Here is a 144,179-nt window from a genome sequence, read left to right as displayed (position 1 = left end):
ATCCACAGCTCCTCAGCACTAACCTTTAAAATGCAGTCCATATCCCAACTTCTACAAAAAAATTCTTCATCTGTAGCCTCCTACATAGATATACTCTCCATTCTCAGAATCCTACAGTAGGATATGCTGCTTTAATAACACTTTTAATCTCCTGCTAAGTTAAATTATTACCTCTTTAAGGGCAGGGTTTGCATCTTACTTATGTCTCACATTATCTTGCACTCCTATATATACTTGTACTACTACACAAGATTTGAAATACTGAAGTATTTAAAGAGAGCAAATACTTATGAAGCCTCCATTATAGACACAAATTGGGTTAGACAGTATTGGCAACAAAAGTACTACCATAAAACATGGTCCTTTTCCAGAAATACAACTATCTTACATTCTCTGATAGACCATAAATTCAATAAGGTCACATTTACATCATACATTTCTTGTATGGCCACAACAGCACCTAACTCCAAGTAAGGTACATAATAAAAATGCACTGATTGGCACCAAGGTGATAATTTTCTTGGTTGACAACATTCATCACATAACAATGGTAGATCTTTAGTGTTAGGATGATGGTAATTCATTCTAATATAATGAATTGTGCAGCTGCTGTAAACAAAGTTTATTTTAAATAAAAATAATTCTCAGCAATTTTTACTTTTTAAAATTAAGCATAGTGACTTCCATACACTAAAATTACAACTATATATAAAATTTAATTAATCTGAATCCTTTTTAACAGGCACATATCATTTCCAAATGTTTTTAGTATTAACATAGAAAACACATGACCAACCAAAACTAACCTCAGGTCCTGAATGTATAGTCAGGAAACTTTCCACAGCAGTCAATGTACCTAAAAAAGGAAGAAAATAATAAAAGTAAAATCAAATAAAAATCTACTGACCCAGGACAAATAATAATAAGCTATTCCTATTCATTTAAGGAACATTTTTATTAAGCCTACAGATGATATAATCAGAAAAATCTGTGCTATAACAGTATTATTAGGTTATGGTAAGCAGACTTAAGAAGGAACTAAAGCCAGGTAAAATGTCAGAACAAGAGTAGTTTAGCATAAACTACCTATTGGTACTGACAAAATCTTTCCTAGTATTTAAGCTGACAATGCTAAAAATCTCTTCCAATAAGACAATTATTTAGCTCACTCATTCTGGAAGGCCATCAGTTCTCAAAACCACATCTATGGAAATTATTCAATTTTCCAATATGGGAGCTTTCAAGAAGACTTACTAGTAGCGACTTACAATGAATGTACAGAAAACCTACCAAAATGGGCCTTTGTGATGACTTACAAAATACTTAAAGTAAGGTGTTTTAATGAAATAAAAATATAATGAGTAAAAAATAAAAACAGAAAACCAAGACCAGAAAAAAGGGGAGAAACCAATTATATTAACCATGGGGACTAATATATACATATAGTGGTTAAGTAATCTTTGAGCTTATCAAGAGCAATAAGACAGAAGGAAAACATAAAGACTAGCTAATTCTCAAAATCTGGTAAAATGAAATACATCAATTTCTTAAAAGACAAATGTTACTAGTTTTAATTCCAAGGGAAAATTAAAGCGTGGGACCTTAGAAAGCTGACACTAAGCAAGGTAACAAATTACAATGTCATCAACAGTGATGTTACACTAGAAGAATGCTGCTAGTCTGACCACTGACAAAAACCAAGACTAAATCATTAAAATCCAGCTCCCTAGAGATGATTCTGAGGGTTAAGAGAAGGTGGCCTGGATATCTGGCTCTGTGATCTAACTCATCCAACTCTATCCACAGAAAGAACATGCACCACCTAGAGCAGTATGTAATAAAAACGTGAGCCACCCACATCAAAAGTCCGCAGCAGTATTTGTTAAAATGCTGACTGCTAGGTTTCAGTATCTGGAAAAAAAGTTTTAAAACAAATCTTAAAGTAACATTTCTCTCTTAAAAAGAAAAGGGCCTATTCAAAATTAAAACTATTAAATATTTAAGAATAACCTCAATGAAAAAAAAATGTAGGACCCATCATGAAAAAAATCTAAACTTTTTTAGTAATTATAGATTTTTAATAAATGGAAATATACCAGATCCCTGGATTGGAAGACTAAATAAATATTTTAAAGATGTTCAATTCATGCCCTTCTCTTTGCTAGGCGTGGTTCCAGTGTTTCATCTTAAGTATGATGTTGGCTACTGCCTTCTGACATTCATTGTGTTAAGAAAGCATTCTATTTCTAAAAATCTAAAATCAGTAAATGGCATGAATTTTCAAATCATTTATTGAAATGGGCATATAGCTTTTCGCCTTTGATTGTCTGATGTGATGATTATGTAACTTCCTAAAAAACCTTAGTCTTGATATATTATTCTTTTAAAATGCCACTGGAATTTATTAAAATTCTATTTAGCACTTTCTCTTTACTACTAATTTCACAAGCAAGACTGATTTGTAGCTTTCTTCTGTGTGTGTGTATGCGTGTGTGTGTGTGCATGCCATGCTATCTTTGCTGGTCTTTTCAATATAAATTGGAACACTTCCCATCTTTTTAAGCTGTAGTATGATTTATACAAAAGTGGACTTGCTTCATGTCATTTTCTAGATGGACACTTTTTATATATGCACAACATTACTAACGTCCACTGTTTTACTTAACAGTAATTTTTTCCACTCTTTTTGTTTTGATTTTTTCCATTCTTAAATTATTGTCTCCATTTTATAAATGAGGTAAAAAAGATATCAAAAACTTTGTTCAATACTTTCTAGCTTTGTTGGTTAAAAAAATGAAAACTTTCTAATTATAGTGACTATATAGATTACACTTTAAGATGTAGTAATTCCTTAGCAAAGCAAGTTTGAATTCATAATGCCTGAATTTTTTTCCAGGAATTTTACAGCTGTAACCAAAACTAAATTGAAACAATGGATAATTCCTTAATTATTACACTTACAGTACTAACCATATCTCAAAAATAGTGTCAGTAACATTTTCTAAGAAGTATAGCTATATTAAAAACAAAGCATGTGTTTTAACACTACCCGCTTATAGTTACGTTTCTTTTCCCAAGCAGAATTTAGTTCATCACAGTTACAAACATGAAGTCTTTTTATTTTAAATTCCATTATTGCTTATTGATCAATAATTACCATTCATTTTATTTTTGGTATATATTACTCCCAGATCTGCTGGAATGGAGTCAAAGCCACTGCTTCCAATGATATAAACCCCCTTTTCTGCAGCTTTCTCATGATACTTCCAATACATTAGTTCCAGAAACTAAACATTCAAGAAAAAAGATCTGAATCAGAGCTATACAGAAACATCAGACCAATATTAAATCATTTAAGAATAAAGCAATTAAACTTTGACAATGCTAACCAAAATGGCTCTGCAGCAAAATATTAACTGTCAAAATATTTGGCACTTATTCAGCAAACATACCTACCACGTGCTAGGTGGTGCAGGAGCTGTGCTGACGGAACTTAATGACACTATTCATTTTTTGAATGTCTTTTAAATGCAAAAGTCATACCTATTATGAAAAATTAATATAGACAAACACAAAGCAAGCAAAATAGTTACCTCAAATCACATGACCCAGATGAACACCATTACAGACATGTATCTATGCAGGTGGAAACAGAAGATGGAGTGGTAGGAAAGGAGGGGATGTGAGAGGAAGAATGTCCGAGCAAATCCTTTGCCTGTATTTTTAGAAATTATTTTTTATAACAGTTTTAGATTTACAGAAAAATCGATTAGTGGAGAGTTCCCAGGTACCCCACACTCAATTAACCCTATCATTACATCTTTTACATTAATACTTGTTATAATTAATGAACCAATTAATTGGTTCAGGTTTCCTTAGGTTCTGCCTAAAGACCTTTTTCTGTTCCAGGATCCCATGCAGGATGCTATATTACATTTAGTTGTCATGTCTCCTTGGGCTCCTCTTGGCTGTGATGGTTTTTCAGACTTCCCTGATTTTTTTATGACCCTGACAGCACTAGTCAGGTATTTTGTAGAATGCCCCTCTGTTGGTATTTACCTCATGATTTTCTCATGACTACACCAGGGTTATAGGTTTTGAGGAGGAAGACCACAGGGATAAAGTGGCATTTCATGAAGTCATATCAGGAGTACATACTATCTCACAGACACTGAAAACAAATTTATGGTTACCAAAGGGGGATAGGGATTAATTAGGAGTCTGGGATTAACAGATACATACCACTACATATAAAATAGATACACAACAAGGATTTACTGTATAGCACAGGGAACTGAATTTGATATCTTGTAATACCCTATAATGCAAAACAATCTGAAGAAATAAATATATATAACTGAATCACTTTGCTGCACACCTGAAACTAACACAGTATTGTAACTCAACCATATGTCAGTTAAAAAACAGAAGAGAAAAAAAAAAAACAGAAGAGGACATACTATAAACACGATTTATCTCTATTCACACTGACCCTGAATACCTGGCTGAGCTAGTGTGTGCCTGGTTTCTCCACTGTTAAATGATTCTTTTTTCCCCTCCTTTTGGGATTGTACTCACTGAAAGGAAGTGCCTGCGTGCAGCCCACACATAAGGAGTGCAGAGTTACACTACCCTCCTTGAAGGCACAAGAGCTACATGAATTATTTGGAATTTCTCTGCACAGGAGACTTGCCTCTTTTCATCCCTTTGCCCATTTTTTAATTGGATTAAATTTGTATTTTAGACTTGTATATATTCTGGATCTTTATTAGGTTTTGATATCACTTTCACAGCACTTTATAACTTACAAGCTTATCATCATTGTCTTTGCTTTAGAAGATTTTAAATAAGATAGCAATCAGTTTTTGTTTCATTCATGTTTCCTACCTCTTCTTGAATCAGTCTTGGTAACTTACACTCTCCTAGCACTTTCCAACATACATTACCAACTGAAAAGCTCTAAGTACGTACTATATTGGCACATTGATGACGGCAGTCGGCAGAGACTGTAGGGACATACAAGGTTACAGTTATAAAGGAGGTAGTGTAGCTTAATGCTCATTAACACTCCACTTCCTGTAGCCAGGCAAACCTCAATTCAAGTTCTAGTTTTTCTCCTTACTAGTTGCATGACTCTGAGCAAATCTGATTTTAATTAATTCTGTTTACAGCATGCAATAGCTATATAAATCAGCACATCCCACACACAAAGGACTTGATATAAATAAGGTTGTAGGGAAGAAAAATTCAAGAAAATTGAAGCTAAGACCTTACCGTCATGCTCTCCTTCAAGCTTTCAATGAAATACCATCTCTAAACTCTAGGGAGGAGTCATCACCTTCCAAAATATGTCTGCAAAATTGCACTATCTTTCACATTAACAGAAAGTTGTATCGTTAATTCTGCTCTTTTTCATTATACATACCTGAGGTTCCCCACAGATGTCAATACAGCTAGTTCCATTTTCAACACATGCTTTTACTACAGGTTCTCCATAAAATCGGTACTGGGTGAATAAAGAAAACCAACAGTTTACTTTGACACAACAAGCTTAAAGGAAGGAATACTATTGAGTTTTGGAAGTACAGTCTTGCTTTTTAAGAAATCAAATATTAATAAAGTAGCCTAAGAGAAAATGAGAAAATAATGTTCCTGCAATATACCATGAAGACATGATGGAATTACAGTGGAATGTCTGCTTACCTCTAACTGAAGACAAAATGGGAAATTTTACAGAAGAAGTGATTTATTTGAGCTGAATCCTGAAGAAAAATAAGGATTTGCCAAGAAAAAGAAAAATCCAAATAAAGAAAAAAGTATATGCAAAAGTGTAAAAAAAGGTCAGGATATCTGAAGCACAGAGTAGTTGAGATGGGAGTGGTAAGAGATAAGTCTGGAAAGAAACACTTGGGTCAGATCAGGAACGACCCTGAGTGTCGTGCTATCAAGAACTTTACCTCTGCTGCATTACTGAGCTCTCCTGGAGGATTGTCAACAGGACAGTGGTGTAAGATTTATAGCACAGACATACCGCTGTCTGTGGTATTGGAAAGTGAAACTCAAGGCAGATAAGAAATGATGAAGGACACAACTAAGGAAGGGGAAGGACATACTAAGGATAAGATATACTTAAAAGACAGAAATGACTGGACCTCCTGATTAGCTGGATAGAGACCACAATTAGTGGTACTATTAGCCAAAATAAAAACAGGACAAAAAGAAGGTTTGGAGGGGATAACTTTAATATTGAACACAGTAGATATTCTGAGACTGTATGATTTTGAACCTCTCAAGTTATTTGTTGCTCAAACTCAAGGAATTAAAATTTAAAAATTACATAATAGCCAATACATCAGGGTGAGTCCCATTTCAAAACAGCATGACAAATTTTTCCTTCTGTGAGGGCAGGATAAGGAGAAGCACAGACTCTTCTGCTTCTCTCATTCCCCGCAGAAAAAGATGGAGAAAGGAGATCACTTGTTTCTTCTAGTCTTCAAGAAACAAGTAAAGGGACACTTAAAAGGTAATGCAAGGACTGACCTTTTCAAGGAGGTCACATAGGTTTCTCTATACCTAGCTCCAAAGCCTCACCTCCACAGCCTTAAGAATAGCAAATAACATTAGACTTAAAGGACTGCGAAAGTGTACATAAATTCTAGTTCCTCCTCTGCCATTAACCAACTATGTAAAATGACTGAAGCACTTAACTTCTGAGGCAACAAAGTATAATGGAAAAAACAAGGGCTTTCAAGGTAGCAAGACTCAAGTTCACACCCTAAATCCATCATCTACTAAACTATATGAATTCATTTACATATCACTTACATGGACTACTATACTAATATACATTTAAACATACATAAAATGGAAATAAAGTTGAGATTAAAATAAATACAAGTCAAAGCTCTGTTTTCTTTCTGTACCCAACAGATCACCTTGGGTAATCTTTACACATAACCATTTGAAACTCATTTAGAGATTTCCTTGGTCTTTCTCTTGGTTGTTTTATCTCCAAATATCTCAAGCTGGCCAGTAGTCCACCTGTGTTAAAATCACCTGAGCCACTCATTAAACATGCCAGTTACTCAGCCCCACCCCAAATTCCTCCAATAACAGGTTTTCTGGGGTAGACACCAGCAACCTGCAGGCTTAATGAGCCTCACAGGTGATTCTTATGTATATTAGAGGAGGAGAATCACCCCCACCCACACATTCTCCCTGGAAAATCTCACCTACTATCCTTACTTCAACTACATTATGCTGATGACTTCCAACTTCTATCTCCAGAGCTGCACACTGATGAGCATTCCTTATCTGTAGCTTCTGTTATAAAATGCAGGACCCACAAGAGCAAAGGACATGGGGCAAAACTAATTTCACTTTGGCTTCATTCTCTCCACTATTTTCTCTTCACCCAGACTTCCTCAGTTACCTTAAAAAAAAATTCCACTATATTGTAAGTATTTCCTGTCTTATTTCAAAAATATCTAGCAGACACCTCAGTTTCAGCATGTCCAAAATCAGATTCATCATCTTTCTCTCAAAATCACTTTTCTCCTCCAGTTCCCAACACAGGAAACAATAAAGAATAATGATTAAAAGCAATCATTCAGTCATTTCTGTATATTTTGACATAATGCTTGTTTATGTATGCCTAACTAGCTTTATAGATATCATTTGATTCTCACTAAATAAACTGTGACAAAACAGAGAAATGGATTAAAAAAAAACCTGCAAAGAAACAAATTATGACCCCCAAGTTGGCAAAGTTAACACATCTACCCTTGGGAGTATAATTCATATTATAAAGTGAAAACAGCCATCCAAGTGGAGCTTAGGGATGAACAAGTTTTCAGGGCAGAAAGCTAGAGATGCCCATGAATCATCAAAGTGGAAACATCCAGAAGAAGGTAGCTAGATCCTCCAGCCTGGAGTTTAAGGAGTAGGTTCTCACTGGAAATAACTTAATGTAGACATCACCAACCTACAGATGGTATTTAAAGCCTTTCAAATCTGACCACAATCCACCCTAAGAAATTCATTTCACATAGCAGCTCCATGCACCAATATATCTAACTGAAACAAAGGGTTCATGAACCAGTCATTTACCTATATTATGTATAATTCACCCCATTTTCTCTTTCAGTCTATGTGATTTTTTCTTTTTAATGCCTACTCTCAACTCACTAAATTGATTTCACACTGTTTAAAAAATACTGTCCCAGGGAAGTGGGGTATAGCTCAGTGGTAGAGCACATACTTAGCATGCATGAAGTCCTGGGTTCAATCCCCAGTACCTTCGTTCAGGAGAAAACAAATAAGTGAATTTTTTTTTAATTAAAAAAAAAATACTGGCCCAGTTACAGTTTCTGTTTGGGATGATGAGAAAGTTCTGGAAATAAAGTGGTGATAGTAACACAACACTATGAATGTACTTAATGTCACTGAAATGTATACTCAAAAATGGTCAAAAAGGTAAATTTTATTTTGTGTATATTTTACCACAATAATAATAATAATAATATAAAAAAGTGGTCCAGGAAGTATAAATAGAGAAGAGTTTCTAATGCTTAAGCTCTAAAGTCTCTGGCATTTGGAGGAGGATAAAAAAGATCCAAAAGAGGAGACTGAGACAAAGCTGGTGGATAAAAAAATAGCTAGGAGAGGGCAAGAATTCAGGAGCCACTTGAGGAAAGGAAGAAGTGACGGACTGGGACAAATGCTGGGGGATGTGATTAAGATGAGGGCTGAGAACTGATGCTTGGATTTGACAGGATGGGGAGCTTGGCAGAGTAGTTCCATTTAAGGAGGAAGGATAAAAGCCACACAGGGCTAGTTTAAGATAAAGAAGGAGGTGATGAAGTAGAGACAGTAAGTAAAGAGAACTCTTTCAAGGAGTTTTGCTAAATGGGGGTAGTTAGAGGAGTATGTAGAATTAAGGGAAGTTTTTCTTAAGATGGGAGATATAACCCCATATTTGTATGTTGAGAGAAATAATTCAATCGAGAGGGAAAACGTGATGATAACAAGAGGATGTATAACTGTAAACCTAAAGTCTCTGAATACCGTGCCCAACATAAGCAGGGGCGGCTTCTTGTAATGAGAGGTGAGTGGAGTCAGGGTACAATGCAAGTGGGCAAGTAGGAAGACCTGGTGATACGAAGACAAATTCTCTTCTGAAAGCTTCTATTTTCATAGTATGAAAAGAAAAAGAAAATCACCAGGTAAGAGTGAGGAAAAAGGAAGGGGATGCAGAAAGTGTGAGGAGAAAAAAAAGTTATAAGACCGCTGCTTCCGAGAGTAGGAGAGAGAATAGCCCAGAAGTACTGAGGTCACAGGTGAGGTTTGTAGCCACATTCTTAAAGTGGGACCAGTCAGCAGGGGGATGCATTTTTCTGCAGCCACACTGAATTACACATATTCAGGTAAAGAGTAAGCAGGGAGTTGGAATAACCAAGGCTGGGGTTTTTCCAGGGTACTGGGAAGGCAAGGACAAGGGAGTTAGCTGAGAATGTACATAAGACAGTGATTCAAGCACCAAACCACAGAACCACATTCTAAGCTAGTCAAGAATGAGATAAATCTAAATAAACAACAATTTAAATACATTTTTTACTTGATAACAATCAAAAAGACCTTTCTGCTTACATTTTTAAAATTATCAAGTTTTCTAGATGCTTAATTTTGAAATGTTTTGCCAATTGTGATGGCCTCCTCAGATAAGTAAGTGTCACCAACATTCACCCTGTTACACAACCAAAAGTGTCTCAATCTAGTCCAGCAGAAGTTAGTGACTCTCCTCTCAAAACATCTGAACTCAGCCACTTCTCAGCACCTCTAATACTCCTACCCTGTGCTTGGCTTGCTTGGACCATTTCACTCTTGGTCCTCTACCATCTATTTTTCCTCTCAGAAGCCAAAGAATTTCAAAAGTGTAGATCAAATCACGCCCTTGCTTTCAACCATTCAATGACTGTCTTATTTAGAAGAAAATTCAAACCCTGATCTTGACCTTTCAGACCTGATGACCTAGCTCCTGGGTACCTCTCTGATCTAACTTCCCACCTCTCTGCCCAGTTCACACCCAACCACACTGGCCTCTGGCACATTTCTCAGTCTTGCCAAGCACGTGCTCACCTCAGGACCTTTGTATCTGCTCTTTCCTGAAAGGCCCTTTTCCTCAAATACTTACTTGGTTTACTCCCTATCTTCATTCTGGTCTATACGCAAATCTCAATTCCTCACAGAGACCTTCCCTGACCATCCATCCAATAGAAATTGATGTACCAATCTCTTCACCTCCTTTCCCTGTTTTTTTGTTTTTTTTTTTTCCTTCAAAGCACTGGTCACTACCTACTGTTTCAACCTTATTTCTCCGTCTTCCCCACCGACTGTAAGCTCTGTGAGGGATTTTCTGTATTACTCACATTATGCCCCTAGACTGGTACAGTGTACATATAATAAACATTCAATAAATATTTTTTGAATAAATAAACAAGTCCTTTTTTAATCTCTATATTTGTACATGTTTTAACATATATATTGGTACAGTAATGCAGAATATAATTTTAAAATAAATTAAAAGTACATTGGGGTACATGCTCAAAATTTTTTATTTCAGGGGCATACAGTTTAAAAAAAAGTTTGGCAATTATAGCTGTAACCACTAAATAAACCAGCACATATTCCTTCAGTCTGGTGTCATTCTCTCTCTCAGGAGACCTTGGTCATATCCATTTGCTTGTCACAAGAAGTGAGAATTCCCCATATGGGGTTAAGGCCCTGAATCAACTCTTCTGCCCCCTGCCCTTATGTTTCTCTGGAATATAAAATACCAGATTCTGCTAGAAATGAATAGACTGTTTGTTCTGATACAAAGAAGGGCTGATTACTTACTGGTCCTACACAACTGAGGACAACTGTTGCCTGTTTAGCCATTTCATCAAGTGAGGCTGGATTAGTGATATCACAAATTATGATTCCAACTTCAGATGACAGTGTTGGTCTTCCTAAAATGAGAAATAAATTGTTTTAAGCAAATCCTGATATAGTATTAGATTTCCCAGATCTTCTTTTCATAGTAACCAGTGATGGCAAATTTACTAAATATATTGAAAGTTAATTCTCCCTCTCAAACAAAAGATCAAAGTGTTTTTAACTATGTAATAAAAAAGGAAAGACTATGAAGAAAATGGAATTAATACTAAGATTCACTAAAAAATAATAACCTTTAAAAGAAAATCTAACATAAGGAATGTGTAAATGACAACCCTACATAAAATGGCGATTTTACAGTTGTTCAGATACTGAGCAGATGATTGTCCTGACTTCCTCTCCACCAAGAATTACATTATAAATAATAAGTAGTTTCTCATCTCCTATTAAACAACTACCTATGATAAAATTATGGGGTGGAGGGAAGTTGTTAACAGCAACATAATGAAACAAAAGACTGAGATGAAAAACAGTCTAGGGAAGAACACTCAGTTCATAATAAGAAAATAAGTGGAATAAACTGAATCAACAGAGTAATGCAAGTTTTATGGATCAAGGTGTATTCTCTGCAGTAATTTGATCTAGGCATTACAAATGGTAGGTAAGTAGGCTATACCTGTACAGTCTTATTTAACAGGAAAAATAAATGAAAGCATATATTTTAATAGTTAAAGTATTTCATTTGAAAAAAGTAAAGAAAGACCAAAAAGCTCTTTGGTCAAGATTCTGTGCTTGGTACTGGCAGCAGGAAGAGCTGTAGGAGAGTGCAGCCTACAAGGTATCCTCTGTACATGACTACCTACAAAACAGGTTCCAAATTCCCACCGTAAGCAGGGCTCTGTGTGGAATTATAAGGCAGTGGGATAAATTAAACAGCAGAATGTATGCCCAGAACTCTAACAGGTGCTATTTGTCTGTATGAAGGAAGAGCAGTGTGGAAAATTAACAGCCAATTTAAAGGCTACCGATTCCTAAATCAGATGTCTCCTCCCTCCCCCACGACCATGAGGGTAGGGTCCCACATCTGTATCCCCAACACTCAGAATAGGACCTGGCGTAGAAAAGATGTCTCACTAAAAATTCGTTGAATGAATGCTGAAAAAGTAACACCCAAGCCAGAAATACAAAACAATTTTTTTTTGGATGAAGAGTGGTGAAAGGGTGCAGGATGTTGTGGACTCCCCCCACCCCCCCAACCCCTGCCTCTTGTTTATAGAAAAGCTGAAGTCTCCAGGCTTCCCTAAGTCATAGAACAGCAAGTTGATTGGGACAAGCATGCAGGCACTGGGGGATGGCAACTACTCTGACCACCTATCTCAACGATTAACTGAGATTATTCCATTTCCCTTTAAAACTTTCATGGCTGAACAGAATCTTTGGAGATGGTTTTAGGGGGGATGCTGGGTTAAAAGCAACTTTCCTTTTTGTTACCAAGGCTGTTGCCCCCAGGATCATACTCTGCTCCTCCCTCAAACAGAAACCAATTACTCTCATCTAAGTCTCAGGAGGCAGCTGTAAGAAATTAGAACTCCTTAGAACCAACACCCAAGATGGTGGAGGATGTGACTTCCAGCAGACTTCGAGCCTTATTATACACTCATTGTAATGTATTAGCATGCTAAATGACACACTCACCAGCACCATGACAGCTGACAGTTCTCATGACAACAACCAGAAAAGCCCTTACAAGGACTGAAACACTCGAACCAGGACTGACTGGCTCCATCACACCCAGAAGGGGGACTTGATAGCAGAATTCTCCCCTAAGAGTCCACATGGCCTGACTGGGCTGGAGCTGTTTCTACCAGCCATCTTGGCTGACGGCTCCCTGCTCAGCATCCCTTCCCCGCTCCAATGCTTTCCACCCTTTTCCTCTTTTGAGAAATAAAAGCAGTTTTTGCTCTGCCCCACTGCCTCAGCTGTGAATTCTTTCCAGCTGGCAGGCAGGGATCCATACTTTGGTGGGCCTCCTAATTTAAGGGGATCTCACTATCGGCTAGCAGTGGGACTGCTGGGGAATTCTCACAAGCAAAAAATAAATTAAAAATAAAAGCCACAGGAACGTTATTAGTAAAACACTTAAGCTTTCTCTCCCACCTCCAAAACACAAGGCAAAGACAAAGTATAAACAATCTCCAAGAAACCAGGGCTCTACTTTCTACCCATCAAGTATCAAGAGACCTCCGGTCCCACCAGATACTAGAATGGGACGGAGCTGGGAAACGAAATACTAAAGTTCTTCACTATTTCCCCAGCGGGGCTCCCCAACTAAAGGAGAAATTCAAGGTGTGAGTTTTTTTTTAATTTAAGGGGCAGAACAAAGCTCTGTCACTATTTGAAGCATCGCTCTCCACCTCCTGGCCTCGAGCAGGGCTCGGGGAGCTTGAGGGACGCCGTGGGACGAGAAACGCTCGTTTCAGGAAACCTGAACCCCTCAGCCCAGAGAAGGGGGGCTCCGCAGTGAGGGCGGCGGCGGCGGGGCCGAGCTTGGGTCCCCAGAGCCCCGTCCCAGCCCGTCCCCTTTACCCAGCTTCATGGCAGCCCTCTCCAGCACTCGCTGCAGCTTCTCCCGTGAGCGGCCCGCCACGGCCCACGGCAGGTGGGAGTTCCGCTCCGGGGACACCTGCTCCCGGGCCACCTCCTCGGTCACGAACTGGCCGGTAAAGCCAGAAGCGCCGAACACCACCAGGTGGAAAGGCCTCTGCTGGGTCGCCATGACGAGCTCACAGCGATACGAGACCGGGACGGGCTGAGTCCACGGCGCCTGCGCCTCAGGCAGCGACCCCAGTACCGGGTGCAGCAACCGCCTCCGCCGTGGCCGCCACGGTCTCCGCCGCCTGCGCGCCGCTCTCCCGAAGCCCCGCGCGCGTCGCCGCGCCAGAGCCCCGCCCCCAGCCCCGCCCACGCCGACTCGCGCTCGCGCTGCCGTGGCGCCTCTTTTCCGGGGGGCTCAGGCCACACTAGCGTGGGCGGTCCTGGTTCCGGGGGCTGGTCCGCGTCCGGGGCTATCGGGAGCAGATGGCGGCCCATCCTCCGCCCGGCCCTCGCTCAAGCACAGTTCTGACGGCGCCAGGCGTCGCGTCTTCTCGCTCGCCTGAAGGCTGAAGGGGGCGGCGGCTGTAGCTAGTTATTGTGGTTGCAGGAGGGCGTTGCGCAAAGTAAGAGTTCGTAAAAACCTGGTGGCCGGAGAGCACTACCTATGCCGAGAACGGAGAACCACCCCCACCACAACCCCCCCCCCCTTTTTTTTTTTTAGTTTCTAAGCACTTTTTCCAAGGAGTGTCTGCAGAGCCGGGTGGAGGTGGTGGGTGGATGTGAGGTCCGGGGTTTCCACGGATCGCCTCCACCATCCCAGGGCCCAAGTCTGCAGCGCCCTGTGTCCAGGCCCCTGCCTCCAACGAAACCACTTCATGCGCTGTGACACAGTTAATGGTGAAGCTCCGCGGGGAAGTATCTCAGAGAGCTCTCCTGACATTTGAGCTGTGATGTAAGGTGAGTGGTGGCTCAGGACGTCTTCAAAATGCAGAAGAAATCAAAAGTTACTTGAGCGGTTATTATTCATATATTCACAAACGTTTCAACATAAGTAATTGAGATAGTACATACATAAATGAGAGAGAAGAGACAAATCTCCCAGTACAGACGTGTTTCAAATGACCTGTGTACTTAATTCCTCCTCCAGGAAAGGAGCTTAACTCCCTCCCCTTTGAATAAAGGCTTTGTTCAGTGCCATGTTTCCAAAGAGGAGACGGTGGAAAGAAGAGGAATAACTCTTTTTGAAATAGTCCTCCATCTGAAGGATTTCCAAGGAATCCCTCCTTTCTGGGGACCAGTATGGAGGTTCGTTCAGTTCAGCCCCAAGGGTAGAACCAAGAAGAAGGGAAGATGCCTCTTCGTACAAGAGAAGAAAGGTTGACTTGTGGACAAGGTGCTGGCCACCATCTTCAAGAAGTCAGAGACGCAGCCATCTGAGGCTCAGGGGTGAAGGGTAGAAAGGTCAGGGGGCTTGAGAAAACAGAAGAATGCCTGTGACATTAGCTGTGAATGTTTGCTAGGTAACAAGATTTTTCTCCTTGACCAAACTCTAGCAAGGCTCTTCTGAGCCCGCCTCACAACTAGGCCTCAACCTCAGCCTATAAAGACTTGAACAAACACTGACACAGTGTATAATTGCTCAAGGATGCATCCCTAGGAATATACTAAAATTCCTGAAAGAGCCTGCCTGAGAAAACTCAAGGTGGCCAAGATACTTTACTGTTCATTCCAGCCAACACCTGAAGATAGGATCCCTGTCTCCCAGCCTCTCTGGGAGGGTAGGAGCCTAACTTCAGGAAACACCAATTAGCAAGCCCAGATTGGCTGCACATGGACCAAACCATTACCACTTTTTATAATTCTTCACTTTCCTGACTCTACTGAGTCACCTTCCTCCCTATTCCTTCATTCTCCCTTTAAAATGTCCAGGCACTTCTGTTGAGTTCTGTTCACACTGGCCTCTTTTTCCCTAGTCCAATAATATATTACTGGTTAGAAGCTGTCCTTACACTTTAGTATCTGGCTTTATCTTTGATGTCATAAATCAGAAAGAGAGAAATAAAGGAACATTGAGGTAGTTCTGGGTCCATTTGAAGCTGAAAGAGGAAAACCAACTTGTGAGGTGCAGGTGGGGCTGCAGCTCTCTGGGGCCCAGTGGGCACAAAGCAGACATGGGCATGAGCCACCTGAGGAAGTGGTGTGGCAGTTTCAGCTATATGTGCAGGGGAGAAGGGGGGTGTCACTTAGAAGTTGTTTTGATTGCCAGACTCACTTGCTGATCCCTAGTGGATAATGCCATGCCTCCAAACACAAGCAGAAAGCAACGAAAGGGGGAGGGTACAGCTCAGTGGTAGAGCTTGTGCTTAGCATGTCCAAGGTCCTAGATTCAATCCCTAGGACCACCATTAAAAAATAATTTTTAAAAAACTTAATTACCTCCCTTCCCCCACCAAAAAAGAATGGATCCTCTAGGAAGATGGGAGAGCTAATAATGGCCACCCTCCTGAGATCAGTCATCATAAATGTAAAGCAGGACTCATCAGCTGGGGTGTTTACTCAGCCACATTCAGCTGCACAGGTTAGGTATTGAGAAAGCAGAGAGTCGTATTCAAACAGGATCATGGCTTAAGGCGAGCAATATGCTGAAGCAAAAGAAGATGACTCAAGTTGTGATCACAAGCATGTGCTTATCTTCTGCTTAACGGAAATGGGGTTTGTGTTTTACTTTTTGCCACTCCCTTCCTATTGCCTCTTAATTGCCTGTTGCCCTAAACGGTAGGTACAGAAAAATTTTACTCTGGTTTAGTTGGGAACCCTGGCAAAACATCACAGTTTGCTTAAATACAATATAACACTTAAATGGGCATATGTTGATATCATGCATTTGGATAAAGAGATGTATATACAAATAAAATAATTAAGGTGGCTGGAGCTCCAGCTCTTTAGGAAGGAAGAGAGAGATGAAAATGGCATCCTTTGGGGAAGTAAATTTAGTTTATTGAGCTTCTGTTATTCCCTTTAGTCTGTATCCGGGTTTCTCAACCTGGCACTATTGACATTTAGGGTCAGAGAATTCTTTGTTGTAGAGACCTGTCCTGTGCATGGTAAGATGCTTAGTAGCATCCCTGGCCTCTACCCACTAGATGCAAATAGCATTCCCCAGGTTGTTGCAACCAAAAATATCTCCATATAGAACAGGGAAATATATGCAAGATCTTATGGTAGCTCACAGAGAAAAAAATGTGACAATGAATATATATATGTTCATGTATAACTGAAAAATTGTGCTCTACACTGGAATTTGACACAACATTGTAAAATGATTGTAAATCAATAAAAAAAAAAGTTAAAAACAAAATCTCCAGAATGTCCTAAGGGGGGGATGGGGGCAAAATCACCACAGCTGAGAACACTTTGGCCACCCAACCCTTGCCAATGCTTAGCAAGACAAAGAGTGAAGGGGAACTGGTAAACCCACACATTTACCCTCTGTCCAGGCTCTGGTTTGGGCCCAGCTGGGAAAAGCAAGTCAGATTCATTGGAAGTTTATCAGGCAGGTATATTCACTGGACCAGAATATATTCTTGGCCATGTGACACTTCAGGTAAACACTTAAATATTTTTCAGGACGGAAAAAGATAGTATGGGAAATTTAGGTCTCCTAGTTATTTGTTTGTATGATGGTTAATTTTACGTGTCAACCTGACTAGGCTATGATATCTAGTTTTGATCAAAAACAAATGTAGATGTTCTTGTGAAAGTATTTTTTAGATGAGATTAACATTTAAATCAGACTTTGAGTAAAGGTGATTACCCTTCACAGTGCGGGTGGGCATCATTGAATCATTTAAAGACCTTAGTAGAAAAGACTGGAGTCCCCTGAGATAAAAGGAATTCGGCTTCCAGACTGCCTTTGGACTCAGCACTGCAACATCAGCTCTTCCCTGGGTCTCCTGCCTGCAGGCCCAGCCTGCAGATTTTAGACTTGGCAGTTACCACTACTGAGTGGGCCTGGAACCCTGACTCATGTGGTTGGTTTCGCTCAAATGGAACATGTTCAAATCAAACCGATTAGATTTCCTAAGAAGCACCCTCTGGATACCTATTAGTATCCTCATGATGCCTGAGCCACAGGATCAGTCAGGAGAGTTGTGTTACAATATGGAGGCATATAAAGTTCAAACTGTCTGCGTGAATGGGCCAAGTAATTTTTTCTTTTACAGAAGACATCAGAAAGACCTAGGGAAAGATTAACAAAGAGTTTTGCAAGGATAGATGTGTGAGCCAACTGGCAGGCTAAGCTGGAATTGTCCTCAGTAACAACCATTGTAAAAAAAAAAAAATCAGGATTGGTAGGTAGGGTGTAGTTCAAGCGGTAGAGTGCATGTTTAGCATGCATGGGGTCCTGGGTTCAATCCCCTGTACCTCCTCTAAAATTAAATAAGCCTAATTACCTCCCCCACCACACACACACCAAAAAGAAACAGAAAAAACCCAAATAAAATAAAATGCCGGATTAAAAAAATTTTTTAATCAGGATTAAAAATCTCAGAACAATTTGCTTGCGCAAGGGCCTAATGACTTAGTACACATTGCGCGGATAACAACTTGTCAGGTTGGGCACTTATGGTTGCACTTAAGTGGTTCTCAACCTTTAGCATGTATCAGAAAAACCTGGAGATTTTGCTAAAACATGGACTGCTGGGCCCCTTTCCCCAAGTTTCTGATTGGATAGCTTTGGGGCAGGCTCTGAGAATCTGCATTTCTAACAATGTCCCAGGTAATACTGATGCTGCTGGCCGGACCACACTTTGAGAACCACGGTTAGAAAAGATTGCTTCAAGAGGAAAATCAGAGCAAGGATGAGAGACTTGCATCTGGTGGGTATCTTCAGCACTCGCCAGAACCCCGCATCTGAAAGTGCTGCACTGTCTCAACACAGTGATCATTTATTGAGCATCTGCTAGGTACAAGCCCAAGCTAGGCGCTGGGCGTATTAAACAGCGACACCAGCCCTGCCTCCACCGCCCCCACCCCGTTACCTCCACTTACCTGATTGACCAAGGAATCTAGATTGTTACAAGATCTCTATTTGGGTGTACACCATAATCTGGCCCCAATATTACAATGCCATCTCTGTCCTACCCCTTCCTCCCTCACACTTTATGGTTTAATAATACTAAAATGCTTACAGTTCCCCGAGCTCACAGTGGTATTTTGTGCCTTCATGATTATGCCTATTTTCTTCCTTCTGAGAAAAATGCACTTTTTTTCTCTTCCTGCCTGAGTAAATCTGACCTCAAAACTTAACTCAGGCTTCCTGGAACCACCAGGTTGGAAAGCCCAGGTGCCCTTTATACATCTTTGTGGAACTCCCTCCACACGGAACCTTAGGACCACAGGAAAGAGGAACTTTTCTAATGATATGAACAGAGTAACACCCCTGGCCTCCTTTCCCACCTCTCTCCCAGCAGAGAAGGGAAGCTCACCTGATTGGTGAGTCAGGAGAAGGAATAGGGTGTCTCCCCTCTTTTCAGACTGTTGTGTGCAGAGTTTTGTTCTGCCCTGCTCTGTCATGTCCCACTGTGTCAGTGCCTGGATGGCAATGTCTGTCCAGTTTAGGGGTGAAGGATTAAGAAGCCCACACATCCAGAATGTGCTATGGTACAACTGTTATGGAAAATAGTATGGTGATTCCTCAAAAGATTCAAAATAGACTTACTATATGATCCAGCAATCCCATTCCTGGCTATATATCCAGAGGGATGTGGTGATTTTGCCTATATCGCTGTTTTCAGGAAGACCCTCCTTCTGAGGCTGCCTTTATTTGACTTGACTAGGACCTCACCTCACCCAGTGTAAAAAGCCATTTCCCTGGAGCATTTTTGGAAAAAACTTCTACATCATTGTTGACCTTTGCAGCTGCCTGAAGTTGGTGAATGGTGTTTGGGGAAACAGTAATCTCACAAAAAAGCTTAAAATGAAAACCTGGACAATGAGATGTCACTGGGGGCTTTGAAAAGCTTTGACCTGATCCTGGGAATCTAGAAGGCCATGCACAAGCATGGGGCTGGGTGCTTGTCCAGGAGAGATCTGAGAAGGCCCTAAGCTCTCACCTCAGTTGATGTGAAGGCTCTGTGTGAGTAAAAAGTGAAGGATAAATTGGTGTGATGTCTTCTATTTAAGATACTCTAGCAAAGAAAAACTGCAACACCACTGGTGAAACAGACTGGTAAAAACAACGATAGTTTTTTAAGTTGGGTGATAGATACATGTGAATTCATTATATCATTCTCTTCATTTTATATGCGTTGAAAATGTAAAGAGTAAAAATAAAAATTTATCCATAAATATTTTGGTGCGTATCTCTTACAGGAAAGTTACAAGAGGAATACAAAGAATTTCTATGTATCCTTTCATCCAGATTCACCAAATATTAAAATTTTGCCTTATCTTCTTCTTTATCATTTTCTCTTTCTCAATAGATGTGCATATTTTTCTTCAGAACCCTTTGAGAGTAAATTGCACATATGTCCCTTTAACTCTTTAAGTATTTCTATGTGTCTATTTCCCAAGAATAGGAACATTCTCTTACATAACCACAGTATAAAGATCAAAATTAGGAAATTAATACTGATGCAATATGACTAATGAATCAGTAAACGGTTTTCAAATTTTGTTTCTTGTCTCAATAGTGCCTTTATAACTAAACAAAAAATCCAGTGTCACAAGTTCATTCTGTTGTCATCTCTTGGTTCTTCTCTGACTTGGAACACTTCCTCAGTCTTGCTTTGTCTTTCATAACCTTAATATTTATGATGAGTACAGGCAAGTTATTTTCTAGAATGTCCATCAGTTAGAGTTTGTCTGATGTTTCCTCATGAACAGCATTTGCATTTTGTCAGAAATATCCCAGAAGTGATGTTTTCTTCTCTCTGCTTTTTTGAGGCACATGATTTCAATCTGTTCCATTTCTAGTTATGTTAACTTTGATGATCTGGTTAATTAATGTCTGCCAAGTTTCTCGACTGTAAGGTTGCCATTTGTCCTTGGTGAATAAATGTTTTGAGACTATGTAAATAGAGTGTTACTCTTCAAATTTTCGCCCACTAGTTTCAGTATCCTTTGATGATTCTTGCCTGAATCCATTACTATAATGATGGTTGCCAAATATTTATTTCCTAATCCCATCATTTCATCTACATTTATGAGTTGGGTTTCTACCACAACACATACACACACATATGTTGTACATGTTATCAATATCTTGGACTCTTGGATTTTTATTTTATTTAGAGGATTACAATATTTTACTATCATTATTCTGTACTCAGATTATCCCAGATATAGCCAATGGGAGCCCTTCCACACTGGCTTCTGCATCAATAAAGAATTTGAAAAAATAATAAGCCCCAAAGTTTCATCAAATTTAATATTAACAATAATTCCTTAATATAATGTCACATCCAGTCTATTCTCAAATTTGGTGATTGCCTCACAATGTCTTTTTATAGTAGTTTAAATCAGCATTCAAACAATATATGTTGTTTTTTATATAGCTTGTAAGTCTGTTAATCTGTAACAATTCCTTCTACCTTCATTTTTATTCATTTTACTTCATGCCATTTACTTGTTAAAGAGGTCATGCCATCTGTCCTACAGAATTTAATACATTCTGGTTCCAATTGATTGCATCATCCTCAATGTGTAACTTAACGTTTTCCTTTATCCTTCTTATTTCCTATAAATCAATAGCTACACTTAGATGCCCGACTACACGCAGCACAGTTCTTTCGGTGAGAACGCTTTGTAGATATGCTTTGTGCTGCTTATCACCAGGCAGATGATGTCAGACTCTTCCAGTCTCAGTGATACTCAGACTCGTCACTGGATTGAGATGGGGTCAGCTTGATGCCTCCATTGTGAAGTTTCTCATCAACCATTTACTTGATTAGCAGGCATTGATAATTGTTGCCTAGAATCATTATTTCACTAATGTTGCAGATGGCAGTTTTCTAATTCTATTATTCCATCTTCAATTATTATGTTGAAATTTTTGTACAAAGGAAAAATTTCCTCATCAATTATTTGTTTACTCTAGAATATCGATGGGGAAAAATGTGAGAAATTCTTGAGTTCTTCCTTTATCAATTTTCAGAATAATAACAGTGATTAATAAGTTTTTAGTATTATTGTAAATGCATGGATTTGTATTTGTTTAATATGTTTCAATAGATCACAGTTAAAATTGTTTCTGATGGTCAAAGTGCCCCATCTTTGAACAGTGGGATTCCCTTCAAGTTAAATTTTGTGTTCTTTTTTTCTCCCCCCCTTTTTTTAATTAAAGTATAAAATAAATAAAGTCTTAAATATATAGATCATTGAATTTTTTTAACATTTTTTATTGAGTTGCAGTCATTTTACAATGTTGTGTCAAATTCCAGTGTAGAGCACATTTTTTCAGTTATACATGAACATACATATATTCATTGTCACATTTTTTTTCGCTGTGAGCTCAGATCATTGAATTTTAACACATATGTGTACCCTGTAACCACCACTCAGATCAAGATATCAGATGTTTGCAACACCCCAGTTTTCATTGTAATCCTTTCCATTTAATAAATATTAAATTACTCCAGGAGTAACTTCTTGAACTCATAAAATTGAAATCGTTCACTATGTGCTCTTTCACATCTGGTTTCTTTTGTTCAACATAGTGTCATTAAGATTTACCTGTGCTACTGCATGTACCAGGAATATGTAATTTCTTAGTTTTATTGCTGTGTAATACTACATTGTATGGGTAAACCAACGTTTAATTTTTATTCTCCTGTTGATAGATACTTGGGTATTTCTAGTTTTACAATTATGAATTAAGCTGCTCTGAACATTCTTGTACATATTTCTAATTGCTTATGTATCCTTATGTCTCTTGAATGCATATCTAGGAGTGAAACTGCTGGTTTAAAAGGTTGGTATATGCTTAGGTATAGCAGACACTGCTACGCAGTTTACCAAAGTGGCTGTTTCAGTTGACACTTCCACCGGTTGCTCCCTGTTCCCACCAGCACTTGGTATTGCCACTCGTCTTAATTTTTAAGCCATCCTGGTCTGTGTGTAGTGGCATTTTGTTGTGCTCTTAATTTGTATTTACCTGGTAATTAAAGATATAGAGCACCTTTTCATGTTTATCGGTCATTTGCATAGAGTGGTTATTTCCTCTTTTGTGAGGAATCTATTACAGTATTCCCTTTCCCTACCTTTTTGGTCTTATTGGTGATGTTAAGTTTGATCACTTGATTAACTGATATCTGCTTTATTTCTCCATTTGAAAGATTCCTAAAGTTTTTCTACAAACAAGAGACAGTTGGAAGACATGGTGGGGTGGGGGGTCCTGTTCCAGGAAGACCCCATAGGATCCTGCTCAGTTACACCGTCATCCTTGCATGTGTCCTTTGTCTCAGTGGGTAAGAATGAGTTCTGAGTTCCTGGCCAGGAGTATTGGGTGTAACAATAATGAGGGTAACTGCCATTATCCTTAGCGGACACATCTTTTCCAGGCCTGTGTCCTGCAAGTTCTCCACCTCTCCAGCTACACTCCTCAGAATCAAGGCAGAGAAACTGATGTTAGTGGCAAGATCTAGGTGAGCCACCATCAAACACATTTCATGGCTCTCTTGAAACCCAATTGATCCAAATTAGACTGACAACATCTATTTGTATATCTAAATTAAGTAAGGATACGAGTAAACATGTGGAGTAGTGATGTCATTAAGATGGAGACAGGTGGGAAGGGTATAGCTCAAGTAGTAGAGTGCATGCTTAGCATGCATGAGGTCCTGGGTTCAATCTCCAGTACTTCCTCTAAAAATAAATAAATAATAAACCTAATTACCTACTCCCCCCACCCTCCCCTGCCAAAAAAGCTTAAAAAACAAAGATGGAGACATAGGTGTTCACAACTTCAGTCCCCCTCTCAAGAAAAACTAGCAACATCCCCGTTTCACAGGGCATTGTGAAAATCCCAGAACACTGGGGTGAGGCTGAAGCACCCCTGGACAACAGACCTAGAAGGATCACATCAGGTTGGTCAAAGGAATGGCAACACTCTGACCCCATCCCCCCTCCCAGGCCTGGACAGAGCTGCACCAAGAGGGCCCCCAAGCCTGTGGCTTCTCCAGTGAGAAAAAGAGCCCGAGGTGGACATCAGCTTCCCCAGCGTTGTGGGGCACTTCCCAGGAGGCCTACTCAGGTCCCACTGCATGGGGATCACTGGGCAGAAGAGTGGAGTTTGGCCACTGGGGATGAGGTGGAGATGCAGAAGGGGAGACAGGGCTTGCAGCACCTCCTTGCAGCAGTGCCGGAGCAGACGCCCCAGCCAGCAGCTCTGCCCCTCTGTGGCACCCAGCCCCTGTGGTGCCCCCTCTGGCCAGGGAACTCAGTTGAAAGTTCTGCCTGGCTTGGGTCCCCTGCCAATAGGTGATACCAGCTGTGGCACTTGTTCTATGGCCACATCCAGACAGGGCAGCAGATTCACAGCTCCATCCACCTGCTCAGCATGGCCCCCAATCTCACCCCTCGGGGAAGTGTAGCCACAGATGCCTGGCAGCCCCAGAGCCCATTCCATGGCCTCCCACCCAGGGAGCCCAGCCAGCAGCCCTGCCCGACTGTTGGGCACAGCCTCTGGCCCCACCTGACCAGGGAACCCAGACAGTGACCCTGTCCGACTACAGAGAACCATCTCCAGACCCACTCAACTGTGGAGGACCGGTGGAGGCCCTGCCAGGCTAGAGAGACTGCCAGCAACCTCACCCAACAGCAGAACAGAGTCAGCGGCCCCCATGGCCACAAAGCCTAGCCCACGGCCCCTTCCAGCTTGAGGGCAGAGCCTGTGGTCCCATCTGATCTGACCACAGAGTCCAGCCAGCAACTTCATCCAGTCGGGAAGCACAGTCTGGACCCTACTCACCCAGGAGTGATTGCACAGTGGCCAGCAGCCCTGACTTACAGTGGAGTCCAACCTGTGGCACTGCCCTGCCAGGGATCACAGAGTGTGACCTTGCCCGACCAGAGGGGTTACAGAGCCCAAGTAGTGGCTCCAAGTGGCCCCAGAGCCCAGCCAGCAGCCCCACCCACTCAGGGAGCCCATCCAGTGGCCCCACTTGAGCCCAGAGCCCAGAGCCCAGCCAGCGGCACCCCTGGTCTCCAAGCACGGGCAGTGGCCTTGCCCAACTAAAGCAAGCCCCACCTACCAGCTGAGCCATCGGGTACCGACTGGTGAAAGTCTTTCCCTGCCCAAAGCTGTGATGTCTAGAAGAGGAGATTGCAGAACAGCACACAGATGCCAATGCAGGGGTAAAGGATCACGGAGAATTGGGTAAACATGATACCAGCCAAGGGCACTGACAAAGCTCCAGCTACTGACCCTGAGAAGTGCAGACCTATGACCTGTCCCACAGAAAATTCACAATAATCCTCTTAAAGAAGTTCGGCGAATTACAAGGACACCGAGACAGACAACTAAATGAAATTAGGAAAACAATGCATAAACAAAATAAGAAGTTCAACAAAGTAATAGGAACCATTAAAAAAAACAAAACAGAAATCCTGGAGTGAAGACTACAATGATTGAACATAAGAATTCAATAGAGAGACTGCCTTTGGGGCTGGGTCAGAAAGAGGTTTTCCATGTGACTTCTGTCCTCATGTCCATTTCCAGGGCTGTGTTCTGTCTGCCCTTGAGCCCTCCTGCCCTGCCTCCTCCTCTCTCATTCCTGAAGGAAGTGGAGCCGGTGAGGCCAGACAGGTTCATGTGTATGGGGACCACCGTTTTATGTCATTTGAATGACAAATGTGGGGTTTTGTCTCAGTCTCATCTGAGCAGCTGATGAACATGAGTGCAAAGCCTCGCCTCTGTTTCTCTAATGACAGTTTCCCTGGCTGCATAGTTTCCTTTCAGATTTTTCACAGGATTCTCCATATTCTTGGTGGGCACAGGAAAACACTTTTTGTTCACTTGGCACTATTCTCCTCCTATGAGGCTGAACACCTCCATAAGTTGAAAGGGAAACAGACAAGATGCTAAGGCCCTAGGAGAGATTTGCAAAGCAACAGGCACTGCTCTCTTAGTGGACCCTCCTCCCCCTTGACCCTCTCCCTCCCCAGTTATTTCAGGACTAGCACCCCTGAGCCCAACCTGATGAAATTCCTCCTAAAGGCCACCAGGTGGCGCTGCTGAGCAACAAGGCCAGTATAGCCTCACCTGGCTGGCTGTTACTGCTCTGGTTGATTCATGGATTTTTTTTTCCATCTCTTCAAACAAACATTTACTATGTGTTACCAGGAGGCAAGAACTGGAGACTGGTAATAATTAGCAGTGGATTATTACCTGACCACTTACAAATGCTCAGTAGCTACCAGGCCCACAAGGGGAGCCAGGGAAGTTGGGAAGACCAGGCCTTGAGGAGTGAGCAGGCTCCGCAGGCAGGTGGGAATACAGGGGAGCTTGTGAGTGAGGCGCCGCCAAACTAAAGCAAAAGGATGGGGTTGACAGTGAGGAGGGTGGCCTGGAATGGCCTTCTCTGGGCCTCAGCCTCCTCAGGAAGCCCAGCAGGTGCCTCTGGGCTTCACATCTTTCACCAAGTTGAGAATAACAGCCGAGATGCCCATGTCTTTGGTGGGCACATGTGCTTGCCCTCCTCTGGGATGACGAAGGTGCCCAGGACAGGCTGTAAGGTGTGAAGAGAATGCCTGAGCTCACAAGATGACAGGCCTGCATTTAAATCCCATCTCAGCCACAGCTGCTGTTTCAGTGACCTGGGACAGGTTACTTAACTTCTGTGACCACCAGTTTCATCTTCTAGAATACAGCGCTGATAACATTTGCTTTTATTCGGGGGGAGATACTCTGCAGAATTTAAGAGCCCAGAGGCCTGAGTTCAAGTTCTGGCTCAGCCACTGGCTAATTGTGTGACCTTGGAAGTCAGCAAATCCCACGGAGTCAGAATTTCTTCCTCTCTAATGTGGGGATATGAGCTCTAGCTCATAGGAAGAATGAAAACTTCACTAAGGTGATGTTTCTGACCCAGGGCCTGGAACATGTTGGGTACTCAATACTGTTACTTTTTCCCTCTCACTCACACAGCACTTCTGCCAGAAATACAGTTACACAAGCAATATATCCTGCCTTGCATTGCTCACAATTGCTACATTTGTTGGCCTTGTTTCCACAACAACTTCATAAGGTCATGGATCACATTGCCTAGCAACGCGCCCAGCACACAGTAAGCACAGAATAAACAAACCTCCGTGCCAAGGACCAAGGCAGGGATACTCGGACGTTGGCACTTTCATTGATCTAAGCGTTATTTGAGGAGTTACTATGTTCAGGCTTATAAATTCTGAAACTCTTCTTTTTCAGGACTTAAACTTTCTCTATAACAATGTTCTAACATGTAAAATGTTCCAGGGATCACAGACTGACTCTGTGGCTACTACTATCAACAACAACAACAACAACAATAACAACAGCTAACCTTTATTGAACATTCCATGAATAACAGACAATGCACTCAGGATGTATTAGCTTATTTAATCCTCATAACAAACTCAGGAGGTGATTTTTGATTATTTGAATTCTACAGATAAGGAAACTGAGGCTCAAGAGGTTAAGTAAAAAGCTGACGTTCACATAGCTAGTAAGCGGGGAAAACTGGGATTTAAGTCCAGGTCTTTCTGACACTGGAGCTCTTGCCCTGGCTACTCTGCCATCCTGCCTCTCAAGTAATGACATACATGCACGCACCTCACAAGTGCCTGGCACATAATAGGTACTCAGTAAAAGTTGGCTGTCTTCCTTCAGTTTAAGAAGTACATACGTTGAGTCTAGGATGAAACAGGCCCTATGGTGAATAACGAGGGTGTAAAACCTCATCCCTTCCTCCAGGTGATAGACTATCCAATCAGATTCTAATGTGCTGTAGAAAAACCTCAGATACTTGGGGATTTTTCCAGCTTAGGATCGGCAAGAAGGCTTTGTTTCGGGCAAGCTGTGAGAAGGGGACACTGCAGTTCCTCATCCAAGAATCTGGTGCCACCTCGTGTAGTGGTGCCATCATTAGGTACAGCATCCCCAGAGGTCTGCTTCCAAAGCAAGGAGAAGGCAGAAGGGTCACTCGAGGATTCGGGAGCTAAATTTGGTATTTCTGAGAGACAGCTGCCTCTGTGTCCTCTGTCCCAACCCTGAAACCACAGTCTGTGACCCACATGCTAATCTTCGGAATCTCTTCTTCGGGGAAAAATAATGTGAGCCCTGCCACGGAGCTTATTTACAGAACAAACACACAGAGCTATTTTGAGCAACAATCCTGGGAATCATTACAGCTCAACGTGTGTAACTGGAACTAGGTCATCAGGTAATCTCAGCAGAGTCAGAAGAAATGCATCTGGGACGGAGAACGCAAACCCAGGAAGGCGGGAGAGGAGCCCTCCCCTTTGCCTCTGGTGAATCCATCTGCTATGGAAAACTGAGGACGTTTGAGAGGCAGGAGTTATGTGGACCAAGCATTTTCTTTTAAAATTGGTGATAATCTGACCATAAAGGGAAAAATCGAGTCTTCTGGCTTTTGTTTTGGTGTCATCATCATTGCCGAGGGTAGTCATGGAAACTAGCAGCGGTGTCACACCTTAGCACTCACAGCTTTGAGACCAGAACCGGAAGTTACTCTGATGGAGTTTTGTTTTTCTTTTTTATTAGAAACTGTCTTGAGCCTGGATGAGCAGGCCTCAATGTTCTCCCTTCACCTGGTTTAGAAATGTTTTCCTTTATCTTTTCTGGCTACATGGACCCTAATAATACATCAGTAATTGGTCCTGTGATGTATATAAAATGTTATAGTCGGATTCTTGTCAGTTGCCAAAGGCAGAAACCTAAGTCAACTGAGGTTAGATGTGAAAAAATGGGAGGAGGGGTTCATTAGCTTGTATAGAGGGAAAGGGCTAAAGCTGGGCTGAACACACACAGGGACTCAAAGATGGCACTCTCAGGGTCTCTCTCTGTTTTGCTGTCTCTCACCTTGGTGTCCACCGGGGACAGACCTTCAGCTCTACGGCTTCTCCTTGGCAGGAGATGTGACTGCTGGCAGTTCTGAAGTCACATCCTCACATTCTTTCTATTTCAGCCTCAATTTTTTAAAAAATTCTAAATGAGGCTACAGAGATGTGTAAAACATTTCTGTAGTAAGGTAAGGAGATAATTTTGCTTGTTTTCTTCCAAAGTTGTTTAAATGTGAATTTAAGTTAAAAAAAAGTTTGATTCCTAGTCTCGGCCCTGCTTCTTGTAGTAGGTCAAAGACACTCTTCTCACCACACAACCCTCAACGGGGCTGTTACTGGGAAAAGGGAAATAAGAATTACCTCAGTTCTTAGGCACCCCCCCCCCCAAAAAAAGAATTTTTAACGAGAGACAGCGTGATATGAGCAAGATTTTTATTAGTAAAGTAAAAAGTTAGTAAAAGATAGTACACTCCCGAGAACTGGTAGGGGGCCAATTCAAGAGAGGAAAAATGGTGCCCGCTCCTGTGTTTTCCGATCTTATATCCTGGCTTAGGGGCGTTGTTGTGATTGATTGATTAACGGCTCAGGTTCTTTGAGTGATCAGGCTGATTGACAGCTCAGGTTCCTTGTGCTCTGGCACGCCCATCCCTTTTTGTGCAGGTTCTTACCCATGAAGCACACAGCGAAACCTATGGGAGGGGGCTGAAACTGTAATGTTAATTACATTATAATGAGCATTGGATCAGGTTATGCCTGGGCCTTCTCTATTGCGCAGCTGCAGCATTGGATCCTAGCCGGCTTCCTTTGCTGACCCTCATTTAGAGAAAGTAAAAGTTTCTGGCGTCCCTTATCCTGAGTGCAGACATATTGTTATTTCCTGGGTTATTCCTTTCCCGTTCGTCTCCCCGTGCCCAGTGCTCATTTCTACCTAATTGCCTAACAAGGCTACTCTGAACTTATAAGGGGTCTTCTCCCACAGGGTGAGAAGTCAGGCTACAAACTCTGAGCCCAGATCCTGGATGGTAAGACGTGTCTCCTGAGCCTGAGTCAGGCATGCAGAAGGCAGTGGCTCTTTGGATCTCTAAGGGCTCATTCCATTGTTAACAGGCTAGACTTCATGTTATGTGCTGGGTTTTTTTACAATAAAAATAAGTAAGTAAAATAAAATACGAAGAAAAAGAGGAAAAAAATAAAGCAATGGGGAAGGAAGCAAAGAGGAAGGGGGAAAGGGTCTGGTGTGTCACCTAGTTACCTGGAGATGACAGAACAGGAGAAAACTCCTCTCCGAAGGTTTTAAAGATGATGTCTCCACAGTGTTCACTCAGCAAGATGGTCCTGTCCTTTCTCATCCTCGTTCAACAGGGACCCGAAATGTCATCTTTATCACAAAGACATAACTATAATCTCATGTTCATAGCAGCATTTTAAACAGTGGCCAGGATGAGTTTGTCAGCTGAGGGGCCTGGGACTCATACCTGTGCGGAGCTGGTCACCTCACTGAGAGGACACCTCACCCCCGCACAGTGGCCCAGCTCTCTCGGGCATACCCCGCACTTGCACAGGAGGAGTGCGTGTGTTTACACAGACTACTTCTCAGCCACTGTCCGGAGACTCGGACACCTTTTGCTGGCAGGTACTGCTCCCCAGAAGACCTCCAGAGTTTACGTCTGCACAGTCCTACCTTATAAACTCCCATCTTCAATGCTCCTGTCTCCCTGCAGGGACAACATGAGACAATAAACACAAAGAGCTGTGAAATCCTCTGAGAAAAGCTATTCCACACCTTCAGTGTTTACAGACAACATCCTCCCTCTGATCGCAGGTCCTCAGGCAATTGTAAGCTATTTGAAGGGCCCCCAGAGGTTACTCCTGGAAAAATGAACTATCCTAGTCATAGATTTTTAAAGTTTCCACCTCCCTCAAAACAGTCATTTTCTTTCTTCCAGGCCCTTGGACCCATTCATAGGGAGACCATACGTCCCAGTTTACCTCGGACAATCCTTGTTTACATTTACTGTCCTGGTGTAATCACACCAGCTCCAAGGTATCCTGGTTTGTGTGATAAATTTTAGACCATCCTACCCATTAGTCACATCTGTGTTTCAGGTTAAGCATGCCCTCCAGTGGTTGGAGAGGCTCATTACATGTATCCCAGCTGTAGAAGGCCCTGGAGGAGGACCCACTGGGGGACTCCAGCTTGTAGGAGTAACATCTGAGGTTGCCTGCAGGGGTGTGAGAGACAAGAGGGGAGAGAGAAAGGGCTGCCTTAGAAAACAGAGCTAGTGCCTACATCCCAGGAAAGAGATGAGTCCCTCAACCCCAGGGGAATTGTCACAATTATTAAAAAGCATCCACTGGGAAGGCAGAGAGTAGGTTACAAAGGCAAAACAAGCCCAGTCCCCAGACCACAAGAAACTTCTCATTTAGTTGAGGAGATATAGAAAAATAAACGGCAGTGCAAGGTAGTGTGAGCCAGGTCCATGCAGGCATATATTTATTGAGTCCTTTATTCATTCAACGAACGTGAATTGAAACATCCCAGGCTGGGTGCTGGGGATACACAGTCTAGGTGTATACGTTCCAGAGGGTAGGTGCTATATTCCAGAGTTGTGGTGGGCTCAGTGGGTCTCATTCCAAAACTGCCTTGCAAAGCACTCACAAGATCCACCTCGTTTATTTTGCATGAGAGCTAATAGCATTCCACCCACTTTCTGATCTGGGCGCTGAAGAGGAATGAATCCTTACTGGTCTGCACTGGAGAAGGTGGCTCTGGAGATGTGGTGTGGGAGGGAGAAGTGATGGAGCTGGAATGGGGAACTCATTTCTAGGCTGGAAACCAAGGAAACCTAGCTTGTCCGCACCTTAAGTGGGACTTCCCATCTTACAGATTCCTGCGTACCCAAAGTGCTGAGTATTGAGTAATAATATTCGAGTAAATGAATAAATGAAAGAATATCCCCACAACCCCAAAGTATTAACTAAATAATCCTCATGCCAATTGTAAAAATTAGGAAATGAGAGGGCCGGGAAGGAGAGCCTCGTCTAGCTGCTAAGCTATTCTGAGGTCTTACTTCTGGGCATTTGCCTTTCCTAGAGAATGAGAGCCCGGCCACATGCAGGGGTGCTGGAAAGTGATAGTCACTGCAGTGTGGCGGCAGAGGCCATGTTTTTGTCCTAACTCTGAACTCCTGGCATGGGAGGCAGTCACTGCCTCCACACTGACCTAGACAGATCAGAGCCCACTCTTGAGATGCCCAGCTTCAGTGGGAGGCCAAGCTTAATAAGAGCTGATACCTCAATGAATAAAAAGATCTGCACTCCGTGATTTAGATGGAAATGACCATGGGTCTTTGTCCAATTTAAATGCCGATTAATGAGCTCCTTGGGCTAACCAGTAAGTGGATAAGATTCTAAGACCAAGGGTACTCCCTGTGGAGGTAACGTTTCTCTGGGAAGGGTGGGTAGACTCAGATCGTAAATTTGCGCAACTGGGTCTACTTGCTTTCTTAAGAGTCTGAAGGGTTCTTGGTGAACCGCTGTGCCACCTCTGGAAGACTTCTCCCAATTCCACTTACTTCTTCCCCCTGCCAGTCACCTGTCCAGCCACTCACTTGGTGGAGAAGATCTAGGTCACTCAGCATGACCTCAGGCACCTTCTGACCTTTCTCCTTTGTCCCTGTACCCTCGGCTCTCTCCTCTGCCAAACTCAAAGCTTGCCCCCTCTTATTCTCTACCTCCAGTTGTCCATCAGGCCCCACAGGAGAACATCTTCCTGGTGGGTTTCTCCATCTCTAGTCTTCTTGCCAGTCTCAGGGCCACAGCCTTTGCTCAGGTCTTCATCCGCTCTCCGTCGCCTAACCTCTCCCCGCTCCAATTCAGGCCATGTTCCCAGTGGTTATGGAAGGTTGTTACCTGAGCCATCTCCTTGGAGCACTTCTGTTCATCTGACTTATTAGCTGAAAACTTTTCACTAGTCAGTAGTTCCTCACTGACTACAGAACACCAACCTCAAACTCTTCAGCCTATCTGATAAAGACACTTTGGATTTGAGTTCCAATCTTCCCTCCTAGCCTTAACTCCTGCCTCACCCCAGCAAAGATCCCCCTTTCCACCTGATGGGGGCACTTACCCATTACTTAAACATGCCTTACTCTTCCATCTACATATCTTTGTTGATGTCATTCTTTCCACTTGGATTGGCCATTCTTCAGGGACCAGATTAAATTCTACATCTTCCACAAAACCATTCCTTGTTCTTAAAAAAATTAAAAAGTGACACTTCATCCCTCGGAATCCTTCTATCATTTACATGTAACATACTTTAACATTCTTCTGTAGGTTTGTCTGGCACTGAGGAGGGGTCCTGAGATGAAGGGTAGGGGTTGGAGGGACTGGGACGAGTTGATCATGCTACCTTTGTGATACTTTTCACTAAATGCCTTAATAAGGGCTAACATTTACTGGGCATTTACCTGAGAAAGCAATTTGCATGCACTGCCTTGTTTAGTTTTCACAATACATGAGGCAAACGTGTAGCTCAAAGATACATAGGAGGGGCTTAGGGGCTGCAATTTAATTCAATCTAATTGGAAGGGGAAGATGCCAAGTAACATACTACTTTTACTTAGATTTCATACTGGTTCAAGGTGGCTTTGGGGGATGCTGGTGGCAGTTATGGAAAACAGGGACAAAAGCTTCCCAATCCACCACTTGAGATGCCAATTGTTAAGCATCATCCTTATCTTCATTATACAAATGAGGAAATTGACACTGAGACAGGTTGAGTGACTTGCCCAAGGTCACACAGCTGACACAGGGTGGAGCTGGACCTTGGGCCCAGTCCTTGTGGTGACAAAGCCCGTGCTTTATGGCATCACCATTACTGCAGCACAGTTTATTTTTCTTACCAAAACATTCCCTCTTTGGAGGTGGGATTTTGATTTTTATGAGGTTATTTTTCCCAGGTCAATTAGCACAATGCTTTCCATGTAACTGGAACCCAATGATTATTGTTTGAATGGATGAATAAATGAATAGTGAGTGAATATAAGAGGTAAAGCCATCATAGTAGCCTTTTTCTTTCCACACTCAGACACTATCCCCTGGAAACCCAGTTATCATGTTATGTCTAGAGACTCCCCTTGTCCCTTCTTGGGTATAGAGTCCGTGTCTGTGTGTGAACATACATGGATGTAAATACATAGGATGCCCTGGCCGATTATCTGCATGAGGTAGAGTGGATATAATGATATTCACAGCTACTAGATCAGACCATCATTTTAAAAGGCTATGATTGGCTACTTGTTTAGCAGTTAAAATTCTCTAACTGTATGATTTCTTCTTCAAATATAACCTTGACCAACCCTGTCTTATGTAGTTAAATACCAAATTTGATCTCTTTTAATAACACTTGTGTGCTAAAGGGCACTATGTATCTGGGATACAGAAAACCTTAGGATTTTGTTATGGACTGAATTGTGGCCCTCCAAAGTTCTTATGTTGAAGTCCTATCCCCTGTACTGCAGAATGTGGCTGTGTTTGGAAACAGGGCCTTTAAAGAGGTAATTAAGGTAAAATGAGGTCATAGGGCGGGCTGTAATCAATCATGACTGATGTCCTTATAAGAAGAGGAGATTAAGACACAGAAACAGAAGGAAGACTCTGAAGACAGGGAGAAGGCAGCCATCTGCTAAGCTAAGGATAGAGGCCTCAGAAGAAACCAAACCTGCTGACACCTTGGTCTTGGACATCGAGCCTCCAGAACAGTGAGGCAATAAACTTCTGTCATTTAAGCCTCCCAGTCTGTATCTTCTTACAGCAGCTCTGGCAAACTAATGTAGGTGTTAAGGTTTCCACGTAGGATGGGACCTGGAGGACGTCTACCCTTAGGGTTCCTGCTTTCACCCCTTCACCCCGCCTCATCTTTCCAACAGCATTTCTGTTTGAACATGTCCTCTTTGAAGATCTCCTCACCTTCACAAGATGCTTTTTTTCATTTCAGGCAGCTTTGACTAATAGAAAGCTTTGTAGATTGAACAAAATCTTTGTCCTGATTCTGGAGGCAGCCCTGTAGGCGTGCTATAACAGGCACAGAGCAGAGAACTGGCACAGGTTCTTTGCAGCCTTGGTTCCCCGGGAAGCAGGCTCTGAAGTAGAGTTTAGGGGCAGGATGTTTATCAAGGAGCGTCCTCAAGATGAAGGCCTGTGAAGAGAGGGGACCAAGACAGGAGTGGGCAGAGGGAGAAGCGGGGCAGCATCACAGGCTCAACCACAGCCTTGGCCAACCCTCAGGGACCTCCGGAGCTAGAATGTTTTTCAGAGTTGTCCTGATCTGGGCTGAGATGGGCCGGTCTTCATACCCGGGCTTTGACTCATCATGGGATGTGGGCGTGGTGTGGCACTGGGTCAGGGTGGATCTTGGAGAGGCAGCTCTCAGAAGCTGAAGCAGTTCCTGACAGCCTGTACCTGGGTCTCCCCTAGTGCTCGTCAGGCTCCACTCAGGTAGAACTCCCCTTGCACAAGAATAATATTAGGCAATGACCTGGGGGACTTTGAATGGGGGACAGCAAGAGACTGTTATTTTTAATAAGAGATTTGTATTTCAAAGGGAAATAAATTCCATTTACTGAATGGATTAGGAAAATTTTTCTTTACCTGCAATGTCAAGAATCCTAGGAACATCCAAGTTAAAGCAAAATGTTTTCCATTTATTCCTGTGATGTTTCAGACTCTTATTGACCAGTGAAGCGACCTGGGGGGTTGCCTACCATTAACCTGGCTTTACGGCAGCAAAGAGGAATGTGAGAGAAAATGTTGCTGCAGAAGTAGGATGGGAGCCAAAGCAAACACTCCCAAACAGCATTCACCCAAAGGGCAGGAAGGAGGAAACAAGGGGAATTCGATAGTTGAGCATGTGGTCCAGAGTAGGACCCGCTGAGGAGGCCAAGCCAGGGAATGCGGGGCACTCTGAGACAGTGAACTTGAAGTCACACCTGCAGGAGGGGAGGGGTGGTTCTCATCTGTCTCTTCCACCCTGAACTTTGTTTTCAAAACACACATAGGGATCTTTAAAACAGAACAATCTTGTTAAATTTAAATCCTAAAAATGGCCTTACCTGGCCCTGCCCTCTCCTCTCTTTGCTCTTCTCTTCTTTCCTCTAAACAATAGGAACATAGCATCAAAGACCTGGAGGCCCATTCCGTGCAGAGATTTACCATCGATCAAGAGGATGACACCAATTCATGTGGGCTTTCATGAAAAGATCTTTTTTTTGTCCGTAGGCAAACTTGATTGGTAGATGAGAGTAGGAAGCTTGGCTCTGATTGGCAGGGGAATTGGTGGGTGGGAAGGGGGGAGGGTGCAAACCCTGATAGGAGAAGAGGAGAGGAGAAGAGATGATATCCTGGCTCTGATTGGTAGGGGAGCCTACAAGATGCAAGACTTTGACTGGTGGAGAGGAGAGGGGAGCCAGGCTCTGACTGGCTGGGAGTTCTCTGGGTGCAAGCCATGTTGACCTCTGTGCCTCTGAATGATAATTCTTGTTACCTGTTCCAAGCCTCTTCCTTATGGTTCACCATCCCTTCAGCATGGGGTCCACATTGGAAGCTGTCTGGGTGCCAGTCACTCTTAACCCCAGAGGAACCCTTGTCTTCCATGGTGTCAGCCCATCCCGGGTTGGGTAATGTAAGGAGGGCTGGCTCCAGGCCACCAGCCCTGCATGTTGTTCAAGGGTGATCAGCCACAGTCACCCAAGGCAACTCAGTGATGCAGGAGAGATGACATGCACTAAAATGGGCATGTCAAGAATTCTATTTGCAACTCATTAGAAAATATGAAAAAAATGCACCTCACTTCCTTATCACCAGCTGTAGATTTAGAAACATTACTGAAGAAGACAAAAGACTTTCTCTCCACTTCCTGGCTTCTCATTGGCTTAACCAACTTTGGCAAAATGCATGAGTCATTGTTGAAGACAGGCTCTGTGCCCTTTTCAGCCCCAGCTCCCAGCTCCCAGCCCCTTCTCCAGCAGTGTTTTCAAGGGATCCTCAGGCTCAGACCGCTGTACCCACAAACCATGCCTCCTCGTAATTATGTGAAGCAAGAGCTGAAGTCTCAGAAAGGCATCCAGGAATTGAAGACTGGAGTTTCTCTCCTGCTGAGGTCTTCTGAGGCTTTTGACATCCCAATTTATCCTTATTGGAATAAGAACATTATTCTCTTCATTTAAACTATAGTATTTCACAGAAGAACTGAAGGATTCTATTGAAAATAATGCAGGGAAAAATAAATACCATCAGAAATAGGACCCAGAATAGTTAAGGAGGGAAGGACAGGGAAGAGTCCTAACCCAGAAGCAACTCCAGAGCTAATGGGGTGGCTGATTGCATTTTCCACCTTGTAGCTAAGACAAGGCTCAGTATGTGAGGTCACAGAAAGGTTGCTGTGGATGGTTTCCCTGGGCGCACTGCTTCTGGGTCTCTGGGGAATGGAAGTGCAGGCACCAGGCAAAGGTCTGTGGCTGGTGAGGTGCTTGCAGACAGGTACTGCTCATCTCTGCCTGACTCTGCCCTCTTTCAGGCCTGCATTTTGGGATTTTTGTTCTTTTACCATTTCAGAGTTTTCCATAAGCATTTATTATTATTTAAACAATTGATCCCTTAAATGTTTATGCCTTGCTAGACTGAGTAGTAACTATCTAGATGAAGGGGGGAAAAACATATACACACACAGTCAAAACGCATGATTTCTAAAATTCTGTTATCTTTCATTGTTTTTCCCTCTATTCTTACTTGCTTTTTCCTCTGACAAGTCCAGGCTGCTTTGCAGACGTGTATGCAAACGTGGCATTTACCGTGCCCTACACTGGAATTTGCAGTGGCCAGGGCGCTCTGGGGAGGATACTTCCCAGGACACGCAGAAGCTCACCCCGCACAAGGAACCTGGCGTCTGGGCACACAGGTGGTGGCTCTGCGAGGACATGCCTTGCCTGCTTCCCCACCCTCTCTTCCTTCCTTTTGCCAGTTTATCACTCTGCACAGAAGGGAAGAGACCAGATGGATTTTGGCCACAGCCAACAGTAATGTACTTCTATTTATGAGTAATCATTTTTAACAGAAAATGGGGTTTGCTGTCCTGAAGAGAAGGTCAGACTAAGACTAAAGCTCTTATCATGAGAAGCTGGTTTCACTGTGTGAAAACAAAAAGGCAGAGGGGCTGACCATGGTTGGTGAAAAGCAGTGGCCATCGAAAGCGAACCCTATGAATACAGCAAATGAAAAAGCCATCTTTTTTTCACGAGAGGAGGAAATGAATAATTTAGTTTCGGCTAGGTACAGTCAGCAATCTTATATCTGGAACAAAGGCTGAGTAAAAACAAGATGACCTAAAGGCTAAAGCAAACTAGGTATTTAAGGCCATATTTTATCTTTGTGTTATTAGCTGGTTCTACCTGAAGACCAGGAGTAAAACACAATTCTGTGAATTTGGATCACTGAATGTCCTGGGTGCTATATAAGACACTCATCACACAGAATCACATTTGGAAGATTTTTCGCTTCAGGTGAAGTACTAAATTAATTTTTTGCATTACATTCTAAGCTCTGATTAAATTCTCATTTTTGTGGTAGACTGAAAAGCCTTTAAAGTCTATAGACTCAGAGCTTTGAGTACATAAATGCCAACAAATTTTGGCCACGTTCCACCCCTTTGTAGACACGCTGATCTCATAGCTGTGCTGATGCTCTGTCTTCTGTTTACACACCCAAGACCTTGCAGCTGCTTAGGAAATCCAGAAAGGGGGCTGAAGGCTGCTCCCCAGAGCAAGTTGTGTCTAATCCCCTCTGCCTCTGTCGCCCTGATGAGCCCCTCCCTCTTGTCCTCAGTGTGTGTACCACACCGTGGCACGGCTAAGGCTGCCAGATTTAGCAAACAAAAATATAGGATGTCCAGTTAAATTTGAATTTCAGATGAACAGGTTTTTTTTTAGTATAAGTTTGTCTCATGCAGTAGCTGGCATCCTGTATATTATCTGGCATCTCGAGGCTTCTGTGCAAGCAGTCTGCCAGGGAAGCCCTCTACCTGCTCAGTGGGACCCGCTGGAGTCCCTCACACAAGCACAGGATGGCTACCCACCAACTGCCCCAGAGCCTGGGGCCTTCGGTATAGAGTAAGTGCCAGGCCTTCCGGAAGGGGAGTGTCATTTGAGTGATGGGTCTTGGTGACTCTCAAGAGCTGGACTTTCCAGCTTCCTGCTCCAGAAGCTCTGCTGTTTGTGGGACTCCAGCCTAGGTGGCCTCCCTGAGGCCTGCTCAGCTTCTCTGCCTTCCTAGTGCCAGGGCTGGATGCAAACTCTGGACCCCAAATTCAAATGATCTGAGAGGGGACCTGCTGAGTCAGGTACTATTTACAGAAACTCCCGGCTCTATGTTGTTTTGGAGACTGAAAAAGTGTCCACGTCACTCTCCTTCCTCATTGTCAGGCCTGAAGGAGTGCATCAGGCTAGGGCACCCCTCCCCTGATCTAAGCAACTTATAGCCACGGTTTCAGGATGATGTAACACACAGCTTAGCACCTTGTTGAGAAGGAACCACCGGTGGCAGTCTCTTTCCCCGAAGGGGCTTTGGGCACAGTGGGCACTTCAGTCTGTGAATCAGTATATCCCACCTCTTGCCCCCATGTACAGTTTCAAAGAACCCCCATCCAACCTAATGCATTTACCCACCAAATACAGACATCTGGCCTGTCCTTTCTCAGTGATGAAAAGTGAAAAGCTTTTGGTTGGTTATTCAAAGAATCAGAAGATTTTAAATTTGAAGTTACCTTAGAAATATATAGATGAGGGGAACTACAAAGAGGAGGCTAAAGAGCTGGTTAATGTGATCTCACTGCTCGTTGAGATTCCAACTCAGGACTGCCTCCCTTCTTTGGCTCTTATTTACCATCAAGCTACCTTATATCCCAGTCTCCTCTGCAGGGTTGACCAAACTGCTATTCCTATTTAGTAATTTCGTCTTTCCAATCAAGAAAAAAATGAAATGAAAAAAAAAAAACCAAACAGACTGCCTATATTTACAAGAAAATAAGAGCCAGCCATTTATGTGCTGTCGTCATTCTGATGAATGATGTGAGTCTTCTCTGTTCCCTAAGTGCATATCTCCTTCCTGACCCTTGATCCAAGGCAATTAAGAAAAGCAATAAAATCACAAAACCTTACTTTTGATCAATGCATTCCGGCCGGAGGGAGACCAGTTTGTCCTTACAGAATATCTATAATTAGATTGGGTTTGAAATTTGGCCTGCTGCATCAAGTAGAAAAAAGCATCACCCTCTCAACATTTTTTTAAATTGAAATACAGTTGACTTACAATGTTGTGTTAGTTTGTGGTGTATAACAAAGTGATTCAGTTATACATATTTATATTCTTTTCCATTATAGGTTATTACAAGATATTGAATATAGTGCCCTGTGCTATATGGTAAGATCTTGTTGTTTATCTATTTCATATATAGTAGTTTGGATCTGATAATCCCAAACTCCTAATTTATCCCCCACCCTGTTCCCCTCTGGTAACCATAAGATTGTTTTTCATGTCTATGAGTCTGTTTCTGTTTTGTAAATAAGTTCATTTGTATCATATTTTAGATTCCACATATAAGTGACATCATGTGATACTTGTCTTTCTCTGTGTGACTTACTTCACTTAGTATTATAAGCTCTAGGTCCATCCACATTGCTGCAAATGTCATTATTTCATTCTTTCTTATGGCTGAGTAGTATTACATTGTATACATACACCTCATCTTCTTTATCCACTCATCTGTCCATGGACATTCAGGTTGCTTACAAGTCTCAGCTATTGTAAACAGTGCTGCTATGAACATTGGGGTGCATGTATCTTTTCAAATTTTCAGTTTTCTCTGGACAAATGCCCAGGAGTGGGATTGGTGGACCATATGGGAACTCTATTTTTAGTTTTTTAAGGAACCTCCATACTGTTTTCCATAATTACTCCATCAACTTACATTCCCCCCAACAGTGTAGGAGGGTTCCCTTTTCTCCATACTCTCTGCAGCATTTATTGCTTGTGGACTTTTTAATGATGGCCATTCTGACTGGTGTGAGGTGATACCTCAGTGTGGTTTTGATTTGCATTTCTCTGATAATTAGCAATGTTGAGCATCTTTTCATGTGCCCGTTGGCCAAATACATGTCTTCTTTTAACAAAAAGACTATTTAGGTCTTCTGCCCATTTTTTGATTGGGTTGTTTGTTTTGTTATTGAGTTGTAGGAGCTGTTTATTCTGGAAAGTAAGCCCTTGTCAGTCACATCGTTGGCAAATATTTTCTCCCATTCCATAGGTTGTCTTTTTATTTTGTTTATGATTTCCTTTGCTGTGCAAAGCTTTTAAGTTTGATTAGGTCCCATTTGTTTATTTTTGCTTTTATTTCTATTGCCTTAGGAGACTGACCTAGGAAAATATTGCTAGGATTTATGTCAGAGGATGTTTTCCCTATGTTCTCATCTAGGAGTTTTATGGTGGCCTCTCTTATATTTCAGTCTTTAAGCCATTTTGAGTTTATTTTATGTATGGTGTGAGGGAGTGTTCTAATGTCATTGATTTACACGCAGCTATCCAGCTTTCCCACCACTTGCTGAAGGGATTGTTTTTCCTTCATTGTATCTTCTTACCTCCTTTGTTGAAGATTAATTGACCCTAGGTGTGTAGGTTTATTTCTGGGCTCTCTATTCTGTTCCATTAATCCATGTCTGTTTGAGGGGCAATACCATGCTGTTTTGATTACTGTAGCTTTGTAGTATTGTCCAAAGTCTGGGAGGGTTATGCCACCAGCTTTATTCTTTTCCCTCATGATTGCTTTGGCAATTCTGTGTCTTTTGTGATTCTATATAAATTTTTTTTTCTAGTTCTGTGAAAAATATCCTGGGTAATTGAATAGGGATTGCATGAAAGCTGTAGCTTGCTTTGGGTAGTATGGCCATTTTAACAGTATTATTTCTTCCTATCCAAGAGCATGGGATATCTTTCCACTTCTTTAAATCATGTATCTCAACATTTCCGAAATAACTAAAGAGATCCAAAAGCTGTGAACAGAATTAGGATTTAAATCAAGGCCTTTTGAACTAGTGACTTTATTGTAACACTTTATAAGGAGCTGGTTGAGTAGTTAGGTCTTGTACAAATGAGGGGTGCTATTTAGAGGTCATCAAACATTTGTCTAGCCCAATTAAGCAGCAACAGTGAAAGGGAATAGGGGATAGGGAGAAGTAATAACTTCCCATTTCCCTCTTCCCTCAATCCCTGGTAACCATTGTTCTATTTTCTGTCTCTTTGAATTTGCCTATTATAGATATTCCATATAAGTCAAATTACATAATATTTGTTCTTTTGCATCTGGCTTATTTCACAGGGCATAAGGTTTTCAAGGTTCATCCATGTTGTAGTATATATTATTTCATTTATCTTATTGTAGTTCTGAATTAAATTTCTCTGATGATTACTGCTGCTGAGCATCTTTTCATGTATTTATTGGCTATTTGTTTATCTTCTTTGGAGAAATGTATATTCAAGTCCTTTGTCTTGATTGGATTCTTTGTCTTTTTGTTGAATTGTAGATGATCTCTATAAAGTCTGGATATTAAACCCTCATCAGACACTTGACTTTAAAATATATTCTTTCTGTAGGTTGTCTTTTCCCTTTCTTATAATTTCCTTTGATGCACAACTTTAAAAATATTTAAGGAAGTATAATTTATCTATCTTTTCTTTTGGAGCTTGTACTTTTGTTGTCATAGGAATCCATTGCCAAATCCATAGGCATGAAGATGTGCCTTTATGTTTTCTTCTAAGAGTGTTATGGCTTTACCTCATATTTAGACCATTGATCCATTTTTCATTAATTTTTGTATATGGTGTGAGGCAGGGGTCCAATTTCATTCTTTTGCATGTGGAAATCCAGGTGTCCTGGAACCATCTGTTGAACAGAGAATTCTTTCCCCATTGAATAGTCCTGACACCTTCATCAAAAATCACCTGGTCAAAAAGGTATGGGCTTATTTCTGGATTCTCAATTCTATTCCACTGGAATATATGTCTGTACTTATGCCAGCATCACACTGTTTTGATTACTGAATCTATGTAGTAAATGTTGAAACTGAAAAATGTTAGGGCTCCAATTCTGTCTTTCTTTTTTTCAAGACTGTTTGGGCTATCTGGGTCCCCTTGCATTACCATATGAATTTAATAATTGGCTTTTCCATTTCTGCAAAAAAAAAAAAAAAGCTGTTATTTTGATTGATAGGTACTGCATTAAATCTGCAGATCACTGTAGGTATTATTGGCATCTTAACAATAGTCTCTCTATCCATAAACACAGGATACCTTTCCCTTTATTTAGATAGTCTTTAATTTCCTTTATCAATGTTTTGTAGTTTTCAGCGTACAAGTCTTCTCCTCCTTGGTCAAATTTATTCCTAGGTACTTTATTCTTTCAGATTATATTGCACATGAAATTTTTTATTTCCTAATGTTAATTGCTAGTGTATAGAAACACAGCTGATTTTGTGGGCTCACCTTGTAGCCTGCAACTTTGCTGACTTTATTATCTCCAGCATCTTTCCTGTGGGTTATTTAGGAATCATATGTAATATATATGCATATATTATATATGATTATGATTCCAATTATAGTCACAATTCATCTGCAAATATAGTTTTCCTTTTTTTCCAATTTTGCTTTTTTTTTTTTTTTTGTCTAATTGTTCTGGCTAGAACTTCCAGAACAGTTGGATAATAGTGGTGAAGTGAACATAGTGTTGTTCCCGGTCTTGGTGAGAAAGTTTTGTCTTCCACAACGTTAGCTGTAGGTTTTTCACCAATGCCCTTTATCATGTTGAGAAAGTTCTTTCAACTCCTAGTTTGAGAGTTTTTATCATGAAAGAATATTGGATTTTTGTCAAATGTTTTTCTTCTGCATCAGTTGAGATAATCATAGTTTTCCCCTCTTATTCTATTATTGTGTATTACATTGATTTTCTTACGCCAAACCACTCTTGCATTCCCGGGGGTAGTGTAGTCTTTTAAACTTTAATCATCCTAGCAGGTGTGTGGTGGTAGCTCAAAGTTCTAATTTGCATCTTGATGGCTAATGATACTCAGCATCTTTTCATATGCTCATTAGCCATTTGTATATATTTTTTGAAAGGAGTGTTCAAAGTTTTTAGATGGATTGTTATAAGATTGAGTTGCATGAGATATTTGCATATTCTGAACACAAGACCTTTACCAGATAAATGTATTTTGAATTTCCCCCCAATTGTCAGCTGGCTTTTTCATTTTCCTAATCATGTTCAAAGAGCACGTTTTTAAAGTTGAGCTAATCATTTTTCTTGTATGGTTTGTATATTCTGTATTCAAAGAAATCTTTGCTTACTCAAAGTTTACACAGATTTTCTCCTGGTTTGTTTTAGTTTTATAGTTTTAACTTTCACATTTAGATTCATTTATTTCAAGTTAATTTTTGTGTTGTGTTAGGTAAAAGTCTATGTTAATTTTATTTCCCAATAGGCTATACAGTTGTTCCAGCATTATTTGTTGAAGACTCCTATCCCCACTTGACACCTTGGCAGATCATTTGAACATATACATTTGGATCCACTTCTGGATTACTTTTGCCATACCACAGTTTTATTATTGTAGCATTCAGTCCTGAAACCAAGAGTTACAAGTCCCCCAGTTTTGTTCTAAAAGTTTTGTTGGCCATCTTCTAGGTCACATGCATCTCCAAACACATTTTAAAATCAAGTCTGTCAACTTATAAAATTGCTGGAATTCTGACTGGGATTGTGTCAGGTCTACCGATCAGTTTGGGGAGAACTGACATCTTAATATTGACTGTTCCAATCCATTAAAAAAAAACTGCATCTCTCCATTATTTAAGGCTTCTTTCAGCAATGTTTTACAGATCTCAGTGTACAGGTTTTGCATATATTTTGTTAGATTTGTAACAAATCTAAGTAAATAAATCTGATTTCATGTTCTTGATGCTATTGTAAGTAAAGTGAATTTTTTCATGAGTTTTTCATTTCATTTTCCAATTGTTCATTGGTAAAAATAATTGGGGTTTTTTTTGGTATATTGACCCTGCATCTTGTAACCTTGCTAAACTCACTTATTCTAGTAGCATTTAATAGATTCATTAGGACTTTTTTAAACAATCACGTCGTTTGCAAAAAGGCTTATTTCTTCCTTTCCAATTGATATGCCTTTTTTTTTTCTTGCTGTAGGACATCCAGTACAATGTTGAATAGAAGTGATCTCAGTGAACATTCTTGCCCTGTTTGTTTGAAGTATTTGATATTTAGCTGTGCATTTTTCAGAAATGCCCTTGATCAAGTGGAGGAAGTTCACTTCTAGTCTTAGTTTGTTGAGTGTTTATCATGATGTGTGAATTTTACACATTAATTGGTGTGAGCATATTTTTCTTTTATTTGTTAAAATGATGAATTACACTGAGTGGTTTTTGAATGTTAAACTAACACTGTATTCCTGGGATCTCACTTGGTCATGACGGTATGTAACCTTTTTTTATTTAGTATTAGATTGGATATACTAATGTTTGTTAAGAATTTTTGTGGTTAAGTTCATGATAATGGTCCTCAGTTATATATTCTTATTGTCTAGTTTTGATATTAGAGTAATATTGGTTTCATAAAATGAGTTAGCAAGTATTTTTTCCTTTTGAAAGACTTTTGTTGGATAGGTATTATTTCTTGCTTAAATGATTGTTAGAATTATCCAGAGAAGCATCTGGACCTGGAGTTTTGTCATGTTTTCAGTAGTGCTGTTTAGTGTTATTCAGACTCAGTTTTGAAGAAGGCTCTTGCCAAGAAGCTTTCCGGTGCTAGAAAGCCCACCAGCTATTAATGCCACAAATACTAACTAGAAGAAAAGCGTAATAATTACTAGAATTTTGGTTGGTAGAAAGGAGTCCTGTCTATCAAGTTGCTACACAGGTGGCCTAGACAAAATTGTTTTATTCCTAGTAGTGCATGATACATGGTAGGAAGGAATGAGCACACGTTTCTACCCCCATATGTAGCATTATCCTCTATTTCTTCTTTTTTTTTTCCCCTTTCACAAATACATTTACTTTACCAGATGCTAACTTCTTTAAGCTGGTGCCATTTCTTGTTTCAAAAGCCCCAGCACCCAGCACAGCATTAGACACAATGCAGGCATTCCAGTGTCTGTCAAGGCACAGTGATAAACACTGTTGCTCAAGACTCTGCACTGTTCTTGGGGCCACAGACAAAAAGTTGAATCTAGGAGTACTTTTCTTAGGACTAGGAATAAGAGATGCTCACAGGTTACCATACCTTTTCTCTCTCCCAGAGAGATTTAAATGCTACTAGAATTCCTTAGAGAAAATTTTAATTCACTATAGTTTTTAGAGGGTTAGCACATAAGGCTCAGTAAATGTTTATCTTTGAGGTTGTTAAAATAGCAGATGGCACTGAAATTTGTGCCATAAACCCTAGATTACTCTTATTCTTTTTGAGGACAGAGGCTACATGATAGAAGGGAAAGTGTAATGGATTTGGGAGTTACAAGACTTGGATTTGAGGGATGTGCGTTTATTGTCTAAGCATCAAATGAATAAATGTGAAAGCACTGTATACACTTCATAAGTTAGTATACAAGGGTGAGTTACTATTACCTGAACCCACAGAAATGAACAGAGTTATAAAGGTCATGTCAATGGAAAGACAAAAATTCAGTCTCTCTCTGGATAGGGATTAAATGCCACAAAGCCAGCTTCAGCAAAACAAGTTAATAGCTAAAAGATTTCTTTGTTCTTTTCCCACCTTCCCTCTTTTGCTTCTCAATTCCTGCCCCTTCTTCACTCTTCCACTCCCACTCCATATCCTCCTGCCACTCCAGCAAGACCCAATTCAAATCTGTCCTTTCAAAATAAGGCCTACCTTCAAGTTTCAAATCCTCTTAGCATTATGAAACAGCTCAATAAAGGTAAACCCCCCAGGGAGATTTTATTTTTAAATCTAAAGGAATTAATTTTTAGAGCAAATTTCAGCTGTTGTTTCAGGCAGATAGGGAGGTGTGTTAGAAGCAGAGGGGCCTTTACGTAGGGACCTATTAGACTTCCCAAAATAGATGGCCATCTACTTGCAGGGCCAAACCAACTTCTGGAATTCTTTTACTTTCACTCTAAAACAGTTTTTCTCAGTAGCTAGGGGGTTCAAACAAACTCTCTGAGACACTTTGTTGGTGTTTAAATTACAAGCTTGATCTGTTACCCTCAAATACAGTTCTTAAGGAAGATTAGTTACAAACAGTTGTCAGTACTTTCAAATGACAGGAAAAAATTACATTATAGCAAAACTGGATGAATTTTTTATGCGTGAGATAACAGTTCTCTCATCAGCGGATGGAATTACTCCAATTCATGCAATAAATTACCATTATATTTTTAAAAGTTGCCCTAATTTTCTAGGTGAGATTTCATGCCTATTTTAAATCAAGACATTAATACACTCCTGAGCTCACCTTACCCTCCCTGGGAAGTAGTGAGGACACACATGGTTTTTCTGAGACTCAATTGGACCCCAGAGTACCAAAACACTATCTCAATCCTTTCACCTCAGTGTGAAGGTTCCCAGGAAATCTTCAGTTTCAGAAGTAACGGCCCTGGCGGCCAATATGCAAATATGACACTATCGATTATTTAGGACTTCGATAGTGACCTAAAAGAGAAGATGTGAACAGGAGAGGGAAATTTTGACTTATCTTGACATAGAACCGACAGAAATCAGCATCACCAAATTTCTGTAACTAGAAATCATGAGGGTAAAACAGAAGAGGTCTGTCTATGATGGGGATGCCCCTCACAGTAGACTGTGAATGTCTTTTAAAGAACCACAAGATAGATAGTACCATCAACATTTTACATATTTTACATACAATCTGAATACAAATTCTTAAAATTTATAATAGAACATTAAAATAATCTTCTAATAAAATCAGCCTTAAGTATAAGGAATCTAGATTTCAGTATCTCGTACACTTCTAAATAAATATCTTTGATCTATAATCCTTGAAAATATTATAGTTCATGGTGACATGACAGACAAGTCAAACAGTATTATAAGTAAAAATAAAACATCACTTTAAAAATAAACAATCCTAAAAACACACTGAGCTGAAATTATAGAAAATCAAAACCCTAGGGACACAGTAATTAAATATCTAGCATTGGGATAACCAAATGCATGCTCGATGACACAATTTCAACTTATTTAAAAAGCCCTTTAAAATTCATAAGTCTAAATAAATAAGCAGAAACACAAAGGGAGGTACTGTACCAGCCAGTAACAACTAGAAAGTAATTTCTGTCTTTTTCCTTCAAATGATCCTACAGAAAAAAATGAAATAATAATCATTGCTAAAAAATTATAATTCATGTGTTTTTTGTTTCTTTTAGAATGCTGCCAATGATATAAAAAGCCAAAGCAAGGCTTCCTAATTGTTAGACCACTGTACCTTGGAAAAGGAAATGCCACCTGACAGATTTAAACAAAAATCAAACATTTCTCTATTTAAGATATGATTGAATTTTCGCCTAATGACCCCATAACAGGTCTAAATCAAGCCCATGATAATGAATGCACATTCAAGCATCTGAATGTATGATCTGTTAATACTGAATTATATATAATGAGTTAATTTCATTTGCCAATGTATTAGTTTATTTTACATAAAACATCTAAAGCAGAAACTAATATCTTATTTACCTTTGTATTCTGGTTCTTAGATGCTTAGAATATGATAGGTGCTCAGTAAGTGTTTACAGAACTGAGTCCAGCATTCATGATATCAGGAAGCACTGAATCCATGATGATACTGGATGCCTCAGACTCAGAGGAAGGAAGTGCTTTAATTTTACCTATAGGCCTGTGATTAACTTCTGGCTAGCTAATTAACTGTCACACATCTGTCACAGCTTCTCAATTCAGGGCCAAGATTTCTACAATTCATCTGTCCCGCAGTTAAGCCTTCTTGAAAGATTTGTGCCTGCATATCTATAGTCATGTTAAAAGAATAATCTTTGTTATTCCATGTTGGGTATTTGCTTATGATAACTGTCTGAAACACACACACACACACACATATTTCACAAATGGAAAACAGAATCTGGAAAGAGTGCACAAAGTCTAAATTACACAGCTTCCCAAGGTGAACTAAAAAAGACATTAAAACCATAAGGTAATTCCTTTTCATTACACACAAACTTATTGCATGATGGCTGGAAGCAATGTCTTTGGACCAACAAATGTAAACCAAAAGTGTCCTTTAACCACTAGCTTGACAAGGTAGCCAAAAAGGTTTGGCTCCAGCACTGCCCTGTTTAACTCTGCTCAGTGTAGCTCATTACACTAGGAAGCAGCAAGGAGGAGATGGACATGCTCTCCAAAGATCAGTCCTACCACCCACAGTGCTCAAATCAGTATTTGCCTGAAATATTGTGGATTATTTTAAAGAGTTCCTCCGGATTGCCATTTAAAGTTGTTGTTTCGGATGTCTGTGGTTCCTCTCTGGGGTAGGAGGGCGCACGTTACAGAACTCCTGAAATAAAAGCTGTTTAGAAAGTTTCACTCTTTGATTTTCACTGCCAGCATGCCTGTCCCTCTTGAATGCTGCTAGGAGAGGTAGATCCAGTGTTTAAGTTCTGCCATTCCCTGCAGTAGCTTAGTGTAATAGAAGTCCATGTTGTCAGCAAAGTCTGTACAAACAGGTGACTCCATGTCACCAAAAGTGCAGTATAATGCAGTTCCTCCAACACTAAGGAAAACCGTTGCTATGCACAGCAAGACCAGTAAAATGCAGGAACCACTTCCAACTTCATCTGCAAATACGAAAACAGAGTAAGGTTAAATTGGCACAAAATGAAATCCTAGTATCTGCTGTCTTCTGTTGATTAAGGTAACAGTGTTTCTAATGTTAGTCCTCTGTGGCAGTCACTGACAGAGAGCCAGTGCCCCTAAGGATCATACAAGGACCTATTAGTTACCACAGAGATACATGCTTGTGGAGCTTGTGAATGCTAAAATTAAAACTAGCTCATTTACACAATAAATATAACCATTTCCATAAAAAAGAAGGAAAATGCAGTACTTTTCTGATGTGCTCACAGTGTTATTTTAGAATACAAATTATAACCTCACTATTATAGTATCTTTGGAGTTCACACCATGGGACCATCTTTAAGCAAATTCAATTTGATATTAAACAATAAAAAATGTCTTTGGGATCTTGCATATTAGTAATATTCAATTTTACCATTCAGTAGAATGGTGAAGTTCTAGCTACTACAATAATTTCTATTTTTTAAACAACTTTGGCAGGTTTGTTTTTAATAAAAATGTCCACATAAGTCTTTCTACATTGAAGAAAATATTCTCTGGCTGAAAGTCTTAATGATCACTTACAATTAAAGAAAAATAAAAAATATGTGGAAAAGACTAAGAAGTTTTACAACCAGCATGATGAGGGTGTACCGAAACCTTCTTGGAAGGTAATCTGGCAGTATCTATTAACCTTTTAAATTAATTTATTGTCCAGACTGGGGTACTTTTGAGAGTGCAAGAGTATTAACTGAATGCAATGCTGGGACAATAGGTAGGAACAAAGACTGCGTGAGGCCAACTGGGACACATGGTCCTGATCATTTAGCCCAGCAAATCCACTTTCAGGAATTAGCCTATAGGTCGGCACAACACACACTATCATATTCACAAGCATGTTCACTGTAGCAAAGTTTGTTATAACAGGAAGTTCAGAATAACTTAGTTATTTTAGTTAGACTGATATAAATAATTACAAGATGTTCATATCATGAACACTATGCAATTGTTTAACCGAATGAAATAAATTTACTAGGTTCTTCACAGAAAGATGCCCATGATTGATGGTTAAATTAAAAAGAAGTGTATAAAAGTATACAATGAACCCATTTGTGTTAAAAAAAAAAAAGACACATGTATGAGTCAGTGTGTATACACACATATGCATACACATATACAGAATGTGTTGTGAAAGGATGGTAAGAAACTTCAATCAACACCTGGGGGAAACCCCCAAGGGAGGACTGAGGAACTTACACTTTTTTACTTCATTACTGTCTGAGTTTTTTCATGATTAGCATATATTACTTTTATAATTAAAAGAGTACAAATCTCATAGACTCTAATATAAACAAAATACAATTTATTTGGGAAAATTTACAGTAATATGTGAATATATTTTCCTGATAAAAATTTAAACATGAAAGTATCTAAGAGCCTAAGGGACTACTCTCCCTTTTTCTCCTACCCAATCATATTCCCCTCTCACCCAAGGGGCATCACTTAAATTTGGTGTGAGTCCTTCCAGATCAAACACATGTGGTTTCAGGATTTTTACAGAAGTAGGATTATGAAATCATATTGTCCTGTGAATCACACATTTATAGTTTAATAGATTTTAACAGCTAATAGGTAGTAATAGATTTAATAGTTTATACTAACATATGCAAATATAATTTTTATACACACAAATAAATACGATCATATCATTCATGTTGTGTTTTGGTTTTTGGTCAGTATATTATTTTTACCATCTTTTCTTTTTTTGGCATGATTTCCTCCCACCCACTTATCTTCATTAACAATCTAGTTTATGTATTTTTTCAGATATTTCTTCATTATCATATATTTATATAAAAACATTTAAATACAGTTTAGTTAAAAACATCTATTTTGTTTTATCTACATGCACTGAAAATGTTTAGAGCTGTGCTGTCCAACATGGAAGCCAAGAGGCATAGGTGGCTACTGAGCATAAATTAAGTGACTTAGTCTAAGATGAGATGGGGACTAAATGAAATAGGGACTAAATCCAGGGTTCCTCCTAGTTTGCAATGATTCAGTACCAATTAGTACAAAGAACTGAGCACTTTATCTCGAGAAGACTGTGATAGCTATAAGTAAGGTGCAGAGGTAAAATGAGGGGTGGGAACACATTATTTCCAAGGTGCCTATCAGTTTATAATTGTAAAAATTTAGAAACCTCCACTGTTACCACTTTCTGTCATACTTAGAAAGGATATCTACATGCTGACACTGCTATTTTAACAGTGCAGTTGTTTTATGAACATGAAAAGCATACTGACAGGTTCTTGGCTCTATTTCCACTCACCCTGATTTACCCAGGCCTTAGGGAAACTGAACAACCACCTTAAATATAGACCCAGGAGGGAAAAATCAAACTAGCAATGGTGTTAAACTGCTGCTCTTGAAAGACACATTTTTCTATAGAGTCAAGAAGAAATCGCCAAAGAGAATATATTTGTAATCCATAAATATTTTCCACATCAATCAAGAAGAAGTATTAACTGCTACTGAAAAGAAGACAAAAATAGCAGGCTTACTAATAACAAAAAACAAGCCTCAGAAAATAAAACACTGAACAAGGAAACTGAAATGGGCCTGGAACACTGAGGACTATCTGCAGGACAGGAAGGCAATGAGATAAATGTTGCAACTTGCTTACTTATTTGAGCAAACAAAATGCTTACGAATTATTTAAGAACTGATGAGAGTTGCTTTAACTTCCGTGAAGAAACACAGAGAATCAAACTAAGTACACATATTCTTTACAAATCCCGTTAGCAAACACCGTATTGCACATTAATTCATTGTTTCAGCAAAACACTAATCAACTCTGCACTGGACACAGTGCTGAGCACTTTACCTTGATCTAAGTTGTCATCTATTTCTTGGAACCTCACTCTTCGCTTAGATGGTTTCTGCTGCATCTGGGCAGGATGATCTCCTACAGTATCATTCCTCTTCTTTAATATAGAGACCAATCCTTCAGCTGGAACAACCTGTCAGAAATTAGAAGAACTGTGTGTTATATTATGGGGGGACTTATCAATGATGTTTTACCTGCAGTGGTAATAAGGCTAATTCAATTCAACGGGTAATAGAGATTTATCCAATTCCTATGGGAAAAAAACACAATCATCAAAATCTAACAGAATAATACTTTCACTTCTATAAAGATGACTGCCAAACATATACGCTAAAACTCTGAGTGTTTCTCTAAAGCCCTGAATTGATTCCAGGGCCAGGCAGTGTGACACAGCACGGACTGGAAATCAGGCTTCCATTAACTACCCTGCTTTATAGCTCCGCTTTCCTGTTAAGTCATTTGTAAAATGATCCCTTACAGCCCCTCTCTGCTTAATCATTAGTGCTGGGTTTTGCTGTATAACAGAGGCTGATAATTCACTGCTGCTTTTTTCATTCTTCAGCAGTTTTTAAGAAATGAATACGAGACTTAAAATATATCTGACGCCAACTTTTAACATCAAAATGAGTGTTGTCCTCAGTTCCTCTGAGAAACTATGCATTTACTAAATAATGCCCTAGTGCTCTAAATATTTTTAGGACTTCTCTTCTAGAATATTTCTTAGAGCCAGTTTACTAGGGATATACTTTGTAGTATGCAGAAGTTGGCAAACTGTGGCCAGTAGGCCAAAGTTCTGCTGTCTAGTTTTATAAATAAAATTTAACTGGAACACAGACAAGCCCATTCATCTACATATTGTGTATGGTTGCTACTATGGCAGAACTGAGAACAGACCATAAAGTCTAAAATATCCAATATTTGGCCCTTCATAGGAAAAGTTTGCTATTATCTTTTTAGTTCCCCACCCCTACCCCTCTCTATGCTGTCTTCTGGTTTTTACTTGGGCACCTCTCTTTTGCCTCCACCCCACCCTTGACTTAGGAACAAAGACAAAAACTCCTTGCCATTTCGGAGTTAAAAGACTCTGAGGTGTAGGGACAAAGAAGAAGAGAATGAGTTGGTAGAGCCAGGCTGGGAAGCAGAGGCCTTATGAAAGGCCCCCACCTCAGCAGTAGGTTGATTCACAGAAGTTAACCTGCGAGTTGCCTGCTTAGACAAGCTGGAGGTGATGACATAGGTGGGCATTGTGGGCCTAACACTGGAGATGTCAGGGACTTGCTAGTATGAGACCACTGTCAGCTGAGGACTGCCATCTGATCAATGGCATAAAATACTTAATATGACTTCCAGTTCCAGCCAGCCATCTCTGATAATAAGTTACACATAAATATTACAGATTCTATTAGTTCTTTTTATAACTCAAGGCTTTTAGAGCCAAATAACTCAACATAGTCTTCTCCTGGACTTCCCTGAATATGAGTCTACAGAAAGCATTATCTAAAAAAAAAAAAAAATCAGTAAGTTAGCAATTTACTGTTTTTAGAGAAAATGTGTATTTCAGATAATGTCCTTCTTTTGAGAAAGCTGAAGTACTTTAGTGACATCAAAATGAGAAGTACAAATGTGGAAAGTCTTTCAAATCTTTCTTTAGAAAGCAGCAACATTAAAGAGCCTCCTCACTTTTCACGAAGATGGCGCCGAAAGTGAAGAAGGAAGCTCCTGCCCCTCCCAAAGCTGAAGCCAAAGCAAAGGCTTTGGAGGCCAAGAAAGCAGTGCTGAAAGGCATTCACATCCACAAAAGAAAGATGATCCAGACGTCACCCACCTTCCGATGGCCCAAAACACTGCAGCTCAGAAGGCAGTCCAAATATCCTCGGAAGAGTGCCCCTAGGAGAAACAAGCTTGACCACTATGCCATCATCAGGTTTCCCCTGACCACTGAGTCAGCCATGAAGAAGACAGAAGATGACAACACACTTGTGTTCATTGTGGATGTCAAGGCCAACAAGCACCAGATCAAACAGGCTGTGAAGAAGCTCTATGACATTGACGTGGCCAAGGTCAACAGCCTCATCAGGCCCGATGGAGAGAAAAAGGCATTCATACAACTGGCTCCTGACTATGATGCTCTGGATGTTGCCAACAAAATTGGAATCATCTAAACTAAGTCCAGCTGGCTAATTCTAAATATAAAATTTTTCACTATTAAAAACAAAAACAAAAAAAGCCTCCTCATACAACAAAGAAAAGTGACTTTATAAGTACCTTGCTGAAACTGGGTATCTGAGGGAGGGAAAGAAGTCCTAGTAAGTTTCTAAAGAGTAAGAGATGGAAAATGGAAATTAATTTTAATGAACATGTCACTACTAAAGACATATCAATGACTTTTAAAAATTTTAATAAATATAAAAAAGGGAGTTTTCATAGATTCATTCACTATTTTCTGCATAAAACAAAACAGTACATTTACCAAGAGTGACTTCACATTTCCAAGTTGTTTTAACCACTTAGAAAAAACAGTCCTATTAAGAACAGTTTCAAAGGTGAGCCCCAGAGTTGCATTACTATTAATTGTATATCTCTGTGATACTTGTTTTGAACCTGTAAATTCAACAGACCCAATAGTAAATCAAAAGACACTGCAAATATGGGGAAGGGACAGACTGGGATTTTAAAATGCAGAACAGATAAACAAGATTATACTGTATAGCACAGGGAAAAATATACAAGATCTTGTGGTAGCTCACAGCGAAAAAAAATGTGACAATGAATATATATATGTTCATGTATGACTGAAAAATTGTGCTCTACACTAGAATTTGACACAACATTGTAAAATAACTATCACTCAATAAAAAAAATGTAAAAAAAAAAAAAAGAAGAAGTTTTGCATCTCCTTTGTACCTTTCCAAAGTATGCTGATTAGGTCAAGGAAACCCGTTTAAAAGGCTTTACAAAATAATCAGTATTTTTTCAACATGATGTTCAATGTCAGCTAGACATGCTTCGAAGCACATGGCATGTTTTGATTCAGCATATTAGCAGAAAAATAAATTCTCAATCCCTGGTGAATTGTCTATGTTTGGTCAAGCTGGATCTAGCTGAGGGGTCATCTAGAATTTCTGCCAGAAAATCATCTCAGCTGAAATTCCTGCAGGCACTAACAAAAAAGAAAAATCTCATTTAAAAGAGATACCTTACTGTATAGCACAGGGAAATGTATACAAGATCTTGTGGTAGCTTACGGTGAAAAAGTATGTGACAATGAATATATGTATGTTTATGTATAACTGAAAAATTGTTTTCTACACTGGAAATTTAACAGAACATTGTAGACTGACTATAACTCAGTAAAATAAAATTTAAAAAGAGATACCTTAAAAAAAAAAAAGACTGCAAATATGAATAAATGGATGTTGAAAGACTGAGAGAAACTCTCAAAATCATCTGGAAAGACAGAATGTACTTTCAAGTCCTAGAATTAGTCCTAGTGTAGCAGATGTTAGGCCCCTACCTTAGGTTCTGCTTGGCCTAACCTTGGGAGTTTGGCTCTGGAAGTCAGGCAGTTGAGAGATACAAGCCTTCGCAAGCGGCCGCATCTTATTTACTGTGGGTGGTAATGAACTTTGACAAATTTTTGAAAGAGTGAAGAAGTATGAGAAATTGCAGTTGTGTGGGTGAGCCAACTTTTTGTCTTGACACCCTCCCCACTCCACTCTCAACTCTTGGCTAAAAAATCTAACCACAGCCTTTACTTTCTTTTCCCTTCTCTCCCACCAAGAACCTTTTGTTTCAGCAGGCCTGCTCCAGTGTCTGGAGTGTAAGAATGTGCTCTTTTCCATTTCCTTTCAGTCTTGCTCAGGGAATCTTCTCCAGGGACCTTTCTTATCTAACTGAGGGGACCAAGTTTAGGCACAGGAGATGCAAACCAAGGGTGAAACTCCTAGAAGACAGGTGGGTGTGGTTCTTTCTGTTCTGGCAAGAGTTTTGGGCAAAGGTCTTAGAACCTACCCCTAGCACAGAAATTCCTACTTACCACACCAAGGCAGTGAAACATAGGGTCTCATTCAAAAGACTGCCAAGTGTTTCTAAGTCAGTTGGGAAGCTGAGTTAGGGCACATAGAAACATGTCTTCTTCAAACTACTCCTAAAAAACATTTCCATGCCTTTTAATTTTTTACCATAATGTCAATATTACAAGGCAAAGAAATTTAAAACACCAAAAAGTAAAGCTTTAAAACCGAATTTAGTTTCCCACTTCAATTACCAAATTACTTTCCTACCAAAATATGCCAAATCTTCCCACTGAGAACAGAATGTCTAAGCTGTAATTAGTGTAACTGTTACTGGTGGTAGTCTATGAGGAAATGCAGAATTAAAACAAATAACAAAACATCCTCCTGACCTAGCTCTGTATATTTGTAAATAAACAGGTCTTCTGCACTTCCCTCAAATAATCATCAATAATCATCTTAAATAGTATTTTAGGAGTCAACTGGCTGCAAAAACAAAATTATTTGCAACTCCCCTGGCATAGGAAATCATAAAGTGACAAGGAAAACATTCAGAAAGGCCTTGCTATTAGAACTGCTTCCTTAAATTTGGAGAAAATAGATAACAAATAATACTCTTTTAATGATCTAGGCTCTACCCAGCCCTGAAACTCAAGGTTGGTAAATTTTGAACAGGAACATATGCTTGACTTCCAACTAACTTGAGAATTAATATTCAGAAATCATATCAGTATGTTATAAATAGCTTAAATGCCAGCGATTTCACTATAGAAACATGTCAAATTTTCTGCTACCATTCTTCACTGAAGGAACAAGTGATGGTTCTCTGCCTGGTCCTTCAGATTTGAGTTCCATAATAAAAACTGTAATTTAATGAATCTGTACAGCTTATGTAAAGACATTTACATAATATGGCATAATTAATCTTTACAACTCTATTATATAGGCATTATCAATCCCCTTTTACAGATGAAGACAAAAGGAATTTATTAGGTTTATTTGAACATTCTGTTCCTCTCACTTTAATTGTAATATACATTATAACAAATGACACTAAGCAAAATTTTAATAATCATAGAAAATAAGATCTTTTCACATTAGGGAAATGGCAAGAGGTTTAATCTTGAGTTTGTATTCAAACTCTGCTAATAATTAGTGCTACAGATATAAGCAGCTTATTTAAGCTCTCTCAGTTTAGCTTCTTATACTAAGTTTCTTTTGTCTTTCCAAAGTACTCTGTCTCTAGCAACAAATCCTTATTTTACACATAACCTGAATTAAGAGATACTTAAACTAATGGCTAAATCCATCAATCTAGAGACATGGGGGAGGAGATGGTTAGATGAAAGATCCTTTGTGTCATTCAATTAATCTGGAAGTAGATTAACGTTACGTCTACCAGTACAGCAAATTAATATAACGATTCACAGCTGGAGCAAGAGGAGGCTGCTCTGTGGAGGAAAGCCATCTTCTAGAAAGAACATGGTGGCGATCTCTGACCCCACGATGATGCATCCTAGAACACCGCAGTATGAAGAGAGCAAAGATCAAACAATGATGAAGTATGTTGATGCTGAATTTTTAAAAGACCAATTTAAAAAGGAAAAAAATTTTTTAAAATAAAAATATGAATTTCATAGTGTATCTAAGTTTTTGGATTAGGCACTACCTCGTGTTTTTGTAATTAGTCTCTGTTTGCTTAAAAGGACAATTTAATATACATAAAGTAGAAAAAGAAATGGTAAGAATGTCAAGATACCACCCCACTTTTTAACTCCCAATAAATCGTTTAAATAGGTAGATTCCAAATAAGAACTCTGGATTCTCTTCTCCTCAAAACTGCTCCTCACCACTTACCCCATATCTAATCCACTACCAAATCCTGTTAGCTCCTCCTTCAAAAATATATCTTCACCATATCCATGCTACAAACTGAGTCCTTCATTATTTCTCGTCTGAATAATTGCAATAAACAGACTGGTCTCCTTTCTTTGGCCCCTGCCTCTATTATTCTGGTCTCCACAGAGCAGCCAAGAAACAAATCACATAAAATCTTTTGCTCAAAATCCATTTCAAAATTCCACATCATTTAAATTTAATTCCAGTTCCTTACCCTGGTCTACAAGGTCCTATAGGAAAAATCTCCAGCCTGCCTTCTCCACCTGAACTTCTGCTATTCTCTTGTTCACTGCACTCAGCTCTGCTGGCCCTTCTGCTGACCATTGCCTTCCCCTACACCCTGGTTAACAGAGTCTATTCCTCCACCCCACCCATCACTATAGTCTCCCTACCTCCCCTGCACCCTGCTGAGATTTCTTCAGAGCCGCTACCAATATTGGCAACTGTGTTGTTTATTTGTATGTGAACGTTTTTATTATGTGTCTCTCCCTCCAGAGAGTAAGCATCACAAGAGCAGGGACTTGATCTGTGTTCACTGGTGCCTCCTTAGTTTCTAAAATATAGTAGGTGCTCAATAAATATGCCAAAGAGCAAATGAATATACAGATGAGCAGCTGATACAGAGAGAGCACCTAGCCCATACTTATTTGAATAACATAGCTTTTTTCATTAATATAATCAAAACTAAATCTATCCTTAAAGGTGATTTATTTTCTAAGCGAACTAGGTTAAAAAAGAAGAAGAAAATTAAAGAAAAGAAAGAACGGTGGGGGAAGGTTTACCGTGTACAGGTGGCTGTTGTTTACAATAATCTGTGTTGGCTTTGTAGACAGTACAAAAATGTATTCAACAGGATCCCTGTCCTTAAGGAGTTTGCACTTTGATGTAGAAGGCTATGCACATGTGCATGTGTGCACCCGATAATAACAAGGGAATGTTACAGGTAGATAAGACTTTAGGAGGAATTGTGCTCAAGCTCCTCTCTCATTTAAAAGTCAGAGTAGTCTGAAAGGAATAAGCATTATGGACTTCAGTGATCAAGAAATAACGGCAGCAGCCAGCAATTACTGGGTACTGCCCACAGCAGGCATTGTGCCTGGCACTCATCATGCTAAAAAGGCACAATCTAGATACCTAGATCTTGAGAATTGAGAAGAAATAAACACATAGAAAGGAATTCATCACTCCAGAGCAGACTAACACAGAAGGTAACAATTTGCAAGGGGTATCTGGGAGGCAGCAGGGAGGCCAGGCTGACTGCAGTACAGGTTGAGAACAAAGGAACCAGTAGGACCTGCTGTTGGAAAGGTAAAGTGGGCCAGATTACCAAGAGTCCTGAATACTAAGTCACACAGTACAGCCCTTATTCTGGAGCCAAATGGATTTGTGGGAGGACACTGACAAGCAAAAATTATTTTATAGCAAAGATTTAGCAGTCTGTGTGTTACATCCAGACCCTCTGGTGTGTTTGGTTTCATCTATAGCATTTTAAAAGCTGTTCAGTTTTCTAGATAAAGCATGGGAACATTCTCCCTATCTCTCTACAACTAAGTCATTTCATTTACTTCTGTTGCCTGATTGGCCCCTTTGGGTATCAGTTTGAGACCTCAAGTTTATAGAGTGCTAATGTAAGGCAATTTGTGGGGGAAGAAGAGGATATGAGGAATGGGGAAACTTATTAAGTAGCTATTGCAAAAGTCCAGGAAGATGCAGTAAAGATGTAAATTAAAAGAATAACCAAAATGGAAAAGAAAAGAAGCTGGGTGCAAGAGACATCATAAACAAGAGCGGCATTAATTAACTAGAAAATTTAGAGGGCAGGATAAAAAAGAAAAGCAAAGATGAGGCCATCTGGCACAAAGGAAAATAGGTAATCCCTGGATAATCCTTTGGGGCGCTTTAGGCACTTACATAAACCCTGAGTCAAGCATTTTCCATGAGCCCTCTTTTATTACTGGAGAACTGTATTTCCTCTATTGTGATGAAGCTGGACTTCCGCTTTCCTGAAGAGAGTCATTCAAGAACATCATGATCGCTGTTTCTAAGACCCTCCTTTGTCCGAGATTTATAGAACAGCTAACTACATAATTTCCTAAAATCCTACTGCTTAGTCCTAGCCTCCAATCTTCAGCTGGTAAGGGAATCCCCCAGTGGCTAGTCTTAATGTAACTTAACTTCACCGATCCCAGTGATCTTAGCCAAGAGACAGAGATGACTACTGGGCAGAAGTCACTTAGATTAGATAGCTTCTCTGAAGACAAACCCGGCAGCAATTTGGGGTTGTCATCTTTCTCCCCATCAGAAAGTTCTAGGTTATGTCCTCCTCTATTTTGTTTCCCGTGAGACAGGTAGACCTGAGGATATCAGCAAATGTTGCCAAGGTAGACAGAAGGTAGGAAACATATTTTGTCCTCTTTCACATTAAAAGCTTTTTAAAGCAGTAGCGGAGTAGCTTCTTCTCCAGCTATCATATTATGGTATCATTTCTAAAAACAAAAATCACTTAAAAAAATCACTTGAATCTGAAGCATTTAATAGAGTTTTCTGAACATACAATATCTCTACAAACAGATCACACACATGTATGTTAATGAAGAAAAATGGTTTATCTCCATACGGCATATCATACTGCTAAAATCTGCCCACAAAGGGATCGCTGAATTACATACTATGATTATTTTCACTGTGAATAGATTAATTTTTATAAAATTTACCCAACATTTGATGTGTTACTTATTTAGAAAACAAAACAACTCCCTCACCCCTAAAACATGTAACAGTCTATCCTAAGCTGAGTGATCTTTTATTAGCTGTATGAAGTTGGGTCCTAATGCCGCCCTGAATTTGTATAGCATATTTCCTCTCTAAGGTTGTGACTCTAGGAACAGCTCAAGAGTTTAAAGAGAAGATAATGCAACCCTTCCAGGTTCTAAAACTAAGCAAGTCAATGATCTGTTAGCATTACTAGGTTCCTGGGTAAAATGAGTTTGGATTCTGACATTAAGAGATAATCATGTCAGTATATTATGGGTACTGAGATAAAATTTCATCTTTTCCCCAAAACCGGGATACTCAAACTCAGCAAACAGGTAACATTTGCAGTCAGACAACTGTTAGACTGAAGGTTTCATACATATAGCATCCTTCTCTGAATTTTTAATCACTGCATATGTAATATCATGGCACTCACAGAGAAGTTACTCATATAATAATTACTCAATGAGGGAATAAATGAGTGAATCTCTCTAACTTGCTGACACTCAACACGTGATAAACTTTTTTCTTAAAAATCTGTAAAATGAGCGTAAATGTTTCTGATGCTTTTTTAAAACAGTGGAGATTATACTTTTCATGATGGTGTGTCATGCTCTTTTTTATATAAGAAAGAACAGCAATGCTTCAGATAACAAGCTATCATCTGACTTAGCAAAATTATTCTGGTTTTGAAAAAGGTTCCCAAACCCAGGAAAGTTTCACTTCTACATGTCTCTATTTTAACAAATTAAATTAGTGTACACATTTTTAGTTCTTGATGGGACTTTATAAAAATTGTTTCATTTTAAGTGATGAACCTAATTGCTTAAAAAAACACAGTAAATACTTTCACTGTGCTGGTAATGGTTATCAAAGCCAAGTTCCACTGAACCCAGAGCTGAGCAATGCAGAAGTGGCACAAGAAAATGAAAGCAGAGACACAAGAAAAGAAGGGAAAACTGGCAATGAAAGAACATACCATTACATTCTACCATAAACACAGTGGGAGAAAGAGTGACAAGCAGTAAGGAAATCTGTGAAGGGCAGAGTCACTGACAGGAAGAAACGACAGATTTGGGAGAGAAAGACTCAGTAGGATAGCACAGTGATGTGGAGGAAAGCAGGCTCACGAGCCTCAGCGGCTCCTGAGAGTGTAAAAAATATTATTCTTATTGTTGAGTTATTAAGAAATTATGTTCTGTATCCTCTGTTAGCAAAAGTATGGACAAGTGTGGCAGCAGAGAACCCCCAAAACGCCAAGAACTTCATTTGATGCCTCACTGTATCCTTAGCACCTGACACATGGAAGATATCCTTCGTACAATTCCATTAAAAGCATGAAATAATGTTTGGATTAAAAAAAAAGTTTGCACTTATAAGCAAACCCCTGAACATTTTACTTAGCCCAAAACTTCATTCTTAAGGTATTAAGAAAATAGTAAGCATTAGTGCTTTTTATTTTTGAAATTTTAAAAACTTCCTGACACAGTTAGGCAGATTTTATTAAAGTATACTTTTCAGAATGGAGAAGAAAGTATTCAGAAACAATCTGTTTCGCATCAGCATAGGAAAGTCAATCAGTTTTGTTAGTCATACGGAACTTTTGGGGTTTCTTAAAACAGCATAATTTAACAGACCAAAAGACTTTTAGGAAAGGGAACCATCATGTATAAAAAGTAACTTCACAGGAAAGGCAGCTTTAAAATGTATATACACATAGTTTCAACTGCTAGGTGTCATCTAGAGGAAAAACTGCCATTATGAGCTTGAGAAAGGACTATCCCATTTAATTGTAATATAATGTTAATTTAACAGCACTGCCCCACCATAAATGTTCTTTAGGGTAGGCAGGGAGACTCAAACAGGAGCACTCTAGTCTGTCTTCACAGTTTATACCTAAAAGGTAAAACTAGAGTATACATAAGGTCAGCTTGGTTCAGCTTGAAAAGAAGCAGTCAGATAATGGTAATCTTTCATATTATAGCTAGATGTAAATATGGTTGTGATTTCTGTTTTGATAATTCCCTGTACCAAAGGTCTGATGAAATTAAACAAGAGAAGGAATCACTGGGTACAGTGCTGTACTGTTAGTGCTATTTAAATTTTTTTAAACTATTTTAAAAATTGTGGTTAAAAAAACATATATATATATAACATATACGTATAACATAACATTGCCATTTTAACCATTTTTAGATGTATAGTTCAGTGGTATTAATTACATTCACAATGCTGTACAACCATCATCAATATCTTTTTCTAAAATTTTCATCACCCCAAACAGAAAACTCTGTACTCCTTAAGCACTACTAAATAATTTTAAGAAAAAATTAAGAAGAAAAGTTATGGTTTATGGAGGATTGACTGTAAAAGGTAATAAAAAGACCTGGTTAAATAGACAAAAGAATGACTATTTTATCTAATCTTGTCAAGAAAAAAATTAAGAAAAATCAGAGTTGATGGAGAATTGACTATAAATGGCAATAAAGGAAGCTAGTAATGTAACAGTTAATTATCTTAGAAAGCTTTCACGGGGTTCCATTTTCATGTGTTCTGTTGTCTATGTTGGCATTGTTACTTTTCCATTTTCTGCTTAATTTTTTCTCAGTGATAATGCAGAATAAAACAATGAATATAAGTTAAATTAAAAGCTTACTTAGAAAAAATATAAGATGAAGAGGAAAAGGAGTTAGCATCCTAATCCTCAGAGAGTCAGCAGAATTAGAGAGTTAAACAGTAACTCCATAAGGCTGGTAACTGGTGGAGTCGGTATTTGAAATAACGTTCAGACTCTTCTTTCCACTACGCCAGGCTGCCTTCCTGAGGGGCTATAGTTCTGGAATGGCTTTTTGTTTCTTTTTCCTTAACTTAAAAAAAATTGAATTAGCAAACAAAGGAGGATGGTCATCTTGATACTCTCCTCTCCCCCCTTTTCTGGTTTTGACAGCTTAATTACTGCTTAGAGAAACTTTAAAACTTTGACTTATTTGTAATATTTGACTTAGTCAAGCAGTAATTATTGTTTGTTCAAACCTAGAGCTTATAAATTAATACTGTAAGAAAGAGAAGGATCACAGCATATAAACTTAATGGCTTAAAAATCCATTCAGTCTCTCCTACTTCTATTGTATTTTAAAATATTTCCTTTATTCTGTTATACTATTTTAAAGAATTAAAAAAATATGGTAATAATAAGAAACAGTGAGAATGTATTTTATCTTCTAGATGTATAAGAAAAATGAGATTTCCTTACAAGCATGTATCTAATCTTGTCTTGTTTGTAATTCCAGGGCTGCCAAATAAAAGTCACAAAAATATAAAAAATGGTATACATAATGCTTACTGTACTGGAGGCATGCAATATAACTTCCTGAGGTATAAACATCACTATTAAAAGTCATTTTATTTAATATATGTAAATAAATAAAACTATTAGTGACTAAAAGTTTACATTAACTAAACTCCCCCCTCATGTTTGAGGCCAGGGAAAATTGACAAAAACAAGGCAATATTTAGCATAAATGTGCTTTCAAATTTCACTTTACTTTTAATTGTATTTATATTAAATCTCAAATTTACCTCTGCAATCTCTATCCTTTTTGCAAGATCATCGAGAGAAAGACAACTTTCATCAGAAGACAGACTCTCCTGTAGACTATAGGATGCTTCTTCAGGAGAAAGATCTTGAAGGAGATCAGAATCTTCCTCTTGATTATCGTCGTATGGGAGAGAATCTTCAGTATCTTTTAAGCATCCTTCTAAAAGGCTGTTTAAATAGTCTTCTGTTTCTTTACTGACTTGGTCGTCCTTATCTCCCTGTTCCTCTGGGGCCATATACACCTCTGGAAGCACTGTATCTAAGTCAGATACTTTATTATTTTCACAAAGTACACTCTCAGAGCCCTCTGAGTCAGTCTGCCCTTGTGGTGATTTTCCATCACCGCCTGTGAGATCAGGTTGCTGCAGCTCATTTAATTCATTGTCCTCAGGCTGGTCTGTGGGCAACGCCTCAGAAGCATCCTGAAGTAGCAATCGGAGTTCCTTTCTTTGAGTCTGTGAATATTTACCCTCAGAAATCAACACAGGAGGTATATTGCCAGAGCCTGGTAAAATCAGTGGCTCTATCACTGACTCGCTGCAAACCTTAGGGTCTTCAGCAATGCTTTCTATTTCGGCCACATCTTGGCAGGCCTCTGTCTGAGCCAGCGGCAAGCGGCTGTCATCCTCATAAGCACTCCCGGAAGAGTGTGGCCCAGACCTGCTCCCGGCTGACTCCAAAGGCTGGGCGTGGAGCTCCAGTGTGGCTTCAGCGCTGCAGAGCGGCTCCTCCGTGTGGTCCTTTGCTGCAGTTACTGGTAAGCTCGGGGGATCTGCCTGTCTGGCCATCTGATTACAGCAGGGACTGCTCTCTCGGGTCTCTTCTTTATGTTGGCTTTCTTTTCCTGATTCCATGCCAAGACAAGTTTCACTCTCTAAAGACAAAGCAAAACAAGCTGTTTTAAGATTCAAAACAGCACTTTGTACATGAAAGAAGAGAAAGGACATATGAGGAATATGTGGGACTTCTCAAATAGAAATTCTACCTGTTGGATCTTTAGGTAGAGGAAATATCCTAAACATTCAGTAATTAATCCTTTACATACAAAAATTAACAGAGATTATTCAAAAACATGTCAAGAATATGAATAAGTAATTAGTCTTCATTATCACTAAAAAAGTCATTTTTCAAAGGTTTAAAAAATACTCTTCTGAACTTTATTGGCCACTTATATTTAAATATTTTAAAGTGCAAACAAATTAAGACATGGCATATATTAAATATTTTCACATGATGAACCTTAGTAACATAATTTAAAGTGTAAGAAAAACAATACTGGTTCTAACCTATTAAGACTAAATTAAGGAAGTCTGCTCTGTTCAAATTTGTTTAAGCATAATATCCTTAATAGTAACATTCTAAATTAATATGTTTGAAAATTACTTGTAACTTCTTAAAGGGAGGCAGTAAGATTTAAATATTTTAAATTTAAAATGTTTTTCTTTCACTTTAAAGAATTAAAAACCTTCACAAAATATATACTAAATGTATAAACTGGTAGATAACAGAGAGTCTTGCTCATGATTTAGTTTTTGGTCCATAAGGCATTCCTAACAACTTCCACAGGAGTTTTAACTTTTCCTTTTGTCATATTATTTAATTTATATAAATAATGGGCCAAAGGTTAAAATCAAGGATGAAACATAATTCTACTTGGTTTCTCATTTATGGCACTTTAATAATTACCAGTTGGCAATGGAGGCACATACCAGATCAAAGAAAAGGCAGTAAATGCCATCTTCCTATTTCTGAGAATCAGGGACAAAGGCTGACCACATCAACTCTGGACTGCTGAGTTTATTAGAGTTTGTACTACCCCCGCCCCCCAACACCTTGACTCAAATATCAGATAGAGGACAAGAAAGGGGCAGGGTATATATAGTTCAGTGGTAGAGCACATGCTTAGACAAGGTCCTGGGTTTAATCCCAAGTACCTCCATTAAAAAAAAAAAAAAAGATGACAAGGAAAAAGAGGCCAATTTTTGGGAGAGTACAGCATTCCTTCTCTCTTCCCACCCCAAAGAATCACTCAGTTTGAAGACTACACGAAAACACATGGACATTTTACTCCCCATTAGGTTGTCTGCTTCAGACACCAACCTTGCCGGTGTGCCCTTCTGTTAAGATGGAGGTCAGAGCAAAGAGGGCCACAACCAGATGGAAAAGGGACCACACTGTCTTCCAAAAGTTCCCAGTACCCAAAGGATCAGAAGATGGCCCTCAAAACACATCTACAGAATTCAGAGAATAAACAGCATAAACACAGGGCAGAGAGGCCCCCACATCAGAGGAATGGGATGTGCTGTCTCTAGCTAAGGATCAGTTACCTAAAGGACTGTAAATATTTAGGATAGTGACTTTGAAGTAAGCCCCTCCTCAGCTGGTCCTGCTAGAGCCACCACATGTGCCTGTAGTCTGGATTCAGTCATATGCACTAATCTAACTTCAACAGCAAGCGGACCATGCTCCTTGCCCCTGAAGAGAGCTGGTGAACAGAGAAGAGCTTTGAATAAAATGAGATGTAAGTGTTAAGGTAAAGTTTGGAATCGAATGGGACTACATCACAAAGAATCAAAATGAGACTAATAGCTATTAAGTAACTGAAAAGTTAGCAAATCAGCCTGAGATGCCATTATATGAGTAGAAAGTAAGGTGACTGACTACAGTTACTAGGCAAAATACAATTGTTTAAAGTAATGTTTCTAATAAAGCAAGATACCATTTAAGTGACGTGTAATGAAGACTATGCATTGGTACAATGTATTATAAAATACTAGCCTGAAAACAGTTGCTTCATTCCACTATTAGAAACAATACAAATATGAAAAAAAAAATAGTAGTAATTTAAGATACAAAGGGCAAGAGTTCCAAACTAGATCAGGAGAGTGGCTGTAGTTTATGTTTGATGCCACATAAAATCTAAGTTATATTTTTAATACATATTCAGTCTCCAAATCAAATATGACATATGCTATTTTATAATTTGTTGTCTCAAATTATGCTTTGGAGGAAAAGCTAAAATCTGTCTTCACAGGTAATGAAAAATAGTCCTCTGCCTTAACCTCCCCAGTCTGTTCCTGCTCTCTAGGGGCAGCCACTTTTCAATTCTTTTAGCTGTTTCCTCTCATATTTACCATTCCTAGGTAAGACCTATATTGTTATTTATTGACTTTTCAGTTTTAGAGATCACCTACTGACTTGCTACTATGGAAGAAGAGAATTAGTTCTCTCAGTTCTTTCAATTCTTCCCCTCTCCCCTAGTGATGTTTTCTTTCCCTTCCTCCAGCTCCCATTACAATTCAACACAATTCCGGGGCAAATCAATATTGAGGTGTTTAGATTACCAGGGCTTTGTAAATACTACTCACAACTGACCCACACTGTGTACTATGACACCTTTTCCTTTCTCATTTATGCTTTGCTCTCCTTGGTGTTGATAACTGCATTACTCCATTAAAAAAAAATTCTTTACCTATGCATCTTCAAACTCTGACAGATGTACAACTATGGCACATATATCAAAAGAAAATCTATCAGTTTTAAAACATATCCTTCTTAAGTCCCTGACCTGGAGCTCCTCTCCAGGCCTGCTACACAGGTATTGCCCTGGAATTTCCCTTTCCAGTGATCTTAGGAATTCTTTTCAGCTCTGTTTTGGAAACGTTGTTTTCCCTGAACCCCAGGCCTTCCTCTTTGTTTATTCTCTCTTAGTAGAACATTTCCTAAGAAAAGGTACATGGAAGGTAAACATTTTAAGACTGTTCACATCTGAAAGTCTTTATTCCTTCCCTTGACTAAAACTTTGGTTTTCTAGGTTAGAAATCATTTTCTCTCACAATTTTGAAGGCACTGCTGTATTGCGTCCAGCTTCCAGTAGGGCCTCCTGCTTGATAGGGAATATAAAGGTTTAAATGCTCCTTATATATAGTCTTTCAGCCCAACCCTAAACCCATAAATTAAGAGGTACCCTTGGTACTTCCAAATTCCAAACCTTTCCAGGCAGAAATCAACACTCTCCCTGTAGACACTTAGTTTTCAGCTTCCTCTGGTATGTTAAGCCAGTTGCCACTTGTCCATCTGCTTTCCAGCTTCCAAAATTTCCTGGATGTCACATCTGCTGCTGTTTCCCTGCCAGTTCTGCCCCTCTGGCTTTCTGCCTTTAAGGATCCCTTTCTGACATTTTAATAGCGTTCCAAGAAAAGGTGGAGGTAAATGTTTGATCCATTACGTTTAAACAAAAATATTTTCTGAATTTTCTACAAGTATGTACCATAGTATAAAGCTTATTGTCAATGTTCCTGTTAATATTAACATGAATTTCTGTTAACTGGCTCTCCTGAACCCAAAGCTCTAATGAGGTAAGTTTATTAATCCTTATTGCATTGACTTAAGAAAAAAAGAAAAAAAAAACTATTCTGATGAAATAAAAATGGAAATAACAGCTGAGAGCATCAAGATACTTAATAAATACCAAATTAATGAGGTAGTTCTAAAATGAGAAGTTAGACTTAACCGCAGTTCCAACACATGCTCTGCAAATGCATATGCCCTTGAGTTACTCTCTCATCACCCATTCCCCGATCAATTCTCTTCAGGGGAAAATTTCCCATGTAATTCATGATACGAGACTAAAGCATTCATAAGTTAATGTATTTTTTATGCCTCTGAGTATCTCACTAATCATCATTAGGTACAAACATTTGAGTGGTATCAGGTTTGAAAAAGAAATCTGCACTATAAAAATTTATACTTAAATTTTGAAAAAAAATACTTAAACTACATTTGAAACAGTGTTAAGTGAAATACTGTTAATAAATCAGTACAGCTTCTATAGAGGTTAATTTAAAACTAAAAATGTACACACCCAGTCATCAGCGAAAGGCAAGTTAAAACCACAGTGACATTCATATCCACTAAAATGACTAAAATAAAAAAGACTGACAACATTAAATGTCAGCAAGGATGTAGAGCGAATGGAATTCTCATATATTGCTGATGACGTATAAAATGGTGTAACTGCATTGGAAAACTGACAATTTCTTATAAAGTTAAACATTTACCTTCCCTATGACTCAGTGATTCTTTACTCAAGAGAAATGAAAATATGTATCTACAAAAAAACTTCCTAGCTGTTTTATTCAGGATAGCCCCAACTTGGAAACAACCCAAATGTCTATCAGCAGGCATACTGATAAGCAAATTGTGGTATAGTCAAAAAGTGGAATACTACTCAGCAATAAAAAGGAATGGACTCATGATATATACTATATGGATGACTCTCAGAAAACCCACTGATGATAACAAAAGCACTGGGTTGCCTGGGACCAGAGGTGGGAGAGACTGAGTGTAAGATGACTGGGAGGAAGATTTTGGAGTGATGAATATGCTCCATATCTTGACTGAGATTAATAGTTACATGGAGGTATACAGTTGTCAAAACTCATCAAATATACACTTAAATTGGGTACATTTTACTGCATGGAAATTGTACTTTCATGATATACAGTTGTGAAGTTGATGAAAAATGGGAAGAACATTATAAATATAAAACTCAGGATAACGGCTACCTCAGGGGTGGAATGAAAGCAGATGATGGGATAGAGAGGAGCACAAAGGTGGTTGTAACAGAACTGACAATAATTCAGTCCTTAATTGGGTATAAGGTTCACAGGTCTTCATTTTTAAAAATCATTTGTTATAATGTATGCATGTAACATATTATTTTTACATGTAAAACATTACTTAATAAAAATTAATTAAAACATAAATTAATAAAAATGCATGGGCTTCAGGGTCAGAAAACTACAGTTTAGCTTTGAGTTCTAACTAGTTCTGTTCCTGAATATGTCACTTCCCTTCCTTGAGTTTCTTAAAATGATTTAGCCTACTTTATTGGGTAAGAGAAACAGATGAATAATATACATAAAACATATTTTGAAAATAGAAAATACTATGTAAATTACTTGAAGACTTTAATAATGGCAGACTAATTAGAAAAGTAGTGATAAATAACACATGGACAACGTTAATGGAATATCAGTAGTAGGAGTAGCATAACATGAGGGAAGTGGTGGAGACTAATGACGGCAGTGAGCACATACTGAGTTCTTACCTTGTGCCGAGTACAGTTCTAAACTTTAATGAAATTACTAATTTAATACTCGTAAGAATTCTATGAGGTAAGAACTATCAGTGTCCACCTTTTGGAGCTGAGGAAAAGAAGGGACAGAGAAGTTAGGCAACTTGCCTAAGGTCACACAACTTAAAGTAGTAGAGCCGGGATTTAAACCAGACAAGTATGGTTCCAGAAACAATGTCTTTAACCGCTACACACCCAAAAAAGCAATTTACACATTAGGAGCTTAAGACCAAGAAATGTAGAGAGAAAGAAAAGAGAAAATCTACACTGTAGAACATGTACAACACTAGAACTATATATTTAATATAAATCATTTAAAGTAGTATTTCCATATTTTCCCACTTTCTTACATTTCTGAGAGATTTGACATTTTTCCTCAAAAGATATTATTTTATCAGATTTAGCAAGATTTCTTTTTCCAGAATTTAGTCCACACCCACCCCTTAAAATGGTTATTAGTGAAATGTCTGCATTGTGAAGTCATTGACAATCCATACAACTTACTTGGGAGAAGTATGTGCTGCAATTCAATAAGAAACCAGAGACAGACCCAGGTTCTAGTTCTAAATCAAAGCACCAAGCAAGTGGCCTAAACTGGTATCTCAGTTTCCCTATCTGTGCCATGTATCTCTCCCAGCAGAGGCCAAGCTAGAAGTAGTGCCAAGCTAGTTGTGTCAGACTCAACAATCAGCTCGTGAAAGCATTCTTTCCAATGTGCACATCACAGAGACATATCCACGCCCAAACTACGTAACTATCTGGTGATTTTTTTCCCTCTTTTAAGATTTTTATGAGGTTCATTGCACTCTGATTTCCAGTATAAAAATAACGGGAAAAAAGAGGCAGGAAAAACAGAATGTATAATAGGATTAACCTAAAGCAACTCAAATTTGCCTCATACAAGGAAATAAAGTAAGATTAGGGAGTGGGTAGGAGGCCTGTGGAGAAACAAAGACTGTAAAGAAAAAAAGCAAAGTGAAATTGAAGGCATCTTATCTCTTCAGACAATTCAGTCAAAACACCTGATGCCGCCTGTTTACTACCAGGGCTCTCAGGCCCAGGAACATAAACCCAGGAATATCAGTTAGTACTAAAATCACACACAACGACAGATAAACACCCTTAAACATATTTATTGAACTTTATTTTCTAATGTTTTTATAATGAACATACATTACTACTACAAGAAAAAAGGTTTCTAAAAATCTTTAACTTCTGACATAAGACACAAAGTGATATATCATAAATGCCTTAGAAATGTATATATACAAATTAAAGTATACTATATGTTAATTAACAAAAAAGAAAGAAAATAAATTACTATAGATAAATTATTAAGATACAGAGTTTATCTTGATAATAACTAGATTTTCAGAACAAATTTCTGGTAAAGTCTTTACAATAATTGTTGGTTTTTAAACAGAAAAAGATGCTGAATACACTAAAACCAATTTCTATTTCAGAGCTTATTTGTACAATCTTGTCATATTCTGTTAGATACGTATAACCACCATCTACTGAAAACATGAAATAATTTTGTTTTTATAAAAATTTAGGTTATATAATTTCTACTACTAGATATCTAAAAAGAGTTACACAATGCAAAAAACTCTTACTTTGCTATTTTTGCTAGGAGAGGTATATGCAAAAAAATTCCTTCACAGCAATTCAGATGTTAACACTTGTTAAATATTGTTAAGAGGCAGGCATTCTTATATCCCTCTTTAAAAACATACCCGGCTCTTTGGCTGTAGCTCCTCTTTCCTTTGGCTCTTCAGACACTATTAACTGTGTAAAGCATTTCCTTCCCAGGGACTTTTGTACAGCTGCTACCTAAAAAGTTTTTTAAAAAGAAAAAAAAAAAAAACTTTGGGGGAAATTGTTGCATTAAATTCAAAAGCTGAAAATAATCTGAAGAGGTTTCTGTTTTCTAAAATAGTCCATACAACAAACATGACACAACATTTTTCCTATAAATATCTTCCAAGAAAACAACCTCTTACCTTATGTTTGGATAAAAGGGGACTGTAGGAAAAGAGAGAAAAAAAGAATTAAAAAAAATTACAGCAGCAATATGCTTCAAAGCAAATGTCACTGAAATGACTGTTTAAAAAAAAATACAGCTTCTCTGGATTCTAATATTAGCACAGAACATTTCCACTGCTGAAACATTACCACTAGTTCACATAGTTCAAAGTGCAGCTATATCATGTGTTAATCTCCTGAGATGGCCAATAACTACTGAAAACCCTCAAAGAAGTTACAAATGCTGAGATCCAGGAAAAAAAAGTTAACCTTTGCTAATAATGTATTTAAAGAGCATTTTACATATGTATTTTTAAATTTTCAGTTTATGTCATTATAGTCTAAAAATAGGTTATGGTGGAAGATAATTTTATTGGCATTATCCATAGAAATAGATAACAAAAAAAGAAATTTTAAATATTATATTTTATGGAATACCCAAGATAAAAGAATGCATATATTCACCAAAAAGCATACACAAAAATGTTCACAGCCATTTTATTCGTAATATTCAAAATCCATAAACAATTCAAATGTCTATTAACAATATAATGGGTAAATAAATTGCTACAGAGTCATATAATGAAACCACATGGGACTAAAACAGAGCAAATTACCATACATGTAACAACATGTAACACAAACATAAATATGGGCAAAAGAAGCTGGATACAAAAATCGACATTCTATGTGATTGAATTTTGTATGAAATTACAGAAAGGCAAATACATTCTTAAAGAACTCACACAGTAGTTCCTTTGGGGGCTGGGTACTGATTTTGTACACAAATGAGGGAGCTTTCTGAGGGGCTGGACTGTTCCGTATCTTGGTCAGAGTGGTAGTTACATACACATACATGTACATGTAAAAATTCATCAAACTTGTGTACTTATTTAATGTATAACTCAAAATGTTTTTATATTAAATATATATAATTTTAGAAGTATAATTTGGGGGAATTATCAAACTTAAAGCATAAAAATTTTTGGTATTGTTTACTATACTATCCACTGTTCTTTAGCCAGAAATTCTCTACTGGTATGAAGCAAAGCAACTGAAGACCAGTTTTCAAATTACATGTTGGCAAGCTGCCTTATATTTAAAAAGAGAAAAAAAGGAAAGTAAAGAAAAAGGCATGCTCATATTATGTCAATAAATATTTGTTTTTAAATAATTAACACATTTGTAACACATTAAAAAATTATTAGTTCCATGGGAAGGGCAGAAAAAAATGTCTATATTGAACACTTTGACAGAAAATAATCCCCTTTACCTATTATAAAAAATTACATTAAACTCTACAAAGTTGAAAGTTAATCTATTAACACGCTAAGAAATTAGGTTTTAATGCAGAATCCCTAAAAATACTGTTTCAAAGGTTCAAACTGACTAACACAAAACTGTCACCACTAGGGCTGAATGAGCATCACTTCTGAATTTAGAATCATTCTTCAAAGGCTGGTCTCCAGAATAACCAGATCCAAAAGCAACTGTCTATCTGCTGCATGAACTAAGCAACTACTACTTGGGTCTGATTCATTATTAACAAATAGTTTTTAGTTTACCCTTTGAGATTCTGAAGGAAAAGGAGAAAAACTTATCAACAGAACAAAGTCCTTCAGCCTCTACTTATGCTGTATATCCCAGAAATCTGCACCAGTTTAATCACTACCATGTCCCCTCATCCTCAGAATTCTGAGTCTTCAAAGAATGAATTAAAAAGATAAATATTTAAGTGCTTTATTTTTACTGTATTTAGTTTTAAAAATCCAACTCTTTGATAAAAATCAAGCATTTTAAAATTATCTGATAAATGTAGTGTTCCTTCTACAGTATTTTGGTTTAAAAACCACAGTGCATTTGCTTTGAAGTATTAGACTACTCTTAAAAACATATTTTACTACAATATACAAACACTAACAAACATACACTGAAAAACAATTATAATAAAAAACACTAACACAAATTTTCCATCTGATTCACCTAATCTCTTAACCAAAAAGTTATCAAAATTAGAAGTTATATTTAAAAATTTCTAATTAGAATGTGCTTTGAATTCATGTAAAGTATGTCTTCTGTTAATAAGAAACGGAGATAAAAGCTGAGAAAGGAACCTAATTATTTTATCAGTTTCAATTTCTCCAGTTGAAACTTTTAACAAAATAGATAAAGAAATGAATCTTGTGTTTCAAATATTCAATGCTACAATGCTTCTTCAACATTCTATTCCCACTCATTGTAAACGAATACTGGTGTACTTACTCTTTTTTTAAATTTTTATTTATGTATTTATTTTGGAGGGAGGGGAGGTAATTCAATTTGTTTACTTTTAGAGGAGGTACTGGGGATTGAACCCATGACCTTGTGCATGCTAAGCATGTGCTCTACCACTTGAGCTACATTCTCCCACTGATGTACTTACTCTTGATGTGTTGTACAAAACTTTGCAAGCCGTTCAAAATCTTCACCATTAAATCCTTTGTCTGAATTCCTCAAAGATGTAACTGTATGTGGTTGTACAGTTTTCCATTTTGTTTCTAAATTTAAAATATTTTTCAGTTACTGGCTATTACAAAACATATTTAGGAGAGAAAAAAATAGTTAACTGGTACCATTGACTAAAATCATGCAAATGTATCTCTCAACCCCAAGGTTAACACAGTTAGAAATAGCTAAGTGATTACTTTTCAGTATAAGTAAATATTATCCCAGAGACTGTATGAGCCAGTAGGACACACAAAGGGATCAGAAGCAATGCAAATAGTTGCAAGTGTTCTTTCTCTGGCACTGATACGACGAGCAAAATGCAAAGAGAAAAATTTTCTCACAATGACATAAACTTATGGTAAAAATGCTACTTTCTTTTTAACATTAACTTGACTGTAGAAACATTTCCTGACTTACAAAACCAGGTCAAATATGTTAACTTTCTATTTAGCAATTTGTTAGATTATTGACAAGTCCACAACCAATGTTAGTCTGTACTCACCCCACTGTTCTTGAATGGCAGAAAGATTTGCAAGCAGTTGCTCATGATACAGTCGTTCAAGCTGAATGAATTTCATTGCCTTCTCATCTGAGTAGAAAATCTGAGGAAAATGGGAATCCAGACTAATGAAGAATGTACTATATAAATTGAGAAATTTGAAGCTTACCAAAAAATGAGAGGACTCTAAATATTTTTTAATTTAAACAAAGCATAAGAAAGGTTTCTTGGTTTTGAAGTAGGTAGATTTTAATGTAGCATGTCATGCAGTACGTACTTGGGTTCTATTTTATCAGCAAACAGTAAAAACAAAAAGGTATCTTAATGCTGAAGGAATGCCTGCTTGCTAATATATCTCTAGCAGAGTCAATTAAACATAATTTAATTGGAAATAGGACCCATATGGAATCCTGGAATCTAAGCATTTCCTCCCCCCTTTTTTCTCTCCTTAAACTACTTTCTGTCAAGCAACTATGTTACTCTCTAGTCAAATGTTTGTTTCTGATTCCAACTCCCCATGATCCTTAACTTATTTCTCACTGAATGCTTCAAAAAAAAACATTAACTTGCCACAGTGATTTTCATAATTATGTGATTCCACTTTTTTGGTAGATTTTCGTATAAACTTCTGCCTTCTCCATCTGTACCACACATTTAGCATCATATGAGGTTGTGATAAACTGTCCAACTGTCTACCTTCCTTTGGGCCATGTTCTGAAATTTTGACCTAGAAAGAAGGTACTCACTGTTTAGCTTTTTGTCCTTCCCATGATCACTCAGAGGTTCAGTTCTCTCTCTCACTTGCAGTCTTAAAGATATGCCAGGCATTATAAAATAGGCCAAGGAGAAGCAGAGTCAATTCCATTTTCCTCTGCCCTTAACTTAAAAGTATATAAATGTTTCTCAAACTTTACTGAACCTAAAAATTATATGAAAATCTTGCTAAAATACTGACTGATGAGTCTGATACTGAGAAGCTCTCATTCTAAGGCCCATGAATTTGCATTTCTAAGAAGCTCCAGGGAGGGGAGGGTATACCTCCTCAGTGGAGAGCGTGTGCTTAGCATGCACGAGATCCTGGATTCAATCCCCAGTACCTCCAATTAAAAAACAAAAAACAAACAAACAAACAAAAAACGCTAAATAAGAAGCTCCCAGAGATGCTGATGCTGATCTGCACTCATCTGGTTAGGAAAAAAAAAGTTCTAGCTTCATTTCCATCAGAATTTGATTTCCTACTTGCTTAGTAATGAACTGCCATTATCTCAAGTTGCTACCATAGATTGCTTGATAGGGTTCAGGATGATAACTACTTATTCTTCAGTCTGCTCAGAGATGTGGTGAAAGTCAGCAAGGTCAGGAGGAAAAAGAAATCACAGAAATGGGGAAACAGAGATACGAAGGATACATTCTTTCTAGAGAGTTTATACTGGGTCATCCCCCAAAAAGAAAAACAATTTTAAAAGAGAGAGATTAAAAAACTAAGGGAAGAAATCTTTTCTATACAAAAGCTAACATGCAGCCTCACATGACATTCATTCTGTTTACTGCTAGTGAAGAACTCACTCTTCCCTTTGCAGATACACAGCTGTAATAAGACAGTACCGAGATTTGCTGTGCATAATATGCTTGACAGGCTCTACCATATGAATATTACTTGGCTTGTACTTCTGTTTAGTTCAAAAGAAAAAAAATACAATGGATTTTTAAATTATACTTTTTGGCAACATGTTTTTTCTCCCCTCCTAAACACACAAATATTTAGATTTTGGTAAAATTAGGGCTTGTTCATGGGTCAAATTGGGTGGTTCTAGACAATTTTCTGGAGTGCCAAATTCCCTACATGTTGCTTTCCGAGGTGGTTACATGGGTGGATACAACTATTAAAAACCAGTGAAAACAACAGATTATACACTGCATTGTATGCAAATCTCAGGTTTTTTTTAAAAAAAATTAGTAGTTCTCAAAGAGTTCTATGAATTTCTTCTTGTAATTAAGAAAAGGATACAGTCCTCCTCCTCGAAATAGGACTCTGCTATCTGTTAAAAAGAAATAAAAAACAGAGGAAATTAAATTAACATTTGGATGAAAAGACAAATTTGGAAGAAATCAAGACCTTGAAACTTTCAAAGTCTTTGATATCAAACTAAGAAAACTCCTATTTAACTACAGTCACTAGTTCAGAAAAGAATCTGACTGTAGGCACAGGACACATTTACGAAGTCACTTATCATAAGCAAAGCAAATAGACATTCTTTGGTCCTTGTATAATTTTATTCTTCTTATTCTATTTCAAGTTAAAGCAAACATCACTGTTTCATTAGAGCTTAGAACTAAGAACTCTAAAGAATGAGGGAAATGCTATTGAGTTTTATAAAGGTATAACATAAGTGAATGAATTTATCAAAAATTAAAAAGTTGAAATATATATCATATGAGATCTTAAAATTCATTCATTTCATATCTATTTCACAAACTACCCTATGGGATGCTGACTTTTCATTCTCTTTTGATATTCCAGAAAATGCTGGACAAAGTACTAATAGTTCAGCAATGATGTCTGGAATATATATAAAGTGCTGTACAGTGTAAGGGGCACTGGATGGGGTGGTGGGGAGGAGGGAGTGGGGTCCAGAGACTCAAGATCTGGTCCCAGTTGAGGCTTATCGCTTAGGAGATTCACACTGTGTCACCTTTAAATTTAAAAATTCTTTGATTCTAAAAACTTCAGGGTCTTTTATTTAGATACAGCATTCTATAAATAGAACAACAAAACCAAAGTATTCATTGAGAAATATTTGCATAAATTGACTCTTGTCAGATTTATAATATTTTATTAAGTGCTTTACTCTTTCAGTTTTCACTGATTTTTACTAAGTCTCTAGTGGAAAAGGTACTCTGTTTATAGATCACTATCTCCAATTTTCCAGGTAGGTGCCAATGTAAAGAGCAATAAAGCACTTGTCAAACCTCTAAGCTAGCAACAAAAGGAATGTTTTTCCTCAAGTTTCACAGTGGAAAAAAGAATACTTTTAAAGAAAAATATTTCCTAGCTTAAAATTTATTCTATGTATCTAATATTCTTCCAGGAGCAATACAGCAATATAGAAGGACTCAATCACCTCTTTGTAAATTTTCAGTGAAATCAATTAGCTTTCAGGTTTCTGTGACAGTTCTAGTACTGTAAGTGCAGCTATAAAGACAGTCATGAAACTCACTGCCTTAAAAGTAAAAGGCATTTCCAGGTGAAAGGCAGCTTGAAAAATAAATACACAGGGCATTTCCCATATAAAAACTTACCCCTGGCAAGTCTAGATTTTTTTTTTTTGATGCCCCATATATCTAAATCTGGAAGGTAGCCTGGTAGAGCAGAAAAAACGTGAGGTTTGGAGGTGAATAATCTGACTGTATTCTAGCCAAAGCTTTGCCACTATCAGCTGTAAGACCTTTGACTTGTCATTTCACGTCTCAAGCCTCAGCTTCGTTATCTGTAGAACAGGAACAATAATATCTACCACTCTAAGTGATAGGGCTGCTGTAAGGATTAAGTGAGGGAATGTGTCTAGCATAGTGCCCAGCACACAGCAGTAAGTGTCTTATATGGTTTTTGAGTCTGACTCTGGACCAGCAGTGCAAGATGCAGAGTAGAATCATGTGAAGAAGTTAGTTGAAAATCACATTGGGAGAGCAAGCAACAGTTTTAAGGTTATCCTGTTTCAGGCTTTTTTTTTTTTTAACCTACCAGGGAACAAAAAAAGGGAATTAGGAAGGTGTAATTTTTTGGCCAATGTCTCACAGAGTGGCTTCAAGGATCCCAGTGGAGCCATTGTCTGCCTGAGTCCGAGACTAGTTTTGGGATAAGCTCACCAAGTACAGAGTACAGCACTTAATGTTTTTCTTCTCACTTCTGTATGAAATGCTTCCAAGTTTACGACTTCAGTTATACACTTTAATAACTGTCGCCAAATTAACTCTCCATCTCTACTTCCTTATTTCTGTTAATGGTACTACCATTCTTCCCAACCGGATATCTTAGAGTCATTTCTCTCTGACTTCTTTTCCATCCCCTTTTTACTATCGTCCATCAAGAAGATTTCAAATTCATCCCACTCCATTTCCACTGTTACCACCTTAACCTAGATGCTATTCTTAACTAATGCTTGGATTATAAATGTCGTCTTTTAGCTCTTATTTTTATCAAAGTTACACATGCATATGGTTTAAGGAGTCAAAGAGTCCTTTAAGGTGTGTTAAGAAAGCCCTACCCTTCTTGGGGAAGGGTATAGCTCAAGTGGTAGAGTGCATGCCTAGCATGCACGAGGTCCTGGGTTCAATCCCCAGTACTGCCTCTGAAAAAAAAAATAAGTAAGTAAAATCTAATTACCTCCCCCCTCCCCACTGAAAGCCCTAACCTTCTTGTCCTATTCTACTTTCTTCTGGAGCACTTAGATTTCTTTTGTCTGTTTTTTTTTTCCCTCTGTATCCCTAAACATTATGTTTATGTTTGCTATTTCTTAATTTTTCAGTTTTAGAAGATGAGGATTGAGTCCTTTGCTCCTCTTCCACACAAACCCTACAAACATAAACCACACACACTTTCTCTCACAGACTTACCTACTCCATATTGTTATATTATAGTAATGGGTAGATAAATATTTAATGTTTTCCTTATTATGAATCAAGCCATGTAGTAAACTCTTGTTATTTTTTCTTTCCTGAAAATCTTTTGTTTTCCCTGGAGTGGTTTGGTTTTTTTTGGTATAGTTTTCCATGTTCTTGTCATTATACAACTCTACTCCACCAAGAGTCTAAATCTTCTCTCAATACATTCAGACACAGCAAACTGGAAAATGATATAAAGGTTTCTCCCCAGACCCTTCCAATCTGCTCTAAACAGAATCACTCTCTCCTTCTTGGTACAAAGCTGCCATCTTAGAATCTCTCTTCACCTATCTCCAGGGTAGCAGCCCCAATTTCCTATATCTCACATCTTCCTGGTCCTTGGTTTACTCCCTTGTTTTGGTGGAGGACATCATCCAGCAGCTTCCTGAGAAAGAAGGGAAAGGAAATACCACAGGCCCTGAGGTAGGAATATCCTTGGTAAATCTGAGAAACTGTTAGGAGGCCAGTGTACCTGGAAAGGAGTGAGTAAGGAGGAAAGTTTTAGGAATTAAGGTCTAAGAGGTAACAGAGCTGGATTATGTAGGGTCTTGCAGGCCAAGAATTTTGGATTTTACTCTGGATAAGAAGAGAAGTCAGTACATGGCTTTGACCAGAGAAGTGACATGACCTGATACATTTATCTAGATCACAATGACTGCTGTGTAGAGGAAAGAAAACTAAATGGAAGTAAGGGTAAAGCAGGGAAGTTTCTACAAGCAGTAGACTGCAAGAATCCAGGTGAGATTTGATGGTGCCTTGTACTGAGATGGTGGCAATGAAGGAAGTAAGGAGTTAGAATCTGGATACATATATTGAAGTCGGTCAGCAGGACTTGCTGATTGGATTTGAATGCCAGGAAAAGTGAAGGATGCCTTTAAAGTATTTGGTCCCAGCAACCGGAGGGGTGGAGTTGCCATTTTACCGAAGGGGGAATACTAGGAAAGCAATAGTTTTTGGAGAAAAATCAAAGTTTGAGTTTGGACATCTTAAGTTTGCAATGTGCACGACACTCCTCTGGAGTCTTAGCTAAGAACTGAATCCTGAAGCATTCCAATGATTAAAAATTAGTGAAAATTTGGAGGAACAATTGAGCCAGAGAAGGCATGACTAGTGAAGTAAGATGTAAAAGCCAGAAGTGAGGGGTCCTAAAAGGCAAATAAGGAAAATGCTGCAAAACATGTATGTGATCAATTTGTCAGAGCTTCTAATACCTCCAGTAAGATGAAAACTGAGGACTGATCACTAGACTTGCACAAGTATGCAACATGGAGGTCACTGCCTGCGTTTACAATGCAGTTTTTTCGTAGAGCAGTTGGCACAAAAGCCAGACTGGAGTGAGTTCAAGAGAGAACGGAGGATGGAATGTTAGGTAAGTACAATTCTTACCCAATAAATTTTAACCTGAATCAAAGCATGAAGAAATAATCAGAGACTAATTATGGGACATTTTACAAGAATTCTTGGGCTCTTTGTAAGTGTCAACGTTATGAAAGTAAAAACAAACAATCAAACAAAACAAAAGGTAGAGGATTGTTCCGGATTACCACAGACTAAAGAATATTCACAACCAAATGCAATGTGCACTCCTTCACTGAATTCTGGATTAGGGGAAAACTTAATTATAAAGAACATCTGTGGAAAAACTTGAGGGAAACTAATACAGGCAGTATATTAAATATTATTAAACCAATGTCTCATTTCTTGGGGTTGATAATGACATTGTAGGCTATGTAGGAGAGTGTCACTGTTCTTGGCAATTTATGTGCAGTGATATGCCTGAACATTACTTTTAAATGTTTCAGTGGAAAATAAACGTTTGGGAGTGGGGGCGGGATATGAAAATTTGGTTAAATGTCAACAACTGACAAATCCAAATGAAAAGCAGAGTATGAGATGCTGGGAATTACTGATTAATGAATAAAATGTCACTCCACTTCTCCCTGATTTGTGACTCCCTTGGAAGGTGTCAGGATATTTTGTATTCTTGGGCTGAGGAAGGCAGCTGTCAGCTGACTCTTATTGCCCTAACGTCTCAGTTTACTGCAGGCTTCAGCATCTCTTTCCAACAAGCAGTGTTTGACTGAGTGACAGAAATACATTTATAATGCTTAACAGTTATTTGGCTTTTACTGTGTACCAAGTACTATGTTAAGTGCTTTTATGTGCATTATTTCACTAAGTCCTCTACAACTTTATAGAAAAGGAAACTGAAAGCCACTCAGCTTGTTAGTGGTAGAGTCAAAGGCCATACTTTTAAACTACCACTAGACTCTTTAAGCTCCTTTGCCAGGAGAGGAGAGATTGCTGAGGTATTTAAGAAGTATAACCTATGGGACAAAGCATAACCTCAGGGACGTGTTCCTGGGAGATAAGGGTGGAATTTTACTTTGAGACATAAAAAAATCAAATAATCTTCATCTGATCAAGAGTGTTATCATTTCCTGCCTAAAAATATGATTTTCTACTAGAATCTGCTTCAGTTGTAGGATTGCCTATCAGTAGAAAAGAACATTCTTCTTAACTTTAACAATAGCCCAGTGACATAAACTGCTTGAAAAGATCTGACAACATTTGCTATTTCCATCTTTACTCCAAGTGCCTTTTCCCCAATTTTTTACTGAAATTCTACAGAAGAGTTCAAAGAATAGTAAAATCAACAGCCATATATCTTTTGGCAGTTCGTCAATTGTTGATGTTTTGCCAAATTTCCTTTCTGTCTTTCCCTCTATTTTTTCCCACTGAAATATCTTGAGTTGCAGGAATTATGTCGCTTTATTCCTACATACTACTTGCACATGTGTCTCCCAAGAATGAGGATACTCTCCTACATGACTTCAATTCCATTATCAATCTCCAAAAATTAGACACTGATGCAATAATATTTAATATATAGCCCATATTCAAATTTCCCCCAAGTTGTCCCCAAAACAGAGGCACTGAATGGGAATTAACAAATTCTAGCTCTAGAATTATAAGGAACCTGTTTTCTGAGGGAGTCTCCATCTCCCCATTTATAAGGATGATGATAATAGCTCTCTAAATTGTTTGGAGAATGAAATAACAAAAGTGTGAATACACTTGACAAACTCAATCCACTGTACAAATTTAAGGAAAACTGAAAGATTAGAAGGCTGCCTTGGTACTGGTGCTTCTCAACTATGGTGACATATACTACATATGTTAGTAACATACCAGATAGAGGTCAAAAAGTAGCACACATTTTCTCACAGGCATTCTTCAAGCCCACCAAGGAGGTAAAACAAATTTGTAAGAATATACGTTTTCCTGCCTTGGTACAAAAGCTATTTTTCTTTTTAAAAATTAAAAATTATCCACTGCTCATTAGAAAAGTTAAATGAAATAGGAGTGAGTGAAATAAAAAGCGAGGCTTTTCCCATTCCCATACACCAATTATTTTCATTTTAAAAGAAAATAAAATGCAGCTCATGAATATCTTAACCTTTTCAGAATTAGCTCTTGTGTAAAAAAGATTCCTCATCACTATCCTAAAAGCCTTCCAGTCTCCAGGTTCTCCACCTTCTAATTCATCCTCTTAGTCACCAGAAGAGTTATTTTTCTGAAATTCAAATTCTGGCACTCCCATAATTAAAAGCTCCCAGCCCCTAAAAACAGGCCTCTATGCCACAAACTATCCAACTATCCAATCTTAATCCCTGTCTCTTTTCCCCCTGAATCTCCAACAGTGTGCCAGCCATGCCTTTGCAGAGGCAGACCTCTCTCCGTACCAGCTCACTTTGTTCATCTAGTGAGAGCCTATACATCCTGCAAAACCCAACTCAAATGTCACTTCTTTTCCCCTAATGTCCACAGGACAAAGTTAATTACACACTTTGTGTTTTCACTGCTCCTTAAACACATATCTACTCTAACACTTTATATAGACTTCTATAATTATCAACATAACTGTTTCTGCTATTCCACAGTGCCTCTCAGGGATTTGCTCTGTAGGTAATCAGTTTCCCCAGTGTCCAGCTTAGTTTTGTCAACTTATTGGTACTTACTAAGTACTTGCTATAATGACTCTTACTTGTACATGGCTTATTCACTAAATAAAAGAATTCAGCAACTATTTGAACTATAGATTGATTATCCAAGGCCAATGGGTGGCCACCAAATTTGGTGATATACCAAATTTCCCCCAGCCACTGATCCAGGGTCAGCTTCTCCTGGGCCCACCAATGACATATCGGGTAGAATCAATTACAGAGAACTGAATTTTAGATTATTACAAATATTGGTCCCAGGATTTTAGTGAGGCTGAAAGTGAAGGGTTTAACATGGTACCTGATGAAGGCAAAGGGGAAGTGCTCTTGAATCCAACTCCTCAACTTCACCTCTTATAAGTGAGAACAGTGATTGGAGAACTAGCTTCGGGGCTTCTAGCTGATCATTGGCATTTACTTCTGCAGACTCTTCATCACGAACAGCATGTGGGGCTGCAGGTAGTGTACTTTCTTGCATTAAAGGTATGGTATCTCCTGAAGAAAGTCCTTTGAGAAGTAAATAAAATGCCTATGTTAGAATAAATTTCCATCATGGTAGAACACCTTAAAACAGTTATGCCTGTTAACCACAAAATATTCAAAGAAAACTAATTATACGAAAAAAAAATGCAGAAATCACAAGCTACTCTCCTCCTTAAATTAAGTTTGTGTATCTGACTGCTTCTATTGGCACACAAACTATTTTATGCAGAATTATAATTAAGAATATAAAAAAAAAGAGAGCTAAAGTATGCAAGTTAAAACCTGACTAAAAACTTGATTCTCCCAAAGGAAAAAAGGGAATTAACAATAACCTGAAGTCATGCCTTGCCAAAATTGAAATAGAACTGAACAGGAAGGTAGATGTGTTTATCATATGAAAGGCTAAAGAAGTTAAGCTTTCCTCTCTAAACGTTGATCTGATAACTTCAGAACTACTTCTGGATCTTAGGAGAAACTTTTTTGCTAATAAGAAGTAACACAAACTTGGGGAGAAAATCAAAGGATAAATGCTGGGCCCACAGCTCCTGAAGTGAGGCACCAAATTTTAAAACTTTAAATGTTATACATTATAACTTCATCATTCACTGAAATCTCAGCATCAGTTTTAATTTTCATAGGAACTGCTAAACTGTTTTCCTAGAGCTCTATAGGATTTAAACTCTATCTCAACCACTGTATCCTTAAGAGGCTTTAAGGTTTATGCTTTTTTCCTCTTCCATCTCTAAAAGAGAGATAATATTGAGAGAGGAGGGAAGGGCGCAGGGCACAGCCATTCAAGGAATGACAGCAATTAAAACCAAAAAAAGATTCAACTCTTGGTAGGCCTTGAGGCTCAAGGTGGTGGGAGATTTGACTTCTAGTAGCCCTTGAGCTGTAATGTATTAGCAGAGTAAATAACATGCCCACAGGTGCCATGACAGTTCCAAGGCTAACCATAAAAGGTCAAACTGTGGCTGGTGGCCCAATTCCTGGGAATCCCAGTCCTTTCCTCAGGGTAATTGGAATGGCCCTCCCACTTGTTAGCGTATGTAGCTACCAAGCCCATAAAAACTGGCACAACGTGCCCTCGGGGCACCCTCCTCTTTGGAGTCAGCCAGCACTCTGTTTGTGGAGCGGTCGACTGAAATAAATGCACAGCCTAAAAGTTGAGAGTTATGTTTTATTTGGCGGACATTTCTGAGGACTTGAACCCCTTTGAGCCCAGGATGACAGCCTCTCAGATCGCTCTTAGGGACTGCTCCAAAGAGGTGGGGAGGAGCTAGGATATATAGGAGTTTTACAACAAAGACCAGATAGTCAGAGCATTAAAAGATGATTTGTTAACCTGAAGAAAATCAGACATCTCAAGTTAAAGAATTTAGCGCTTTTCTATGAATGGGAGGAAGCAAACATTTGGGCTCACTGAACTCATTCCTTTGACAAGCATCCAGCTATCTAGGGCCTGTATCCTGTCCTTTCTTATTCTGAGTCCCCTCAGAGTGCACCATTGCAGGGTGGCTGCAGGCTTGTCTTCACTGGAGGTGGCAGCAGCTGCTGATGACTTGATGGTTTCAGCAATCTCTGTTTACCGATACGGTTTGCAGTTATTTTTCATTCACAGTATCTACTTTTACTTTAACCTGAGCACCCAACCCCCACACCTAGTGGCCTTTCTCTTGCCTTCTGAAATGGCCTACACACTATGCAGTATGTATCCCTCTAAATAAATTTACCTTCACCCAACTGGCTCGCTCTTGAATTCTTTCCTGCACGAAGCCAAGAACCCACACTTGGTGGGGCACGTCCCTCCTCTCGCCCCACATTCGTTTTTTTCTAAATCACTACCAGCCATCTTGGCTGAAAGCTCCCCTCTCGAGCACTTTTCTTACCTTCTCCCTGCTAGAGTGCTTTCCTTCCTTTTCCTCTTTTGAGAAATAAAGCAATTTTTCCACTTTTCCCCCCGTCTATGCTGCAAAATCCTTCACATCCAGAGGCAAGGACCTACACTTTGGTGGGCCTCCTCACTTAGGATATCCGCTAACAGCATGTTAAAACTCTTGCCCTCCCCACAGCTCAACAGCAGTCTTTTTCTTTTTTTTCTTTTTCTTGTATATACATATTTTTATTGAAATACAGTCATTTTACAATGTGTCAGTTTCTAGTGTACAGCATGCTTCAGTCATACATGAACATATGTGTATTTGTTTTCATATTCTTTTTCATTATTGGTTATAAGATATTGAATATAGCTCCCTGCACTATATAGTATAAACTTGTTGTTTATCTACTTTATACATATTAGTTAGTATCTGCAAATATTCCTTCTCACCCTCTTCCTCCCCTGTTAAGTTTGTTTTCTATGTCTGTGAGTCTGTTTCTGGTAATCAGTTTCTAATAAATGAAATGGCAGAAGTAATGGAAGGTCTCTTTTAAAATAAGGTCCTAAAAAAGTGTGCCTTCTAAATGGGGTACTCTCTCTTGGATCGCTAGCCCTAGGGAAAGCCAGCTGTTACGCGGTAAGGCAGCCCTGTGGGATGAGCCACAGAGGGAGGGACCGAGGCCTGCCAAGTACCATGTGAGTGGGCTTGGAAGCAGATCCTCCAGCCACAGTCCAAGCCTTGAGATGACTGCAGGCCTTACTAACACCTTGTTCATAATCTCATGAGACTTGAGTCAGAGGCACCAAGGTAAGCCACACTCAGATTTTGGATTCACAGAAACCATGATAATAAATGTTCGTTGTTTTAAGACGCTGAAATTTGGGGAAATTTGTTATGCAGCAAAAGATATTACATAGACAATGCAAAATTCTTAAATTATCTGCTTTTTTATTATATTCTGTTGTTCCTGTCCCCTACATTTTCGTGTTTTCAATTGCAACATACCATGCCCAATACTCCTAGAAATGGAGCAGTCTGTTGGAAAGAGCTAGTGGAGGGCAGGGTGCACATTTCCACCATTCTAGCTATCAGATTAGGGTAGCTTCTAGAAAGAGGTGATATGTTACCCCAAACTATCAACCCCTAACTGAGCTTTCCACTAAAGGGTTCTCTATCATTAACAGAATTCCCAGGGATCATACTTCAAGCTCATCTCTTACCAACCTCCAAATAGCTCTATCCATTTAATACACATTTGTGTCAGTTTCAAAGAAAGCAGTGCTTCACCCTACCCCAAGGCATAACTCCCAGAACTGACTTCAAGTACCACGCACTCCTGCCATAATTTTATCATTTAATGCCTGCCTTTGCACTAAACTCCATAAAAAGTCCATGAGGTAAGGACAAGATCTATCTTGTCATCACTGCAGGCACTGCACTGAGTACCTGGCAAACACTTAACACAGTAGAAAATCAATAAAAGTTGGTGAATTACCATTACTATTATTAACCGTTATCCAGAGAACCCTCACTGTTCAGCTGGAGAATTTGGATTCCGCTGCATGGAAAACAACTGGCTCATTAGGAGCCTCAGATTCACATCCTAATTCTTACCCCCTCCCCTGCAAAGATGGATATGGCACTTTCTACATTAAACCTTAACTTCCTCACTTGTAAAAATTAAGGGGTTAGAACACGTAGTTTTAGGACCCTTTCTCACTCTCTCAAATCTAAATCTTTAGCCAAGACCATAGTCCCGAGACCTAGACCAACAGCCTGTTGAACATGTCCACTTAAATGTGACTAAGAGAATCCAAACACATGCCCCCAAATCACCACTGCCTCCCACCCTCTTCTCCCCAGACTGCTTTGTTTCCTGTATTTCCACTCTCAGTAAGTGGCATTATCATGGATCTGACAATCCAACAACTGAGGATTATCCTGTACTCTTTTTTCATACCTAACCTATGATCCAGTCTAGTTAATTCCACTTCCTTAATAACTCTGAATCCACTTACTTCCTTCCAGCCCCACAGCTCTATTTCCTCAGTACAGATCACCAGCACTCTTTGCACAGATTATTGTGAAAGCCCTTTAATGTGTTGCACTGCCTCTAATTTTGCACTGTTCTAACCCGTTCTCCACAATGGATTGAACAATCTTTCTAAAAAATACAACTCACATCATGTCACTTTCTTGCTCCAAACCTGCTGAGAAGGCCCATAACTGCTTATTATAACACAAAAAAAATCTTTTTTTTTTAACTTGAAGCAATTGCTTTTATTTATTTGTCTCTTTGTTTTAACTGAAATACAGTTACAATGTATCAATTTCTGGTGTACAGCACAATGTCTCAGCCATGCATATACATACATATATTTTTTTTCATATTCTTTTTCATTAAAGGTTATTACAACATATTGAATATAGTTCCCTGTGCTATACAGAAGAAATTTGTTTTTTAAAATCTATTTTTATACATAGCGGCTAACATTTGCAAGTCTCAAACTCCCAAATTTATCCCTTCCCACTCCCATTCCCCCAGTAACCATAAGATTGTTTACTATGTCTGCAAGTCTGTTTCTGTTTCGTAAATGAGTTCATTATAGTGTCCTCTTTTTTTCCTTTTTTAAGGTTCCACATATAAGTGTTATCCTATGGTATTTTTCTTTCTCTTTCTGGCTTACTTCATTAGAATGATAATCTCTAGGTCCATCCATGTTGCTCCAAATGGCATTATTTTATTCTCCCTTATGGCTGAGTTGTATTCCATTGTATATATACCACAACTTCTTTACCTAGTCATCTGACAACAAACATTTAGGTTGCTGCCATATCTTGGCTACTGTATATAGTGCTGCTGTGAATGAGTGCATGTATCTTTTCGGATTAGAGTTCCCTCCAGATATATGCCCAGGCATGGGATGGCTGGATCATATGGTAAGTCTATTTTTAGTTTTCTGAGGAATCTCTGTACTTTTTTCCATAATGGCTGCACCAAACCACATTCCCACCAACAGTGTAGGAGAGTTTCCTTTTCTCCACACCTTCTCCAGCACTTATTGTTTGTGGACTTAACACAAAAAAATCTTTTATAATCAGAAACTTGCTAATCTTTTGAGCCTCAACCTCTCTACTGCTCTACTCTCTACTATTTCCCCTAGATTCATTTTTCCCTTTTATTCTGCTCTAGCCAAACAGAATATTGACAGTTGCCAAACACAAAGTGCTCTCTTCTTGTTTTCTAGGTTTTAATCCATGATGTGCCTGAAACCAGTAATGTCCTTTCTCTCCCCTTTATCTCCATCTTCTTTACTTGGCTAGCACTTACTTGTCCTGCCTCAGCTCAGATATCAGTTCCTCCTGCAAGCCTTTCATAACCCTCCTAGGACAGTGTATTTCCACAGTCATGTGCTTACTTAGTACCAGTCATGACTCCCATCTTGCTAGACTACACTTGTTAGTTACTTGGTTCCTGCCCTCACACATAAAACACTCAAAGGCAAGCTCACCAACAGTTTTATAGTGCCTGGCATACAATAAGTATCTGTTGACTTAATAACCTTGTATGGTTGTACAAAATAAGATAAGAAAAATATTTTATAAAGAGGAGAATTCGTCTATCATGCAAAGTCAACTAGTCTATCTTAATTAAAATCTTTTTGTGGTAGGCAGAATAATGACAGAAACAACCATGTCCCAATCTTCAATCCTATAAATATGTTAGATTACACTGCAAAAGGGAATTAAGGCTGCAGATGGAATTAAGTTTCCTAATCAGGTGACTTAAAAAGGGAGATTATCCTGAATTACTGGGTGGACCTAATACAGTCACAAAGGTTCTTAAACATGGAAAAGAAAGTCAGAAGTTATCGACATGCCCTTGCTAGCTTTGAAAAGAGAGGAAAGACACCACAAGAGGAGAAATGCAGGCAGCCTGTAGAAGGTGAAAAGGGTAAGGAAGCTGATTTTCTCCTGGAGCCTCCAGAAAAAAACGCAGCATTGTTGCCACGTTGATTTTAGCCCAGTGAGACCTGTGTTAGATTCCTGACCCATAGAACCGTAAGATAATACATTTGGTTTTGACCCACTAAATTTGTGGTAATTTGTTATATCAGCAATAGAAAACTAATACACAATTAATATTGTTTTTTTTTTTAAAGTTAATTTTGGCTAGTGACCTTAAAAGTCCCTTCTGATTCTAAAAGTATTCAAAACTATATAAACCAAGAACTCTTATTATTACATAGAGAACTGCTAACTTTCAGAATTGATACTGTCTGTCTTCACCGGTCAATCCCTTAACGAGGGAAGAGTAAAAAGACAGGCAACTGTTTCTACAGGTCACTTTCCAGAGAAATTTTAGTTTAAAAGGGCTGAAACATTTTCTAGGAGCAGAGATAAGGTAAACCAGGACTTCAGAATTATGGAAGTTTAGTGTATAGTCTGTAGAGAGTTAAATTGTGTCTTTACTTGCCTAACTGACAGAAGGGGTTACAACCCCCAAATATCAACCCCAGCACCAATCATTCTTCTTACAGGAATTTAGCTAGGCTTTTACATTTCTAAATTTGAATGCATTTAGGGTATACACACTTCTGTTCACCATAGTTCACATCAATCTGAATGATCTCAATCCTGGCCATGACTACCAGTATATAAATCACTCAACTGGCTCCAACAGGCATTCAAGTTTAGAGGCCAGGTATAAAGGTTCTGCTACAATCAAAGCCAGATATGTAAGATGAAAATACGCCTTGAGGATTCATACTTACGGCATTACAGGTTATGACTGTAGACATCAATTAACATTCCAGCAGACCTGTTACAGCTAATATTAAACTAGGATGGCACTGGAAGTATGTTTTTAGAAATGTACCTTATAGGAGAGAGGCAGGGTTAGGTAAACTTGAACATAGAGTATTAACAAGATTCCAAGAGCTAAGAAAGATACTGACAAAAGAGGTAAGATGGGCTTAAAGTCAAACTAAACCAAGTACTTAATTTTGTTGAATGTTGTTCCTAGTCATGCCACTTAAAAATCATCTTGTGACATACATAAAAGACAGCTACCATTAAAAGCACCTATTTCATGCTGGGTATTTTACAAAGTGCTTAACAAACAGCATCACTCATTCTAAGGACAATTCTGCAAAACATGTGGGATCAGCCTACCTTCAGACTAAGAAAGAGGCTCAGGGAAATGAATTATTTTTCTAAGGTCCCACAGATGGCAACAGGCAGAGCCAAAATTCAAACCTGAAGTCTTTTCCCACTACACAACCCTAACTCCAAGCCACCGACCCATTTCCAAGGTTTGTTTCCCTCTAGCTTTCATGTCATCCTTGTCACCTCCCAGCTGGCCACACTATGAAGGCCTGAGTGGAAACAAATCAGGGCAACGAATAGTGGCAAATCAATCTGGAAAGGTCTTCCTTCCTCAGTTTTCATGTGCTGTCTATCTCTGGCTTCCTGTCATTTGCTGAACTGTGTTGTCAACTGCTTAGATACTATGGTGACTGAATAAATGTCCATATTGTTATGGTACCCATTAGACACTTAATCTGAACTTGTTTCTTACAACCATACAAAATTTATGAGCTAGTGGCTGCCATAGGCTTGGGGGGAGGGATGAACAGGGAGTGATGCTAATGGGTACAGAGTTTCTTTTAAGAGGAGGATAAAATGTTCTAGAATTAGATACTGGTGATGGTTGCACAACGTTGTAAATATACTAATGCCACTAAATTGTACACCTCATAAAGGTGAACTTTATGGCATGTAAATTATATCTCTACAAAAAATTTGTGGCTATAATTAAAGAGTCAAAGTGTTGGAGAAGTTGTGGAAAAACTGCAGCCCTCATATATTGCTGCTAGGAATGTAAAATGGTGTAGCCACTTTGGAAAACAGTTTGACAGGACCTTAAAAAGTTAAATATAGAGTTACTTTATGATCCAGTAATTCTATTTCTAGGCATATATAACCAAAAACAAACAAAAAAACCCACTGAGATACACCCACAAAAAAAATTTACATGCAATGTTCATAGGAGCATTATTCATTATAGTCAAAAAGTAGAATCATTTCAAATGCTCATCAACAGGTAACAAATGAAATGTGGTATATCCATGAAACAGAATGTTATTTGACCATAAAAAGGAATAAGGCACTGATAAATGTCAGCATAGGTGGATCTTGAAAATATGCTAAGTGAAAGAAGCCAGTGATAAACGACCATAAATTGTATCATTCCACTTGTACAAAATGTTCAGAGTAGGCAAATCTATAGAGAAAGACAGTGATTAGTGGTTGCCTAGGGCTGGGGTGGCTCGGGAAATAGGGACTAACTGCTAATAGGTTTTTTTTTTGTGGTGGTGAAAAAGTTCTAGAACTGACTGTGGTCATGACTGCACAGCTTTGTGAATATACTAAAAATCACTCAATTGTACACTTTAATATATGAGTGAATATATGGTATGTGAATTATATCTCAATCAAGCTGTTAAAAATGTACTGGATCATTATCATTTGATTTTAGGATATTTACCTGAAGCTATGCTAGATTTAACTGTACTGAAAATGATGTAATGCAGTTTTGAAAACCTGTTGAACTTATCAAAGAGATTCAATTCCTTTCAGGAAAAAACATTTTTGTAATGTAATAACAACTAGACTTCCCTGGGGCCAAGTTAAGGCTTTAGCAGGTCTATAGGAATTCTTATTTCTGTCTCCAGAAAACTAGTAAACATGATGTCTCCTACTACTATTGCTCCATTTTTTTTCCCACCAGTACTAGCTTTTGGATACATGAAAAATTATTACAAATTAAACTAGGTAAGGAAGCATTAATACTGAATAAATTCACCTTAATGTATGTTTCCAAAACAATGTTGAGAGGACGCTCATCTACAAAAAAATTATTTCTGGTTTGGAATTGAATATTATGTTTTATAAGTCATTTTGTTTCACATTTGAGAAGCTATTCTATTATTAGAAAAGTACTTATCTGCAAAATTTTGAAACTTTCATTTACTTAGGATCTTAGAATTAAATAGTACAGAAGAATAAATATGCACATGTCTAATCTCTAACCATACTCTGCATTATTAGTTTTGACATACAGAATGGATTAGCAAGAAACAAGATGGAAGACATCTTTAGGAGACCTATACAGTACTCCAGCTAAAGATGATGATTAAAACCAAAGAAGAATGTACCAGTGTGCCCCTTACATATGAAAAATTACAGACACACTAGAGGTGAAACACCAAATTTTAATCAACTTTATATATGCCATCTCTATTCAGAAATCTGAGAAATTCACAGCTCAAGAAGGAATTTTATAGTTATATGTAGATGAACATCGTCATTACACAGATGCAGAAACTGAAGTATAGAATGTTTAAGTCTCACCAAGTGACCCAGAACCAGAAATAAGATTTGAACTTAGGTTCCTACTTCAATTTTCTTATACTCTTAAACTCATTTTATTAAACATACATTAATTTTTAAAATAATCTGTATAAAGACTACCCGTAAGTTTTATAAATCATAAATTTCAAGTGCATTAGGGGATAGTAATTCTACACATATGTGCTCACTGGATAGTAAGTACTAGATAACTTTAAATTACATAATCACACCTAGGGTAACTGGAATAAGGTCATGGAAGGAAGAAACAAAAGGAGCCATGAATCTTGAAGCTATGATTGACCATACATAATACATATGCAACTAGGTCTCAGTTCTTAAAAACATCACAAGATCAGATTAGAGCAGAACAGTCAAATAGTCCTTGGATTATGGTTACAAAATAAATCAATTTATATACAAATAGCACTACTGATGTTTACACTTAGGTCTTTTAAGAAAATGCTTTCATATCTCTTGTCAAAAATTATTTTAATTTGCTTTAAGTCTGCTAAGGAAAAGCAAAGGAAAAGGGATCAGTTAACTGGAAAGCCAAACGATAAGTAACATTAAAAAGTTATCAAATTGACCTACAGAATAAATAAGGATTGATTTGTAGAAACTGGAAAGTTTCACATTTTACTCCAAATAAACAAATACAAGTAAAAAAACAGGATATAGACAGACTGACCATATTTCTAATCAGCCAAAGAAGCAGAAGAGTGCAGAAGATGAGAGGAGACACTCTATTTTGTTCACTAGAGCCTTACGCCAACTGTTGGTGCCAGTCTAGGATGTCCAGAACTCTCTAGTTCCACGTTTCTGATCAAAAATAACCAGAGGCTGCCTTTTCCCAAGAGCTCCCTGTGATTTTGGCAAAAAACCCCATAGCTCCAAAGTTTAACTGTGAAACTTATACCAGATGAGAAATACTCTGAATTACTTTGTAACCAAAGTAATATAAAGCTAGATGTCATTCAACATTGTTATATAATGTATATTAATCTATGTTAATGTTAATTACTCACCTACTAAGTGAGATGGAAAGATTCTATAAAGAGGCTGAGTAAAATTGTACTAGCCCATAAACTCCCAGGTTAGAAATCAAAGCCAAAGTGATGACAGAAGGAAATTTTTAAGGCTAATATTGGTAGATACTAGTCTAATATAGGAAGGAGGCTATATATATTTAAAGTACCTAATGTGAAGACATGTACAAAGAATGTCATTTCAAAGCATTTGTTATAGCAAAATGCAGGACCAGGCATAAAGAAACGGTTAAATAAATTATGGTACACCCATGCAATGGAACACTATAGAGACATGTCACACGCAAGGCATACCACACAGCTGTGCCCATATGTGTTATCATAGAACTAGCTCTGGAATATATTGAGAAGAAAAGCAAGAAGCAAGAGTACACACAGTATGGAATGGGAAGATGGTTTATTCTTAAAGAATAGTGTAAATAATAACTTTCTAAAAATACCTTGTGATAGCTTCTTAACAGTGCCTCTTTTGCTCCTTGAACTTCTTTTTCCAGGTGTTTTTTGATCCTTTCCCAGGAAGGCCGGTCCATCTCTGGCGCCTTCACAAGAAGTGTTTTCCGAGTTCTCACTTGCATCCACCTCACAGCTTGGTGTGCAGCTTTCATTATTGTTGAGACTGTCCTGCTCAAACACTTCAGGTTTGCCCATTGCACTGTCACTGCTGGTCAGAAGCTCATGGCCATCCCCATCAAGTTGATTTTCATTTTCATCTGACGCAGAGGGCAAGCATGTCACTATACTTCCCACGCTGTCATCAGGATGACGTTCATCTTGAGGTTCTATCTGCAGATTATATGTAGGAGTTTCGCTGTCATCCATTAGAGCATCTTTTGTTGAATCACTTAAATTTCATTAAAGTCTTTCAATGTCTACAATGACAAAAAGAAAAAACTACTTCATTTTCTAAACTCTGGATTTTCAGTGATCTTTGATTTTCTTCTTCTCTTGGATTGTTTTACTTTGAGTAGAAAAGAGAAGGAAATGACCAAAGCTCATTCCTACTACTTCCACCCAACTCGCAATCCCACCAACATCACCTAGTTCCTGCTTGAATACAATGGTTCTCAACCCTGGCTGCATGTTTATTACATGTGACGCTTGTCAAATTTCTATCTTAGACGTATGAAATCAGAATCTCTGGGAATGGAGCCCAAGTACTGACATATTTTTTGAGGTTTTCTAGATTATACTAAGGTGCATCATATTGGAACAAATGCCTTGATGAAAGAAAATTTTGGTTAAATGAGGTTGTCTGCTAAAACGAATCACTTATATTATATCTGGACACTTACCAGACAACTGAAAGTTAGCTGTGTAAGTCCTTATCTGGCCAAACAGCAACAATATTTGCAAATGAAAACATTTAGAAATATTTTCTAAATAAATTGGAAAAAAATATGGGTGAAAATTCAGGTAGCATTTTTATTTATACTATATTCTCATTACATGCTTTACTTCCTAAATATAAGCCCTGAAAAGTACCTTAGAATTGTCAGCAAACTCCTTTTATATGATTTTTGAAAAAGAGAGGACCATGATTAACTCTAGGCTATTTAGTCAGACTTGGAAAAAATCTAAATCTGCTCCAAGAATCCTTCCAACATTTTAAGGATAAACCAAATAGATTCTAAGCCCTTTATCAGTCATGTTTTATCCCTTCTCATCATCCAAAAGTATATTACACTTAAGAAAAGTGATGCCAGCCAGATCTAGATATTTTTATGCTTGCCAAGCATTACTGTGGGTTTGAAACAAATACAATATTTCAGTAATTTTCAGAAAAGGAGACAGAATGTTTTAAATTCTTCAAATTAATAAAAAGAAACATTTAATTGCTCTTTAGAAACAGTAAGTATACTGTAAATAAATATATTTTATATTTAAATAAAGTACAATTCTTCAAAAACATGAAAACAAAGGACAAAATAAAACATGAGCCCTAAACCGATCATATCGTATGCTTTCAACTTATTTTGCAACTGGAATATTTTATTTGATTCAGACATGAAAGTACCGTTCGTCAAACATAAAAACATCTAAATCTGGCTAGTATCATTTTCCTTAAAGTATATGCTATGTATCTCCACCAATAGGTAGGTAATATAAAAAGTAAAATGATTTAACTTAACTAGAATAACTTAGTTTAGATTTAAAATGAATTCTAACTGGGGTATAATTTTTAATTTAAAAGGTTATTATTTTAATGAAGCATCTTCAAGGCTACTATCATGAGATAATCCAAACTCAAATGAATTTAAAAATGCATGTGGCTAAAATGGCAAAAGCAACCCAAATGTCTACTGACAGATGAACAGATAACTAAAATGTAATATATTCATACAATGGAGTATTATTCAACCATAAAAAGGAATGAAGTTTTCATACCTGCCAACACATGGATCAACCTTGAAAACATCATGCTAAGTGAAATACGCCAGACACAAAAGGATAAATACCATGATTCCACTTACATGAAATATTGGTAATAGGCAAATTCATAGAGTCAAAGTACATTACAGGGGCTAAGGACAGAGGGTGGGGAAGGGAGTTACAGCTTAATGGTTACAGAGATTTTGCTTAGGGTGATGGAAAAGATCCAGAAAGAGGCAGTGGTGATGGCTGCACAACAGTGTCAATGTCATCAACACCACTGAATTGTATACTTAAAAATGGTTAAAATGGCACATTTTATGTCACATATATTTTATCACAGTAAAAACAATGAGAATTTTATGTGGCTATGTAGGAGAAATGTCAGCCCTTAAAACTGCTAACAGCCCCAGTTGTTTTCTAATTCAAATAATCAACTTATTTCCTGACATGTATTTACAGTTGAAAGTAAAAAGGTTTTATTTTACCTGAAAAAGACACAGAGTTCTCATGCCAAGGGGGAAGGTGGGAAGCAGAAGGCGTCCAGAGCTCCCCAAACAATAAAGTCACCTCTTGTTGTGTCTCTGTCATGCATCAGAAATGGTGCCAGGTACTTTACATATCTTATTTCTAACTCTTCAAACAAGCCTACGTGAGGAGTATTCATACTATGGTTTAGATGAAGCATCTCAGGCTTGGAAAGGCAAAAGTAACTTGTTTAAGATCATATTCCTGGAAAGAAGTGCAACTGGATCTGAAACCAGGTCTTCCTGATTTGAATCCTGTGTAGTACGCTTACTGGCTGAGAACACAGGCAGAACAAGGCTCAAATTCTGGCCCTGCCATTTAACAAACTCTGTGTGTGACCTTAGGCAAGTTAACATCATCTCCAGGCTTTAATTTTCTCATTTGTAAAAGTGGAGAACTGTAATACCTACCTCGAAGGTCATTTGTGAGGTTCAGACATGGCTGGTGAAGCACTAATAGAGTGCTTGGCCCACAGTAAATGCTCAAGAAAAGTTACCCATTTATTACTTCTCAAGAAATCTCACAGATTGGCATTAAACACTCTGGCTTACTCAAGTGGGTCTGTAGCCTTACTGAAGGTTCAGAAACGGCTTTTCCAGACCTCCTGGAAATGATTTGGTTCCTGATGATAGACTAAAGCTAACTAGAATCACTTGAGAATGTTCAAGTATTAATTTATGATACGGATATCTTATTCAGTTCCTGGAATGCTTAACTGTCTGTTCTGCACACCATTTAAGATGATGAAGATACCTAGAAATTAGTGATTAAGGCTCCTTGGTGAGTATAAAATTACAGATCACATTTCGCAACTTTGTTGAGTGTCATGCACCAGGCCCTGAGTTAAACTCTTCAGACCAATACTCTATGCATCAGCTGAGATCCTGAGGCCGCACTTACTAATCATGCTCTGTGGACAATGTGGAGAAAGTAAGTGAAAGAATACTTCACTCCAGCTGTGGTATACCTACCTCAATGAAGAATCTCCACCCTACATTAGAGGACACATCTTTAATAATCAAGAAGTTCAAGTTCCTGGAAGTTCTCTTTCCCTGGGAACTGCTGGATCCACACAATACACAATATCCTATGCAGCCCACCTTCTTCTGTTGATAACTTTTTTGTTTTTTAAAGACATACTAATACACTATTTAAGTTAAATAGCTATTAAAAGTAAAGTAGGCCTTCCTTTCTTTGGGCCTCAAGACGTTTTGCCTCCTGTTATTTGATGAGGATGTAACTAGTTTAATTCTCAAAAAGCTACTTTGTAAACTACTTCCTAACACTAATACAGTCTTTCTAAGGTGTGAACATTCTGTAATTATTCTTAATAGACCTCTACCAAATTCTTCAAGGTTTTGCTCAAAAGTCACTCGAATTTGTCTTCCCTGACTTCTCCATTCCAAAAGACCCATATGTAATGTACGCCTCTAGTGCTCTGTACCACATATGGAGTCCTTGTCAAATATGGCTCTGCACTATATATATTTGCATGTGTGTCCTACCAGATTTAAGCCATCTGAATACCCATAACCTAGTCATAGGTAATTTTTATTTTTTACATTGTCTAGCCCTGGGTCTTATACTTATTAGATACATGAAGGATTAGGAAACTTATTTGGCGTCTACCTGTATTCCTAACAAATTTCAATTGGAACACTTCAAGCAATAGGATAACTTTTTTTTAAAAGTATAGTCGGTTTACAATGTTGTGTTAATTTCTGGAGTACAGCATAGTGATTCAGTTATACATATGTATGTATATATATTGCTTTTCATATTCTTCTTCATTATAGGCTACTACAAGGTATTGAATATAGTTTCCTGTGTTAAACAGTAGGAACTTATTGCTTATCTATTTTATATATAGGAGTTAGTATCTGCAAATCCTGAGCTCCTAATTTATCCCTCCACCCCCCTCTTTCCCTCCTGGTAACCAAAAGTTTGTTTTCTGTGAGTCTGTTTCCGTTTTGTAAATAAGGTCATTTGTGTCATTTTTTAAGATTCCACGTATAAGTGGTATCATATGGTATTTTTCTTTCTCCTTCTGGCTTACTTCACTTAGTATGACCATCTCCAGGTTTACCCACATTGCTGTAAATGGTATTGTTTTATTCTTTTTATGGTTGAGTAGCATTCCATTGTATATATATACCACAATTTCTTCACCCAGTCATCTGTCGATGGACATTCAGGTGGTTTCCATGTCTTGGCTATTGTAAATAGTGCTGCTATGAACATTGGGGTGCACATATCTTTTCGAATTTGAGTTTCTTCCAGATATATGCCCAGGCACTGGATTGCTGGATCATATAGTAAGTCTTATTTTTAGTTTTCAGTAATCTCCATACTGTTTTCCATAGTGGCTGCACCAAACTACATTCCCACCAACAGTGTAGGAGGGTTCCCTTTTCTCCACACCTTCTCCAGCATTTATCACCTGTGAACTTTTTAATCATGGTCATTCTGACTGATGAACTTTAATGGGATTTCAAATTAGTATAGTCTTATTGCTTTTGAAAACAGTTATAAATAAGTAAGTATTATTTTTGTCTCTTCTTCCTCCTCTTTCCTCTCCCTCAATGCTACACCAACGGAATTTCAAAAGGTTGATCTTCATGTACACCTGTATCTCACTATATGAAAGTTCCTGGGCTAGAGAAAATCACAGGGAGAAAGAGACCCCAGTTGATACAGTCTTTGAATACACAGGAACATTGTATGACACCCTGAGCTTCGAAGTACAGTTGAAATGGCATTCAAAGTTACTTGCTCTATCTAAACTGTCTACTCTGTAAGAGCTCCTATGTCCCTATGTCTGTACCAACTCTCACAAAAAAAACAGCAATTTACTACAATCAGTGCACAGCACTGACTATGGCATATTTTGCCTTTTAAAAACAAGATACTAAGTGCTGTGCAAGTTTCCAGCCTCTTGTGGCAAAACAGAATTCCAAATATGTACACCGTACAAAAGTTATTTGACATGTTGACTCTGTACAGCTGAAGAATTTCAAGCAATCTATCCAAATGAGGCTTAAATAAGACTTGAAAAACAAACCTTTGAGGAAGAAGCTTTAAATAAAGTAACAGACTAACAAGAATAAATCTACATTTGGCAAAAATATATCTCAATCCCAGGTATGATATGACTTTGCATTCAATTCACCTTAATGGATATCTGGTAAGATTGAACATCAGGTGTTACTAACATTTAAAAATAAATTTATAGGAATGGTTAAATATATAACATTATTCAATTATTTTATTACAATGTTTTAAGAAGATTTTGAGTGCCTTTTTTCTGTAATCCATATAAATTAGGCCTAAATACTATACTTTTACCATTGATAGAGGCCAAGATTCTTTTTAAGAATTAAGATGCAACCCCAAGTTTAAATTTGGATGACTTAGAGTCACACCAAAATTCAGAAGACAGTTACCAAACCAATAACATATTCTATTAACTCTAAATTTAAACCTAGCGGGGAGAGGATAGCTCAAATTAGGGGGAGGGGATAGCTCAAATGGTAAAGGGCATGCTTAGCAAGCATGAGGTCCTGGGTTCATTCCCCAGTTCTTCTTCTGAAAGTAAATAAGCCTGACACCTTCCTCCAAGGAAAACAAAACAAAACAAATCTGACTACTCATAGTTAACTCAGAATTCAGGAGGTCACTATATGCATATGTTGTGTTTACGATGGTAACTACACATCACTTTACATTTTGCCGTCTTACTCACCAGACGAGTTCCAGTATCACTTATATCTCATTGCTAAATCTACAGTATTCTGTGCTTAATGTTTTGTTTAGACATATGTACCTATAGGCAATATTACAAATAGTACACCAGCAATCAAAAGTATGCCCCAGAAGAAACGATTCTCAAAAATTCTGCAGTCCAAAATAAAAAATTCATTTTTCATTGAGACCTGTACATATAAAATACATATATATAACTCAAACAAAGATTTCTCAAAACTAAACACACACGAAGCACTCTGATACCTTCTCCATTCTATTCAATACTATTTCCTATTTTTTTAAAATGCTGATCAAGATCTGCTAGGTAGATACCATACCCCACTGACCACAGCAATTAAGGCAGTTTCTAGGAATTAATCGTACCTCAACCTGAGGCCCTCCATCTGAGCACCAGAGAAGTTTGCAGTTATCTCCAAATTTTTTCTGAAAATGATGCAGACTATCTGAAACTCAGACATAAACTTCACTTGAAACGTAATCCCCATAATTTTAATATAGCAATTTTTGCTAATTTCTATCATTCCTTACACATTACAATTTAGCTAAAATACTATGCTTGATTCAGAGTCCCTTACTTGAGACCTTCAGCTATATTCTACATCTGTGCTAACCAATATGGTAGCCACTAATGACACAGGCTACTGAGTACTTAAATATGAACAGTAAGACTAAGGAACTGAATATTTACTTTTACTTATTTTAATTAATTTAAATTTTAAAACAGATATTAATTCAGTTATTGAAAAATGTATATATGTTTAGAACAAACTGGTAATATGAATCTGCTTTTCCACCTATAAATTTTGGGCTATTTAAATATAGATCAAGCATTTCCAATTTGGATACACTTGGAAAAATGTATCCAAATTGAGATGTGCTATATTTGTAAAATATACACCATATTTCAAAGACTTACTATGAATACAAAGAATGTAAAGTAGCTCTTTAATAATTTACTATACTGACTGTATGCTAAAATAATATTTTGATCTAATGGATTAAATAGTTATTAAAATTAATTTCACATTTTAAAAAGCTTTTTCAATGTGGTTGCTAGAAAACACAATTCTATATATGGCTCACTATATTATATTTTTTTTAGACAACATTGCTCCCCATGATACTGCCTTAATAGTACCACAGTAGCCAAAGTCATGGCTCATGACGAAACACTCTGCTCAGGATTCTTTCTGGTTAATACAAGTTATGCTGTTGGCACTTCCTGGTTATAGACATATTATTACTATAATTAAACAACGTAAATATCTAATTAAATAAATAGATACTATAAGCTTTTAAAATTAATTTCTAAGTACTCACTTACATTCTATTTTCAGGATGTAAACCCCAGGATCAAGTTATTCCTTTTTTGTACTTTCTCTTATTCAAGATATTCTTGGTACTTCATAAATATTGAATAGTAATTATAACTAGTAAGACAGGCTTCCAGTAATGTTTACAAATACTTTAATTTCTATATAACAGTATGTACAAAAGTAAACCAGGTTGTTTTAATATTTTTTAGTAAGAATTAAAATACCATTTCATAACAAGGAATTCACTCTTAATACAGAAGAAAGGTCACAGAAAATTTATGTCTGAAGGAGGATAAAAATAAGACAAAATATACAGCAAACTACAAGAATATAAAAGGAAAAACAAGAAAAATAGATGATCAATTGTAGTAAAATATGAAGGCAATCATTCTAACAGAGAATACAACATGGATTTTATTTATACAGAGAAAGTACTCTTAAGATCTATGAAGAAATTAACCAGAGCCATGTGACTCATAAGCCCAAAACAATCTTGGGTCAGGTAAGCTGAGCGAAAGGAAGTATAATTTGTTTCATTTTCCTCAGTCCTCCCTTTCACAGCAGGGCTCAGTTCACGATAGCTTATACATCTACAGGGCCTTTGAGTTCAAAATCCATCGCATAAATGGAAATGACAGGTCAAAAGCCTAACTGTGGGTAAATCCAAGCAGTGCAAAGATAGAGTCACCTCTCTCCTCTTCCCTCTTTCTTATACATGGGCATATACAAATTTTACTTAAACAATAGAGACGCAAATCTCTAAAACAGTGTGAGTGCATGGACATCTTCAGGTATCCAGAAACATTACATTTAGCTACAATTTCTAATAATTTTTTTCATTTAACAAGCATTAATTATAAATTTTAATATATAATTATATATAATTTAATATATAATATATATAATTTTATACATCAGGCTGACTGAATTTATGATTTAAAATGCTCCTAGAATTTAACAACTTCTATTATCACTTGAAGATACAGAGTAGGCAAATCACAGCATATGAATTATCAGTAGCAATACAAGCATTTTTTTCAGTTATTTTCACAGAGTTAACATCACATACTCCGAGAGAACCACAAATTAGAAGATGGAGTCATTTCACTAGGTTCATACATTAGTTATGTTTATTTGGTTTTAAATGCAACTTTATTGTAAAACTTACTGCAACCATACTTTGAAGCCACAGCTAACAGAAGCTAGAACTTGAAAATACTTTTTGGTTCAGACCATAACCACCCCTTTTAAAACAAAAGTTATGCTTACCACTACATATCTACTATATATCTTCATGAAAACTCGATTAATAATTTTTAAACTTTGAATACTTTGCTACACAACTAGTAATATAAAGCAACTTATCTGCACTGTGATCATTAAATACACACATAAAACTACATATTTTGTTTTAAAAGGATAATTCTTGTTAATATAGTGATAAGAGCAAATAGTTCATTAGTACCTTCCCTTAAGAGGCCAAATCAAATAGCATTATCTGAATAAAGTTAATTATTAACATCAGGCAACAATTATTGAATATTTTCTAAGTATCAATAATTATTGAATATTTTCTAATATTTCTTTAGGCAGTGTTTCAGTCATATATAATTTAATATACATTTATGAATTTTAAATTATTCAAATTAAAAATTATACATTTATAAGTTTAACATGTAATTCAATCTTCACACAGGTCCTACAAAGTAGTTCTATAATTATATCCGTATTATAGAGAAGGAAGCAGCAGCAGAAAGATTAAATAAATAGGGCAAGGTCAAACAGTTGATACATGGCAAAGTTATGATTCAAACTCAAAGAACCTGACTCCAGAGCCTGTACCTTTAACCACTATAATCATTTTTATACTAATTTTAAAAATCAAGTGTTCTCATATATATTTTTTGTAAACATCAAATTGATAGCTTTAAGGAAATGGCAACATGAACAACTTCTAGTATCCTGAAAATGTTTTTCAGATATATAGGGTTTAGAAAACAAGCTGAGGCAAAATAACGCAAAACCCACCAATAAGACTATTTATTTGTTGTATTTTTTAAATGTGATGAACTCACTTCTTTAGGTTTACACATTAATTTGTATAACACCCCGTTAAGAGACCATCATCGAGAAGTTGGCATGTACCCTTGTACACACAGAATAATTTCTACTAGGCAGATCACAGATATTTAATGCACCAACATTACAGCCTTTAGCTGTAATGGGAAAATAAAGGGGAAATAAAGGGGAAATAAAATACAAGAGTGTTCAAACTTTAACAGTATACCCCTAATGAACAAAGAAATTGATTACACATATATTCATTGTATGCATGTTTGTTCATAACTTACATGGACATATACTGAACTAATATACATGTGTATATTCATTTTTGAATATATATAAAAGTAAACATTAGGAAACGATGAAAGAATTCTACTTCTGGCAAGTGCAGACTAGTTCATGTCAGACAAACCCTCCTGCTGATAGCAACTAAGGAAGCTGGCAGAGAGCTTCAACTTGGAGGCCAAAAAAGCTGAGCAGAGCCTTGAGGAGACCTACAGAGTTGGCAGAAACAACAGAGCTCAGAATTTGCCAAGAAAGAAGCCTTAGGCTTTCAAGTAGGACCTAAAAGGGCTGCTCCCTAGAAGAACAGGTGAACCTGAAATAGACCAGCCTTCACAGGGACTACAGCCCAGTAGGATGACTTTCATTTCTGGATGAATTAAGATGATTTGCCCTAACATGGCTGCCGGCCAGCATATAAATAAATCCCCTCTGGAAGAAGAAATCAAACAAAGGCTCAAGTTATCTCCACAAGTTTTCATCTATAAGGCACAGAATAGAATCCAAAGTAACCAGGCAAAAAAGAGATCAAGATTTGACCAAAAAAATCTTGGAGGAAAAGCAGTTAAAGAAGCAGATTCCTTAGGAATCCATATACTAGAGTTAACTTACAGAAACTTTAAAATAACTATTAACATGTTCAAGGATGTAAATGGATAGGTGATAAAATTTTAGAAGAACTGATAATATAGTGACAAAAGCAAATAGTTTATTTTGCTTTTTAACCAAATCACTGCATTTGAATTTTCAAAAATCAAATGGCTATTCTAGCTCTAAAAAATACAATAACTGAAATTACTCCAGAATGGGAACTCAAGGGTAAATTTATTAATTTCTAAAAGATTTTTAGAATGAAGAAATGAGTATAACTCTGCAGCTCATGCAAAATGGTGTCTAATAACAAGATAAAAAGATGTAAAATGTGACATCAAAAACATTAAATGGGGGGAGTGGTGAGTACAAATGTAGAGCTTTAGAATGTGTTCAAACTTAAGTTGTTACCAACTTAAAACAGACTGCTAAAAATAGAAGCTGTTATATGGAAGCTTCATGATAACCACCAAGCAAAAACCTGTAACAGATACAGAAAAGATAATGAGAAAGGAGTCTAAGCATACCCACTAAAGAAAGTCATCAAACTTTCAAACAAAGGAAGAGAGCAAGAGAAGAAAAATGTCAGAGGACTCCAATGTGAGATATAGGATGCTGACAGGAAAGGAAAGGGCCAGTTGAGAGAGAAGTGAAGTGTAACAGGAGAGACATTCTGCTATACAAATAATGGTACAGAGACTGAGGAGGTGGGAAGGCACCCAGGACACAGGCAGAGGGACTATCCTTAAACAGAAGGGACATGTTTTTCATTGTGACAGAAGGATTGGGGGTGGTGGGGGGAGGTAATGTTTACATTGAAGTTAAGTAAATGAGGCATTTCTATTTAGTAATATATCTTTCTCAGGGAAACAGGGAGTAGGGTATCTGCTGAATGGGGGAAAGAAGTTGAGAGCAGGGGCTTGCAAAAAAGAGAAGGTTTAAAACAGCCAGTGGAAGTTTGTAGGGGCTGCTGCTCAGGGCCCACTGAAATGAGTTCACTACAAATTCACAGTCTCTGTTTTACTTGGTTATACACACTGTCTTCAAAATCAATCTCATGATGCAAATAAACCACAAAACAGCAGCTAAAAGGAGGCTCTTTGACCTAACCTTCCATGTGAGTTCAAAGCATCAATAGAAAAGATGGAATTTCCCCATGGTAATGGAAAGAGAGAGATTTCTTCAGTCCATCTCAACACCAATCTTCACTTGTACTCCTGTTCTTTAGTCCACACAGCTCGCCATTCTTCTTCCTGCCTTTATATGTGGACACCTGAAAGCAGTTTGTGAAATACTTGCGTCTGGTTTATTTCATTTAAAGAAAAAGAATTCTTAAAATCCTAGACTGGACTGTAACTGTACTCAAATGTATACCAATTTTTTTTAGTAATAGCACTTCATTTAAAAAATCATTTTATTTTTTATGGAAGTACTAGGGATTGAACCCAGGACTTTGTGCATGCTAAGCATATGCTCAGCCACTGAGCTATTACCATCCCCACAAGAGCACCTCATTTTAACCTACCACTTAGATCTCACAAATGCTGTTCACTAAACTTTTATGTTCTGAATAGGTTAGAAACATCACATCCCTAAAATGCCACTTCTTTGGTTGAAATTAGTTTCAAATTTCATCTTATTTCCTCTCAGCAGTTTGGGAGTTTTATAATGTAGATACAAGACTAAATTCTTGTGCCTATATAAGAAAGTCAACATACTGATTTAGGGACTCAGAAAACTTGAGTTCTAGTATTACCTCATTTCCTGGAATATAAGATTCCTCCAAACATTAACATCTGATGATTCTAGTTACTAGTTTCCAAGTTCTCCATTATTTGTCTTGTACTGCCTTAAGTCTAAAACAAATATCACTTTCTAGGGTATTATTATATGAGCTGCAATCACTTGTTACCTACTTAAAAAGTATAGCTACCACCAAACTCACATATTTTCTTCTGCCTTTCCTTATCTTGAAAACCAATGATATAAAGTTGCCCTTTGAATGGAAATGAGTCTCCTGCCCTACTTCCAAAAGAATACTAGTTTTAAACAGTTTACATAATACAGGTGTTAATTCTTTGTTTTTTACCCAGTGCACTTTGTAACCAAAAGCACACATTTGGCAAGCATCAAAGGTTTATAATCAGGACACAAAACAAAGCCAATACATTTCCACATGAAGACTGAACTTTGACCTCAGAAATGGACTGCTTTAACCAAGCTAGTCGGAGGGTAATGTAATCCTGTCTACTATGAGCAAGCTATACTAACTAGATACAGTGGGAGAAAAGGGAGACAGAGAAGACACAACCTTCCCTTAAGTGTTTGTACTCTAAGGTGTCAATATCCAAAATATATAAAGAACTCATACAACTCAATAGCAAAAAAACCCAAATAATCCAATTAAAAATGGGCAGAAGAAGCAAGAATAAACAAATGGGACCTAATGAAACTTACAAGCTTCTGCACAGCAAAGGAAACCAGAAGTAAAACAAAAAGACAATCTATGTAATGGGAAACAATTTTTGCAAATGAAACCAACAAAGGCTTGATCTCCAGAATATATAAGCAGCTCATATGACTCAATAAGAAAAAAATAAACAACCCAATCCAAAAATGGGCAGAAGACCTAAACAAGCAATTCTCCAAGGAAGACATACAAATGATCAATAGGCACATGAAAAAATGCTCAATATCACTAATTATTAGAGAAATGCAAATCAAGACTACAACGAGGTATCACCTCACACCAGTCAGAATGGCCATCATTCAAAAATCCACAAATGACAAATGCTGGAGAGGCTGTGGAGAAAAGGGAACCCTCCTACACTGCTGGTGGGAATGCAGTTTGGTGCAGCCACTGTGGAAAACAGTATGGAGATTCCTCAAAAGACTAGGAATAGACTTACCATATGACCCAGGAATCCTGCTCCTGGGCATATATCCAGAAGGAACCCTACTTCAGGATGACACCTGCACCCCAATGTTCACAGCAGCATTATTTACAATAGCCAAGACATGGTAACAGCCTAAATGTCCATCATCAGATGACTGGATAAAGAAGATGTGGTATATTTATACAATGGAATACTACTCAGCCATAAAAACCAACAATATAATGCCATTTGCAGCAACATGGATGCTCCTGGAGAATGTCATTCTAAGTGAAGTAAGCCAGAAAGAGAAAGAAAAATACCATATGAGATTGCTATATGTGGAATCTAAAAACAAACAAACAAAGCATAAATACAAAACAGAAATAGACTCATAGAAATAGAATACAAACTTGTGGTTGCCAAGGGGGCGGCGGGTGGGAAGAGATAGACTGGGATTTCAAAATTGTAGAATAGATAAACAAGATTCTACTGTATAGCACAGGGAAATATATACAAGATCTTCTGGTAGCTCACAGAGAAAAAAATGTGACAATGAATATATATATGTTCACGTATAACTGAAAAATTGTGCTCTACACTGGAATTTGACACAACATTGTAAGATGATTATAAATCAATAAAAAATGTTAAAAAAAAAATGGGCAGAAGAACTAAACAGACATTATTCCAAGGTGGAAATGCGGATGCCCAAAAGGCACATTAAAATATGCTCAACATCGATAGTCATTAGGAAAATGCAAATCAAAACTACAATGTGATATCATCTCACACCTGTTAGAATGTCCATCATCAAAAAGACAAGAGGTAACAAATGCTGGTGAGAAGGTGGAGAAAAGAGCCTCCTTGTGCACTGTTATTGGGACTGTAAACTGGTAAGCCACTATGGAAAACAGGAAAGGAGGTTCCTTAAAAATCAAAAATAGGACTGCCATATGATCCAGCAGTTCTACTTCTGGGAATATACCCAAAGGAAATGAAAACACTAACTCAAAAAGATAGCTGCACTCCCATGTTCATAGAACATTATTTACAGTAGCCAAGATATGGAAACAACCTAAGTGCCCATCAACAGATGAGTGGATAAACAAGTTGTAGGGTACATATACAATGCAATATTATGCCATTATGAAAAACAAGGAAATTCTGCCATTTGCAACAACATGGATGGAACTTGAGAACATTATACTAAGTGAAATAAGTCAGAAAGAGAAAGACAAATACTGTATGATCTCATTTATATATGGAATATTAAAAAAAAACTCATAGAAAGAGATCATATTTGTGATTACCAGAAGCAGGGGGAAGGGGGAGGGAAAACTGGAGGAAGGTGTCAAAGGTACAAACTCTCAGTTCAAAGATAAATAAATACTAGGGGTACAATGTACAGCATGATGACTATAGCTAACACTGCTGTATGATATATATGAAAGCTGTTAAGAGAGTAAACCCTTAGAGTTCTTATCACAAGGAAACAATTTTTTTTCTTTTTTTGCTTTCTCTTTTTATCGTCCCTGTATGAGGTGATGGATGGAAGTCGAACCATTTATGCTGCACACCTTAAATTTATACAGTGATGTATGCCAATTATATCTCAATAAAATTGAGCGAAAAAGAAGAGTTTATACTCTAACAGGAAAAGGCTGCAAACCTTGTCCTAACCTTCCTTCTCCTGCAAAAACCTTTGCTACAGAGAAGAATGTGATAAATGGCAGGCAAGTTCTTTGAGAATTTAGAATTACACTGAACTCAGAATTACATCAATATCTTATAATAACCTATAAGGAAAAAGAACCTGAAAAATGGTGTTTTTTATATATATATATATATATAAAACTGAATCACTCTGCTGTACACTAGAAACTAACACAATGCTGTAGATCAATTACACTTCAATAAAAAAAATTTTAAATAATTAATCACCTTTCTTCAAAATGCACAGAGGGCAAACAAATAAAAAACAAAGTATCCTGCAAGATACTAGAGAAATATAAAGAGAAATTTCTGAAGTTATAAAAAAATAAAAGGTAAGGTATTTGAGGAAGATCTGTTTTTTAAAAGAATCACTGTGCCTTTTCTTATAAAATAATCTATTAAAATCATTTTGTCATACCTAAAGTATTACTAAAAAATGAAGCTTATATATAGGAATCCTTACAAAACTATAGCTGCTTATAAGAGTTGAAGATCTATAACTAAGCTCAAATTAATTCCATGGTTCTTACCCTTTTCTGGGTCACGGACCTTTTGAAGAATCTGATGAAAGCTAAGAATTGCCTCCTCAGAAAAATACACATATACCACCACTAAGTTACTAATGTTATTTCAAGGGACCCCTTTGAAGTCTATTCTTGGGCCTGAGGTTAAAGATTCTAATTATTCTCAAGAAATTACATTTTACCCATGTCAAATAGGTAGCTACTGTTTTCTATTACTGTAATAAAATATCTAAATAAATATTTATGATATTAATCCTTACTGTGATATGGGACATAACGCTGATATATACTGATTCATATCTTCAGCATACCGAAAGTTAACAGAAAGGCAGGAAAGGAGATAGGTGTAAAAGTGAATATGCTTTCTTATAATTAGTCATTCAAGAAAAAGCACTTTGATTGGGGTATGGAGGTGGGGGAAATTCCGGAGTAAGGCAGTTTATTCTAGGTAAGAAACTCTAAGAAAAGAATAAACCAATAGAGAAAAAATTTGTCCCAGAGGAGGATACCTTCCAATGCTTTGAAAGACTATTGGTAGAATACAATTTTCCCCCAAAGATGTTTTATTTCTGTGGAGAATATTCCCTAAAGAAAACACATATGACAAAAGAGACACTATTAATATATATTCTAGTATAGTCTATTCTTGGTGCAAAGTTTCCTCTACTCAAGTCCAGAAGACATCAAAAGTAGGATGAGAGAGATCAACGGATTCTGACTGCTAAATTAAAGTTTCTGTTCAACTTTCATTGTAGGAAAAAACACTAATTTTTGAATAATCATGTTTTCCTCAAGTTAAAACTTTTTTCTCTCTGGAGCACTATTACTTTTGTTGGCATTGGCATGACAAAGAACTCAACAACAATTTTCTGAAGGAGAGGAAAGAAGAAAGGAGTAAGATTTGTTGTATTCCTACCCCCTCCCCACCCCAAGTTTATAATAAACCATGATCAGTCTGACTTTTGAACTTTCCATGGACAACAGAAAAGGGAAAAAACAAAAGATGAGGAAAGGCAAAATAAGCAACAGGGGATATCATTCTGGATATCTTTCCACATACTCTGAAGTCCTGGAACAAAATGGAAACTCTCCAGCAAAGGCTATACAAAATACATGGTTTGTTATACAAGCACATGGAAACTGTAGTTTTAAGACAGACATTCTTAGAATATCTGTTTCCTCAGTCTAAATAAGTGTTCCTGGAGCAGAATTTCAGCTCATAAGTTTTCTGCATAGATAGGTACAGTCTTTGAGGCTGGCAGGGAAGGTAAGCCACATATTCAAAGGTCAAAGCCCTGTTGCAGGTCACTAGGGAATCCCTAGGTTTTCCCCAGACATACAGCTGAAAGAGGATTAAAAGCCTGTAGGCATCAAAATCTACAAAATTATAATTAACCAAGAAGCCTCCTGATACAATAACAAACTACCTCCTAAATTAAACACTTTTAAACTTTAGGTTATTTTGAAATATATCTTTCCCTGGCTAGTGAAAATAGGATATTTTGGTGGATGGAAGACCTTTAGATCAATTTTAAACTAGAGTTCAAATATGACCAATAAGGCAAACCATTTTGCCTTACAAAACATTTATTATATGACTAAACTAAGGAAGTCACATGACATTGCTTCTAATTTTGGCTCTTTACTCTGCTTACCTAATGTTATTGATATGAACTCTATTGGCATTACAAAGAATTCCACAACAGAGGGGAGGATATAGCTTAGTAGCAGAGTATGTGCTTAGCATGCCTGAGGTCCCAGGTACCTCCATTAAATAAACAAACAAACAAACAAACCCAATTACCTCCCCCCACAAAAAATTAATAAATAAAAATAAATGAATGCATTCTTATAAAAAAAAAACCCTCTACAACAATTTTTTAAAAAATTATTGGAGCAAAAGGAACCTAATGATTACTTTGTAAATTGTTCAAGAAAATAAAGCCTAATGACTAAATTTGGATTAAGAAGTTACAAACGGGTTAAATAAAGCCTGTTTTTCAGAAAACTGAACTTCATAATTTTCTAATCAGCGTAGTTTCTCAAACTTCCAGTCCTCTTTTCATCTGAGTTGAACATGAGGGAGGAAATCATGTCTGTTAATGTCTATTACTTGCTATGAATCTTTTTAAGACTTGATTTAAATAAAACTTTTTCATGCTCCACAAGTGGAAAGGAGAAATATTTAAAGTAGTCTTTGGTAAATACAGAACTACCATATAACCCAGCAATTCCACACCTGGGTATATATCTGAGAAAACCCCCACTTAGTTAAAAAAGATACATGCACCTCAATGTTCACAACAGCATTATTTATAATTGCCAAGATACGGAAGCAACTTAAGTGTCCATCAACAGATGACAGAATAAAGTAGATGTGGGGTGCATGCGTGTGTGTGTGTATTCACACACACACAATGGAATACTACTCAGCCATAAAAAGGACAAAACTTTGCACCTGCAGCAACATGGATGGACTTGGAAGGCACTATCTAAGTGAAATTAGTCAGAGAAAGACAAAGTATGTATAATCACTTATATGTGGAATCTAAAAACTGTAACGAACTAATAAATATAACAAAAAAGAGGTGAAATCACAGATATAGAGATCAAACGATTGGTTACCACTAAGGAGTGGGAGGTACAAACTTTTGGGTATAAGGTAGACTACAAGGATGTGTTGTACAACACGAGGCACACAGTCAATATTTTGTAATAACTGTAAATGGACTGTGACGTCTAAATATTGTATAAAAAGTTTTTTTTTTAATTTTAAAAAGTAATCTTTGGTGCTTCAAAAGAGAAAAAAAACTCTACTAGGCTTCAATAAATAAAATGCATATTCAGAAAAATAAGTCCTTGTTGAAAAATCTTAAGCATTTTCAGTTCATCTAAAAATTATTTTTAAGACTTAGTTGTACCTGCAGAAGAAACAGTGAACAAGAAAAACAATGCATGCATAAAATAAAAATACAAGTGGTATGCTCTCAAATACCGAGGAACAACAGCATTCTTTACCTTATTATAAAACTCACATATTTTAAGAAAATTATTTATTTCAAAATCTGTAATATAAAAAATGCTTTCAAATGTTTGCCTTTGTTCAAATTACAAAACCTCAGCCACCTAACTTACTGGGTTTTCAAAATGCAGTAAACTGCAAACACAGAAAGAATCTAAGTTTTTATTCATGTAGTAGTTTTCCAGGAAAATCAGGTTAAGTATTCTCACAGGAGAATTTAACAGGTATGACAATTACAAAAATTGTTAGTTTCTAAAATCTCCTAGGTACTGGCAATTAAAATATCAAATGCCCAAATGTCATTAAAGGTGACTAAAACTGTAGCTTACTGCTTCAGAATTCTTACTGTTACAGTCAAAGAGAAAAATAATCTTGATTTTTCAGTATTTTGACAAACACACACTATCTTTCCTTTCCACATGGCTAATGAAGATGAAACAGAGAAAGTCTGAAGAGATGGCAGGGAGGAAGTGGTACAAAGGTAAAGTTTCCATCTCCAAATATGTTAAAGAACAGAATCTCAAAACTGTGACTTAAACAATTTAAGAAATCGCAAACTATTATAAGATTCAGAATTTTTTAATGATTTTTTTAAAGATTGTTCAGACATGATTTTAATTTTTTACTTTCATTTTATAGTTCTGTTTAGGTATAATTGAGTAATGATATATTTCTTTGAAGGATATTACAAAATAATTATGAATCAAATGTATGAAAAACAAAAGTATTCCCTGGTTAAAAGGAAACATAATTTTCCCCAAAGGAATGATTTAATAAAGGAAAGCCTGTATTCACGTAAATCTTCAAGGCTTAGCAGGAGAGCATGCTCATAACAGTATCAAGACACAGATATATCGAGTGTAGAACTTCTCAATAAAAATATAATCCTTGTAGGGGCCACTTAAATCGACTTTTTTTTTTTAATTGGAAAGTGCCAGACTATCAATTATTCTTCCTCAAATAACTAAAGAAATATTTGCTAAGACTAAATTGTAGGAACAAAACAATATATTCCCTTTGTTATCCAACTAAAATGGTATCAATGGATAGCCATCTATATTTAAATACAAATGAAATTACTGTATTTTCCTACAGAATGTGCATGCACCTCTCAGGAAACAAGCAACATCTAATAAGTAACCCCTTACTCAAATCCGTCTTTGATCCTTTAACTCTCCACACACTGCCAACACTGTGCTAGGTCTATACTGACTAGGTAATTTAAGATTTCTTTATACCATAAAAGTTGTGGAGGGGTGAATGTATCTCATATTAAATTACACTGAATATTAACTAGGCCTTCAGGTGAATTTTGACACTGAATTTTGACATTAAATGTAGATGTAAAACAGTGCAGCTAAAATATTATTTAGGAAAATTTACCAGAGTACAGAGGTCAAGATAAGAACAATAATGGGTCCTACTGATCCCTAATGCAGTCAGTGAGCTGCAGGGTTACCTTTCCAACAAGGCTATCTTTCAGTTGTGATAGCTCTGAACAAGAGATGGTTCCATGCAAATCACCACCTCTGTTGCAAAAAAACAAAAAAAAACAAAAAAAAAAAACCCTTAATACCATCCCTAGGGAATATGTCAGTAGCTTTCTATAAAAACTGCCATATTTCCTTTTAAATTTACCTAAAGCACCACACACAAATGTGTGTGTGTGTGTGTGTGTGTGTATGTGTGTGTATGTTACTACTTCTCAGGCTCCCAGTTTTTTAGAGGCAAAAAACATAACCTCTTCCTTTCTAAATTTTGCTAAAGAGATTTTATTTTTCCTTTGATAACACTATCATACAGAGAAGCACATTTACAAAACTCTGAGCCACATTTGAAACTGATACAGAAAATAAGTCTATATTAGCAAGTAGTCTACCTGTTTGCTATAAAGTTCAATTTTCTTGTGGGTCTTCAAGTTCTCCCTACTTAATACCAACAGATACAGTAGACAAAGAATCATACTTTGCTTTGACACATTGTTGACATGCAGATATAAATAACTATAACAATGACACCCCAGGAAATGACTGAGCACTCAATTCACCTTATGACCCTCACTAAACAAGCACTGGGTACCTGTTTATCCTCCTCAGTGTTATTAACACTGTCAACACTAAGAGAAAGAGACTTTTTGGAACTTTCTTCCTGCTAGAATCTTCTCAGTTTGAATATCTCAGCACCTTAGGAAAAGGATTTTTAAATTTACCCCATAGAATTTATCCCAGGCTCTCAGGGTAAAAAAGACATCTTAAGAATCACACAGTAATCCTATAGGTACATGCTGCCCAGTAAGATCTTAGCCATCAAGTAGCTACATGTAGCTACTGGCACTTGAAATGTGGCTAGTCTGCATTCAAATGTACTGAAAAATGTAAAATACACATCAAATTTCACAGATTCAGTATGAAAGAACGTAAAATATAAAATATCTCATTATTAAACTTTTAAAACTGATTACATGTTAAAATTATATATATAGGATTAAATAAAATATATTAAAATTAATTCCACTTTTTTTTTTTTAGTTTGTTAGTGTGACTAGAAAACTTTAAACTGTTCATGTGCCTTGCTTGCACTGTATTTCTATTGGACAGCACTACTATAGATACACAGCCTTAATTCTGATAGCAAACAAAAACTATTACTTGGCACTTCTCAATTACAACTGCCATATAAAAGCCAAAAGAAGAAAAAACAAAAACAAAAACAAAACAGTACTTTGGCTTCTCCACCAATTTAAATGAGATAATAACAAAAACAACTAAATGAGTATAAAAATAGTCAATAGAATCACTTTGCTCTGACATGAGTTTAAAGAAAGATCACACTACTTCAAAAAGGCAAAAACAGCACAGGATACAAAAACTACACCTCTTAAGAAAATAAGAAGGGAACTATACAAATCAAGTTTTTCTAATAAAGTAGGTCTAAATGCTGATTACAAGGTTCATCGTTAAAGTGAAACGGACATTTCTTTCATTTCTAGCACCTGGGGCCTCAGAAAAACAAAATGTATGATTTTGTCTCTTTTATATTCAAGTACCTTTGATCACAAACAAGCCATTAAGATAAGAAGGGAAATAATCACCATGACCTAATTCTCTTTTCCAAAATCAAAAGAAAATAATATCACTCAAAAGCAAAACTAAAACCTACATCAGCATCTCTAGGGCTGAGTAGCCTATCTTTGGTCCATAAACATTATGAAATAAGCATTATTTTAAGGTAAGTATTTTCTACCACAATTTAAAAAAACATATTTTAAAAGTGAGAAAACAACACAGCTCTATGAGTAAACCATTTCTTCCTCTATGGTAACACATCATTCTGCTTTGATTTCAAAAATGTTTAGACCTCCAGGGCTCTTGGGGGAAAAATTCAATGTATTTATGAATCTACAAAAGTATTTTTATAAGGAGAGAGAGGGAGTCAGCTCAGTAAAGGATGGGTGGGGTGGAGCTCTCCCAGGTGTTCATTAGATGCAAGAATAACTTATAGAGAACTGTCAACGGGGAAACTGCATTAAAAAAAAATTAAGACCAAAGAGATCGCAGGGCTTTTACGACAGTTGCTTAGATACTTTCTACGGTGTCCTAACAAATTTATTATCCGAAAAAGTCCGTATTTGGCTGTCAATTCTTTATCCATTTGAGATTCATCAGTTGAGTAAATCTTCAGACTTCTATTTGCTAGGTGATACATGCCTTAGAAGCCTTTTCCTTGTGCATTTAAATGCCAAGCTCAATTACGCTCCCGGTCAACTAAGCAGAAAGGATTGTACATATTTTAACATAGGAAGTTGACTGGCTGCAGTTTTCTGCCTTGGTGGAAAGGGTGATTGGTAAAGTTCTTTCTAAGTATAATCCTTAAATCCTGAAATCACTCTCAAAGAATTGAGTCTTCTAACATTGCCCAATAGTTAAAAAGACTGCCAAAATTTCCATCAGAGCATCCTATTTTTAGAGTCTTTGGAATTGGTCTTTTAAATTGCATTCCACAGTACGTGTTTGACTAAGTTTACAAAGGCAACAAAACAAGCATCCTAAGACCTTAACCTTTTAAGCTTAGAAAGGAATTTTACGCTTTTAAATCTTAATCTTTCTAATAGTGACTTTAAATCTTTTAAACATGCAAATTAAAAATAAAAATGAAGGTAAATACTGGCCCAGCGGGAGGAACAGAAGGGAGACACTAGGTGGTTCCTGACAAAGTGGTGAGGGAGATAAAAACAGGTATGAAGGAAAATAAAAACCACCCACCAGGGTGGAGAGACGGGGCTGCAGGCAGCGGGACAGAAAGGAACAGAGGCGCCGTGGAAGCCGCAGGCTCCTCGGCCAGCCGGGCGAGAAATGACTTCTGGCGCGAATGCCCCAAGGAGAGAGATATGGGCGCGCTGCGCAGGAAGAGACCACGGAGGCGAGAGAAAAGAGAGGAAAACAGGGCGCGGGGATAGAGCGGAGGTGAAGGACCGGGGCTACACGGCACCGAGGGCGCAGAGGCGGCGCTGCCTGAGGAGGACAGCGTAGGAGAAGGAGCGAGGGGAATCCCAAAGGCTTCCCCCCGGCCGCGAGCCGGCCGGTCTCCCGCGTCCCGCTCTTGCTCTCCTCACCTGGAAACCGGATACGAAAGCAGGGCTACCGCCGGGCGCCGGCTCTCTCCCCAGCCTCGCTCGCTGACATGGCGGCCGACGAGCTGTCACAGAGCCTCCTCAGGTCTCCCGCCGCTCGGGTGGAGGAGGCACCTCTCGTCTTCCCGCCCCGCCTCCCTCTGCACACCCCTCCCGGCGGGCGGGCAGGCGGCAGGCCGCCCGCGACCGCGGAGCATAGAGCGCGGGCGGCTAGAGAGGAGGCGCAGAGGGCGGACGACCATAGAGTACGAGTCCTGACACCTCCCGGATGGTCCGGATGGTCCGGGCGGTCCGTCTCTCTCCTCGGCCGTCCACTCACGATCCTCCGGCGTCTGCGCCGGCACGGAAACGGAAGTGAGGGCAAAGGGAAGACAGAGAGGTCGTTCGCACGCGCAGTGTGGAGTGTTTACTTACGCCGGTCTAGTCCGGGGGTAGGGCGATGTTACACGTTGTCTCCCCTGTACCGAGTTCGTCGACTATGTAACTACCCTGAGTGACTTTGAGACAGGCCTTAAGGGTGAGAATGTGGGTCCCAGTGGCGGGGCTTCCTTCGCTGCTCGCGCTCTCAGCCTTGACTCGCGGTAGGCGCTTTTGCATTTTGAGGTTCGGAGCCGCGAGGCGGAAGGACGTCCTGGCTGGGAACCGCCGTGGCTTGTCTGACATCCACCCGCAGCTCTTGTCCAATGTGGGTTTCGGGAAATCGTCTTCGCGTGTGTACAGGTGCCGCTCAGAGATCAAGCGGTACATAACCAGTCCGAGACTGGCTGAGACCTTGGTGCAGATTCTGCAGGGAAAAGGAGACGCTTCCCAGCCAATCCTGGAGTGCAATCCAGGTGAGTCCCTCGTGGACTGCGTTTTCTTGGATGTTCACTTCTGCAAACTGTCTAAAACATAGTCTCTTCCTTTAAGCAACTTAAATGGTCTGCGTTAATCATGACACAAGATATTTTTGTAGCACTTTGCACTTTACAAAATATTTTGATAAAACATGCTCTTAAATTTCACCGTCTTCCCCAAAGAACTTTTACCATTCCGTTCGTTTTCTATAGACAGTAGCAAGGTGCTAGGAACACAAAATATATAGACGTTTTGAAAAATAATTTTTTAAGCACTATTTCCTCTCATGAGAAGTCAATTCTGTTTAGGTTTGACGGTATCTTTGATGTTAAAGTATCGAAATAGTCTGAGTAAATGGTAGGCTAGATGCAACCATTTTGTTTGCTTTTTTTTCTTGAGAGGTAGTGAAACATTGTGATTAAGAGTGCAGATTTTCCGCACAGAAGATAATTTTATACTGTATAGTATAGGGAATTACATTCAATATCTTGTAGTAACGTATAATGAAAAAGAATATGAAAATGAATCTATGTATGTATATGTATGACTGAAACATGCTGTACACCTGAAAATGATACATTGTAAAAGACTATACTTCAATTTTTAAAAAAGTGCAGGTTTTGCAGTCTTGGATGGAATGGATTGAAAGCCAAACAGCACCACTTAGCAGTTGTGATGTTGGAGTCAAGTGACTACCTAGTTCCTGGTTTCCTTATATGTAAATAAGGAGTGTAATATCTATTTTGGGGATGTTGTGAGGGTTAAAATTAGATCATACATACAGGTAAAACATCTAATTTTTTTAATATTGAAATTATGTTGTTTCTTTTGCAAATAAACTTTTTGTTCTTTAATATACTAGGTCCTGGGATCCTGACGCAAGCATTGCTTGGAAGTGGTGCCAAAGTGATTGCCCTTGAAAGTGACAAAACTTTTATTCCACAATTGGAGGTATGTTTTTAGTTTGTAAAAATAATTTATTGTTCCGTTGGCTATCTTTGAGTGGTTTAGGAAAGTAAAATTATGCACACAGTTTATTTTTAAAGAATCACTTTTTGGGGTCATGCCTTAAATATCTTGTTATCCCCAGTGACTAGAACATAGTAAGTATCAATGTTGAATGAGTAGAAGATTGGATTCAGAGACTTTTTTCTGGTTCTATCTCTGCTGCAGATGGGTGACTTTGAACGAAATATTTAAAGTATCTCTAGGCTTCTTTACTCATCTCTGGTAGGCTATGCTGTGCCCCTTCTTTCTGCTAGCCTAGAATCTAATTAGAGGGCTAAGATTCGGTTAATGGAACTATGTTAACTCTGGACTTAGGGTTTCAGAGGCAAGAAAGGTGTAGTATATTCAGATGAAATTGCATAGAGTCGAGGCATTATCCAAATGGATTTTTTTAAACTTTTTTTTTATTGAGTTATAGTCATTTTACAATGTTGTGTCAAATTCCAGTGTAGAGCACAATTTTTCAGTTATACATGAACATACATACATTCATTGTCACATTCTCTTTCACTGTGAGTCACCACAAGATCCTGTATATATTTCCCTGTGCTACACAGTACAGTCTTGTTTATCTATTCTACATTTTAAAATCCCAGTCTGCCCCTTCCCACCCCCCGCCCCCTTGGCAACCACAAGTTTGTATTCTATGTCTATGAGTCTGTTTCTGTTTTGTATTTATGTTTTTTGTTTTTTGTTTTAGATTCCGCATATGAGCGATCTCATATGGTATTTTTCTTTCCCTTTCTGGCTTACTTCACTTAGAATGACATTCTCCAGTAACATCCATGTTGCTGCAAATGGCGTTATGTTGTCGGTTTTTATGACTGAACAGTATTTCATTGTATAAATATACCACATCTTTATCCAGTCATCTGTTGATGGACATTTAGGCTGTTTCCATGTCTTGGCTATTGTAAATTGTGCTGCTGTGAACATTGGGGTGCAGGTGTCATTTTGAAGTAGGGTTCCTTCTGGATATATGCCCAGGAGCGGGATTCCTGGGTCATATGGTAAGTCTATTCCTAGCCTTCTGAGGAATCTCCATACTGTTTTCCACAGTGGCTGCACCAAATTGCATTCCCACCAGCAGTGTAGGAGGGTTCCCTTTTCTCCACAGTCTCTCCAGCATTTGTCATTTGTGGACTTTTGAATGATGGCCATTCTGACTGGTGTGAGGTGATACCTCATCGTAGTTTTGATTTGCACGAAATAGATTTTTTCAGTAAATTCTGTTTCATATATAGCAGATAAACTTACATAGCAGTAAAATGAAAATTCCTTGCATCACTGCCAGCCTCTTTCTCTTTCTCTGCCTTCCTCCTTAATTATGAATCTTTCAGTTCAATTCAATTCAGGAAACTTAACACTTGCTATGCCAGCCTCCTGAAACCATATAAAATGGTATTATCTGAAGGTGCAGGATGATAGCAGAAAATGATGAAAATGTCTACCAAATCCAGCTCTTTGTTTTTTAATAAAACCATGTACATTAGATGGTTGTTATTCTACAAACGAAAAAATTCAAGGTTTTAGCCAGGTTATGTAATTGATGTTAAATCTGCTGGAATGCCAAAAACAAGAAGAGAAAAAGAACATAAAATTGTTCAGAGATTCAGGGTCATAAAATGTGATTTAGTAAACATAGCTATCTGTAATTTCCACCTGGAAATTAAAAACAAGATGGCTCTTAATCTTTAGAAAGGGGCCTACTTTTGAAGTTTAATCTACATGTTTACAAAATTATTAACATGGCATTAAAACGTCCTCCTGTTTACAGTTTATTACCGTATAACACAATAGTTGTTTTTCTATAGGATCAAGATAACAATGGTCTTAATTTAAAAACAATTGATACAACTTAAAAAAATGGAGCTAGAGAATTAGCTCCTAGTTAGGGACTAGAGAATTCCTTACACACAGTATTTCTCACAGAAATATCAGTCATTAAATGTTTCTGAAGTTATAAATGTAAGCAAAATGTAAACTTCATTGACTAAATACAGTCTTTGATTAGAACTAGTTCTTGCTCTAGTTAAAGCTTTTGTTTTTTTAAACTCACACTTTATTTATTTTTAATTGAAGTATAGTTGATTTACAATGTTGTATTAGTTCCTGGTATACAGCATAGTGATTCAGTCATACACAACGCGCGCGCGCGCACACACACACACACACACACACACACACACATTCTTTTCCATATGTGTTTTCTAACTCCCTGTGCTCCCCTCCCTCAGCACTAACTGGAGCTCAGCCTTTAGTACATGTTCTTTCACTCATATTAACCAGTGTTAACCATTGTTATGATGAAATGAAAGCCTTTCAAAGTTTTGTGTGAATTTATCTATTTGTCACAATAATAGAGAACTATTTAAGTAGAACCTTTGTGGCCCTAAATCAAGTCCTTAAAGTGGTGCTTTGAGCAGACACTGCTTCTAGGCCACCTAAGGCTTTCAATTTTGCTCCTAAAAACTGAAAGGATTTTCAATGATAATGCTGGACTCTAGGTTTTTAATCTAAATTTAGAATCTCCCCCACCCCTACTCCATTTCCCTGATAAAATTCCTTGGACTCCACATTAACAATGTTTCAAGCAGGAAAAGCTTGTTTTCATATCTGAATTTGCTAGAGATTGTGTTCTATAATAATAAATGATGATTTATTTATTCAATTGTGTAAACTGTTGCTGCAGAAATAACTGCATAAGTTAAGTTGAAGACGCATCAGCTTTTGTGGTAAGTTGTGTCTTACTCCAGCAAATTTATATTTTCAGCCTGAACCACTCCACTGACCTCACCATTCAGGTCTTCCTACCTAGCACCTTCCCTTGGATCACCTAATAGGCATCTCAGAATTAACATGACCAAAAATATATAATTTCCACCCCCAGTCTGTTCCTTTCAAAGTGTTTTTCAAGAGTTCCTTTGAAAATAATCATTAAAATGTATTACTAATCCCCAAATATAAGCTATCATGTATAAAATAGACAAACAACAGGGTCTTACAGTATAGCACAGGGAACTATATTCAATACCTTGTAATAATCTATGATAAAAATATGTATATATAAATATGTATGTAAGACTTAATCACTTTGCTGTATACCAGAAACTAACACAACATTGTAGATCAACTATACTTCAATAAAAAAATTTACTAGATTTAGAAAAGAATCATTTTTATAGGCTGAACTCAAATAGTTAAGAAAAATTGGGTTTTTTAACCCATAACTTTAACTTGCAAATTCATTGAAACCTTGATAAATACCAGCAGTGGTGTTTCCTGTGCATTAGAACCTCAGTGTGCACATCAAAACATTGCTCTCTTCTATTTGATTTTTTTTGTGACTTCTTACTAAGTTTGTAGGGTCTGCAGCTAATACTTCCTCTCACTACTAAGTTCTTCAGTGCTGTTGCAAGGGAAGCATATCAGGACAATAAAAAGATTGAGGTATACTGGACATCTTCCTGTAGGCAAGGAGCTTTCCTTCTATAGTTGCCTCTGTCTTTAGAAAAAAGTAAAAAATTAAGAGGAAAATGGGGAGTGACCTACACAATGAGCTTAGATCGTTTGGTGAAGGACTAAACTGTTCTGGAAAAAAAGGAATGCTCTCCTGAATCTATCCATCTTTCACTTTGATATTTTTACTGTTTTTCTCTGTTATGAAACGTCTTCTTCCTCTGACCAGCACATGGATCACAGCTCTGAATAACTGAAGCCATTGAGATAAAGTAAAATAAACATAAGAATTATTTTTTGAAGTAGATCTTTGAATTGTTACAAGGTCTGCATAGCACTGAAATTTCTAAACATGTTGTCTCTGTGTCTCTTTAGTCCCTAGGGAAAAATCTGGGTGGAAAACTGGAAGTGGTCTACTGTGACTTCTTTAAACTGGATCCTAGAAGTCGTGGAATAGTAACTCCTCCTGTTATGACTTCAGAGATGCTTTTTCAGAATTTGGGAATAGAAGCACTTTCTTGGTCAAAAGGTGATTTTTGTTATTTAGTAAAGCAGATACCTTATAATTTGCCAGCTTCCTCTAGCAGTACACCAGGTTTTTTGAGATTTGTGTCAATTTTTATAATTATATAGTTTCTGAGCAGTTGCTCTGAAGTTGAATATGGTTTTTCCTTCACCTAGACACAATCAGAGCAATTTTGTAGAACCCAAGTTCCAGAATAAAGAAAGATGCTAAGGCTTCGTTTTAATTGGAATAAAATAATACAGTTTGTTAACTTAGTTTGACTCAGTGAAGTATGGTCATAGGAAAAAGTATTAAGAATGTATTCACATATTTTTGCTTATATTAACAGGTAGCCCTTTTAAAGTAATTGGAATCTTACCAACTAAAAGTGAGAGAAATACACTTTGGAAAATTTTTCATGACCTGTATTCCTGTACTTCCATATATAAATATGGACGAATAGAACTAAATCTGTTTATTACTGAAAAGGAATGCCAGGTAGGTTATTAATAAGTACCTGATTAACTTGTTATTTTGAAAGAGTTCTGCAGTTTTTCTGAGTAGTCAATCTGTTATTTTAATTTGGGCTCAAGACATTTGAGAGTACAGACTGTACAGCAATCTTTAGGTTTTATTTTTTTAAGGGTTTTTTGGTGAGATAAAATATACATAATATAATATAAAGTTTACTGTTTTAACTGCTTTTAAGTGTACAGTTCAGTGGCATTAAGTACATTTACATTGTATTACAACTATTAGCACCATCTGTCTCGTCTCAGAACTTTTTCATCATTCCATACTGAAACTCTGTACCCATTAAACACTAATTTCCCATTTCCCTCTTCCCTGAACCCCTGGTAACCATCGCTTTGCTTTCTGTCTAGGAATTTGACTATTGTGAGAACCTCATATAAATAGAATCATACCATATTCCACTTTGTGTCTGGCTTATTTTACTTAGCACACTGTCTTTAGGGTTCATCCTAGTTGTACCATATGTCAGAGTGTCATTCCTTTTTAAGGCTGAATAATATTCCATTGTATATTTACACCACCCCACCACTTTTTTATCCATTTCCATCAATAGATATAATTGACATGTAGCACTATATAAGTTTAAGGTGTAACATAATGTTTTGACTTACATACATCATGAAATGATTACCATAATAAGTTTGGTGAACATCCATCATCTCATACAAATACAACATAAAAAAATTTTCTTTCCTTGTGTTGAGAATTTAGGATTTACTCTCTGAACAACATTCATATATTACATACTACAATGTTAATTATATTAGTCAGGTCGTATGTTAGATACTAAAAGTTTTTATCTTTTGACCACTTTCATTGAATTCGCCTCCCACCACCCCCTGTCTCTGGTAACCATAAATCTGATCTCTTTTTCTATGAGCTTGTTTGTTTTTGGTTTTCTTTTGAAGCGTAATTGACCTAAATACTATGTTAGTTCCTGCTGTGTAACATAGTGATTTGATATTTCTATTCATTACAAAATGATCAGTATGGTAAGTTTAGTCACCATACAAAGTTATTAAATAGCTATTGACCATGTTCCCCGTAACTTACATTTCATTCCCATGATGCATCTGCTTTGTAACTGGAAGTTTGTGCCTCTTAATTTCCTTCACCTATTTCTCTTATCCCCCCACCCTCTCACCTCTAGCAACCACCTGTTCGTTCTCTATATCTATGTTTCTGTTTCTGTTTTATATTTGTTCATTTGTTTTGTTCTTTAGATTCCACTTACAAGTGAAATCATATAGTTTTCGTCTTTCTCTTTTTATTTCCCTTAATACTTTCTAGGTCCATCCATATTGTCGAAAATTACAGTATTTCATTCATTTTTATGGCTGAGTTTTATATATGTATCTCTCACATCTTTTTGCATTCATCTATTGATGAACACCTAGATTGCTTCCCTTTTTTGGCTATTGTGAATAATGCTGTAGTGGAGATAGGGTTTTAGACTCTACTTTTTTATTTTCTGAAATCAAATAGCCTCCTGAAATCCTTGATAGTGTGTTGAGAGTTATGTCTCTTTGCTGCACAGAATACTTCTTGTTATTAATCTTTTAATCCAGTATAACTGGAGATGCTTATTTGTCTATAAGAGAGCTATGGATTGGGATGGGGGGGCAAAAAAATGAAATGATGATTTCCTCACCAGATTCAAATGGTAAGTAAATAGTGGCTCTCCTTAGACAGAGATCAGGGGACTTAGAACCTTGAGTCTGTACATGCGTGAAAGAATGAGAGGAAGAGAAATAGTAACTGCTTCATCAGGTTTCATCTTGCTACTAGGAAAATGTTCTAATGTTTCTTTTACCGTGGACCTTTTCGCGTGTGGTTTCCTCTCTCTATAGTGCCCTCATTCAATGAGGTAACCTCTGATGCTTCAAGTGTCAGCCTAAATAATCCTTGATTCAAAATTTAATAGCCCAGCCAATACATATTTCCAATACGTACCCTTCTTCACAATAATTACATATTTTTGTTTCATTTTTTTGTTTACTGAGAATTTGCCCTGATAGGGGATATGGTTAAAGGAAATCAGTTTCAAATACATTGTATTTTAAGTGTACATGATGATATATTTCAGTATGAAAGTTTAAAAAGACTTAATTGTCTTTCAAATGGTTATAGTAAAGATTTTGCATTTAATTATAATTTTTTTCATTTCTAGATACTATTAAGATATCTATTATATCTAGATATCTATTTCTAGATATCATTAAGATCTAACGCTTGATTTTGATTGGTTGATTATAGTTAAGTATAATATGTAACTTCTGTTTTCCTTTTACTAGAAACTACTAGCAAATCCCCGAACTCCAAACTTGTATCAAGCATTGAGTGTGCTCTGTCAAATAGCTTGTGGGATTAAGGTTCTGAATAAGGTGAGTAAAATCCTTTTAAATTTCAACAGAGAACCTCATTGTTTTTCAAGGAGGCTGCATTTCTGTGACCAGAAAATGGAGAAAAATCAAAGATTAATTTTATTATTTTTGCCAAATGTTGAAAATAGTAGAGCAAGGTAACTTTGTCCTAATGTTTGTTACAAATATTTATATTTTTCTCTGATTATAAGAATAATATATTCTCATTATAAAAATGTGAGACATGCTAAAGAAAGAAAGAATTTTCTAAAAATCATCACTAAAATTCTACCACTGAGAGGTCACTATTGACATTTGTGACATAATTTTAGTTTTTTATCTTTCCTGGTTTTTTTTCTTCATATAGTAGAGATTATACTGTTTATTTCCTTAGGCAAGATCGGAGTTGTCAAATAGAAGTATAATAACAGACACATAACGGAGTTTAACATTTTCTAGTAGCCATGTTATGAAAAGTAAAGAAAGAAGTAAAATTAATTTTAATATTTTATTTAACCTCTATTTAAAATATTGTCATTTCAGTGTGTATTCTATTTTAAAATTAGTTATTACATAATTTACATCCTTTTTTGTGTACTATTAATACATTTTATATTTTATAGTTACAAGATCTCAATTCAGATTAAACACGTTTCAAGTGTTCAGTAGCCACATGTGACTTAGTGGCTACCATTTTTGAAAGGAGAGGGCTAGATTATAAGGAAAATAATGATAAATTCTTATTTCTTTCATAGCATAATTTGCCCATTCCCTTTTGGAGGGCCATGGTAATTAGCTTTATTTATTTGTTTACCATTCTCTTTTTTATTTTGGTAGACTAGAGTATATATCAGGTGGTTTTTATAAGATATGTGGTTGTATTTTTTATGAGCTCTTGTTCTTCCAAGGGCATATTGGTTTAATTTTAAAATTTTGTAGGAAAATACCCTATGATATCACTCATATGTAGAATCATAAAAAAAAAAAAAGACACAAATGAACTTATTTACAAAATAGAAACAGACTCACAGATGTAGAAAACAAACTTATGATCACCAGGAGGGAAAAGGGGTAGGAAGGGATAAATTGGGAATTCAAGATTTGCAGATACTAAATATGATATATAAAATTGATAAACAACATATTTCTTCTGTATAGCATAGGGAATTATATTCAATATCTTGTAGTAGCCTCTAATGAAAAAGAATATGAAAACGAATATATGTATGTATAGGTATACTGCAACATTATGCCCTACACCAGAAATTGACACAACATTGTAAACTGACTATACGTCCATTAAAAAAAAAAAATTTGTGGAGTGTTTTCTCCATGTAGTCTCTTCATACTTTTGTCCAGGAGCACATGAAGACCTTCAACGTGCATACTTGGTTGTTAGAACGTTATCTCATTTGATTCTACCTTTTGTTCCGATATTTTTTTTTTCCTTCCAAAACATGTGAAGTTCTTAGGTTGGGTCTCTCTGTTTCTTGTCTTTCGTATCTGTCATGTTCTCATCCTTTTTTTGTATTCCCAGAAAACACTTTCACATTTAGCCTTCAGAGCACTGACCATGCTTTCTGCCTGTACTGTATGTATATTGTAATCTTTGTACTGTAGTTATTTCCCTAAAATCCTTTCTTGACCCCACTGATCTCCTCTCATTCTGTTGGCTTTTCATGTCAGTTCTCTCCTCCTAGCTTTTGGCTAGTTTCTTCATAGAGACCCTCTGAAGACTTCAGCTTTCAGGATAGTTTTTTCTGCAGTATTTGTTTTCAAAAGCCATTTGTTGAGTTTTGCCGTTTATTAACCTCCAGAAAGGAGATGTCTTTTTAGATCCAGCATTTTTACTGGAGGGTCCATTGTTGAACTCGGTTCCTAAGGTCTTGCAGGTTTTCCTGTCCTGTGGGTTTGGTGATGGGAATGTGGTCTCCTTTGTGCCCACTGCCTTGCCCTAATCGTTGGGGGGCTGCAGTGCCCACTGCACACTGCTACTGCTGTTGTTGGAACTTCTGAGAATTTCCCAGACGGGCAACAGTTGCATTTTTCATTCCTCTTCAATTGCCACTGCAGTTAGTAATAAAAGTTTTAGTCTTTTATGTCTGTGTCAGATGCTATTATTTTGGAATTTAATGTGTGGATATGTATTTATATATGTATAGAATAATTTTTTTGTTGGTTCATCTTTTAAAATTGCTTCATGTACAAAATTGTATGTACAAAACTTAAATACAGAGAAGTAATGATACTTTTAAAAAATTGACACAAGTTTCTTCATTTGTGTATCCTTACATGTCTCAGTATATTCATATCAGTGGCTTTTCCACTAAGGTAGGGCAAAAAATTCCTCAGTATTGATGTAATTGCCCCTAAAATGATAGTGACTCTAATATGGAAATGTTATTAAAAATGTAACTTAGGAATGTATTTGCATAATTATATTAAGAGCAACTCTCTTTTATCTAAGCCAATAATAGAGTTACCAGTATTGGGATAGACCTTTGACTTAACTTGTCTTTATGTAAAACAAACAAGGAGAGAGAAGAGAGATGTATATGATATAACTCTCAAATGTTGTTTTTCTTAAATTCAGTTACACTGGTGACTTGAATTTAATTCATTCTGTTGTTTAGGCAAGACATTTTTAAAGGTAGTAATAACATAGGGCACTTTGACTAAAAAGAGCTAAAAGATACGTTTTGCTTTTGTTTATCTTCCCTCAAGTTGCCTTGGTCATCATTTGAGACGTACACCACAAATGGGCAGCTAGAAAAGCAAAAGCATAGGGTAAGAATGAAGGAGCACCTTTCCCTTTTTTCCTCTAAATGTAACATCCTTTGTTTTCTATAAGATTATCTGGTATTCTATATTTATTTAAAGTTTTAATTTTAGAGTATCTAGAAATGTTTTTTAAACATACTTTACTGCTTTTAATAAATTCAAATTATTTTTGAAGAGAGTTATGTTTTTCAGGTGTTAATGCAGTGAATGCTAGCACAGTAATAGGCTTAAACACAGAATCTGATGTCTATTTTTATTTCTTTTGAAATGAAGATATATCTCACATTTTGAAAATATAATTATTTTAATGTTCATCTAATTTGATAAACTAAAAACAAAATTTTATGCATTGTTAATCAGATATGTAATACTACTGTTACCACTTACAATGGTTTATTTCACTAACAGATACATCTCGTTTCTTACCTTAGGGGTGAGGCTTTAATATTTATTTCTTCCCTTTCTAAAGAACCAAAGTGATGTTGTTATAAAGTGATCCTCCATTTAGATAATATCAGGGCTACTTATAGTGAAATTGTAATAAAGTAGCTGAAGTTTCAAAAACAATTTTTGGACTCAATTCAAAAGTCCCACTTTAGGAGTAAATGCTAATGATGCCCTATTCTCAGCATATTCGCTCACTCTGAAGTTCCCATTTGATTACTTCGGTTTTTACCTCACTCTTACCACTAAAGGAAAAAAAGAAAATGATCAATTTAGAAATATTCCGATTTTAGAGTGATCAGTGACCATTGTGATTTTAGTTCTATTTCACTGTCCATAGACATAATTTATGTAGCCTCACAAAATAGGAGTAATACATTTTGGCTTGATGCCATTAGGAACTTATCCAAATGTCCCCAAAATGAACCATCCTTTATATAAGATACTTTCTCATGTTCTCAATAAATGTCAAAAGCTGAAACAGTTTTTTGGCCAACATAAATACATAAACTTTTAGAGATGAAAATGAAATAATCAAATATCATGTTTCATGAGAGAATTTTATTCGGATATTTCACGTGTGTCTTTGATATCAGTGTGTTCATAATTGTTACAGAAGCACGCTGAGACATTTAATAGTTTTTTAAAGCACATGATGTTCATTTCCATCCAGATGGTTTGAGGTTTCCACTTTTTTGAAGCCATGTTTTTATACTGTTACTGGAACTTTTTTCCTAAGTTATGGGTAACTGTTCATTGAATATCAGGAAACTTTTTTTCTTTTCTACTTATCAAATAAATCTGTATCTGTAACTCCAACTCTATTTACTAAATTGCTTTTTAAAAGTCACCTTCAAAAGACTTAACAACAACATGTAATACTTTCAATTGTGAGGTTATTTCCTTCCCTAATTAATAATTGCTAAATATGTTTAAATTTCATTGCCTTTTTTTTTTTTAACAAATTTCCTCAGCTACAAGCATTCAAAATTAGAAACCAGAATTGAGTGAAATTTTCCTTTTTAGCCAACATGTCTTCCACAAACAATATTTATGTTTAAATATGTACATATAAAGTAAATAAGGGATTACTACCTAATAAGTAAGATTTCCTAAGAACTCAAACATCAAGCTCCCTCTGTTATGAGGAATAATTTTCGGGGAGAAAAACATCTTAACATTACATCAAATCATATACAGTTTTTATTTTAATGTGTATGATACTATATACAAGAGCAGGTTAGCAGACTTTGCGTGTGAAGAGCCAGGTAGTAAATATTTTACATTTTGCAGGCCGCATACTGTCTCTGTCACATATTCTTTGGTTTTGCCCTTTTTTTTCCTTTTAAGAACCCTTTACAAATGTGAAAACTATTCTTAGCCCCATACTATACAAAAACAGGCAGGCCATGGACCATAGTTTGCTAACCCCATATTTTTTAAAAATCCAATAATAATTATAAGTCAATTTTTTTAATCCTTACAATTGGATCTGGTGTTATGCTTCAAATACAGAAGAGACTCAGTATATGTTAGTGTCACATTTAAGATTTCATTTTTCCCTGCTTATGAGTTAATAAGCTGTTACTCTTTCATGGATGCTGGCAAAGACTCCTGGATCAGACAAACGACTTTATTGCCCCCTAAGTCCTGTGGAGTAATGTGATACTGCTCAGTTGGATGGTGTGCATTCAGTGGGTTTGCATTGCAGCTGGGGAGCACAGAGCTGGGGGAATACACCTCTTTTATAGCAAACATTAAGCAAGCCTGATTTTTGTCCTGTGTAGAGACATTGTCTCATCCCATAAGGTGGCTTCTGCAGACTACCTTGAGAAATGGCCCAGATAAAAAGAGCAATTGAGGCCTTGCATTCTTGGCACATCCCACAAGCAGCTACAGGGACACTCAGGGTCTTTAGTGATTGTTTCTTCCAAAAGGTAGCTCGAATGCATAAATGAACAATGTCTTACACTGGCAGTATTTTCTGACTAACATGATTTATTTTCCTTTCTCTGCAGGAATTAGTAGAACAAAACATGTGTTTAATTCAGTTGACTCCTCACAGAGATTTATTTACAGGAAACTTAACACCTTTTAACTATGACGTATTTTTTCACATGTTAAGGCAGTGTTTTATGAAGCGCAATGCCAAGCTAGTAGACCATTTACAGTAAGTAAAAAATAAAAGCAAGTATAAAAGTAGCAATTTAATGTGAGACCTGTACTTTCGTGTTAGAGCTTTTTTTTTTTTATATCTTTTATATCTTGATTAACAGAATGAGGTATCATGTTTTCACTCATCTATTTCTTCAGAATATTTCCTTCTCACTGGTACAGATTTTGAGAAAAATATATTTTCTACATAATCTGTTGAGCTTAATTTTGTTTTCCTTCTTTGAAAAACAACCAGGGATGCCTACAGGCTGTTTGATCTTTGTCAGAGTATATGCCCAAGATTAGCCTACATGAAGAACTAGCTGCTTGCTATTGACTGAGGTAGAGAATGTCAACATTAGTGGTGGCATGGCCACCATCTACCACTTGTCACTGCCTGTCCTCAGTGGTTCTGTTCCCTGTCCAAAGTAGGCACCAGTCATTACACCACCCTAGTCCTCCTGCTCTGGACCAAATGTTTCTATATAAAGTTTTATAAAAATTATACTGTTAATACCTGCTTTGTATCTAATTTATAACTCTGAACGAGCTATTGATTAAACAATATTTATGTAAAAATAAATGTTAAAAGTGGCAGTAGACCAGTAGAAGTAATCTACTTTTCATCTTGTCACCTCATGGTAGGGGCTGTTTTGAATGAAAATATCAAGAATATAGGAAATTAAGGAATAAATATGGTAAACTGTGGTGTAAAATGTCAGAAATTACCTTGGCGATCCTGTGAATTGAAAGGATGTTTACACCTGTGACCAGGATTCCATTCACAATCAAAAAGTGTTGGAAATATTTTCCACCAAAATATTTTAGTACAGTTGTTTACTTGTTAATTGTCAGAGGCTCACTGGTAGTTTCTTGCCAGGCTAATATATAATAAAGCAGTTTTCTGCTTTATAATTTATTCACAGTAATTGTGACATTAAAATGTGGAAGATTATTCCCTCTTTGAAAACAAACAGTAGTTTCTGCTGTTTGTACTTACTGACCTTTTACATGAACCTTAATGGAGTTGAGAATACTTTTGCAAAGAGAGCTAAAAGATGAAAGAGGTAGGCAGAAGAATTTTTTTAAGGGCAATGTTAAACTAGAAAGTTGTGTAATAATTGATTAGAATGTGTTAAAGCCTAAATCTGCTCTTTTCATTACAAACAAGCCATGAAACTTTAGGAATAGACATAGTTAAAGCTATTATATACAAGCTCTTAAACTAAATAAGATTAATTATATATAGTAAGATAAGCATTTTAAATTGGGCTTAGAAGCCATCTCTATCAATATTAACTAAGAGTTGTTATGAAAAAGAATTAAGCAAATTTACTCTGTATTTATTTTGCAGTTCATTGAGTCCAATTGATGCACTGCATATATTGAAGCAAATTAAAAAAAATAAAAATGTAAAAGTAATAGATATGTACCCTCAAGACTTTCACCGCCTTTTCGAAACTATAGAGTGTTCCAAAGAGGATACCTGTAAGTGGCTATATGATGACTTCATGGAAGATGTAATCCTATAGGGAAGTGGACTGCCAAGACTTTAACACCTGTTTATTTATTTGGAAATTATGACACAAATGAAAAAGAACTGAGTTTGAGAAGCTCACATCCTTTCAACAGACAATAAAATTTTTTATTTTGCACAACTAGGCAGATCATTTCTTCTGCAGTTGATATCATTATTGGATAAAACAATGGTTGCTATTTTGTTCAAACTGAATAAAATGAAAACTTCAGTTAATTGTGGATTTGATAAAATCATATTTATTTTGTTTTAAATTCCTGTCTAAGTATACTGGTGGCTGTAGAGTATTACCAGATGAAATTTAGTTTTAAAAATTCGTTTTGCAAATATCTTACATTGTATTAATTTAAATATTCCACTCTCACTGTTAATTTCTGTATCCTTCTGGGGGCAGAAAAGTTTATACATTATTAAATTTTCAGTTTGTTGAAATGTATTATCAAGTACTGTACAATGAAATTATTTAAATTTTAATATGGTTTTAACCTTTTTAGAAATTAAAGTATTTTAAGTAATAAGATTTTGTGGCTTTTTTTTTGTTTTTTGGTCTCTATCTAATGAAACATTAAATTGACCCTAATTTATTCACTTTAAATTCTGTCATATATAGTCAGTATACTTTCAGTGAATAATTCAATCTGTATTATTAAAAAGTCTCATGCATTTTTATTCCACCAAGGAAGTTCACCTAAAGTTAGACCTTTACATGAACCTAAGTGGAATTAAGAATATTTATTTTCTTAGCTCACTGAAGAAGCTACTAGATTTTAGCTGAGCCATATCTAACTCTTCAGTTAAGATTTCTGTGCTATTAAAACACTTCATAATACCTAAGCATATTATTAGTAAGTAACTCTTTTTAGGGACGTGTTCTTAATAACACTTAGCCAAACCAGTTCTTCCCAACTTCCATACTGTTGTCCTTGGTTTACAATTCAGTCCAGCTGGAAACTCTCAGTCCTCTTGTAATTGCTATCCTGCCATTACATAATCTGCCTAATCTTTCTCATGTCATTCAGTCTTCTTTCCCAATCCTATACCTTACGCCTAAATTTCTCCTGGAGCTTCTTCACTGCATCTCTCTCATCTTCCAATCCTTCTTGTTTATTATTGCGATATTACTCTTTCTAAAACATCTATTTCATCGTACATTCTTCTAAGGCCTTGGTTTCTAAATGGGTAGTAGTGTCATCTGTCTAAAAGGTTATTGTCAAGGGTAAATGAATTGAGAAAGGGTTTCACAGAGAAGCTGACAGACTGGTAACTAAAATGTTGACTTAATGTATTTTCCTACACTTCCTCATATAGGTAGCCAGAGACCTCTGCTCTCTTCATTCTGCTTTCAAAAAATAGTTTAAAAAAAGAAACAATTGTCTTTTCACTAAAAGATGTGCATAGTTAATGAAGCTTAACATATGGAGATAGTTGCTCATGGTAACAGTAAGTTGCCGAAGAATTTGAAATTAAGATTAGCCTTGTTATATAGTAAAAACCCAGAGGAGTCAATAGTTACCAAAGCCTCTGGAGAAGTCAATTAAATTTTTAAAAAATTCATAACCAATGTAATTAGCGCTTAAGTCAGTGTAGTTTCAAAGAAGTGGTGGAGGCAGAACCCTGATATTGGGTGTATAATTTGGCTTTTGGGGGGCTTTAGAGGGTTTTATTTTTCATAAACAACAAGGACCTACTGTATAGCACAGGCAACCATACTCAACATCCTGCAACAAACCAAAATGGAAAATAATCTGAAAAAGAATATATATGTATATATATAAAAGATTTTTTTTTTAAGATATTGAAAGTCAAAGTCAATTCTTTTTTAATTGAAGTATAGTCAGTTACAATGTGCCAGTTTCTGGTATATAGCATAATGTTTCAGTCATATAGATATAGCCATATATTCATTTTTATATCCTTTTTCATTACAGGTTACCACAAGATGCTGAATGTAGTTGGGGGTGTATGATTTGTGATAGCCTTGGCTATGTAGGGCAAGAAAAAAGAATTCAGGGTTTGAGGTGGGTTCCTGTGTTTCTTAGTTAATTTTTTTTAAGGTGAGACATTTAAACATTATTAGATTGTAACTAAGAATGGAGGCAGCTGAGAAAGACATTTTAAATATAGCTCAGAGAGATTAAGTTGGTTTTAAGAAATGGAATGAGAAGCACATTTTGCTCTTAGCCTAGATTAAAAAATGTTGAGTATGGACGGTGATGTAAATATGTGTAGGGGGCAAAAGATGAACTAATGTCTTCTAACGAGTATATGCGCTTAAGAAGTATCAGGCAGAGCAGAAAGAGAGGACCTGAGAATGACAAAGATTTGTTAACTGCTGTAGGCAACTGGGGAATTAAGGAAGGTCACTAATACAGAGGGTCCAGCTAAGAATGGAAACAATTTGCAGTGGTATTTTATTCTCTTACTGTTGTGTCATTGTGGGACTGGAGCAATGGAGAATGTGGATGATTAGGTTAATTTTTTTAAAAAGTTGTGTTTTAAGGAAATTAGCTGTTAGATCTGTGCATGTGAGTGACTTCTATTATTTGTAGAGTGAGAAATCAGTCTAATATTCACTGTCAGATGGGATGGATATAGCCTAAAGACAATGGAGGTGTGACCAGATCTCTTGTGAGGGGAGCATAGTTGATTGATGTCCCCAGCTTCTAACTCCTTGAATCTACCGCTATGTTTGTGCCACAGACCACACTTCCTGCAGGCTGCTCCCAGACAATGACTAAGCATGGTGGAGGTACTAAGGCAGGCCCCATCTAGGGACACAGAGCTCCAAAGGGCAATTTTGGCTCAAGGACTTCTTGTTGGCCTGGCTAAAACTTCCTTGGAATTTTGCTGTGTTTTGGGACTTGCTATCCAATCTTCCTGCCTTCCCTTTCTCTTTCCATAGAGTCAGACCTGCAATCACAGTCTGAAACACATCCTTCCTTCTGCTCCTTTCTCTAAAAACCTTTTACATATCTAATCTTAGCATCTGCTCCTCTGTAGGCCCAAGCTAATTCAGGAGTCAAGGAATGTGAAAGTAACAGGAAGAAAATGTTTGGAATAATGAACTAAGAGTTTAAAAGCCCATTTTCATCATTTAAACTCTGGTAATAAGGTACAAGAGGTGGAGTGGTTCCCGATGATGAAAAGGTCCAGCACTAAGTAATTCAGGGTTAAGCACATACAAAGATATTTTGCCAAAACGCCTTTCATTTTACTGGTGTCTGAGGATAATGAATGGTCATTTGGTTTGTTTGAATACTCAGAGCCTGATAAGCTTAGCAGAATGTTCAAGTGGAATGTTGGGAACGTGATCTGGTGTCTCTAAAAAAAAGCTTTCACTAGAAGAGTAAGATAGCTGCCCACACAGTTAGCTCTGGGTGAGATCATGGTGGCTAAAGAGCGCCAGGAGGGCTAAGAGCTCGACTTACTACAACAGGAGACTCAGTGGTGATTTAGGATCTTTGTGTGTGTGTGCTTTGGGAATATTGATAACTTTCCATTAAGAAAGTAGATGTTTTTCCTCTAGAATATCTAAGAATGCAGTCAGCATAAATTCGGAAGGTGATGGGGACCAAAATAGGCATGCCCTAAATTAGTAGGGTAAAAAAAAAATTTTTTTTTCTTATTGTGGAGTATTACCATTTGTTCTTTCATCACTAAATTGTAGAACGGCATTTATCAGGTTACTTATCTGGGCTTTGGTTTTGCATGTGCAAAACGAGAAGGATTTAACTACGTGGTCTTCCTCTTATCTGTGATATTCTATAATTATCTTCCATATGTTGTCAAAAGTATATCTCTTATAGGGAGGAAAATGTATCCTTTGCTCACCCTATAGGGATAATTTGGAGAATGAAGTAAACATAGAGAAAACAGAGCCAACTCATGGAAATTTGGAGACATCATTCTGATAACATTTGAGCCCCTGGCTCCAGCCATACCTGAAGCCATATACATGTCCAAAGCCATATACATGTCCAAATCCAAGCAAATGCCAAAAGCCAATCAATTTCCTCTTATGCTTAAATTAGTTTAGGATGGAATTCTATCACTTTTAACTAAGAGTCCTATTATAAATACTATCTTAATAGCACTTATCAATAGCATCCCATTCCTATATTCTGAGTTTAACTACTAAAAATTAGTATGCTCCTGAAGTGATGACTATGATTGGTGACCTCCAAGCCACAAGCTTGGGCCTTTGCATTAATAAATAATGAAGGGCTTTTTTAGTTCCATGTCTTGTGAATGTACTATTTGGACTATTCTATGGCTTGAAAGAGGAATTCTAGTTACCTGATGAGATATGTAACAGACTTTTAAAATAACCCAGTAATTCTTGGTTAAATGTTCATTCAGTTTATTATTGAAACTTCTGGGTAATTCTGTTTTAAACATTTATAACTATTACTTAATTTACCTCTTGCTAATAAAATAGTGTGTTAAACTTTCAGTTAGAGTTTACGGGAAATTGAACAATATTCTATGCTCTTCTTGGTTTTTATCTGCTCACTAAAAGTGAGGATATGAAAGTAGTGGAACAAGTAGGGTATATTTTTAAAATTCAGTTTAGATTCCTGACGAAATCCAACTGCAAAGCACATTAGTAAGAATTTTTATTGGAAACATCAAATCTTCTCCAAGACTGAGAAAGGTCAGCTTCAGGATCCTATGCAGGATTTCCTTATTATTTATGGTATAGAACTATATCTATCTATCTATATATATGTATCATTGTCTACTATATGTTCTGAACCTCTCTTAACATCCTCCAGTCCTTTTAAAATAAACTTCTTTTATTGTTTTATGCAAGAGAAACTTCCACAAGAATTTGTTAAGTGCAGGATAGGCCTGAGAGCTTAGGGATTCTGGGCTTCTGTTTCTATAATACATCTTAACCATAATGTGGTCCCTCCTAGGCAACTTTAAAGAATAGTGTGAGTCAGCCATCTTTACAGTTTCTGAGTGGTCTTTGTATAGGGAATCTGGAATCTGATGCTTGTGGTTTATCATTTAAGAATTCTGGAAAGCAGAATTGTCCATTTTACAATAATTAAATGAATCTCTTTTATTAAGGAAAAAAACTTAAACCTTCTGTTACCGTGTATGTGATTCTCATTATAGAATGTTATATTGTATTATTATAGAATTGTTTGTTCCTTTGGTAGGAACAGGTCCAAGTTTATGGGCCTAAGGCTTATACAACTTTAGGGAGCTCCCTTTTAAAACTGTGGAATAAATAAAATGGTAAGAAAAAATATATATTTTAACCATTTTCAGTGTTCAATTCCATGGCATTAAGTACATTCACATTGTTGTGCTACCATCGCGAATACATACTTTGAGAATTTTTTCATTATCTCAGATAGAAACTCTATATCCATTAAACTAACTTCCCACTGACCCCTATTTTTTGTTTCTATGAATTTCTCTATTCCAAGGACCTCATGTAAGTGGAATCATACAATTATTTGTTGTTTTGTGTCTGGTTTATTTCCAAGGTTTATTCAGGTGGTAACATAATAGAACTTCATTCCTTTTTAAGGCTGAATAATACTCCATTGTGTATATATATTATATTTTGTTTATCCATTCATCTGCATATGGATGCTTGGGTTGTTTCTACCTTTTGACTGTTATTGTAACACTACTATGAACATTGGTGTGCAAGTATCTCTTGGAGTTCTGCTTTCAGTTCTTTTGGGTAGCGAGGGACCTCTTTTAAGAAGAAGGATACAAAATAGTGAATACAAATTTAAGTACAAAAGGGAATATTTGGAATGAAAAAATAAATTACAACAAAATTATAAATTTTTAAAAGCTGATAAATACCACAAACATCAAAAAATCCAGAAAAAATAACGTATGTTATTATTAACTATGATATAGCCCTGTGATACCCTTTTTTCCTGCATTTTTTGGCTGCATACTGTCTTCAGTCATTTCTTCACAAGACAACATTTGTTGTTGTTACACAAATTAACCTATTTATTTATAAGCTAGCAGTGTTTCAAATGGTGGAGCTTCTACTGGACTTTCAATTCCTTCAGTCCTCTGATGGCAGAATTTACCGTGGGGGTGGAAGTGGTATTGCAGGTCCAGGCACACCAGCTACTATTCATGCAGGAACCTCTACACTGTCACAGGGCCAGCTCAGCCAAGTCCTTGAAGTATGGTCCTCCCCACTCCCTGAACCCCACCTCTGCCAGTTTCGTCTGGGGTTGGTGAGTGAAGCCTGGATTATAGTGATCCTGAACAATGACTCATTTAGATCTTTCTCTTTGGGGGTCAAAGATGTGGATGTGGAGGTAGTGCTGACAGTCTCAAGACTACCACCAGGGAATAGAAGATGACTGGCAGGGCTCCATGGCTTCCACATACCTGAGACTACTGCTTCCTTCCTTTGTTAACTGAGGAAAACTGAGGGCCTTGGAAGGGGGCTTTTCAAGTGAGGGACTCTGATTAGGAAGTTTCCTTAGCCTCTGTCCACCAGGCCAAGCAAGGGACAGTGGGTGACCTGTTTGGTAAGAAAAATGCTGTGCATAGAGTAGGCTACTTTCCATTTCTTGAAGCCCTCTTCTTCCTCATAGTTGGGGCCCAAAGACCCAACCTCTATACCAGTTTCAGTACCCAACACTCTAATCAGGAAATATTAAGTCATTCCAACTTTACATTCTGTGGCTCAAAATCAAGTTATTGTGGCTTTGTTACCGGGAAAAGGGAAACAAGAATTTCCTCGGCTCTTAGTCACCCGAAAAAAAGATTTTTGATGAGAGACAGAAAGCGTGATATAAGCAAGATTTTTATTAGTGAAGTAAAAAAGTAAAAGATAATACACTCCCGAGAACTGGGAGTGGGCCAATCCAAGAGAGGAAAAATGGCGACGCTCTTTTGTTTTTCCTGTTTTTATATCCTAGTTTCATGATTGATTGATTGATTGATTGATTGACAACTCAGGTTCCCTGCGCTCTGGCACGCCCATCCCCTTTTGGGCAGGTTCAGCTGCAGTGTTTTTTTTTTTTTGTTTTTCCCCAGCTGCGGTGTTTTGGTTTTAACTGGCTTCTTTTAATGGCCCTCATTTAGAGAAAGTAAAAATTTCTGGATTGTTCCTTTCCCCTCTCTCTTCCCCTGCCCAGCGCTCATTTCTCTCTAAACTACCTAACAGCTTCACATAGCATCTCAGTAACTGAAATTCTACCTTCTTTGTGTGGCTTGAACCTTCAGTTGAGGGGCTCATGCCTTTTCTTGCGGGTGCACTGCTCACAGGCACACAGCACCACACTCAGATTCATGGGAGCAACAACCTACGAGAACAGGGACTGAGACCCTGCTATTCACTCATCTGTCAAATCTCTGCATGCTAATTATGAGCAAATCATCATTAAAGAGAACAGGAAGATGGTCATTTGCACCCCTGAACTTGTCCCTCACTTTTGTAGGTACCTGCTGATGGAAATTTCTGATGCCAGATCTGAGATCAAATGTTTTGAATCTCTGTTGCCATATATGGTCCTAAATAAGATTTCCTGCCACAGCCTCTTGGACACTGAGCTTTTTTGGAAGCATGATCATGTCTTCTGATATAAGCAGCTTGATGAGAGTCCCTAACTTCTCCTGACTCTGATGAAAGAATTTGACCCTTGTTCCAGGCATCTCTTGCCTGTTGTACCCCAGCAATGACAATGAGCGAGGAACAAAGAGAAATAACAAAGATATATATTAGCCACATGCCACCTGTAAACTTCATTTGGAATCTGAATTAAACAAACCAACTCTAGACACAAACACCCAAACAGCAACAAAAACATTTATGAGACTATTAGAATAATTTTTAAGGTCAGATGATGGTATTTTCTCCTCAAGATTTTATTATGAACATTTTCAAACATACTAAAATTGAAAGAATTTATAGTGAGCACTGTATATCACCACCTAGAATATGTCTTTAACATTTTACTATACTAGCTTTACTACATATCTATCCATTTATCCATTCCTTTATCTATCCATTAATCCATCTTATTTTTGGTGCATTTCAAAGTAGTTGCTAACTACCAGAGCTCCTAAGGCCTCCACACCTCTGCAATGGGTTGGCTTGATGGGCAGAGCCCAGGTGTTGTACTTTAGCTACAAAAGAGACTGGAAGATGATGACATTGGTACTGTTTCTTTAACACAGGCCAAAATAAGAGTTATTTAAACAAGCTGTCTCTCCCACAGAAATGTCCAACCAACTAAACAATCAGGGGTGTAGGACTCTTCCATTTTCATAAATTTCTGGGATATTGCTTTTTTCTTTATGGCAGGAGATGGCTCACTACCAGCCCTACAGCCAAGTTCCAACCAGTGGGAAATGAGAAACATATAGGTACACGGACTAGGAGAAAGTTAGAGTGCAGGAGTGAGACATTCTTCTAAGACCTGGGCAGTTGGCTTTCTGGGTCTGGGGAGGGAGAAGAAGAAATACTTTAGAGGAAATGGGTCATGTCTGGCTAGCTGGAACCGCTGGGTCATCTCATCTGTGAGTATGGAGTCTAGCATAATGTTTTCCATGAAAACTCTTTTCACACTCTTTAGTACTTGGGGATATTCTATGGTAGAATTAGACTCTGGTTCTCTGGAACTCCTTAGGACATGTTATTTAGTTCAGTAAACAATTTTTGAGTTCCTTCTATGTGTTATGCTTAATGCTGAGCCCTAGTATGAGATTATACTAGAAATATTGGTGAATGCTCAGGAATTATTCTATACTTACACACTTAAAAGCTTTAAGTCAGAATAATGATTCATTACATTTGTATGGTTACTTAAAATTTTTTCAGAATACTTTCATAGGATATATTGTCATCTCTCTGTAAGGTATTATTATCTTCATTATAAAGTTAATAAACAGGCTTGGAAAAATTGCCGAAGGTCACACAGCAGAATTGGGACTCAAATCTGTTTCTTTGAAATCCTCACCCACTACTCTTTCCACTACACCACAACTACTTCTAGACTACTTCAGGAAGTGCCAAAAGTCTGCCTTTCCAGGTTGTGAGAATTAGGCTACTCTTACAGTGCCAGAATATCACCTCACAGATTAACTACTAATTGCAAGAAGTAAGTTTACAATGAAGAATTTTAGTAGCCACTAGTTTAACCAACCGATCAAATTTAGTTTTATTAACAGTGGACACCAGACAATATGCACACTCAGGTATGATCTGAAGCATTATGAAGTGAACAATGTAATCTGCAGCGTGTTTTTGCTAAAAAAAAAATCGAACTTGAATCAAATTAAACCTCTACATTCTAGCATCTAGATCTAGCCTGAAGTTTACAGGAAATACAAGGAATCCAAGAATAAGTGAAATGACACCAGGAGAAACCAATTGGCAAATACAAAATGTGGAACATTTTGCAAGCTTGGAATCTTTAAAGAATCAATGTCATGAAAAAGAAAATGCATGACCTTCGACTGGACACCCCCCCCCCTTTATAAGTTACCAAAGCCATTCTTAAATGAGTATTTTTTTGCTTACTATTACACAATGATTTTCTTAGATGATATTGTAGTT

General features: G+C 37.5%; 4 protein-coding genes across 7 annotated transcripts in view; 2 read left to right on the top strand and 2 right to left on the bottom strand.

Moving 5' to 3' along the window:
• The window catches only part of SCCPDH (saccharopine dehydrogenase (putative)), a 30,238-nt gene extending 16,385 nt beyond the window's left edge, over nt 1–13,853 (bottom strand). The window contains exons 1-5 of one of the 2 annotated variants that reach the window (XM_031438490.2): nt 13,522–13,853; nt 10,897–11,009; nt 5,426–5,506; nt 3,158–3,287; nt 807–856 (exon numbers count right to left, since the gene is read on the bottom strand). In XM_031438490.2, the coding sequence (XP_031294350.1) occupies nt 807–856; nt 3,158–3,287; nt 5,426–5,506; nt 10,897–11,009; nt 13,522–13,711 (564 nt within the window). In that variant the 5' untranslated portion in view covers nt 13,712–13,853. The remainder of the gene's footprint in view (nt 1–806; nt 857–3,157; nt 3,288–5,425; nt 5,507–10,896; nt 11,010–13,521) is intronic. The other variant, XM_031438489.2, reaches the window with a different exon arrangement.
• A 32,363-nt stretch (nt 13,854–46,216) lies between these two features.
• CNST (consortin, connexin sorting protein) lies at nt 46,217–119,261 on the bottom strand. Of its 3 annotated transcripts, XM_010992373.3 has the most exons (11): nt 118,981–119,261; nt 95,758–96,186; nt 84,794–84,999; nt 77,835–77,865; nt 75,830–75,916; nt 75,263–75,377; nt 72,819–72,840; nt 72,552–72,648; nt 64,658–65,550; nt 52,410–52,545; nt 46,217–49,524 (listed from the first exon to the last, which is right to left on the bottom strand). In XM_010992373.3, exons 2-11 carry the CDS (start codon nt 96,134–96,136, stop codon nt 49,319–49,321), a joined length of 2,172 nt encoding a protein of 723 aa, XP_010990675.3. In that variant the 5' UTR covers nt 96,137–96,186; nt 118,981–119,261; the 3' UTR covers nt 46,217–49,318. The 3 variants fall into 3 exon arrangements, with proteins under 3 accessions (XP_010990675.3, XP_031294352.2, XP_064333322.1); XM_031438492.2 differs by lacking the exon at nt 77,835–77,865 and having other exon boundaries at nt 75,830–75,929; XM_064477252.1 differs by lacking the exons at nt 84,794–84,999; nt 118,981–119,261 and having other exon boundaries at nt 95,758–96,065.
• On the top strand, nt 54,104–54,574 carry LOC105099525 (large ribosomal subunit protein uL23-like). Its single transcript, XM_064477006.1, has one exon. It carries the CDS (start codon nt 54,104–54,106, stop codon nt 54,572–54,574), a length of 471 nt encoding a protein of 156 aa, XP_064333076.1.
• A 116-nt stretch (nt 119,262–119,377) lies between the features above and the next one.
• Nucleotides 119,378–135,138, top strand: TFB2M (transcription factor B2, mitochondrial). The gene is made up of 8 exons (XM_010992347.3): nt 119,378–119,831; nt 120,698–120,786; nt 124,678–124,831; nt 125,157–125,305; nt 127,636–127,725; nt 130,429–130,491; nt 132,948–133,099; nt 134,438–135,138. Exons 1-8 carry the CDS (start codon nt 119,522–119,524, stop codon nt 134,613–134,615), a joined length of 1,185 nt encoding a protein of 394 aa, XP_010990649.2. The 5' UTR covers nt 119,378–119,521; the 3' UTR covers nt 134,616–135,138.
• The last annotated feature ends 9,041 nt before the right edge of the window (nt 135,139–144,179 follow it).

Source organism: Camelus dromedarius, chromosome 21 (assembly GCF_036321535.1).
Source record: "Camelus dromedarius isolate mCamDro1 chromosome 21, mCamDro1.pat, whole genome shotgun sequence".
NCBI lineage: Eukaryota > Metazoa > Chordata > Mammalia > Artiodactyla > Camelidae > Camelus > Camelus dromedarius.
Note: the sequence above shows the minus strand (reverse complement) of the source record. Positions and strands in the feature narration are given on the sequence as shown.

Excerpts from the sequence above, each read along its gene's own strand:
- LOC105099525 (XM_064477006.1), top strand. The coding sequence starts at position 54,104 with ATGGCGCCGAAAGTGAAGAAGGAAGCTCCTGCCCCTCCCAAAGCTGAA.
- CNST (XM_010992373.3), bottom strand. The coding sequence starts at position 96,136 with ATGGATGACAGCGAAACTCCTACATATAATCTGCAGATAGAACCTCAA. Across the intron at positions 85,000-95,757 it reads TGTTAAGAAGCTATCACAAG|GACTTTCTTCAGGAGATACC; the intron begins GTATTTTTAGAA and ends TACTTCTCAAAG. Across the intron at positions 72,841-75,262 it reads TTTTGTACAACACATCAAGA|TCCCCTTTTATCCAAACATA; the intron begins GTAAGTACATCA and ends CTTTTCCTACAG.
- TFB2M (XM_010992347.3), top strand. The coding sequence starts at position 119,522 with ATGTGGGTCCCAGTGGCGGGGCTTCCTTCGCTGCTCGCGCTCTCAGCC. Across the intron at positions 124,832-125,156 it reads AGCACTTTCTTGGTCAAAAG|GTAGCCCTTTTAAAGTAATT; the intron begins GTGATTTTTGTT and ends TTATATTAACAG. Across the intron at positions 133,100-134,437 it reads AAGCTAGTAGACCATTTACA|TTCATTGAGTCCAATTGATG; the intron begins GTAAGTAAAAAA and ends TTTATTTTGCAG.